At 31.5% G+C, this 106,690-nt stretch overlaps 14 protein-coding genes across 18 annotated transcripts; 11 read left to right on the plus strand and 3 right to left on the minus strand.

Moving 5' to 3' along the window:
- The first annotated feature begins 5,591 nt into the window (after positions 1 to 5,591).
- Positions 5,592 to 9,118, plus strand: LOC130968622 (serine/threonine-protein kinase PBL34-like). The gene is made up of 6 exons (XM_057893991.1): positions 5,592 to 6,359; positions 6,945 to 7,282; positions 7,430 to 7,565; positions 7,722 to 7,858; positions 7,940 to 8,063; positions 8,312 to 9,118. The coding sequence occupies exons 1-6, from the start codon at positions 6,152 to 6,154 to the stop codon at positions 8,833 to 8,835; spliced, it is 1,467 nt and encodes a 488-aa protein (XP_057749974.1). The 5' UTR covers positions 5,592 to 6,151; the 3' UTR covers positions 8,836 to 9,118.
- Positions 9,119 to 9,749: 631 nt separating this feature from the next.
- On the plus strand, positions 9,750 to 12,739 carry LOC130968623 (hypersensitive-induced response protein 1). Of its 4 annotated transcripts, none has more exons than XM_057893996.1 (6): positions 9,750 to 9,821; positions 10,716 to 10,914; positions 11,317 to 11,437; positions 11,535 to 11,626; positions 11,731 to 11,827; positions 12,048 to 12,739. In XM_057893996.1, exons 2-6 carry the CDS (start codon positions 10,726 to 10,728, stop codon positions 12,401 to 12,403), a joined length of 855 nt encoding a protein of 284 aa, XP_057749979.1. In that variant the 5' UTR covers positions 9,750 to 9,821; positions 10,716 to 10,725; the 3' UTR covers positions 12,404 to 12,739. The 4 variants fall into 4 exon arrangements, with proteins under 4 accessions (XP_057749979.1, XP_057749976.1, XP_057749977.1 ...); XM_057893993.1 differs by having other exon boundaries at positions 9,769 to 9,907; positions 12,048 to 12,738; XM_057893994.1 differs by lacking the exon at positions 9,750 to 9,821 and adding an exon at positions 9,924 to 10,056 and having other exon boundaries at positions 12,048 to 12,738.
- Positions 12,740 to 12,922: 183 nt separating this feature from the next.
- LOC130968624 (mitochondrial outer membrane protein porin of 36 kDa-like) lies at positions 12,923 to 15,469 on the minus strand. Its single transcript, XM_057893997.1, has 6 exons — positions 15,219 to 15,469; positions 15,046 to 15,113; positions 14,695 to 14,805; positions 14,109 to 14,195; positions 13,728 to 13,936; positions 12,923 to 13,557 (listed from the first exon to the last, which is right to left on the minus strand). The coding sequence occupies exons 1-6, from the start codon at positions 15,265 to 15,267 to the stop codon at positions 13,251 to 13,253; spliced, it is 831 nt and encodes a 276-aa protein (XP_057749980.1). The 5' UTR covers positions 15,268 to 15,469; the 3' UTR covers positions 12,923 to 13,250.
- Positions 15,470 to 25,788: 10,319 nt separating this feature from the next.
- Positions 25,789 to 33,770, plus strand: LOC130968382 (alpha-amylase 3, chloroplastic). Its single transcript, XM_057893611.1, has 13 exons — positions 25,789 to 26,174; positions 26,671 to 26,801; positions 26,947 to 27,001; positions 27,098 to 27,220; positions 27,353 to 27,473; positions 28,045 to 28,400; positions 28,823 to 29,508; positions 29,810 to 29,999; positions 31,229 to 31,335; positions 31,580 to 31,829; positions 32,193 to 32,315; positions 32,661 to 32,828; positions 33,236 to 33,770. Exons 1-13 carry the CDS (start codon positions 25,881 to 25,883, stop codon positions 33,392 to 33,394), a joined length of 2,763 nt encoding a protein of 920 aa, XP_057749594.1. The 5' UTR covers positions 25,789 to 25,880; the 3' UTR covers positions 33,395 to 33,770.
- Positions 33,771 to 37,049: 3,279 nt separating this feature from the next.
- LOC130965300 (pectate lyase-like) lies at positions 37,050 to 38,654 on the plus strand. The gene is made up of 2 exons (XM_057890049.1): positions 37,050 to 37,279; positions 37,529 to 38,654. The coding sequence occupies exons 1-2, from the start codon at positions 37,050 to 37,052 to the stop codon at positions 38,652 to 38,654; spliced, it is 1,356 nt and encodes a 451-aa protein (XP_057746032.1).
- A 6,284-nt stretch (positions 38,655 to 44,938) lies between these two features.
- On the plus strand, positions 44,939 to 46,483 carry LOC130967149 (pectate lyase-like). Its single transcript, XM_057891970.1, has 3 exons — positions 44,939 to 45,159; positions 45,260 to 46,160; positions 46,259 to 46,483. Exons 1-3 carry the CDS (start codon positions 44,939 to 44,941, stop codon positions 46,481 to 46,483), a joined length of 1,347 nt encoding a protein of 448 aa, XP_057747953.1.
- A 1,739-nt stretch (positions 46,484 to 48,222) lies between these two features.
- LOC130967150 (AP2-like ethylene-responsive transcription factor AIL7) lies at positions 48,223 to 49,179 on the plus strand. Its single transcript, XM_057891971.1, has 3 exons — positions 48,223 to 48,596; positions 48,890 to 48,972; positions 49,124 to 49,179. The coding sequence occupies exons 1-3, from the start codon at positions 48,343 to 48,345 to the stop codon at positions 49,177 to 49,179; spliced, it is 393 nt and encodes a 130-aa protein (XP_057747954.1). The 5' UTR covers positions 48,223 to 48,342.
- A 43-nt stretch (positions 49,180 to 49,222) lies between these two features.
- On the plus strand, positions 49,223 to 50,804 carry LOC130967151 (AP2-like ethylene-responsive transcription factor At1g16060). The gene is made up of 5 exons (XM_057891972.1): positions 49,223 to 49,324; positions 49,416 to 49,489; positions 49,585 to 49,635; positions 49,727 to 49,803; positions 49,981 to 50,804. The coding sequence occupies exons 1-5, from the start codon at positions 49,223 to 49,225 to the stop codon at positions 50,601 to 50,603; spliced, it is 927 nt and encodes a 308-aa protein (XP_057747955.1). The 3' UTR covers positions 50,604 to 50,804.
- On the minus strand, positions 49,456 to 54,549 carry LOC130970375 (uncharacterized). 2 transcript variants are annotated; one of them, XM_057896446.1, is made up of 9 exons: positions 54,249 to 54,549; positions 54,111 to 54,166; positions 53,545 to 53,707; positions 53,160 to 53,248; positions 52,765 to 52,897; positions 52,148 to 52,240; positions 51,763 to 51,865; positions 49,956 to 51,673; positions 49,456 to 49,866 (listed from the first exon to the last, which is right to left on the minus strand). In XM_057896446.1, exons 1-8 carry the CDS (start codon positions 54,453 to 54,455, stop codon positions 51,309 to 51,311), a joined length of 1,209 nt encoding a protein of 402 aa, XP_057752429.1. In that variant the 5' UTR covers positions 54,456 to 54,549; the 3' UTR covers positions 49,456 to 49,866; positions 49,956 to 51,308. The 2 variants fall into 2 exon arrangements, with proteins under 2 accessions (XP_057752429.1, XP_057752430.1); XM_057896447.1 differs by lacking the exon at positions 49,456 to 49,866 and having other exon boundaries at positions 50,216 to 50,373; positions 51,033 to 51,673.
- Positions 54,550 to 58,260: 3,711 nt separating this feature from the next.
- LOC130965258 (SPX domain-containing protein 1-like) lies at positions 58,261 to 59,691 on the plus strand. The gene is made up of 3 exons (XM_057889996.1): positions 58,261 to 58,572; positions 58,815 to 58,947; positions 59,156 to 59,691. Exons 1-3 carry the CDS (start codon positions 58,336 to 58,338, stop codon positions 59,539 to 59,541), a joined length of 756 nt encoding a protein of 251 aa, XP_057745979.1. The 5' UTR covers positions 58,261 to 58,335; the 3' UTR covers positions 59,542 to 59,691.
- Positions 59,692 to 60,325: 634 nt separating this feature from the next.
- On the plus strand, positions 60,326 to 62,815 carry LOC130965257 (single-stranded DNA-binding protein WHY1, chloroplastic-like). Its single transcript, XM_057889995.1, has 7 exons — positions 60,326 to 60,615; positions 60,731 to 60,831; positions 60,918 to 61,010; positions 61,160 to 61,254; positions 61,427 to 61,500; positions 61,769 to 61,857; positions 62,431 to 62,815. Exons 1-7 carry the CDS (start codon positions 60,399 to 60,401, stop codon positions 62,551 to 62,553), a joined length of 792 nt encoding a protein of 263 aa, XP_057745978.1. The 5' UTR covers positions 60,326 to 60,398; the 3' UTR covers positions 62,554 to 62,815.
- Positions 62,816 to 68,480: 5,665 nt separating this feature from the next.
- On the plus strand, positions 68,481 to 73,747 carry LOC130967153 (WRKY transcription factor 72A-like). The gene is made up of 4 exons (XM_057891973.1): positions 68,481 to 68,549; positions 71,529 to 71,924; positions 72,301 to 72,414; positions 73,079 to 73,747. The coding sequence occupies exons 1-4, from the start codon at positions 68,481 to 68,483 to the stop codon at positions 73,745 to 73,747; spliced, it is 1,248 nt and encodes a 415-aa protein (XP_057747956.1).
- Positions 73,748 to 92,815: 19,068 nt separating this feature from the next.
- LOC130969960 (ubiquitin-conjugating enzyme E2 2) lies at positions 92,816 to 97,343 on the plus strand. The gene is made up of 6 exons (XM_057895881.1): positions 92,816 to 93,068; positions 93,655 to 93,788; positions 93,884 to 93,909; positions 94,899 to 94,988; positions 96,476 to 96,564; positions 96,927 to 97,343. Exons 2-6 carry the CDS (start codon positions 93,664 to 93,666, stop codon positions 97,053 to 97,055), a joined length of 459 nt encoding a protein of 152 aa, XP_057751864.1. The 5' UTR covers positions 92,816 to 93,068; positions 93,655 to 93,663; the 3' UTR covers positions 97,056 to 97,343.
- Positions 97,344 to 97,864: 521 nt separating this feature from the next.
- On the minus strand, positions 97,865 to 101,603 carry LOC130969688 (probable LRR receptor-like serine/threonine-protein kinase At1g14390). Its single transcript, XM_057895533.1, has 7 exons — positions 99,865 to 101,603; positions 99,578 to 99,711; positions 99,212 to 99,455; positions 98,822 to 99,015; positions 98,683 to 98,717; positions 98,477 to 98,588; positions 97,865 to 98,324 (listed from the first exon to the last, which is right to left on the minus strand). Exons 1-7 carry the CDS (start codon positions 101,090 to 101,092, stop codon positions 98,091 to 98,093), a joined length of 2,181 nt encoding a protein of 726 aa, XP_057751516.1. The 5' UTR covers positions 101,093 to 101,603; the 3' UTR covers positions 97,865 to 98,090.
- Positions 101,604 to 106,690: the final 5,087 nt, after the last annotated feature.

The following is a 106,690-nucleotide window of genomic DNA, read 5'->3' on the forward strand; positions in this document are numbered from 1 at the left end:
TATATATATATATATATTATAAAATTTTAAAATTTGTATATTCACATATCTTGTAGCATATTGTATCGTTTTTTGTATTTGTGTTAATGTGAGTGATCGTGTTCGTACAATGTGCGAAAGACTAATATTATAAACTTTTTTGTACAAATCTTTTAGATAACTAAAATGATAATAAAAAATTTTGAGTTTTATAATTAGTTAAAAACAATCTATATAGCTATTAAAACAAATTTGGTTAATTTATATATATATATATATATATATTGAAATATTGTTTAAGTAGTATTTTTAATTCTTGAAACAAAAAATTGTATGATCATAAATTTTATAGTATAATAAAATCTAGTTCTATCAATCTATAGACTTTAGTGTCTTTATATACGTTATATTTTCACAACAATTCCTCTTAATACCATTGAATATCAATTAACTTTGTAACTTATAATTTCATCTTAAAAATTCAAAAATTTATAAAAAAATACAATAGATATATTATTTGATCTATAATGTAAAATATATAAGAATAGAATAATATTTTAATAAATAGAATTAATTAATGACAAATAAATAATATGACAATTTTTTTAGAAAATAAACTAATAATGGTATTGAATTCATTATTAATTAGGAGATAATACTAGTTAATATCATTAGATGAAGAAAAATAATAAAAATAAATTTAAAATTTTATAAAAATTACAACTTAACAAAAGAATTTATGTGACAATAAATAAGTAAAAAGATGTTATTTTTTAATTGTAAGAAAATATAAGTATTAACTTTTGAAGATAGATAGATAGATAGATTGGGAGTAGCAGTTTCATTTAGAAAAGGCAATTCTTTCTTTTCTTATTCAACAGCAAAAGATGCCAAATCATGCCCTGATTAATCCGGCGTGTGACAAAATCATCCTGTGATTTGCATGGGACTAAGCTATTTTTTTTTTTTTTCCAAATACGTACGAATCAGTAACTTTGGTTTCAAAATAGGAACAACTAATGTATCATCCAATTCATTTTGGGAAATCCAACATTGTTTACTATGTATAAAAGTTTTTCTTAACACACATAATCAATTTAGATGAAATTTAATACACCCGTTGCAGAAGCAGAATGATATGAGAAGTACAAATGGAACCGCAAGAACTATAATGTGTGTGTGTGTGTTGTGATTCTACATGTGATAACCTAACATGCACCTACCTATGTACTTGTAACCATTGTGTGTGTTTTCATAGTGTGAACAACTCAACTTGTTTGGGTACGTTTCTAACTTGTTCATAATCTTCTAGATACAACAACCATCACTAGTTAACATTTTTAGTAAGAGTGATCATTTTTAAATTGAGATTGTCTTAATCGATATTTTGAGATTTAATTCGAATTGAACGGGTGATTCATCTACTACATTCAATAAATAAATAAACACTAGTGTTAACATTTTTGCTGTGCTTGAAAGTTTAATCATAGTTATATAATTATTAATCGCTAACAAATTTAATAAGATACTTTGGTATTTAACAAATTTTTATTATTTTAAAAGGTCTCAAAAATCACTTTCATAAGACAAATTTATATTTTTATTACTTTCACTAATATTCTTGATATGCATGTTTAACAAATAAGTTATAAATAAATTTATTATAAGATAATTAAGTTAAAAATAGGACAACTCACATAAATAAAAATAAGTTGGGAAAACCTTTACGTAAATATAATATTGTAAAACTGCAGACGAAAATACAACAATCTTAATTGTATGTAATCTGCGATACCCTAACGCAGATTCCAAATACACGTAATTCGCTACATTCTGTCGCAGATTATGTTGAGAGGCTGATTTCACATAAACTGCTATACCCTATAGCGGTTTATGAATAAACTAGCACAAAGCATAATAGCGGATTATGAGGAGAGTGGCTCACTATAAAAACCGCATGAGGCTGTAGCGAATTTCATTTGAGGAGAGTGGAAAACAAATTTAGAGAGAGAAAGTAGAGAGAAGGAAGAGGATATTCTTGGAGCAGTGGAACAATGAAAGATGAACGGCGGTTGTACCGGCTCGACGGCGTTGCTCACGTAGCCGGAACCATCAATAAAGAAGTAAGTCTCTTTATTTTCTTTCAATTGGATGATAACTGTATATTTTATTTAATATTAAGGAAGTTATTTATTAATTAGAAAGATAAGCTATGGTAGTTTAAGTCTTGAAATATAAGCTATGGTTTGGTGAGATATTCTTTTCCGTTGGCATCCAGGTATAATTTAAAACACGTATTCTTTCACTAGTTATTAACGTTCTACATATGAAATTACAAACTTATGTGATATTTCTGTCATTCAGATGGGCCATATATTTACCCACTTCTGATGGGAAAGAACAGTGGATTATTCAGTATCGTCTGGCATTAGATCGACTAGGTGATCAAGATGTAAGTCATTTGTTTTTGTTTTCAATATTTTACCAGTTCTTCCCCCACTTATTTGTATACATTGGTACAATGCTGACTTGTCTCCTGACTATCAGATTGTGTGGGAGCCTTATGGTTCTTTGGACGTACTTGCAGTCATTCATCCGGAGATACTGATTGAGAAGCACAGTCGGTTATGGCGGGCGGTCACCAATCTGATATACTTTGCAGTGATTGAGTGGCATCAGGTAGACAAGGTCTTTTCACAGCTAGGGGGTGTACAACATCTGCCTGAGCCTGCCCTGAATATAGAGTATCTTCATAGTAAAGACGACAGGGGTGGAGATAAATGGTTCTCCACTTATTATAGAACATGGCATGAGCATTGGGACGAGCGAGTTCGCTCTGTGTTGAGTATCCAAAGAGTGGCTGATTTTAGTCCATCCATTGAGTACTTGGACTGGTGGTACCGTGTTGCACATAGGATTCTGTCACTGGTGATTGCATTCGCAGATCCCAAGCCAATTGAGATTTCGGAGGATGCTGTACTCAGAGGGTCGTCGTAGGCGCCCATTAGAGTACCAATGTCGGATATGCCCGATAATAGGCGTGTGGAGCAGAGACGATGCATTGGTACACATGCCACTGATCAGGAGTGGCGCTGGCTCGACGACATGATGCAGGAAGAGCAGCTTTGTGGTGATGATGGAGGCCAGGCAGATCATCGCCTTCGTCGATCTAGTGCTAGACGACGGGCTGCTCATGCTGGACGAGCACCTTCCGTCCACCATAATGACGAGGCTAGATCGTCCCCTGGTCACCCTATTGACACTCAGGTTGGTGGCACTGCAGAGGCTAATATGGGTAGTACACCTTTTACTCATGTATCTAGCTCCCAGATATTGCATGAATGTAACACGCAGATGTTTGCTGATCTTGCTACCACTACTTTTACCATGGATTTGGACGATCAGCTGGCTGGGCCACAGTTCTATGCGGATTTTGCTGAGATCATACGGGGTGACGGCGTTCATCAGTACCAGAGTCCGATCCCAGGAGGTCCGACCGAGCCTCCGGAGTACAGGCCACAGCAAGCAGATGTGCCGTTCCAGGTTCTTGAGTCCCAGCTGCCAGTCGACCTGAATGAGCCTACAGGCAGCCCGTACGACACTTGGTTTGGCATGGGTGGACGCCGCCATCTACATTTGGAGTTGGGCTACAGGATGCTCCACACAGAGATCCGCGAGCGACCAGAGTTATGCGTTCGATTCGATGTGGCACAGGCTCGCACCTACTTGGTCCACTTGGGGGTGACCATAATGATGATGGTGACTAGCAGTAGCGCTCATTGTGTTACTTCCAACCGTTATATTTGTATGAATTATGAATTATTTATTTTCTATTAGTTTTAACGACTTGTGTCAGTTATATTTATATGACTTATGTAGTTAATTTATTTTGTGTTAGTGTTAATACTTGGTGGCTATTATTTTTGTACGACTTATTGCTTATAACGATTACATTTGTATGAATTCGTGCATTTTGCATCATGGGTTGTTACTATTATACTGGTATTCATGGTTTTTTTTTTATAGTGAGCCACTCTGCTCATAATCCGCTACAGGGTGTAGCGGATTATGCTTTGTGCCAGTTTGTTCATAAGCCATGTAGTGGTTTATGTGAAATCAGCCTCTCAACGTAATCCGCAACATGGTGTAGCGGATTACGTGTATTTGGAATCCGCGTTAGGGTGTTGTGGATTACATACAATTAAGATTGTTGCATTTTCGTCTACAGTTTCACAATGTAGTATTTACGTAAAGGTTTTTCCAATTTATTTTATTTGTGTGAATTATCCATAAAAATATCGTTATAAAATAAATTAGTCTTCTTTTACAATGATACAAAGATTAATTTGAAGTAATTTTTGAAAATTTTTAGAATAATAAAAGTTTTTTAAGGATCAAACTGTTTTATTTTTTATTTTTTAAAGATCACTTTGAATATTTAATAGTAATTTTAGTATAATTTTGAAACACACATGCCATCTGTATTGGTGCTTTTATCAACGTGTTTTACATGTGAAGTAAAAGATTTTAAAATAAGTAGTGTTCTTTATTGGTATTCAAAATGAATTTATATTATTAGTATTTTACATTTTTATTTTTACTTAAACTAAAAAGCTTCAAAACCCCCGGCCTCCTCCCACCAAAACGAAAATCCCAACGAAATTTAAATTTTCATTTATCAAGTATAAAAATCACCTTAGGATATTATTTACCTTTTCAAATTAAAAAAGGTTTTCACTAATTTTCCATTCAAAAATATTATGTATATATAAAAATAAATTATTATATATTTATGTACAAATATATATTATTTTACACGTTTTTAATATGCGTTTTATATAATATATATTTTATATGAATAATTCATTTAATAATTGATTTTTTTATATAAGCACCATGATTGTTTACTATAATTCTATAAAATATTAATATATATGTGGATTCATTCATTCATTAAAAGAAAAATACTGTCGCACAGGATTAGGAAAGCAGTGTTTTTTAAGTGTAGGACCGAGTCCAACTGAACAAATTTATAGAAGTGAACCAAAATGATGATAATACCTACATATATGATATATCTCTTTCATAATTAAATATAAGGTATTATATTTATGAACTGGAAATACTAGCAAGTGAATATTTTTAATATAAAAGAATAAAAAATTAATTACGGTTAATTTAAATATAAACTAAAAATATTAATTATTTAATATCTTTTTATAGATTATGATGATAGCTAGAGTCTAATGAATGAGATTAACCTGGATTTGGTCATTTCGCCTAAGGCAAGCCACGTCATCATCCATCTTGGGTCCCACATTTCTCTCTCCTGCCCTACCTGCCCGCTCCTTTTTCCCTTCCCCTATATGCTCAACTTTTTTTTTTTTTTTAATTACTTCTAAGTTCTAATCTTCCACATTTCATTTTCAGACAGCTCCCAAAAAAAAGTCCCCTTTTCTTTTTTAATCAATTAAAGAATGACAGAGAGAATCCACATTTCTTTTAGAGCTTATTTTATTTACAACAACAATAATAATTATTAATTAATAAATAACATAGCTATTATTATTATTATCTGATTTTTAATCTTCCAAGTTTTATTTTAATATTATTGTTATTATTTTTATCTAGATTTCCATTTCAGCAATGTGTTGTGTTTGTTGGAGTTGAAGGTTGTGGTGTGCAGGGTCAGCTTGCAAAGCATAACACAGCAACATAGGCGCATGACACAACACACAAAACAAAAACCAAACTCTCCTAGTCCCCTGAGATTTCTGTTTTGTTTATGCTTATGTTTATGTTTTGTGGCTTTGGAGATAGCTTTCCGAGTTCAGCTAAGTTGCTGTGTTCTTTTTGGGCAAAAGGGTTGTTGCCATTAAACTCTATTCATTTCCCCAACTAGCTGATCAATCTAGGGTTAGGGGGAAGTTCTAATTTTTATTTGTTGGGTTCTTTGATCTGGCCCATGTGATCTGCCCCCCCTTTTTAATCTTCGTTCTAAATTTCCGGGACTTTGTTTTTCAGTAGTGAAGTTTTGATTTTTAGGTTTTGTTTGGGAATTCGTCATCTGGGTCTTGGGGGGTGGTGGCAGGTTGGGCATTGTGGTTTGGGGGCGTTTTGGGATTTTGGGTTTTGATGATTTGTGGGTTTGATTCTTTAGGGCTTGAGAGAGATGGGTTTGGGTGCTGAGAATGGTAAGGTGGTGGAGCATTTGGATGTGTGTAAATCAAAGGGTGGGAAAAAGAAGAAGAAGAAAGAGAGTGGGATAGTTGAAGAGGAACAAGAGACTGGGTGTTGGGTTAGGCTTAGGTTATTTGGGAGCTGCATTTCTTCAAGATCCAAGGTTGATAGCTCTGTTAGTGGCACCAGCACCAATTATGGTAACTTCTAATATTTTCTCTTTTAAAAGTTGTTGTTCTTAGTATGTATGTGGATATTTCATATTTATGCATTTTAACCTTTTTGTGATTTGTTTTGAATTGTGCATAGCTGAACATGGTAGAGATTTACTTGTTGAATGGTAACAAATTTGTGTTCTTCATAGTTCCTGCTTTTTTTCAAAATTTCAAATTAAAGCAAATTCCAAAGTTGATACATAGGGGTGTGTTATAATAGAGAAAGTGGTTTATTTAAGGTTTTGTGGGAACTTTCATGGGGAAATCAGGGTCCCTATTTCATCTCATACGACATAGTATGAGTTACACAGTGACTTTTTAGAACCTATGATGGTTAGGTTATATCACCCTGTATCCATGTCTGTGTAGGTATGTTTATCTATTATGCTGCCAAACGATCTTAATCGTTTGTTCAATTATCTCTGGTCTTCTGCATTTCTCATCTTTATTGAGTCATTCTTGGATGCTATCCATTGTCTTTATTGGCTAAGCCTGATATTGTATGATGCCGTCTTATTGCCTTGTCTAATTATGTTTCCCACCTTTTCTGCTGTTTTGGCTTTTCTTTAGCCGAAAGTAAATCAACTATTGACACAAGTAGAGACCAACCAACGCTTCCAGTTGTCTCTTCTACAACAACTAGTAATGCTGAAAGCAATGCATCCACTTCCAAACTTGAAGAGGAGCTTAAAGTTGCTTTGAGGCTGCGAAAGTTCACTTTCAATGATCTTAAGTTGGCAACAAGAAATTTTCGGCCCGAGAGTCTTCTTGGCGAAGGTGGGTTTGGTTGTGTGTTCAAGGGATGGATCGAAGAAAATGGAACTGCTCCTGTGAAACCTGGTACAGGGCTCACTGTTGCTGTAAAAACCCTCAACCATGATGGACTCCAGGGTCATAAAGAATGGCTGGTTTGTGAATCTTCCAATATAATTTTCTTCCTTAAATTTCAGTTGAATTGCGTGTGCGTGCCGTGTTTCCCTTTAATAATATGTTCATATATTGTACCCTATTTGTTCGTGTTCTAGTTTTAATTTCTTGTTTGGTTCATGTAACAGGCTGAAGTAAATTTTCTGGGTGATCTAGTTCATCCAAACCTCGTTAAACTTATAGGTTACTGTATCGAAGATGATCAAAGGTTGCTAGTATATGAGTTCATGCCTCGGGGAAGTCTAGAAAACCACTTGTTTAGGAGTAAGTTACTTTCTCGGAATAGTCATTTTCTCAATTTTATTTCCAATAATAGCTGCATTTGTTACTCCAATTACCCCCCCCCCCCTTTCCCCCTTTAACTTTGTATGTACATGGTTAGAATCATATCCATTTTTCATGGTATCATATCTTTTGTAGGATCCCTGCCTCTTCCGTGGTCCATTAGGATGAAAATTGCACTGGGAGCTGCAAAAGGTCTTGCTTTTCTTCACGAGGAAGCAGAACGACCAGTAATATATCGGGATTTCAAGACTTCCAATATACTATTGGATTCGGTAAGTTCCAACAGCTACAGTAGGATTACATTATCTATTTCTCCCCTTTATATCAATCATTTTAATATCGCAATGATTCAGGACTACAATGCCAAGCTCTCTGACTTTGGACTCGCAAAAGATGGTCCTGAGGGTGATAAAACCCATGTCTCCACTCGAGTGATGGGAACCTATGGTTATGCAGCACCAGAGTATGTGATGACAGGTAAGTTCAGCTTGCACTTGAAATTTCTGAATCAAAATTTTTGGAATGTAATTCCTTTGTGAGACTGTTTCTGCTCTTGGTACATTTGTGTGATACTTATCATTTTCGTTTTTTCATCTTGTGGCTGATTTAGGTTTAAGGATCCTAAATTACATTGCCATAGCTCATACCTTACATAGTATCATTTTCATTTCCAACTTTTGTATTAACCAATTCCGTATATAATAAGATTTATGTTGTCGTGGCAGGACATCTTACGTCAAGAAGTGATGTGTATAGTTTCGGAGTAGTACTACTTGAGATGTTGACTGGCAGAAGATCTATGGACAAAAACCGACCCAATGGCGAACATAACCTCGTGGAATGGGCTAGACCGCATCTAGGAGAGAAAAGAAGGTTCTACCGGTTGATAGACCCTCGCTTGGAGGGTCACTTCTCCATAAAAGGAGCTCAGAAAGCAGCTAGTTTGGCTGCACATTGCCTTAGTAGAGATCCAAAGGCAAGGCCTCTCATGAGTGAAGTCGTAGAAGCTTTAAAGCCTCTGCCAAACCTCAAGGACATGGCTAGTTCATCATATTATTTCCAGACAATTCAAGCCGACCGGTTCAGTGCAAGCCCGAATACTAGAAACGGACGAACACAAGGCGCATTACTGACGCGGAACGGGCAGCATCCGAGGAGCCTTTCGATACCACATGGTACACATGCATCTCCATATCACCATCAGTTTCCCCAACAATCACCAAAACCAAATGGAAAGGCACAGAGTTGATGAAATTTTCCATTTTCTTTGCTACCCTTCTTCGTTTCATTATTTCTAAGTATAGATGTCAGTTCAGTCAATCAAGCCATTTGTTCATGGAAAACTTGAGAGCAAAAGAAGCATCTTTTGTTTTATAATGTGTTATGAAGAAGAATGTAAGGGAAGGTGAATCTTATTGAGCAACTTTGTCCTGTCAAAATTGTCAACCGATGTGTTTCTTCAGGTTGTTTGGAAAATATTCAAGATTATTATTAGCACCTCAAATTTATATTCTTTTGCTTAAACAATTTCTTTTCCCCATTTGCCACCATAATCTCTTAATCTTTTCTCTTTTGTGCCATCAAACTCTGCGGCTCTCCTTAAATTATTCAGGCGCTTTTTGTTCATGGAAAGATGAGAAAGTAGATTTATTGAATTAATTATGTCCTGTTGTTTGTTCCTACATGATCCTGAAAGCTTATATCCTAGTTGTGGTTAAAAAACCTAAGGCTGTGTTTGAAAACAAATGTTTTTGCAACGAATTAAATTTGATTTGAAACAAAAAATTGTCTCATTAAAGCCATGTGATGAAATAAAATTGACTAGTACATAAAATAATAATAAACAATACTTGGCATTGTAAGTCATTTTCATCATGCAAATGGATCAATGAGAATGCAAGCTCTCAACTGAATAAAATTGTAATTAAGAGAGTCAAGTTTATCATTAATTTTTCAGTTATTATATGAATAAAATTGTTTGAGTCATTTATTTATTACCTTAAAAATTTCATCAATGCTATTCCCTAAAAAGTATAATAAAACTTATAATGTTATATCACTAAAAATAAGTATTTTTTACTTTGATGACATAAATTGGTTATTAAAAAAATATTAATACATAAACATTAAACTAACTTGGGAATATTAATAACTGAAAAAAAAAGAAAAAAGAAAAAGAGTGCGACAAGATTGATAAAGAACAATTAAGAATCTGGCATGCGAATTAGGGGAAAGGTAATTACTTTAGAACGAATCTGTTGTGTTGTGTTGCTGTCAGGATTCAATTCCCGCTGACGAAAAATTCACTGCCTTGTGTTGTGGTGAGACAAAAATCACTTTTTTCCTTTCTTCATTTCCCAATTTCGTTGTCTTTAACAGTTACAGAACTCTCCAATTTCACTCTATTTCCCACTTGCAATTCACAATTCATTACGTTTCGCATTTGATCCACTTGCAGTCCTTTTTCTGTGTTCGTTTCTTTCCGCTTATTCTCGACAATCGTTTATCTCTCTGCTGACGTGGCTTTGTTTGTTATTAGCTTCTGTGTACTTGATTCTGTATTTAATAGAATTTGTTAATCCCATTTTTTAATGTGCTTCCTGTGTGTACGTAGCTGAAACGACGAAAATTAAAAAATTTTCTTTCACTTTTCCCTTTGAATTCAAACGCATAAAGTGGGGAGATTTTCCAAATGTCTCACAAAAGGGGATAAAATCATTAGGTCTTGCTGAATGGTGATAGTAGACAATCTATTACCTATCACATGATGAAAATTTAATTTTTTTCGTTGTCTTTGTTTTGTTCAATTATGATTAAGATTTGTGTTACATTTGAATGGGGTGTGAAACCTAGTAGCTTGATGTACAAGAAAGACTGTGTATAAGAAACCTTTCTCTTCAGTTACTGTTTGTAGATTCCAATTATTTTGACCAGAATTCAATCATTCTGTTCTTTAATATGTTTTAATAGATATCCTTTCCCCTTTTTATTTTTGGAATTTAAGTTGTTACATATTTCATGCATTACTTATGGAGCTTATTGAATATAATCCCAAGTTCTGCATCTGTGATATATATATAAAAATATTTGAGGCATAACTGTTGGATTGGCGTCTTATTTTTGGTGCAGTTCCTAAAAGATGGGGCTAGCTCTTGGTTGTCTTCAAGTGGACCAGTCAACGGTAGCTATCAAGGAAGTTTTTGGGAAGTTCGATGATGTGCTTGAACCCGGTTGCCACTTTGTGCCTTGGTGTCTTGGCAATCAAGTAGCTGGTTACCTTTCTTTGCGTGTGCAGCAGCTTGATGTTCGTTGCGAAACCAAGACGAAGGTTTGTTCTTATTTCTATACAAGACAAAGGATTTGTCTAACTATATGATTGTGTTGAGCAACTGTCTTATGACACAAAATGATAAAATACATAGACACAAGATAGAGACAAGTTAAACAAAAAATGTGTTAGGAGTTTTGTCCTAGACAAAGACATTTCATTTGTTTCTGTATTTATCCATTTTCGCAAACAAATTTGTATATTCCAATGTCTTTTTGTCTTTCTCTTGAGACACCTACCAAACAAGGCCTATCATTATAAGTACTTCATTTCAATGTTATCTTTTAGTGTCTGTTCATTACCTATGCATGTTCATCTTTTACTACTATAGATATTGCAATTGTTTTTCTTCTCTCTTGATTTTATTTGCTTACCTGATCTTGATGTATCCAATACCATTAGGACAACGTCTTTGTCACCGTTGTTGCTTCTATCCAATATCGAGCACTTGCAGAAGGTGCCGTAGATGCATTTTACAAGCTTAGCAATACCAGAGCACAGATTCAAGCCTATGTCTTTGATGGTGTGGATTTGTGACGTATACTTCTCCAAAAAATTGGTTTCTTTGGATGTATCTGTATATTCAGGATGAGATTGATAAGTTTATGTTGTTATTGCAGTTATTAGGGCAAGTGTTCCAAAGATGGAACTAGACGCCTCTTTTGAACAGAAGAATGAAATTGCGAAAGCTGTAGAGGAAGAACTTGAAAAGGTAACTCATTTTTATGTACCTATTTTTTTACTTCTCCCTATTTTTCTATGCTGAGAACCAACGGTTTAGTTACTCATAATATTGATTTTTTTGCTTTCAAATAGGCAATGTGTGCTTATGGCTATGAGATAGTTCAGACTCTTATTGTGGATATCGAACCAGATGAGCATGTCAAGAGAGCCATGAACGAGATAAATGCTGGTATTCTTTCTGGATCTGCATCATCATACATTTTTATTAGATCAGAGTTGTATTTTTTGTTTCTCAGAGACATGCAAATAGAAGAAACATTCACATTATAGAAAATTTCCTGTCGAGAAGGAAATTCTATTAGTATCGATGTAATTCAGTGTCTAGTCTTCTTTTCAGCAAAAACTTTTCGTTTCTAAATCTACACGATACTTTATTTCGTTGAAAATAGCTGCGAGATTGAGGGTGGCTGCAAATGAGAAGGCCGAGGCGGAGAAGATTCTGCAGATTAAGAGAGCAGAAGGAGAAGCGGAGTCGAAGTATCTAGCAGGGCTTGGAATAGCCCGTCAACGCCAAGCCATTGTTGATGGCCTGAGGGACAGCGTGCTAGCCTTCTCAGAGAATGTCCCTGGGACAACATCAAAGGATGTCATGGACATGGTTCTGGTCACCCAATATTTTGATACATTGAAGGAAATCGGTGCATCCTCAAAATCCAATTCTGTTTTCGTTCCACATGGACCGGGAGCTGTTAAAGATATTTCTTCACAAATTAGAGAAGGTCTTCTTCAAGGAAATGTGGCTTAATCTTGAAATTTAGCATTCACATCAGTGGACAGTTGAGTTTAGCCTCTCAACTTTAGCTGCATATTTTCTTGTTTTTGCCATGACTCCTAAGCTGTTTGGTATGTCTTCAATATTTTTCCTTTTTCTCTTTCCATTTGGTTCCATTGGAAAACTATGTCCCCATATTTTTGAATGTTTGTTATATTACAACAGATTCATATGTTAGAAATATAAATAATCGTTAATATGGGAAGAAAAGAAAATGTGGTGTAAGAAGGGTCTACTCTATGCGGGAAAAGGAGTTTCCCTTTTAAAATGCAGATTATTATGGGCAAGATCTTGCATTGTTAATTCAATTATTTGGATTATGTATCAAGATAATCTAATGGTTTAGATTCTATTATGGTTTTAGACCATCGTTGTTACTAAATCTACAATATTAGATATCCACTTAGCCAGCAAATACAGATTCCAACAAAACTGGGGTGTTACAAGCTTTTGTCACGAGTATTATGATTGTCAATATAACCAAAAACTAGATGCATTTACTACTGTCCTCTGCGTTAAATTTTCGATATACACTGAACAAGAATCTGATTTACAGAAACTATCACCTTTCAAGTTCAAAAACAACTCAAAGGTGAATCAATCAATGCCTTCCGTGTTGATTCGTTGAATAAAATACAGGCAAATTTAAAATTTGTTTATAATTATTTTTACATCCCAAGCCCACCAAGATATGTAACGATAATCAAGAACTCCAAAATGAAGGACTAAATGTTCATTGGGAAAGTGAATCCCCACCACTAAACTTATTGCCTCCACAATGAGAGACACAATCGATGAAATCGCAGAATCAAACTAGGCTCTAAGGCTTCAAGGCCACGGCAAGACCAACCTTTGCACTCTTCTCAATTGCCCCGGTATCCACTTCACCTGAGAGAGAGACCCGGGTTCTTGGATTCCAATCATGCTGGATCACAGCATTGGCCCTGCCATAGTTGTTCACCCGAGCTTTCACCAATGTTAGGGGGTCAAGTGCATGCTGTGTGCCAATAGTCAGCATGTTTTCATTGCTAGAAAAGCTGTGAGAAAGCTCGGCACCAACAGCAGTGTTTGTCAACGGGCTTACAACATGATAGTATGATGCATTGACGGTGTCACCCTTATCATTTCTACATTCATTAACAAAGTTATAACATAAAAATTATATATAATAATAATAACAACAAAAGGGGGGCAAAAAGGTAACAATTTAGGTTGCATAAGAAAACAGATAAGCCTATCTATAAAATTGGAGGCCATAGTTACTAACTAAAAAGTGTTCGGTGTTTGGCCTACTTACACGGTTAGGGACGCAATAAGGTCAGCATGAGTGAAGTTTAGCCCTGCATTATATTTGATAAAGTTTCCAGAGGCAGTATCGAATGAAAGATCAGTCCCAACAGCAACCAAATCATTTCCAACCACACCAGAAAAGTTAACAATGGGAGTTGCTGTCAATCCAAGGCTGGTGCTTATTCCAGCATACTCGTGCCGGTACTGGAGTTCAACCTATTAAAGACCAATAGAGAGGAAATAAACTTATTGAGAATAACTTTATATGCCAGAATAGGTTAACCACAAGTTAATACAAGAAAATCTATATTGACTTTCTATGCCATCGATCATCGATCGATACTAACTATTTTGAGATATATCAAAGAAAAATTACTATTCTTTTTACCTTGCCAGATTTCTGATCTGGGAAAATGAAGCTAAAGATGGATTTGAGTCCAGGTGCAGGTTCATCCACGGTAACAGTAGTAAGTAGCTGAAAAGCATCCAAGTCAGTATAAAAGCTTGTAAAATATACATTGCAAAAGCTCTAACAAATCACTAAATTTTTGTCATATTGAGACTTGTGTATTTATTAGGCAACTTAAATATAAAAGCATACGTTAACTTCTTACCACATTACAAAAATGATTAAAGGTATAGCAAATGTTTGCTTTGTTATGGTCACACACAAGTAACTAGACCCGAAACTTCTACAAATAGACAAAATGGGAGTGAACTTGTTATATACTCCTGGATTCCATATTGATAATATGTAAGCGTATATTCATATACTGATGTATCTAGATATACCTTAATATACGAATCGTTGTACCAGAAAAATTCAAAACAACTACCAAAAATGGAATGGAGGGAGTATCACTAATGAGACATCCCATGCAAAAACGGCAGCTACAATTAAAAAGTAATCGTTACAATTGTAAAATCAACTAGTATCAAGGGCAAAATCATGCCAGCAATAAATTTCAACTCACATTTGAATTCGAGTCAACTTTAATATCGGTTGTGATGTTCTTGTTCTTCAGCTTAGTGTTGACATCTGCCAAATATATCTCACCCTTCCTGATTCCAGTTGAAGTGATTTCCTGAGTATAGAAACACCAATTGAAACCATAAAATCAGCAGAATCGACCACAAAAATTAAAAGAATAATTATAATAATAACCGAAATAGTAGAAAAATATAATGAAATTTAGAAAATGATTAAAAAATACATAAAAAGCTCCAATCAATAAAACAACACTTCCATGATTAAACTGCACCAGAAAATTCTACTTCCAAGGTAAAATTTATTGTAAAATTTACCCCCAAAAATATGAGCTTACCACTCCAGTGGAAGTGTAAGTGGTGATAGTGAACTTGTGGTCGTTCTGATAATCCTTGAACAGAAGCTCTGCAATTCAATTTTTTGGTACAAATTAAACGAACACAAATCCATCAACAGACAGGGAAAAAACTGAATGATTAAGGAAAGTGAAAAAGAAAAAAAATCAGATACCTCGAGCTTTCTTTCCGATATCGGAGTAGAGACCTGGACCATTCACCATGTTTTTCCCCGGAAAATAGAAACTAAGATTTATGAGAAAAAGAAAAAAAATGAGGGAAAATCTGTGTAGCGTGTAAAGTGTTCGAGGGTTTGAGCAATGCGAAGAACAAACCCTAATATTTGGGGAAGTGTTCGCCGAAACACAGAGGATGATCTACAGCCGTCGGATGTAATGTTAGATGAGGAGATGAATCTGTGGCCGTTGATTCGTAACACGAGGAAGTGGTGGCTCGAGAATCGGAACAAGGTGTTAAGTACTGGCGGCATATTCCGCCTACATTTTGGATTCTTTCATTTTATTTTCTTTTTCAATTTATTTATTTTGTTTATAAAAAATTGGAATGTGTGACTGTTAGTATTTGATAATGCACGTGTCCAATACAATGGCACGTGTATTTTTCCTTTTATCTTAAAGGAAAACAAATTGGGAGCATAAGGAAAATTTGTTGTTAAACGAACTTGTGTTTGTGCTAAAACCATAGTGAATGATGATCAACAAAAAGAAAAACAATACAATAGTGAATAATAGAGAGAGGGAGCTATATAAAAAACATATCACTTATAGTGTGTTATATTGAATTGAATTCTTTTTATAGTTAATTGCGAGGGCAAAATACATAGACCACCCAACTGAAGTTCAATATTACTAATATCATCTAAAGTAAGAAAAGGTTGATGGAGTATCTAAAGCTTCTTTTTTATGTAAATGGAATTAGGATATTTTGATTTATAAATGTACTAAATTGAATTAGGTAAAATAGATTTATTACGACAGTCTGAACTAAACATAATTTAAATTAGACCAAATAGATTTAGCACATGATTTCTAAATCCATGGTAATTTAAATTAGGCTGTTTCGAATTAATTTATGGTCTGGTGTCCATAATAAATTGAAATAGATAATTACAATTTAGTCAATAGTACATCTAACCTACTTAATTCGATTTACATAAGACCCTTTACCCATACTAAATCTAATTCACCTATTTTGATTTAAATGCAGCCTCACTCTATATAATTCGAATCCACTTTATTCGAATTACATTTTACCATTTTAAGTTCCCATCAAATCCAGAGAAAACGACGTTGCTTAACATAATGGAAGACGACTCGAATCGAATCTACCACTTATATGGAGTCGCACATATCGCTAGTAGCGTGTACGCTGAGATTAGTACAACAAAACTTAAAATTTCGTTTTTAGGGGCTCCATCCTGGTGGAGATCTGGGACCACATCATCAATGCTGGCCACTTCAAACGCAGCATCAACTACCTGCACAGTATCAACTCATTTCTGTGTCACGAGTGCGGTCTAGATTAGCAGCGAAGGACGGAGAGGCCACCAAACATGCATTAGGCTCAATCACAGGCAGAGATGAAGAGACATCACCAGGCCTCAAACTCGACTCGGCGGCCGTGGCTGAATGTAGAGGAATCCAGTTAGAACCTTCTGAGCTAAAGACCACATCCACAAGCTTGGCCAACAGCTCAGGGGTCCTCACGTCCGAGAATCGCCGACGACAGTGAAACAGCACTTCCAAGTCTTCATCACTGCTTATGACGAACAAATCATACTTCACATCATTCCACAAAACCGAAATCGAAATTCTGTAGAATAACTTCTCCATCCGTTTCATACCTTGCAAACCCAGTTTTCGGATTATATTATCCTTAAACTTGGTGAAACTCGTCGAAACTCTAATGAAAACACTAAGCGGATCCTTATCTGTATACTTAATTCCGAAACACATTTATTCTTAATCGACCTTCTATAGTGTACGAAAACCAAAAAGCTCTCATCACTAACTATTGTGAGGCTCACTACTATGGTGGAGAATTCACATTTCACAGTTATTTATACACATTGGCTCCCTTCTAAATCGAATTACCTTGCTTCCATTTAAATATGTTGTTGAAACAATAGTAAATCTACTTAACCTAATTCGAATTATGTGTTTTGGTCTCCAACAAGGTAAATCGAAATAACCTAATTCGATTTGCTTTGAACGAAACCACCCATTTATAGATCTGACTAGCCTGTTTTGATTTACTTGATTCAGGTGTAAATCAAAATTGTCTAATTCGATTTACATGTGGCCTAATAATTCTACCTAACCTAATTCAATTTACTAATATAAATTGCAACTCAAATTACTCTAATTCAATTTATATAAAGAAGACCTTTGGATGATTCACGTACCATTTTGCTGCTTTGAGTGACATTGGTAATATTTACCTTCCTTTAGTTTATTCAAGTATTTTGCCCTAATTGCGATGTATTGTTAATAGTACATATTATTTTTCTATATTCTAATTAGATATATGAATTTCATATAATTATATAGATGGTTTATTATCAATTAAATATTTTTATTAACGTGTTGATGCATATTTAAGTATTTTTATAAAAAAATTAGTAATTTTCGTATGTTATAAATGTAAAAAAAAAAAACACAAACAATTATATATTATGTGCTTATTTGAACGTTATTAAATCGATAAAAATAATTTAATAAAATTTGTTTTTTTTTATTTTTTATTGTGTTTGGCAAATTTTTAATAGTAAAAGTAAAAGAATTAGAAAAATAAAAAATATATTTTTTGAGAAGCTACAATTTATATCTTTTTTTAAAAGATATTTTTTATTTAATAAATGAACAAAAAAGTACTTTTATCTTATTTTACCCAAACATAATTGATAGATAAAAAGATCTTTTTATATGAGATATCCAAACATAAAATTACTTTTACTTTTGTAAAAAGATCTTTTAAAAAAAATATTATTTTAAAAAAAGAAGGCCTGCTACACATACAAACCTTTTTGGCTTACAAGCTATATAAGTTGGTCAAAGTCCAAGAAAAAAACATGCGCACCACTCCTTTAGAATTGAGCGTCCAACGCACGCGCACTTGTAATCGTTTTTCCACAACACGTTCATTATGCCGCACTCTTCCTCTTTTTCATCTTTTGAAGAAACATTCCAACTCCTCGCAAATAGTAGAAGAAATCAAGAAGAAAAGATACAAATCTCCATAAAAAATTACTAGAAAAAATAAAGAAACATTATTCAAGGTACTGTTTTACTGTTCTTCTAGGTTTTTTTTCTCTATATTGTCTCTGTCATGTGCATCATCTTTAACCAGCAAAACATTAAAAGATTTCAAAAAGAAATATACTGTCTTCCTCTTGATATTGGGTGTATTTCTTAAATCCTTTTGGTGTATTTTTGTAATCCTTTGGGTGTATTTTTGTAATCGTTTGGTTTATTTCTGCAACCGTTTGGGTGTATTTCTGTAATCGTTTGGATGTATTTCGGAAGTTCTATTGTCTTCAGAACAATTTCAAAGCTTGATTTTAGAAACAATGAAAATCGAAAAAAAACAGAAGGAGATTGAAAGCAACAAGAGAACGCACGAAGAAGATCGAACAAATTTGGCAAGAAACTCGAAAAAGGAAACAAAATCTTTTGAAAAATGGAAGTTATATATTCACGCGTTAATTAATTTGGATTGATTTAAAAGTCTGTTAAAGAGGCACGTAACATAAACAACGCGTTTAGGATGTTTCGTTCTCTTCAGACTTGTAAAGTTTATAAGCACAAAACACTTGTATGTAGAGATTAATTCTTAAAGAAAATTCTTTTTGAGAATGACGCCCAAATAAGTTCATAACTTTAACAAAAATATCTGATTTTTAAATTTGTTTTTCTTTTAGAGAAAATTCGATTTAAGAATTCAATTAAATAAAAAAAATATTTACTCAAATTGGTCTCAAAAAACTTTTAAACCAATATTAATTCTCAACAAATTTTAATAATTTTGTGAATCTCCAACAATCATTAATGTCTGTTAAATTGGTCCTTCCTTAAGTTGGAATCGTCAAATCCTAACAACGATAAATTGAGTGGTACATAAACCAATTGAGCTAAACGTTAATTGACATATGGAATTGATCGAAAATAAATTAATTTCTGTATTACAAAACATACAAATATAATCGTTTTTTTTAAATTAATTTGACTGATAATATAATTTATTAAAAACCAATATGTCTGACTATGTTTATTTTCTATTGTATTTTGTCTTATTCTATGTAATTGGTGAGTATATTTGTGTCTTATTCTTAGATATATTGTGGACTGTTCTCTACACTCCAGAAGTTTGCTATTACTTTTTTTTTTAAGTTTTTAAAATTCATGTTATGTATAATAATTGTCTATGATGTGATACTAAATATTTATTTTGATTGCCTATTGATGACATATATATATCTACTATGGTGTGTTTATATATCAATTTTAATATGGAAGTTGTGATTTATTCTTAGTTTATTTTAATGTTGTCGTACTTTATTTGATATTGTTCTTAATTTTTTTCATATGTTGAACACTCATAGTGACATTTAAGAAGTTTAATATTTTGCATATTAATATTAATATTTACAACATTCATTCTTATAACATCATATCAATGCACCATTTAATTACTCAAAAATCACATAAATCTCTTGTTAAGCAACCTATATCTTAGAGACAGCAACACAAATCACAAATCCTACAAAAAAAAAAAGTCTACATTTATACAACTTCTAGACCAGTCTCTCTCCATAACTACAGCATCATTCTTCTTTTCTAGTGTAACAAGCTAACTTTTTTATTGTCTCTTTAATTGCAGCATTATACTCACTAGTAGTAACTTGATAATAAAACATCCTATCAAACTATATCAGGAGCGGAGCTAGAAATTTTTTAGAAAGGATCAACATAAAAAATATAAATTAAAAAAAAATTAAAAAAAAATTAAACTAAATAATTGAAATTTATACATACATATTATTTATTTTGGAGGCCATTTCCCTTTTTCTCTATAACATGGCTCTGCCACTGAATTATACAAAATAATTGCAGCATGAGAGCTTTTTTCACAGAGACGAAACTATTATTAGAGTAATATTACTTAGAGATCCATGTTATAATAAAATCCTAAATTTATTCATTTTAAAATTAGAATAAACAAATAAAAATATGATGATAATGATTGAGAAAGAAAAAGAGGGAAAAATAATAAAAAAATCAAACCAAAAAATTAAAGAAGATAGTGAAAAAAAGAAGAAAAAAATGGTGGAAGGAGAAAAGACGATAATAATAAAAAAGTCTTAGGATTAGTATTTTTATTAAAATTTAGTTAGCATTTTAACCATAAAAAAGTATATAATTTTACACTATTAAATATAATTTTACATTATTAAAAATATTAATTATGACTAATTAATAGTTACAAATTATAAAATATGCTGATTTTCTAGCACTACTGCAATAATAATGATGACGATTGTGATGACGATAACGAAAGTAGTAGTAAAGGAAAAAAAAAGAATGTAAATGAAAATGTAAATATGTTTTATATCAATTTGATTTTGTTAAATTTGATTGGAAAAACAATTTGGTTATCTAGCATTTCAAAAACATATGGGTCCTACTGCATTTCGATCTCCGAATCTAGGGGTGAACGTAAATTGGATCAGATCGAATATGACTAAAATTTCGATTCGATTTGCACTAAAATCATTGGATCAAGATCGAATTTAATATTCACAATTTTTAAGATTGGATCCGATCGTGTTGGATATATCCACAAAACACAAAAATATTTTTAAAAGGTTATTTTTATTAAAAAAACATCAATAAAATTTAATTTTTATTTTTTTAAATATATTTACTCTTAAAATAATATTAAACATACTTTTTTTAAATAATAAATTAAAATAATATAACATATATGATAATTATTAGTTGAAATAAAACATAAAAAATATTTACTTATTTATTTTTTTATTTTTGTAGATACGTGAATATGCGGATTAAATATATAGATACCTACACAAAATCCACAATTCAATCTTATTAGTGTACAGCAAGGTAGTAAACTCGTAGTTTTTACTTCGACTCGATGGGCTAGCATAAAATCGTAATTCGTAAAATCGTAAGACGAAACGTAAATATAACTCGTAAATTATACAAATATATATATATATATATATATATATATATATATATAAAATTATACCATAAAATTAATTTAAGATTAATTCAATATAGTATATATATGAACATATCATAATATGTTTATCAGGATATGAATATGGCCAATTTATCATAAAGCATTGTATGCAGAAACAGAGTTAATCATCGAAAACAAAGTTTGAGTATATATGTCATGTACATCGTGTATAACATCAAATGCATTATTAAATCATCCGTTAATATATATGGACATGAATACAAGAATATAATTTCAATATATCAACCAAAAGAGAATTTAATATAACATATTTTTAGAACATTAGAGTAGTAGTAACGCAGAAGAACAATCATGAGGTATGACCTCCTGAGTAACTAAGAACACCACATATAAAACTAGAGCATAAAAGTGGAAAACAACACAACGACAGAATTAGCAAAGCGGTGATTCGGCGAGGTTTAGTGGGGACTAGAAAGATAGAAGCATTCACTGGAACAATATTGACGGTAACAAGCAGCAAGCTTTGGCGAGAGCAAAAGAAAAAGAAGAGATTGAATCATCGAGATATTGAGCGAAAACAAAAAAAAAAAACCTCCCAAGATTAAAATTTTAGGAGTCTAAAAAAGACAAAAATAGCACTTAGGGTTTCATCATTCTTCACCACTAATTGAGCTAAGAAACCATGCTTCTCCTCAGTCTGCTTCCTTAGATGCTACACGACAAGAAATCTACGATTCTAGCAAGCCGGCGTTTTTGCTCGGCGATTCTACATGAATGACTACTTTCCAGAACGAAGACTAGAATCGAGATGAGAGGAAGAGATAAAGTCGCAAAATCGTGTTGGATATATCCACAAAACACAAAAATATTTTTAAAAGGTTATTTTTATTAAAAAAACATCAATAAAATTTAATTTTTATTTTTTTTTAAATATATTTACTCTTAAAATAATATTAAACATACTTTTTTTAAATAATAAATTAAAATAAGATAACATATATGATAATTATTAGTTGAAATAAAACATAAAAAATATTTATTTTTTTATTTTTTTATTTTTGTAGATACGTGAATATGCGGATTAAATATATAGATACCTACACAAAATCCACAATTTTTAGATCAAATTCAAATAACACAAAAAATATACGAATAAGATCCAATCCAATCCATGAGCACCCACTCAAACCACTTGTTTATTCCTCCAATTTTCAAATTCTACATCCAATACAAAAAGGGAAGCAAAAAGAAAGTCTTTAAAGTATTTGTTACGGTTTCTCATAAAAATAGGCTAGTAAGAGTTTTACTATGAAGATTGATTTATTAACAAGTGCATGTCAAGTGATCGTGCCCACTTTAAATTTTGATACAATAATACAATAACAAACCCAAAAAAAAAGGTCTATTTTGATTTTTGACAAAGAGACAAACAAAGAGAAGTACAAAATGAGTTAATACACTAAGAAACAAGTGTATCTAGACGAGGTTGGTTCTCTTATCGCATTTAATACATTTTTATCACGTTTTAAAATAAAAAATATCATTTATATTTATATATTATTTTGTCAATAATATAAATTTTTAGATATTATTTTAATAATTTATCATTAATTTTGTTAAGACTCTTGCTTATTGGGTAAGAGGTTGGTGCGTTAAAATTTTCATTCTCACCAATTGACGAGGTTGAATGAGATCAAAATGTGACAGAGAAAGTAGATTTTCTCAAACTTTTTTTTAATTGATGTTATAAAATATAAATTTTTAATATATATTGTTTAAACAAGATAAAGAAAATATATTATATTAATAAAAATTATATTTTATAATATTAATTGAGAGAGAAAGGAGAGGAAACTTTTTCACAACCAACATTTTGATTACGCACAGCTTAACATGTGTTTTGGATAAATTTGTTGTGATAAGCTCGATATAGGATTTAGCTTTTAATATTATAATAACAGAAAAATGTTTTGAATTTTTATATATTTAATATGTGCAAAACATATAAAAAATATTTTTTTATAATTATTTTTTTATAATAATACAATTAAACCTTTTCACAAACATTAAATAATAAATAATAAATGTTAATGAACTATAACTTAAATATATAGTATAATCTTTTTATATTTATCTAAGAGATTCCAAGTTCGAGTATCTTTATTTTCAATTAAAAAAAGAAAACATTAAATAATAATATATGATATTGATTTTTAATATATTTGAAAATTTTATCAATTCCTTGGTGGATTTAGATGACGGTGTGTGTTTGCTATATCTAGCCGGAAAAAATAAAAAATAATTTTTTTTTTTTACAGAAAGGGCAAGTATCACATGTTACATGTCTATATCATTAATTAAATTAAAATATATTTTCCTTATTTTCGTACTATACTATATTTTAGTTACTATAAATATAAAATTCTGTTGTAAGTGCACAGATCAATGTTAAGTACGATAATATTATACAGATTTAAAGAAATTTTAAAAAATCATATCTATAAAAATTAAAATATTTATAATGACCACATTTGTTTTTCTTTTTTTTCAAAAAAAAGGAAACTAAAAACAAAAAATATCATAAAATTTTTAAAAGGATTAAAAATAAAATATTTATGCCTGTAAAGATTAAAAAGATATATTAAATTAAATATCATCGTCAATTTTCCCAAATCATAACATATATAATTATAAAATTTGTTAGGTTGATAATAATTTTTGTGAATAATATAAATAATAGACTTTAAAATTTGTCTAATAAAATAAAAATACACTGTATCATTAAATTATTTACTTAAATTTTAATATTAAAATAATTATTTACACATTTAATAAATTAAATATTCAATATATCTATTATTCATATTATTTAATATTTTCATTATCTATCGGTACTTTTCTATAATTATATAGTTGGTAACGTTAGTTACTGAAATTTTGTCATCAAGATTAATATATATCAGGTACCTCTTTGAAATTGTTAATGATGTCACATATGAACCTGTTGTCAACGGTTGGAGAGAATCCGAACCTGTAGATTGATGGTAATCTCGTTTCGTCATATTTTGAGCCAAGTTAAAAAGACAACTTTAAAGATATTCCGATAATTAAATTATTTTTCTTCATTTCAACTTAACTTTTTATCTAAACGTTATTAATTAAAGTAAGTGAAAAATAAGCTCCTACATAGTAGAGAGAACCACATAAATTATATGGATTCTTCTTGACAGACGATATTTTTTCCCGTGATCACTTTACAATAATTGAATTGATATATTAACATTTGTACGAAAAATAAAACATTAAAATCAATCTACAATTAAAAATAAAGTAAAATATGTACAAAACAACATAAACATGTGCAAAACAACAAAAATCGTGGATCATAACCTTGCATGATCTGAGTTAATCAGATATGATTAACCAAATGAATAATGCTACGTTGCTTGAATTCTCGATTTGCTCGAACAAGTTGGGCAATTTTAAATAAATATATCTCTGTTTGAGATTAAGATGTGTTTTTGATGATTTCATCCATACAACAGTTTAAAGATTATCCCAATTCATGATCGGAAAGTTGATCAATAAGCTATCCTAATTCCTAAATAACAATAACTTGTGAAATAATAAAAGAAGACACTTTTTGACTTATAATTAGAGTATTTATCGTCATACATGATAATTAATATTCACTAATTAGTTCGGAGTTCGGAGTTTTAAATGTTCGTATATAGTCACCAAAAAAAAAAAAAATGTTCGTATATATTAGACAAAGAACAAATCTTAACACTTGGTTGACATTATTTGTATAGAAATAAAATAATAAATAACAAAAATAGAGATAGATATAAATAATTAGGTACAATTTTTATTAATAATATATTATACTTAATTAAGAGCAAAATCGAAAAATAAAAAGAAATATTTGTATAGTACAATTGATATATTATTCCAATATTAATGTCAAGATCAATTTCAATCACAAAATTGTAGACCTTGCTTTAATACTAACTATTTAATAATTTCAATTTTAATAATAGTTTGGGGAAAAAACAAATGAGTTAAAATTTAATCCTAACAATTTATTTAGGTCTAATTATTGAATCTATATTATTTTATTTTTTATATAAATATAATTTTCTTAGATAATTATAATAATATTTTAATATTTTGTTAATATTAAGTGCACATAATTTCTTTTAAAGTTTTTATATTTATAATTTTATAATTATATAAAATATTTTATATAATTTATTGTGTTAATAATCAGTAATATATTATTTTTAAATTGATTTAAAAATTATAAATCAAGAATAAAATTAGAATATATAATTATACTTGAATGTGTTTAAATATATTCACAAAATGTAAAGTGAAGAAATGTTGGATAAATATAAATGTATCTTTTATGCAATAACTTAATAATGTTTTTGTGTTTTTTCAAATTTGTAGAAAAAAAATGAATTTTAGTTTTTGTAACTAAAAAAAAATCTGTTGTCCACACTTTCAAGTTGCTGCAAACTGAGAAAACTTCCTTTTGCATCTTCTCCTTCTTCTTCTTCTCATTACCATTCATCATTGAGCTTTCAGCATGAGCATGTCCACAGCCCTCACTTTGGAACCACTCTTCGGCTTCAACACACGCAGAGACATCCCCATTTCCATTATTCACCGCTCTTCCAAGCCCAAGACATTGTTGTTCCCTCCACCTTCTTCTCTCTCTTCTTCCACCATCATCAAGAGTTCCTCTTGGTCTTGGTCGGTATCCCACAGGCTCCACGCTCCAAAGTTTGAAGCTTTTGCCGCAAACACTGATACCCTCGAGCCCCTTCAATCCTCTGATGTATTATTCAGCAAGATTTTCCCCATCAACAGAACTGAATTGGTCTCTCTCCTCTCTATTTCCCTATTTTTTTAATTTATTTTATAATTCTCTTATATTGTTAGCTTTATGGAGCAAGTTATGGAATACCCAGGAAAAAATTGTTTTTTTATGTGGAAACTGAGAAGAAGTAAAGGGTATCGTTAGAATCTAGAGCTGTTCTGTGATTTTTTCCCCCCTCAAAAAAGTTGGGGGGGGGGGGGGGGTGAATGTTTGGATCAGCTTAGTCTGCTTTTATTGTTGTTGGTTATTATTTGCTTTTCGTTTTCTTTTGGTTTCGTTTGATTTTCTGACCAATCAAACAGATTGGTAATAGTGTAGTAGTATATAATAAGTTGTATGTTGCACTTTTTCAAAAAGTAGTTAACCTAACATGAAAGACAGTATTTTTTATTTTCCCGTCTTTAATTTGTTTATTAATTCTTATTGTGTTGTTATACAATAAAATTTGGTCTTTGGCATTGATGAATTGTTGTCTTACTTGAAATGGAATCTGCAGTTGGAGGGAAAGATCTTTGTCAGATTGGATCAGGGGAAAGACTTGAGAAATTGGGAGCTAACTGTGGGTTGCAATCTACCTGGGAAATGGGTTCTTCACTGGGGAGTTTCCCGCTTAGATGATGTTGGAAGGTAACATCAATGCTAAACTAAGTGTTATTCGTTTTTCTTCAACTCTTGTTTTGTTTGAAATTCTTGATGATTGTACTTTCTTTAAGTTCTGTTATTATTGATCTAATTAAGATAGACGATTGGATCTAAAAGATTGATTATGCAGTGAATGGGATCAGCCTCCTCGTGATATGATACCCCCAGGATCTGTTCCTATAAAGGTATACAAAGTTTTCTTGTTTTTCTCATGATTTCACACATGGCACTTGATCATTATTGGGATGCAGAAAGTTTGAGTGTAAAGTAAAAAATTTCAGGACTATGCAATTGAGACACATTTGAAGAAATCAACGTCATCTTCTGAAGGAGATAATTTTCATGAGGTCAAGATTGATCTTACATCCAACAGTGAAATCTCCGCAATTAATTTTGTTCTCAAGGTTTGTTTTGTAGCAAGTTGTTGTTTGGGATTTAATTTTTTCATGTTGGATTTGTGATTGATCTATGGGACTTGACTGAACTTTTCTTTTTGCCTCATGTTATTATGTTTTTGTGTGGTCCTGTTGACACAGGATGAGGAAACTGGTGCTTGGTTTCAACACAAAGGAAGAGATTTCAAGGTTCCTCTAGTCAGCTACATGAAGGAGGAGGCTAATATAATTGGACCTAAAAAGGGCTTTAGTTTTTGGCCAGGTACATCAAAATTATTAAGCTTTGTAATTTTTTTTTCAATTTTTTATTTTATTTTACTGCTGCTTCAATATATGTATATGCTATTTCATCTATTGCTCTGTGTTCCTTTAGTGAGTGTCAAGTGTCAACTGTCAAATAAATGATAGTACAATGATACTTTGTAGGTCAGGGTTCTAATAGGTCATCTCTTGTGTATTTAAGTATTTTAAATCAAACCCTTTCTCATAAGATGCTTAGATAATGATCAATAGACTGAACAGCCATTGAATTATTGGTGCAACTAAAATACAAAGAAGAAATGTATTTTCAGTTTAAATGTAAATGAGTTCTGGAGTATATCCATTTTAGTCTAGGGAAAGAATAGCAATATGGTTGATCTCTACTTTGTCAAAAGAAAGAAAACTCATTGGATTGTAATATCTCTTGAAGTTTGAAAAGATCCTTAGTTGGGCTTTATATGTATTATTGTGGGTGCTCTTTGTTTTGTGGTTTTGACCTTTTAGCTGTTTCCACACACCATTTTTTGGTAACCTTGATCTAAAAATATGTATCATTCTTTTCTTCCTCCTAGGGGCCTTGGGGCAGATATCTAACATTCTTCTCAAGTCAGAGGCAATGCATAGCAACGATCAAAATGACGGCAAGCAATCCAGTGAGCCAAAACAAGGAAATAGTCAACTAGAAGGCTTCTATGTAGAGCTGCCAATTACCAAAGAAGTTACTGTCAGCAACTCTATCAGTGTCTCCGTTAAGAAATGTGCTGAGACTGCTAACAATCTTTTATATTTAGAAACAGATATACCTGGAGAGGTTCTCCTTCATTGGGGAGTTTGCAAAGATGATATGAGAAGGTGGGAAGTTCCACCTGCTCCTCATCCAGCAGAAACAGTAGCATTTAAGAACAGAGCTTTGAGAACTAAATTACAGGTGAATGCCTTGCAGCTTGTGTATCTTTTCCTTTTTATACGTTAGCACTTGGATCTAGGTTATAAATAAGTTATACCATTAGTGGAGTTCTTGCCTTGAATTATTAGTGAAGATGTTCTGATACTAAAATACTTTTATAAGGATTTCGAATTTGATCTTCACCCCAAATCATGTTTTATTTTATATTGCACCTGAGTTAAGACTGCAGAATTGTTTGAATATCTAATTCAATGATTCACCTCTATACTGTCTTTTCTCCTCTCTTCAGCTATATGTGGCTTTGTCTTTTTCTGAACTAATCTTGTTTCAATTTTATTTACTGAATTAAGTGCTGTCTAAATAGTAAGCGCATTGCAGTAATGTTGTTATTTGCCCTTTCTTTGTGTCTTGTGTTATATTTACTGAAGTATCCACTTCTGCAGTCAAGGGACAGCGGGAAGGGGAATTCAGCAGAAATCTCTGTGGGAGAAGAATTTTCGGGATTTCTTTTTGTTGTTAAGCTAGACGACAATAATTGGTTGAATGACAAGGGAAATGACTTTTATATCCCTCTGTCAAGTTCTAGTAACTCACTTACTAGCAAAAGAAAGGATCAATCAGAAGCTGTCCAGAGGGAAGTGACAAAAGTGGAAAGTCAGAAGGAATCTACCTCTACGTTTACCGATGGAATAATCAGTGAAATAAGGCATTTAGTGACAGACATTTCCTCTGAGAAGACTCGAAAAACAAAATCCAAAGAAGCACAAGAAAATATTCTTCAAGAAATCGAAAGACTTGCTGCTGAAGCTTATAGTATTTTTAGGACCAATGTTCCAACTTTCTCAGAGGAAACCATTGTGGAACCTGAGGCGGTGGCTGCTGTAGAATCAGAGACATTGGTGTCACCTGAGGCACCAAAAATATCCTCAGGGACAGGCACTGGTTATGAAATATTATGCCAAGGGTTTAACTGGGAATCTCATAAATCTGGAAGATGGTACATGGAGCTGAAAGAGAAAGCTGCAGAACTATCATCATTTGGTTTTACTGTAGTTTGGTTACCACCACCTACGGAGTCTGTGTCCCCTGAAGGATACATGCCAAAGGATTTATATAATTTAAATTCTAGGTAATTGATTAAAATCATTCTATTTGCCTAATTATTTTCATAGCCCTGATGTGGTTGTAATGTTGTATTTAAACTTTTATGATTTCTCGATAGATGACCCCTTGTTAGGAAATTGCTTATCATCGAAAGTGTGTCTTATATTCTGCACTTCAGAAGTATAATTTTATTGATTCAGTTTATTATCTGGGAATCTGGCATTATTCTTTCAATGTGGTGGAAAAAGGTTTTATAGACATGAAGCACCATTTGCACATTTTCATGGGAAGGAAATTTTGATACAAATTGTTTTTTTATTTAATAGATATGGAAACATTGATGAACTGAAGGATGTGGTGAAAAGCTTTCACAGAGCTGGAATCAAAGTACTTGGAGATGTTGTTTTGAATCATCGATGTGCCCACTTTAAGAACCAGAATGGTATTTGGAACATATTTGGAGGTCGTCTCAACTGGGACGATCGAGCAATTGTTGCTGATGATCCACATTTTCAGGTTTGTTTCTGAGAATTTAAGGCAAAAAAATTGGTCTGTTTTAATATTATTAGTAATCATCTTAAATCAAGTTGGATAGATCTTTGCCCTTGTTTATACCCAGAAGCAGCATGACTGGTTTTGTTTATGAGGTTGAAGATCAATGCCTTTCAGTTAACCCCCTCTCTCTCTCTCTTTCCGCAACAAAAAACATACCCAAGAAGTCAAGTTTTCTATCCTTAAGACTGAAGAAAATTGATATCTGATGCCATAACATGCAACATAATTTCATGAACAATGTATTAGGTGCTACACTTTCTGTTTCCTAAGAAAGTGGTGTTCATTTGGAAACTATAGGTTGAAGAAATTTGTGTGTGTGTGTGTGTGCGTGTCTATCAAAATAAACAGACATTTCGTCCTGTGGTAGTGTGCTTAATGTTTTTCACTGCTTTGTGTTTGAAATTGTATTTTGTTTTATGGTTTCAGAGTAACTTTGTTCCAATAGCCTGAATGACAATAGTGGATAGCCATAACTATTTCAGGGTAGACAATCTTCCTAAAGTATGGTCAATACAAGTGAACTGGTTGCAGTAGAACTTAGAACTGTTTGATAGATGCAAATTTCCAGAAACTTTGTTTAAACTTTATACGTCATATTTGAGTTGTTAGCATTTTGTTGGGTGAACAGCCCAAAATGGAACACATAAGTTGTGTTAAAGTTGTTACTGACCTACTTGTTTGGTGGCCTGTTTTCAAACCAATAACATATTTCTATTTAGAAAAATATCTCAATATTGGTGCTTTCGGTTTATTGAATTTTCGTACTTTATACAAGGTCATGAAATGGATTATGATGATGTAGGCAATCCAAATATTTTGAAGTGATTACTTCTGTTGACTGTTCCCTTCACCAATTACTATGTAATTGAATTCTACCCTAAATAGGAGCAAATAACATATTTGTTTATACCTATCACAATTGAACATGCTCATATGCACAATGTGAAGATGTACATCTTCGTGTACACAAAGTTTTGTGTTGTAAACATATCTAATGTGTTGATTGACTTCATGATAAACGAGACAACTTTGATTGAAACATTTGGAAGTGCTTTATAATTGGTAAACTAGATATGATATGCGTGATTTGTTCTTTTGAAGTTCTGTCTTTCAAGTACTACAATACAAAGTGCTTTATATTTCTGGGAAAATCTAAAAATACATATTGGATATCTTTTCTTGCCAAACAGGGTAGAGGCAACAAAAGTAGTGGAGATAATTTCCATGCTGCTCCGAACATTGATCATTCACAGGAATTTGTGAGAAAGGATATTAAAGAATGGTTACTTTGGTTGAGGTTAATATTACTGATCTTAATTTTCAATAGCTTATTACTATTGCTTAGGATAATATTGTATCAGATGATGGTATATCCAACAAGTTTGTCAGTAGTGAATAGGTTATAATAATATAATATAATAAGATCAGGGGATTTGGAAGCTTAAAATTGCATCTCTAATCTATGGTTTTCATGATTAAATACATTATTATTGTCGCCATTCCTTCTGTTGCATTGAAGAAGTACAAGAATTGTCTTTCAGGAAAGAAATTGGCTATGATGGGTGGAGGCTTGACTTTGTGAGAGGATTTTGGGGAGGTTATGTAAAGGATTACCTCGAAGCAAGTGAACCTTACTTTGCTGTTGGAGAGTACTGGGATTCCCTCAGTTATACATATGGCGAGATGGATCATAATCAAGACGCGCATAGGCAGCGGATCATTGACTGGATCAATGCTACCAATGGTACTGCGGGGGCATTCGATGTTACGACCAAAGGGATCCTTCACTCTGTAAGCACTCAATTCGATGGTTTTAATAACGTTCAAATTCCTCGGGGGATATGCTTTTATAAGTGTGTTGGAAATTTTTGCAATTGATTAGTGCAAAGACAGCGTGGTAGTGTTTCTTCTTCATAATTTTTTCCATGATATTGATAATGTTTCTAGCAAAAAAATCTCAATACTCATCCTGAATAAGCTTGCTGCTCCAATGCCTGAGATTTTAACTGGTTTCATGTGGGAGAGAATAGTATCATCATTTAATTGTGTTTTTTCAGACAGCAAATATAAATCTTCAAAAAATTTCTCTACTATTGATATAAACAGACTTACCTTAACATTTGCTGATAGTTGACTCGTTTTTGGTCCATATAGGCATTGGATAAATGTGAATATTGGCGATTGTCAGATCAGAAGGGAAAACCCCCTGGAGTTCTTGGATGGTGGCCGTCTCGTGCTGTTACTTTTATAGAAAATCATGATACTGGCTCTACCCAGGTTCGGACTTCCCTATACAAAATTATCTTGCTGCTTGAATCTGAATATCTGATTGAACATAGTTCATTTTCCTCTGCTGTCCTTCGTCCGTTGATATGAACATTTCTGCAACTAAGATTGGAGTTTATTAAATCAGGCATTTTCCTTTCAATTTCTCTGGATTCTTTATATTTATTTATACATCCACATTTAGATCTGTATACTGTAGCAGTGTGCAATTATTGACATTTGTAAGTGTTCATTGCACAAACTTTTATTATGATAAAGCAAATTTTAGAGGTAACATTTATAACTGAGATTGCTAAAACTATCAAATATTGCAACACTTCATATTTTCTCTTGAAGGGTCATTGGAGATTTCCAAGCGGAAAAGAGATGCAAGGATATGCATACATCCTTACTCACCCAGGAACTCCATCGGTGTTCTTTGATCACATATTCTCTCATTACAAGAGTGAAATATCCATGCTTTTGTCTGTCCGGCAACGGAACAAGCTACACTGCCGGAGTATAGTAAGTATCATACTAGTAGAGTTTAATTTCTATATACTGTCGGCGTAAAACTCTTTTACACCAGCATACAATCAAGTGTTATTACATAAAGAAAATTGAAGGTCATTACTATTATGAGTTTAATTTCGATATGTGTTGGTGTAAAACTCTTTTTACATTGACATCTACTCAGATGTTGTCAATTTGTCATGTAGATAAATGTAATTAAAATCACATTTTATCTACGTGGTAGGTTGACGACACTGGATTGGATGTCAATGTAAAAGAGTATTATATCATTTTGTGTTTTGACATCAAAACCAAATGCATTATTTATATTTTCATGCACAAATTAAAGGGTAATCTATGTAATATAAAAATTATGGTGTTCTTGGAGTACTCACCATTCTTTTTATTTGATGTTTAAGGTAAAAATATGTAAGGCAGAAAGGGATGTTTATGCTGCAATCATAGATGATAAAGTTGCTATGAAGATTGGACCTGGTCATTTTGAGCCACCAAGTGGATCCCAGAAATGGTCCTCAGCTCTGGAAGGAAGAGATTATAAGATTTGGGAGGCATCATAATATAGTTTGTGTCCGTATCTTATTAATTAAAATTAAAACCGAATATATATTCCATTGGAAAATTCTTCCAATTGATTATGCCATCTGCCTCAATTAGGAGGCATCATTGTACCACTGTATAGATTCTTCATATACAGAACCAGCATCATAGAGAAGTTCATTTAAGTCAAATGCAGGCTTATCCAGAACAAGAAAGAAAGCCTTCAAATCAGGAGAATTTGTATCAATAATGTATTATAAAATAATATATATATTGAAATAATATAAATGTAAGGGCACAAATGCATGGCATTGATAGTATTAAATAGCTCTTGATCAGGTTCAAATGTGGCAATGTATTCAGTTAATGTGAAAAAAAATGGAATATTTACATGTATGCACCCTACTTTGAAGTTATAATTTACTCAGCATTATTACTTAATATTTCAGATGTTTAAACTTTAACCACGTGCCATGCTTTCTATTTTGGGAAGTTCTATGGTGTGGATTAGAAAAAACATCAATACATATAGATAGCGAGGTGTGTACATCAGACAATAACGCGTGGCTTTCTTCTTCTGACTTGTAAGGAGAACTACAAACACAAAAGGCTGCGATGCAGGTTGATGCAGACGTTATCGTACTTGGGGCAAGTTTAGTTTAAGAAATGAGTGATTATAATGTTTGGAAATTGGGCTGAAACTTTTTGGACTTACTTAGAGTAAATGGGCTTCTTGTTTTGTACAAAATGAAATTATATAATCTTTTTTGAATTTCTTTTTATCATTATGTTCTAATATAAAAACTGTTTAGATTTTATATTCTTAAATGGATTAAAAAAGCAAGAATGTGCAGGACATTGTTTTGAGCTTTTACAAAGAAACTAAAAAAAATGATGTATGTTAATAATAATATAAAATATATATTTATTAACTAAGTTGGGTTGGTCTAGTGGTTAGCCCACTAGTACGTTTAAGCAAGTGTCGAAGGCAAACCTTAAATAGAGTTCAGTACTGCGACGAATTAGTCCTTGGCTTGTCGGGTTGGGGGATACCGTAGAAAACAAAAAAAATAATAATATATATATATATATATATATATATATATATATATATATATATATATATATATTGCTATAGTCAAATTATTAATACATAAAACTTATTATGTTTACAAATAGTAAAAATTTATTATCTCATACTTTTAATTATATGTATAATATTTAAGAAAAAAATTAATTTTTTTATAAAAAGATAATTATATCTTTAATTATTTTATTATTTAATTTAGTTATTGTTATATAAGTAATTTTTTTTAATTTTAGTAATTTTAATTAACATGAATAAGTAAATAAGAATACAAATAAAAATAAAAAATGAAGATTATGAAAACAAATAAAAACAAAAAGACATGGAAATAAGTTAAAATAAAAATGTAAAGATTATGAAAATAAATTAACATAAAAATAAATAGTTAATGAAAAATATTAATATAAGGATTATGAAAAATGAGTGAAAAATAATTAAGGATATATTTATTTTTTTTATAAAAAGATTTAGTCCTTCTTCTTATAAATATTAATAAAAAGATTTGTTCTTTTTTAATAAGTTTGTTATTAAATATTTTTTGTTTAATAATTAAATCTTTTTAACGATTCTTTAGTCTAATTTTTTATGTTTTGTTATCTTATAAAATTTGAAGAAAATAACTGAAAATTTTAATTACATTGATCAAGTAAATAATATATCTTAGTAATTATCACGCATTTTCAATAGACATACTATTTATTTGATCAATACAATTAAAATTTTCAGTCTTTTTTTTCTTCAAATCTTATAAGATAAAAAAAATGAAAAATTAGACTAAAAAATCGTTAAAAAGATTTAATTATTAAACAAAAATATTTAATAACAAACTTATTATGAAGGACCAAATATTTTCATAATCCTTATATTAATAATTTTTATTAACTATTTATTTTTATGTTAATTTATTTTCATAATCTTTACATTTTTATTTTAAGTTATTTCAATGTCTTTTTATTTTTATTTGTTTTCATAATCTTCATTTTTTTATTTTTATTTGTATTCTTATTTACTTATTCATGTTAATTAAAAATTACTAAAATTAAAAATACCTTATATAACGATAACAAAATTAAATAATAAAATAATTAAAGATATAAGTATCTCTTTATAAAAAGATTTAATTTTTTTTTCTTAAATATTATACATATAATTAAAAATATTAGATAATAAAGTTTTACTATTTGTAAACATAATTATTATCATTGTATTGTAAACATAATAAGTTTTATGTATTAATAATTTGACTATAGCAATAATAAATATATATTTTATATATTATCATTATTATTAACATACATCATTCTTTTCTTTTTTTAGTTTCTTTGTAAAAGCTCAAAACAATGTCTTGTACATTCTTGCTTTTTTAATCCATTTAAGAATATAAAATCTAAACAGTTTTTATATTAGAACATAATGATAAAAAGAAATTCAAAAAAAATTGTATAATTTTATTTTGTACAAAACAAGAAGCCCATTTACTCAAAGTAAGTCCAAAAAGATTCAGCCCAATTTCCAAACATTATAATCACTCACATTAATAGTAATTTTTTTAAACTAAACTTGCCCCAAATACAACAACGTCTGCATCAACCTGCAGTAGCAGCCTTTTGTGTTTGCAGTTTTCCATGCAAGTCAGAAGAAGGAAGCCAGGCGTTATTGCCTGATGTACACACCTCACTATCTATATGGATATTTTTCCCAATCCACACCACAGAACTTCCCTTCTATTTTATGATGACTTTAAATAAATTTTAAGATGAAACGTAAGCCAAAACTTTTCAAAGGAAAAAAGTTAAAAAAATGGGTCCATATTACACTTAATATTTCTCCAGGTCTAATACTAAGAAGTTTAAGAAATATGAATGCATGTTATCTTGGACACAGAAAAAAAGAAAGAAAAATTTCATTAAAGCTCAAAGGTTACGATTGTCATTGGCATTTGTTTGTTTCTATTTGTTAAGATATTTGTGATACGCATGATTATTTGTCTATAACAGATAAAATTGAAGTTATGATAATTTGTTTTTCACTAATCACTACCCCTTTCAAACATGTATGTAAGTACTTGTCAGTTGTCACAATATAATGTTTCAATGTAACTGCATCCTTGGGGTTAGAAGGAATATTCTCATGAAACTAAATAACAAAACCGTGATAACTCAACTATAATCACTTGTATCAAATTTTGCATACGCGCACATCTTTCCTCATAAATTTGTTCATCAAAAATAAGAAAAGAAGCAACTATTTTTAGATCAAACATCTTGTGCAATGCCTTTGACCATGACCATGACCATGAAGATACAAGTGTTTGCCAAAATTGCACGTGTTGTAAAAGAGGTATCACGTTCTTTTAGACCTCTCCTGTGTTTTCTCGGATCTAAACCTATATTTAGATTCAACAACACCCATTTTTTTCCCCCTTGACATCAAGGTCATGATCATATAAATACCATGCCTCTCTTTCGAAACATACTTGGGATTCTCAATTTTGTTAACAATCCCCAGTCAAGGGTGATTTTTTTGGCCGGGGTTTTTGCTTCTTTTGGAGGCAAAAGGAGTAAACCTTGGCCAACATAATAAGTATCATGGCACCTAATAAAATTCAAAATTTGTTTTATTTTCTTTGTTTGGCAATTACCTTTATTCCCAGCCTCTATGCTAATGTCTTGGAGAGTGAAGCGTTTTGGCAGGACCAACTAAGAATGTTTGATTCTTACTGGAGAGAAAGAGCCGAGGTTGCTAGGCAGGAAAACGAGAAAGCCTATTTCCCTGATCCCTTTGCCATCTCCGGCAACTTCACCTCTGCCATTAGCTGGTAAATTTTTTGTATTACACTCTACCAGAGAAATGTTAGAGGGTCATTAGAATTTATTATTTTTAGCTAATGTTTAAAAGTATGCGATAAAGTATATTATTAGATTATTAAACTAAAAGAATTAGAATAAAGGAATTGAATTGATAGCCTAAGTGATAGTAAAAAATAATAAATTTTGATGGCGCGCTAGCATTTCTCTTACCCCTTATTCTATATCATGTTTGACTTTGGTTTGATGTTTGTGGACAGGGACATTCTTGGAAGGAATGGAGGAAGAAGGTTGTTGAAAGGAAAGAACAAAGGAGCTCCATGTGTGGCGAGCAACCCCATTGACAGGTGCTGGAGGTGTGACCCACACTGGGCTGATAACCGCCAAAAGCTTGCGAATTGTGTTATGGGATTCGGCAGAAACACGTACGGAGGAAAAGGAGGAAAATACTACGTGGTCACCGACCCTTCCGACGATGAGTTGCTGGCTCCCAAGCCCGGCACTCTTCGCCATGCAGTCACAAGAACTGAACCCTTGTGGATCATCTTCTCCCGCAGCATGGTCATCACCCTCCAGCAAGAGCTCATCATGGCTGGCAACAAGACCATTGATGGAAGAGGCTTTGATGTCCACATTGCACACGGTGCTGGCATCACCATCCAGTTCATCAAGAATGTCATCATCCATGGCATCAAGGTCTACAACATCGTCGTCAAGGACGGTGGCATGATCAGGGACTCCGAGACTCATTACGGCTTCAGGACTAAGAGTGATGGTGATGGTATCTCCATCTTTGGCTCTAGCAACATCTGGATCGACCATGTTTCCATGAGAAACTGCTCCGACGGATTGATTGATGCCATTATGGGCTCCACCGCCATTACCATCTCCAACGGCCACTACACTGACCACAACGAGGTGATGCTGTTTGGAGCGAGTGACAGCTACAGCGGCGACAAGATCATGCAAATCACCTTGGCATTCAACCACTACGGCAAGAGGTGTGTTCAGAGAATGCCAAGAGCCAGATATGGTTTCGTCCACATTGTGAACAATGATTATACTCATTGGGAGATGTATGCCATTGGTGGCAGCAAGAACCCTACCCTGATCAGCGAGGGTAACAGGTTCATCGCCCCCCCAAACCGGTTTGCCAAGGAGATCACCAAGAGAGAATACACAGAAGAAAAAATATGGAAGGACTGGCAATGGAGATCAATCAATGATGAGTACTTGAATGGAGCGTTCTTCATTCAATCAGGACCTGAACTGAAGAACAGGCCATTCTCAACAAAGGATATGATCACAGCCAAGCCAGGAACATATGTTGGACAGCTAACACGCTATGCGGGTGTTCTTCCATGCAGAATTGGACATCCCTGCTAGTTAGTTACTTCACTTCTTCCTTATTGATTAGCTATTGAAGATTCTTCAATAATAATTCAATTCATTCTTTTGCTTTCAACCTTCATTGGTGGATGCTGCAAACTGTGGCTTTGGTTTTGGGAATGTGATTCATAGTTCTATACTTAGTTTCTTGTACTGAATTTTGAGTTTTTCACTGTGAAATTCTTTCTTTTTGAGTAGAAAAACCATGAGTTATCTACTACTGCCCCCTGCTTGGCAACCAACTTGTAACGGAATTCATTAAAGGAAAAGTATAGGGGCACAGTATTTTTATTAAATTTTGGTCAATAATCAACAAAAAGAAAAATAAGTAATTCTATATTGTTGGACTAAATTTCACATCATTAAAAATATTATTGATCACTATTTGATAGCTACAAATTATAAAAGTTGCTGACCCTAACACTTCTCTTTATTAAAATAATTACAAATTTGTGAAAATTCAGATGCATTCAACTTTACGTGAAGTTTATAATTAAGAGTCGTTAAATGATTTGAATGATTTAACTAAATTTTTATTTAACCACTATCAATTATTAACTTCACTTAAAATTAACTGCACCTGAATTTTCACCTTATAAATTTGTCAATTTAATTATTAAGTATTTCTCTCATCTTCCAATTTTTTTTGTTAAAAACAAAATCTTCAAATAATTTTCTTAATAACAGTCAAAATCCACTCCAGATTCAAAAGAAAAAAAAACTTTATTTTTCCTCACTTTTGAATATAAAGGAAAATTTGTCATCAATCTATACTAGCCGGCATAAATTGTTGTCGTATTAATTTTCTAAGCATGAAAGAAAAAAATTATTTTCATAAGAGGATAGAAAGAGAAATAATTTATTTTTGTTAAGAGAAATTTTTAATTAAGTATTCTGCCACATTAGCATAACGAACCTTTATAATATTTCAAATAAATAAATAAATAAAACTTTTAAAATGGTTTGGAATATGGATAAATAAAGAATAATATATAGAGTAAAAATTTAATATCTTATATAATATTTGGACAAACACTCCATAACTGCATAGTGCTAGCTATAATTTAATAATCATGTATCATATTATCCATTAAGCCTACCAAACGGATCATAACCTTGGAACCTTCTTTCAGCTTATCTGTTGCTTTTAGTCACTTATTTAATAATAACATTGCCTACTTTAAAGTTTAAATTTTAAATATGCTATTATTGAATAAAATTACAATTATGTTAGAAAACTAAGATGGTTTCAATCAAAAACCAACCAAATATTTATGGGTGAATTCAAAATTTCTACATAAATAGTATTTATGTTAGGTATTAGAATATTTTTTTTATAAATTGGATGATTTTAAATTTATTTTCTGATTTATTATATTTTATGCATTTGAAAAGAGAAAGAGGATGAAGAGACAGAAGCTAATTAAATCAGTTTTCGTAATTCACGTTGTAATGATATTGAACGTATCTTCTCCTAATTTAAATATGGTAATAAAATATTTAATAACCAATATTTTAAATCATAAATAAATAAAACTAATTATTATATTTATAATTAACTAAGTTGTTTTATTCTTAGTTAATTTGGAGTTGGTTACCTATACTTTTTCATAAAATTAAAATCTTTACTATTACATAATAATAACAAATTTATTGGTTGTAGATCTAGTCTGTATGTTGAACCAAATTAGATTGACCATCGATTTTTCAGTTGGATCGAACAAACGATTTTGATAATTATGCCGGAAGAAAGAGGCACGTGTTCAAGAAAATAATTATACTTACTGTATATTAAAATTAATCATTTAAATTAGTTATTAATATAAAATATATATTAAAAAATAAATTAAATTATATATTTATATATAAATATGTAATAATTAATTTTAATATATATATATAATATTTTTATTCAAAAAAATATAAAACTAAACCAAATTAGGACCGTACTAAATCAATATAATAACATAAAAGTTATACATGCCAAAGTAATACAAAAAATATAAGAGAAGAAAAAAAAGAAACAGCAAAAAAATAAAAAAAATGAAGAAAAAGAAAGAAAGAAGAATCTATATGCCAGAAGAAAAAGGAAGATGGAATAAGAACATGCCAAGAGAAGAGAAGGAAAAAAAGAAGAAAAGAAGTAGGAATTATGGAAGATGTGTCCTATTGTTTTTTTTAAGTTGTTTTTCGGCTATTTAGTTAGAATTTTATTGAAAAAAATATTTGTTCATTTAGTATTACTATATATAAAAACCAATTTGCTGAAGTAAAGAATAAAATTATAACCCAATCTTTTTTATGAAATCATTCATTTAAAACCACAAAATTAGTTTTAAGTGTGATGCAAACAAATTAATTTATCCTTTAGTTATCTATTTTTCTATCTATAAAAGTTGACACAAAATTTTTATATAATGAGTATTAACTATTTTACTTTTTGTTAATGATACTACATCAACATTTTTAAATATATGATAATATATGAAAGATTTTTTAAAAAAATTCTTCTTGATTTCAAATAATAAAGAATTTGTAATTGGAGACAATAAATTTTGGAATGGAATAGAATGAGTTTAAAATTTTTAATGGAGGAAAAAATTTTGCCAATGACAAACAAAAAGTTTAAATCAATTACTTGATATTTTGTAAGATATAAGATTGATAGCTGGGGTACAAGCTAAGATAGAATGGTGTGAAAAATTGACAAGAAAGACATTTATACTATTAATTCATTTGTGCAGGTATTGTAGGAAGAGACCTTGACGAATGATATTCGTTCTTAGATATAAATTCACAAGTGGAATTTGAAAAGGACTAGGTTCCTCTCGAGTTGAGTTCTTTACTTAACTTGTGCTAGTAGGTCAAGTTAATACAAATGATCGATTGAGTAGATTGAATATCATTGAACAACGTGATAATGTTTGTGTTGTGTATAATAAAGAAGTTGAATTTGTGCAATATTTATTTGTTATGCGTGAGTATGCTTGGTAAGTATGGTGTTTAGAAATTACTGATGTGGGATGTGTTTGGAGCATCCCAGATACAATAAAAGAATATTTTGAGAGTCGGAGGACGTTACCTTTGAGAAAAGATTTGCGCAAAAAATGGTTAGTTGGCTTCTTCTCAGTTATATGGAATATATATCTGGATACGTAGAAATAAAGTCATCTTTCAGAATAAGGCAAGGAATGTGGTAAATTGTGTTGCTAAATCATTTTGTTACTCTAAAAAGTGGTGTGATAGCTAACTCATATTGTTGATGGCTATGCCAAAAATGACATAAGAGTTGCTTTAGTTTATTTTTCTGACATTCGTACGCTTCATTCTGTGTGTTGAGCTTGTTCTTTCTTTCAAAAAATAATACAATAAATATATACAAATAAAATATTATAATAATTATTATTATAAAAAATTTGAGTTATAAATATTCAAATTCTAAATTATTTGACTTACTTATGTATGTTGTATAAGACCTTTACTATTATATTATTTGGTTTGTATACAAATTATATTATATATAACTCTTAGTCTCATGCTACTATTACTTTATTTTTTAATATCTCATAAAAATTATTAAAAAATTCTTCAAGTAAATTAAAATTGAGCACAACATCTTTTTAATAAATACATTGTCATGATTACAAAGTTAATTTATATATTTTTGGTATTTTCATTCGAATTTATTTTTTTAAAATTTTTTTAATTATTTGTAAACAATGAAAATAATAAATTTAGCATAAAAAATTTGTTTTTTTTAAAATAAATTAAAATGAGATTAGTAAAATATTAAATTACCGATAAATTTTCATTAATTTTTGATATAAAATTTAGTATAAAATTGACATACTATTAATCTAGTTATATATGGTCTTATTTGTTCAAAATTTTATTTTTATAGTTCAAAAATATTATTATAAATTTTAATATTTTATTTGTATTTTATTTTAAATAAAGATAAAATAATATATTCAATACATTTATTATATAATGAGAATGATAATATTATACTAAACTCAAAAAATGTAAGGTTATAAAATAGAGTATTTATCTATTTTGGTTTTCAAATAATTTCGGATCAGATACTTTAGTCTCCAACTAAAATTAATTACTCAATTGGTCCCTAACAATTAACTCCGTCAATCACTTAGATAGCGTTTTGAGGTACTGGAATAGAGACTGGGAGACTGAGACATAGTATTATGTTTGTTGGTTCAGAGACTGGTACTAAAATTTCTGTCTCTGTCCCTAAAATTTCAATATTTCAGTACCTCCAAAAAGTAGGGACGCATGAGACTGAAATTTTTAGAAATGAAGACTGAAATTTTGATAACATTTTATACCTAAAACACCTTCATTTCAATTAATTGTTTCCAATTTTATCCTTTATGCAAATTAAATTAGAGTTTTATTCTTATTTTAATTTCTGTCTCTCACTTTGCACCAAACAAAATATTGAAATTTATTTTGATCTATGTCTCTTAGTCTCTGTCTCTCAGTATCAGTCTTTCAGTCTCTGTCTCTCTACCAAATGCTACCTAAGGTTCTTTGCTCCTTCAACTCTAAAGAAGGACAAAATAGTCCCTGACAACTCTAACAGGAGACAAAATAGTCCCTGACCTCCTCTATTAAAAAACGACACTATTCTCTTCCAATTTTCATTATATCTCGCATAATACTAACAGTCTAATATCGTAACTTCAAGCTACACAATGCACACTCTGTAACTTTAATGTTCACAAGAAGAAAAATTCTCAACTTGTTCTTAACTAATTCATACTTAGGAAATTAATGATTATGTCTTTCAAGTACTTGTTGCCTTCGATGAATCCCATGAATCTAAACAACAAGTTTGATTTGTTAAGATCCATCGTCGTCGTTGCCATCTCCCTCCTCCTCTGCCCTATCATATCCATGACCACATTGTCCACTATTCTGATTTCTTCCTTCAACTTCTTCTCCGAACCAATGTTCAGTAATCGCTCCAGTTTCCATATGAGCGACAACAGCGACATTTCTCGTTGTACTGATAACTTGGATGTAACGTCGAAGCAGTCTATCAACTTGGACTCTGAAAAAGAAGGAATGAATCACTTGGAGTCCATTCCAAATGAGAATTTACATATGATTTTGAAGGAGAATCTTCTCATAATGTCATAATGTCCAACAATTTATATTACTTGCCGGAGAGTAAAGAGAAAAGCATGTCCTTAGGGTAGTTGTGGAACTTGGTCATGAGAATGTGGTGGACATTGTCGAGGTTGGAGGTAATGTTATCAAGGACGTGGAAGTGGATGCTTTTGGTAGGTGAAGTACAGAGGAGATGGATGTACCAGTCACAGAGATTTAGGAAGTGTGTGGTTTATAACATGTTGAGGTAAGTGCGATATGGGTGACAGTTGCACCATGGCTTGACCTTGCAACTGAAGAAGAGGAAGGAAAAGAATAATGTGAAGATGAAGAAAGAGAGTATGAATGTTAGGATTATGCGAGATATGATGAAAATTGGAGAAGAACAGTGTCGTTTTCGAATAAAAAGGTCAGAAATCATTTTTCCCTATTAGAGTTGTCAGGGATCATTTTGTCCATCTAATAAAATTGTCAGAGACCATTTTATCTTCTGTTAAAATTGACGGAGTCAAAAACCTAAGTGACTGATAAAATTAATTATTAAGAATCAATTAAATAATTAATTTTTGTTAGAGACTAAAATATTTAATTCAAAATTCTTTCGAGAACCAAATTAAAATGGATAAATACTTTATAAAATAATAGTTTCCATTTACAGTACCAAATTAAACAAGAAGTTACGAAAGACGGACAGTTCACTCTTCCCTTCTTGTTTTCCTCTCTTTAATTTAGGTGCCTCCCAAATTGTGAAGTTTGAACCCTGTTTCATCACGTCTCAGAATCCACCACCACCACTAATAAGGAACCTTAAAACACAAAAGATAACCCATTTATGTAGGTGTTAACGTTTTTTGGCCTCTGCTAACTTTACTCTAATCCGTACCTAAATTTGGGATCCACAATAATATACACCCGTTTTTAATTGAGTGCATTGCAACTTATAAATACCAAGATTCTCATTCACAACGTAGTCGGGACCTATAATAATATAACTTGTTGTTAACGAGCCCCTCAAAGAAAGGGATATTTTTATTTCACCCCTTCTTCTTCTTGGTTGGGGTTTTTGCTTCGTCATTATAGTAATTCCTCAAGAAGCTTAAACCTTGGCCTGCATTACTAAAAAAAAAAAAGGAAGGTGTTTAGTAGCAGCCATGGCATTAAAAAATGAAATTTTGTTGTTGTATTTTGTGTGTTTGGCATTAACATGCATTGATGCTAACATCCTTGAGAACGATAAGTACTGGACGAACCATGAACAAGAGTTCGATGGTTACTGGAAGCAAAGAGCCGAGATTGCTAAAACTGATAACCTAAAAGCCTATTTCCCTGATCCCTATGCCGTCTCTGGAAACTTCACCTCTGCCATTAGTGAGTACGTAATTGTTCTCATCATCAATTTTATCTTTAAAGGTAGAATAATAATGATATTTAGGGTTTTTCTTTTTTCTTTTTTGTTGTTGGACAAATTAAAGCGACATTATCGGAAAGAATGGAAAAAGAAGGACGTTGAAAGGAAAGAATAGAGGAGCTGCATGCATGGCGACCAACCCCATTGACAGGTGCTGGAGGTGTGACCCAAACTGGGCTAATAACCGCCAAAAACTTGCAGATTGTGTTCAGGGATTCGGAAGAAACACCATTGGAGGAAAAGGAGGAAAATTCTACGTCGTCAACGACTCTTCAGATGGTGACTTGCTGTCTCCGAAACCAGGTACTATCCGGCATGCAGTGACAAGAACTGAACCCTTGTGGATCATCTTCTCCCGAAGCATGGTGATCAAGCTCCAGCAAGAGCTTATCATGGCCAGCAACAAGACCATTGATGGCAGGGGATTCGATGTCCAAATTGCAAACGGTGCTGGCATCACCGTGCAGTTCATCAAGAACGTCATTATCCATGGCATCAAGGTCTACAACACGGTGGTCAAGACAGGTGGCATGATTAGGGACTCCGAAACTCATTACGGATTTCGGACACAGAGTGATGGTGATGGTATCTCCATCTTTGGCGCAAGCAACATCTGGATCGACCATGTTTCCATGAGAAACTGCTCCGATGGATTGATTGATGCCATTATGGGCTCCACCGCCATTACCATCTCCAACGGCCATTACACTGACCACAATGAGGTGATGCTGTTTGGAGCGAGTGACAGCTACAGCGGCGACAAGATCATGCAAATCACCTTGGCATTCAACCACTACGGCAAGAGGTGTGTTCAGAGAATGCCAAGGGCCAGACATGGTTTTGTCCATGTTGTCAACAATGACTACACTCATTGGGAGATGTATGCCATTGGTGGCAGCAAGAACCCTACCATCATCAGTGAGGGTAACAGGTTCATTGCCCCTGAAAACCGCTTTGCCAAAGAGGTAATGTTTATTTAAGTGAAAACTCATATGCAGTACTGGAGATAAGTCTTTTTATTTATATTTGCAACCACAAATAATGATAAATTATGTTGATTCAGATAACCAAGAGAGAATACGCAGAAGAAAGCATATGGAAGAACTGGCAATGGAGATCAATCAATGATGAATACTTGAATGGAGCATTCTTCGTTCAATCCGGGGCTGAATTGAAGAACAGACCATTCTCAAGGGAGGACATGATCACAGCCAAGCCAGGAACATATGTTGGAAGGCTTACACGCTTTGCGGGTGTTCTTCCATGCAAAATTGGCCAACCATGCTAGCTTAATTAGTTATTCGCCATTATTAAAGATTGTAAATAATTCAATTCATTATTCTTTTGCTGTCTTGGTAGTCAACACTCATTGCTGGATGCTGCAAATGTAAATATCTATTAGTTTTGCAGTTTTTGCACACATTCTCATTGTTGTGTGCTTTTCATTAGTTTTCTTTTTCTTTTTGATAGGAAAGGATTAATTAAGAACACCGTAACGGTGGAAAGGAATGCCACCACCGTAGTTCATGAATGAAGGGTGATATGTACTAATTTTTGCTGTTACTTTGAGATTCTTATATTCTTTTAATAGAAAAACATGGTTACATATAATGAGAATTTAAAAAGTATTAGCAGCGTTAGCCCCCACTTACATTAAAAATAAGAATTTAACTCAAAAGTATTTTAAGAATATTTTTTAGAAAATAATAATATTTTTAAATAAAAATGATTGATATATTCCTTGTATTAAAAGTATAAAAAATATTTTCAATTAAAATTTTTATTTTATATATCTTAACAAATCGTCTAAACCCATAATATATAATATAAATATAATACTTTAATACATATTATGTTTCCATGATATAATTTGAACTCACTGATAAAAGAAAATGAAACTTAGGAAATTAATTAACGATATTCTGAGAAAATGGATTAATAAGAATTAATTGTTTATCATACATATTTATTAATTATATTGTAATAACAACTATAGGTACGTGTTTCCATAGGAATTACAGTTCATAAAGTTCCGAAGAGGGAATATTTCTGCTGTACAATCTGGTATGAGAAGGCCAAGCTTTGTTGGAGCTTTAGCACAAACTGATGGAGCAAATAAAAACTCTATGGACGACATTTACTAGGCCTTTTTCTTATCAACTTTCTTTACTGACAAAATAAGTACTCTTCGTAGTGCATATAACCCTAGTGCACAAGACAAATGACTTACCCATGCTTATTCTAAAATCCAAAAAATATAACGTAGATACTTTGGACTTATTATTCACAACACACCAAAATCACTTGTCTTACTTCCTAAATGAAGTTCCAATATATATATATAAAGTTACACTTTACAATAGTGGATTAATAGCCTATTAATCCATTGTTATAATATTTATATTATAAGTAGTAATAACAAAAAAATTCCAATAAAAAAATAAATAACAAAAGTTTAGGTATGTTTGACATCGATTTTTCTACTAAAGTTAAGACATTTGCAAATTCATTTACTTACAAAAATATTTATAAATCACCCAATAAATAATATTTATATTGATAACAAAATTCGAACTAATTAGTCCTTGTGAGATTTCATTTCGGTTTATATTAATTGTCCGGAACATCTTCCGCCAAATATTGAAATAAATAATCATGAGCAACGAGCAAATTACAATTTTGAGATAAATTTCCTATATTAATACAATAACTTCGCAAAGTATAAGTGCACAAATGACCAAAGTGATATACCTTGATTTTATCAAAGCGTTGTTTTTGGATGCTTCTCAACATTGAGCCAGACAATTTTTTATTATACCGCCAATAAGTAATATGAGTATGCTCTTAGCTGCGGGCTCTTAGCTCTGCCGGGTGTTTACAAACGACAGAAAATTTTCTTTGATGTTTCTTGGTATTTTGGGTGTTGACAAAATCAAAATTTGTCTTATATTAAAGTTATCATCGTCATTTTTTGTTGTATATAGAAGCAGTTAAAAACAACAAAGGGCAACATAAGCATGAAACAAATTCTGGTAATGTATATATATAAGTCACAGTTTGAACTTGATAACTCATTCCAATTTTGGTCTGTTGTTGGCAACTTGACATTTGATTGCTGAGAAGTTAGAAGTTGGGAGTCAGTGTGAAATGGAGCTTGCATCTGTGAAGAGTGAATTCAACCCAAGATGTAATAGGTTACACGTTATGGTGGATGGCAGCGAGGCTAATGCTTCAAGGGGCATCAAAAGGCGGCGAAGAGATTCGTCTTCGCCTCTGCCTCTAACGGTGTTAGGGGGCAATGAACAACAAGGTGAACAGCCGGAAGCCCAACAGACACCACAGGGTGGCCAATCGACCCCTAGCACCGTGAAGAGAAGCTCAAGGTTCAGAGGAGTTAGCAGGCATGTGAATATTTGAAATCAATAAACATTTTTTTTTCTTGGTTCAAGGACAAAATGATCTCTAAGAAATTGTTAATTATCCTATGGTATTTGAAAATTTGGCTTTTCAGCCATCTAATATTTCAATTTTTGTGGGGTAAAATAGTCATTTACTTAAGACTAAAATCAAAATTATAACGTTTTAGTTTCAAGTACCATGTGTAGCTCTGACTAAAGACCAATTTGATAGTAAACTAATCTTTATTCCTTCCTAAATTCTGATTTGAGGCTGAACATATCTTCTCATGAAGCAGACACAGATGGACTGGAAGGTATGAAGCACATCTATGGGATAAAGGGACATGGAATCCAACTCAGAAAAAGAAAGGAAAGCAAGGTAGATGTTGAAAACTTGGACTCGCTACTTTTCACTTTCATTGGGTATTTGTTTGTTTTTGTTCTTTTTTTCTGATTGTTAACACCCTTGTTCATTTCCATCGTGGTTCTGTTTCTGAACTTGGATGTGTTGCTTTGCTGATGTGGAACAGTGTATTTGGGTGAGTACTTCAACTCTTTGACTCCTTCATATGTTCTTTGGATATAACTGCTCAGAGTAGAAAAAATTAACCCTTTTGGATTCAATGCTCATGGTTAAAACAGGAGCTTATAATGATGAAGAAGCTGCTGCTAGAGCTTATGATTTGGCTGCACTTAAGTATTGGGGAACATCAACGTTCACCAATTTTCCAGTATGTCAATAGCATATACACTTCAATAATGTTTTATTCATTATGGTTATCTTATTGATATCCATGCCTAACTAACGTGATATTTTTTCAGGTATCAGATTATGAGAAAGAAATTGAGATAATGAAAACTGTAACCAAAGAAGAATACCTTGCTTCATTGAGAAGGTAAACCTCATTTCCTCAAGAAATACTGCCATTAAGAATTTTCTGATATATTCCAAGTTCTATAATCTGTGTCCTTTTCTGCGTGTGTATTGCAGAAGAAGCAGTGGATTTTCTAGAGGTGTATCAAAGTATAGAGGAGTAGCAAGGTGGGAAGCATTTTCTAACTCATGCAATCAAACTTTACCTTTCGTTGCCTACAAACATATATTTGATGCTAAGGATAAAAATTGATTACAGGCACCATCACAATGGAAGATGGGAAGCAAGGATTGGAAGAGTGTTCGGCAACAAGTACCTTTACCTTGGAACTTACAGTGAGTTCTCGCAATATTAATTCCTTGTTACCTTTTATGCCATTTCTCTCCATTCCCTTTTATCTGTCAATGTGCCCAAAGACATGAATGACAGAGAAGAGAAAGAAACAAATAATGACTAGTCTTGTCAAGATAAAGGGCTGATATCTTACACGTGCTCAATGTCTTGTCCAAAAGGTACACAAGAAGAGGCAGCTCGCGCATATGATATTGCTGCAATTGAATACAGAGGCATAAATGCTGTGACAAACTTTGACTTGAGCACTTACATCAGATGGCTAAGACCAGGAGGAGTACACTCTAGCACCTCTCAAGATCAAAAGCCGAGCACAGACCCTCAGATATTTACAACCTCTAACCCCATCCTAGCCACAGGAGCCACCGAGCTATCAAACTTCAACTTCCATCCAGTCCCTGCAAGCGAATTGGACATCACCAAGAAGAAAGAGTTCTCCAAGTTTGCGGCACCTTTAAGTCCATGCTATAAGTCACCTTCATCTTCCCCAACAGCATTAGGACTTCTCCTAAAATCCTCAGTGTTTAGAGAACTGATGCAGAGAAACCTGAATTCTGCAGATGAAGAAGCTGAAGAAGTTGAATTGAAATATCCAGAAGAGGGCAGTGATGGGATTGGAGGGATTCTTAATAACAATGACACTAACAGTATATCTTACTTTGGTTCTTCTTCCAATATCAACAGATTACCTAACTTAGTGTCTCCAGAAAGCAGCAAAATGCCAATGTATCACAGAACTGTTATGCCATCGCTGTGGAATGGTGCTTTCAACATTTCTGACTGATTATTTTTGTTATCTTTTTTATTAGCAGCTAAGAAACAGTTAAGAAAAAAATATACTTTCTCAACATAACTGTAGATGTCAAATAAATTGCTAAGATGTGCACAGTGTCATTGTGACCTAGTCTTAGTCTGCTCATAAGTCAACATTGTCAAACAAAAGATACTTTAATGTTTATGAGTTGCATTTCTGATTTCTCATTTAACACAGCAAGTTTCAATTCATGGTAAATTAAAGATAAATCAATGTTCTGCTTTTGTCTGAATATCGATGCAAAACTATGTAAATTTAAGCAGCATTTATTACTGTCCCAAAACTGAAAAGACAGAGATTGGGGACAAAAAACATGTTTAGAGCGGAGATGGTAATTTAAGGACATGGGTTAAGATAATTTATCATGTTGAGGAACAAGTTTTAAGTCAATTTCTATACCTTCCGAAGGAACGGATGCTAAAGTCTCTACTTTCTACTATCTCACTGTGTAAGTTCTTTCTATCCCCAATATAGGAACCAACTGCTACATTGCATTTCGGGTAGTGCTCTATTGTCAGAATTTTGATTCATTTTTTCTCTCTAGCATACAATAGTACTGCAAGGATAAACCCCTTTTGGGAACACACAAGGATGAGCAAAACACACAGCTTTTTCAGTTCTGATTTCTGTCGTGAATAAAATATCACTAGAGAAGCTTGTGTCTTTTTCTCAAGACTACTGATCTTGAGGATTTTCAGTAACAACTCTGCTAGGACATGTCCTAATATTGTGTCCCTCTTTGTGGCACAACCTACACTTGTATGCTTTATTCAAGAGAGTGTCCCTTCTTTTGCTGGGAACAACTTGAGGGCATGTCCTCTGGTTATGGCCATATTGGCGACATATTTTACACCTATTGTGTTTTATAACTCTACCATTGTCGTGGCTTATCTTTAACTTGTTGCATGTTCTTCTGTTGTGGCCCTTTTCCCCACATAATTTGCATGTGAATCGCCGGTCAACCGAAGAATCCTTGAGTTCCGGACAGTAGTGTCTCCTATGCCCTTCGCGTCCACAGTTTTGACAGTAGAATTTCACTCCTGCATTATAGGTAGACAAAATAGATTAATAATTATGACGTCCAAAGAACACCAATCAGCAATATTGAGTGCAAGGATACAAGACAGACCCTTCATGGCCATGCTCCTTTTCTGACGGTTTATCGGATCACTAAAGAAAGCTTTCATAGTCTTGGAAGTATGCTTTCTTGCAGCAATAGTTCCCTTGGCTCTCTGCATCCATTATTAAAGAAAATATTATTTATAACGAATCTTCGGTGTGCCAAAACTCTTGTGCATCAAGTACTTGGACAATTTTCTCCTAGCATGAAATGAAGTCTTGTGCCAATACTCAAGTGTTAAGTAACACATGCACTTGATGCTTAGTTTTATTTCTACCTGGACACACATTTTGGAATATAATATGAAGCAGGCAATCATTCATTTTTAATATTGAGAGAAGGTATATTTTAAGAAACCAAATTTTAATGAAACACAAATGCTTGTATTGCTAACCTTAATAGCAGCCACTCTTTGCGCCTGAAGCTTGGGATCCTGGTGGATAATCTTCATTCGGTTGCTAAATAGACCAGTTTTCGCATTAAGACTCTGCAATCATTCAACTAAACATGGACATTTAAATTGGCAATCTCAACATCTATAAATCCTCCTTTTTAGATTCCCATATGAAGACAGACATAATGTAGATAGAGAGTGCAGGAAATTTAAATTGTTGGAAACTCATAACTGCGTTAAGAAAAGTCTCTTAGAAAAAAATAAATTAATTAATTAAACAAAATGATGCTAAACCCTACATGATAAGAAGAATTCTTATTACTTATGAACTTAGCTTTTAATATTTCTAAACAGTTGTGTTCTTCTCTTAGTCTCTGCATCTGTATATGGGTTCTGAGTGTGCAAGTCCATTTTTGCCATATAATCCCTCTAGTCCACAATATGTCGCTCTCAAATTTGTTTCGAAGCGACAGTTATTGTACACTGAAAGGAGTATATATCAATCTATCAAGGGAACTAGATAATGGGCTCAATTCTTTCTTTTGTGTAAAAAACATGCATGTTAAGAAATTATATCAAACATAAGTGTGTTACATAAGGGTAAGCAGCTAACTCACTTTCAATGAACGACTAATCTTTAATCCCACTTCAGGAGATGGTGACTGGTAAACACGCTTGGATTTTTTCTTCACATCTAACTTTATGTCTAACTTGTCTACTTCATCATCTTCCTTCACTTTAAGTGGTGAACTGGAAAGAAAAAATTAAACAAATAATCCATAAAGAAACATCCTATAGGACTTGGAAAATAAAATCATTTTTCAGGATTCAAAGGTTTGTATAAACAACAATCCAGATCTGTGTATAAATCAAGTATGCTTTTCAAGTGTTTGTGCCTTAGACTTCAAAAGTTTGAAAGTGTTAAGAAATGTGTATCATAACTCATGTATGCAGTCATGAAAAGAACTCTTAATAACATTGGAAAAAATGAAGTTTGCTTCTCAGAAGTTACATTGAACGGGCTCTCTCCCACGGTTTCTCATCAATTGATTCTTCCCATATAACACATTCTCCAGAGCACTGGTGGCAAGTCACTATACCCTGTTTACATGAAGACCAAAGGAAGAACGTGAGAAAACTAGCAGATATGGTTGCACTAATATGATGTTTAATATCCTAGTGTTTCGCAACTACTACAACTATTAATGAAATACCAACTAAGAATCAGTGAAAAGCCTTGTATATAACCACATAAGATACAAAAGAAGGAATGGCTGATTCAACTACTAAATTTTGCGTATCAAAATTATCCAAGTCATTGAATCCTGGTAAGACTAAATTGAAATTTGCCTTTATTCTGAGAACAATATAACAGTACAACAACCACAAATGTATACCTTTCCGTTACATTTTGGACAATCTGATCTTGATCTTTCTATTCCACATTCTGTACACGGAGTATAACCCCTTCCCCGGCAACTCGGACAAGGAAGCTCTTTGATATACTGTCCATTTGGACCAAACCAAGACCTTGGCTCTTGTGTCTGAGAGTTAGTTTTGCTGCAATGAAATTTTTAAATTAATCTCAAGTCACTTATATGGTGTATCTTAACAACATTCAGTTGTCCATATGAATTTTGGTCTAATTGAAACAATGTGAGCATTATTATAAGAAGACAGTCAACACAGTTTCAGTTTGCACTTAATTGCAGCACCACACCACATCAACTAAAAGGACATGATGATTTTGTCTAATAAACTGAAGTGAAAGCATCAACTTCCAAGCTGAAACTCCAGGCCAGAAGGGGCCAGACGCATAAAGCAAGAAACTTTCTCTGTGGTGCTGAATGAAGTGAACATGAATCATGTTTGATTTTCATAAACCAAAATGAAGTACACCACAAGCCAAAAATTCAGATTCATAATGATTGATAGCATGGGAATTAGTAACATAAAGCAATACCTTGGGTTGAGTTCAACGTCGAGGCCAAAGAGTTCCTCTGGAGGAGTGTAACCCAACTAAGCATCATCACAATAAACATAAATATAAAAAAGAAAAGAAAAGAATATAATAATAGTAAATGAATGTGTTGTGGCTTGCCTTGGTTGTTGGTTTAGGGTTAGAAAATGAGTCATCATTGAGTGAGGATGAAGAACAAAGGATAGTGGAATTGATGTTGGTGTTGGAATGAATTGGAAGGAAAAGATGCATAAGGGTTCGGGTTCTTGTTCTTAGTGATGGTGCCTTGCATTTGCATGAATATGTGACAGCACCAGATGCCGCAGTGCGTAGTAATAGTAGTAACATCTCAACGAACTTGCTTTTGATCGTAAACTGAAAAACAGTTTGATTTTCCGTTCATGACGATGGAGCGTGTGGCTACCAACAAGACAACGATGCGCTTACATTTACGATAACCCCTTCCCTCTCTCTCTCTCTCTCTCTCTCTCTCTCTCTCACACACACACACACACATCGAACACTCAACTTTTGGGCCTATTGTATTTTTTGCCCACTGCTTTGTTGGGCTTTATCTGTTTGGTCTTTCGCTTTACGGGCTTTATTCTTGTTTTGACTTTCTGTTTTTGTAATTTTATTTAGAAACGGTAAAAGAAATATTGTTGGTTGTTGTTTTCTTTTTTTCGGGCCTCAGGCCCCGTCTACTCACCAAAAATAATATTTTTAATTTTTTCAGTTTTTCTTTTACAACACTTTAAAAAATTAATAATATTATAATAAAAAATGCGAACAAAAACCACTTTTTTATTTTTAATATCGGATTAACAATGGTATTTTTTTAAATTGTGATCAACTGTAGTATTTTTTTAAAATGTAGGATAATTTAATATACGGAGTATAAATCGGACTGTCCAATTTTTAAAAGGTACAAAAATCGGACCGTCCGATTTTTAAGTACACAAATCGGACCGTCCGATTTCTATACTCTGACCGTCCGATTTGTGTTGAAAAAATAAAAAATATTTGGAGTACACAAATCGGACGGTCTGATTTGTGTTTAAAAAAATTAAAAAAATTGAGATATAGAAATCGGACCCTCCGATTTATGTACTTCTACAGATTTAAAAAACACCAAAAATTACAACATTAAAGTATATCACCACTTCTACTTTCATAACAAAAAAAATAGCCAACAAAAACCAATCCAATCCTTTTTTTTCTTTTTTGATATTAGTTATTTTTTATATTTTAAATTTTTAATACATTGATTTCACAAAATATACATGCACGAGATTTCAACTATATTCAACCTGCAATATAATTAATGGTAATATAATTTAAATTTGATATTTATTTATTAGAGTATATAATAATTAATAAGAATAACATTGTTAGTTTGTTACTTTGTTAGAGTTATACTCAATTAAGAGGTTGCAAATTCGAGTCTTCTATCTTTGATAATAAAAAAAAAAAATCATACTGTATTTTCCTAGTTTTTCATCTCGCTATTTTTCTGTTTTATATTTTTCTCTAATTAGTACTGCTCCTATTTTCTTTTTTTCTTTCTCTCTTTTTTCTTATTTTTATAATTTTTTTATTTTACGCTCTCATTATTTTTATTGTTTCACCTTCTAAAAAGATAGTAACATTTTATTTTATTTTTTGATTTATCTTTTTTAATAAAAAACACAAAAATTTTAAAAAGAAAAACACATAAGATAAATAAAAATATAAAAATTATGCATGAAGAAAAAAAAAAAGAAAAATAAGAAGAATAAAAAAAATTGCAGCATTCTATTTTATGTGTCGTAGTTAAAAAGTTTAAGAAGTTTCGAGATCAAAATTAAAAAAAAATTTATGTCGCGTAAAAAAATTTCTATGCTATTCTTTGTTTTATATTTTTTTCAAATAATTCCTCCTTTTTCTTTTTTATGTTTTATAGTTCTTTTTGTTTAAAATTAATTAAGTAAACTTAATTAAAACCTATAAAAGCCTTCATTTTCTCTCTCACATTAACCTACCCACCTCCAACAATCACATACAGACCTCTCTCTCACCAATGTTGCTGGAAGCGCCGGCGACTTCCATGCTCTCCGGGATGCCCTCAACAAGCGCATCCAAGACAACTGCTTCAACACGAAGTCCACCTTCGACTTTGTCACCGACAAAACCTTCTCCTCTTCCCTCCTCAACCACCTCCTCAATTAGCTGCAAAAGGATGCTGGAAGAAGAGCAGTGTGGCGGCGCCGTTCTTGGAAGGCTGGATTTCTGGCTCTACTATGTTACCTATATTTGCGGAGGAACTATTGGGTTTGTGTACAGCAATAACTTGGAACAGATTGCGGAGCCAGTGGACACGAGTTGTGAGTTGTGACATTTCTACACTTGTGATGGTGTATGCCTCCTTTTCCTTGTTCGGTCGCTTGCTTTCGGCTCTGCTCGACTATATTGGTAGCAAATTGTACTTTGCAAGGACTAGTTGGCTATGCATTGCACTAATACCCTCCCCGGTTGCATTCACATTCATGGCGCTATCACAAACTCCCCTCGCACTCCCCGTAGACACGGCGTTGATAGGCTTCAGTTCCGGATTCAAGTCTCGTGCTTCTCATTAGAATAGTCATGAGAGGGATTATAAAAAAAAACATTCATTTAATATGAAAAAAAAATTCCTAATACTTAACAAAAGAAACATTAAATTATATTTTAACAAAAATAATTAAATATCTATAAAATTTAAAAAAAATATGTAATTTTTAAAGAAACAAAAACATTCACATTTGCAATACAAAAAAATTTGAAAAATATATAAAAAACATCCATTTAATATGAAAAAGAAACATTCTAATACTTAGCAGAAGAAACATTCATATATATTAACTCGTAGAAATTTTGGATTCACCCAAAAATATTTGGCTGATTTTTTGCTAATACCTTTTTAATTTCCTAGCATTGCTCTTTATTTTTTGATTTATTATTTTTTATAATAAATACAGAAATTTTGCACAAAAGAAAGAAACAAAAGAAAAAAAAGAAGGTGCAACATTAAGTCTAAAATCCTGAAAATTTTCGATGTTAAAATCAATTTTTTTGTGTCAATGTTAAAAAAATTTTGTATTACAATTAAAAATTTTGGTATTATTTTTATGGAAAAAAAAGGACGGTATGATTTTATGTACATATCTGTGAACAATTTTTATTAAATTTAGACAAATTTAACTAAAATTAGTTGATAAAAATACTTAAATTTAAATGTATAGCAAAATTCTTAATTATATATTCAAAATCTGATGTGCGCAAGGGATATCTTCACTTATTGAAGAAGATTCCATTATCGTAACAATCATACAATTCCTGTAAAAAAAATCATACAATCGACAAAGGTGATTTTTAAATAGAGTTTCATATATGAGATTGAGTTATGAGTTGTGAATGACCTACTAAAAATAACCCACTACGTACGGCTACGGCCATTAATCATTATAGTTGATGGATATTTAGTACTAAACATTGGATGTATCGTATATTCGTTTATATAATATACGTTAAGGTTACGATTTATATGCAATTATTTTTATATAAAATTAATAATTGATAATGGTTAGTTATTAAATTATTATCTAATAATTTTTAAATATTAATTTCACATGAATTATTCTAAATTTTTTATTATATATTAATTTATAGTCATTACAAGATTTTTTAATGGGATATTCTTAACAACCATTTCCTCTACGCATCGGACACTCCTAGGTTGGATACTTCCCCAACCTCTATCCAAAGAGACAGATAAAATTTGTTGGAATATACAAGTCCATGATCGAGTATCCCAATGGAGAAATAACCAAAACCATAAAAAAAGAGTCAACAATTAAAATTTATTTTAACTATAAAAAAAATCTTGTAATTTATAACTAATTTTTAGATGAATAATGATCTAATTTGTGATATAAAAAAAAAATTCAATATGATTTTAACTTTATCCTTTTCTTCTGGAGGCAGTGAGAACCTAGCTTACATACAGGGGTGTATTCAAAGTTGAATATTCTATCGATACGTACAAGAAGAATATTCGGAGGGTATACACGACGCAGAAACCCAGAAAACCAAGACATATAGTTGTGTATATATTTATTAGTTACAAGGTGAAGCAAATATGTATCTTTACTAGTTGAGGAAATTAAATTAGAGTGAACTCTTATCATATAAACAACAATAACTAACAAGGATGCACTTCATGAAGAAACTGAGAAAGCTGGTGGAGCAAACCCAGCCTGAGTGGCGTGACAAGTTCTTGTGTTATAAGGAATTGAAGAAGCTCTTGAAGATTATTTGTCCCAGAGACCAATTGCTGTTTTTGGATCCCAGATATGTCAACCACTTCCTTCAACTCTTGCTGGCAGAGATTGACAAGTTCAACGCTTTCTTTGTTGAAAAGGAGGAAGAGTACATCATCAAATGGAAGGTATTAATGCATTATTACTCATTCTATTACTGTATAGAAAAGTTTAGGGGCATCAACTTATTAAATTCTGGCCAACATGTATTAGTAAAACAAAAATGAGTAATCTCACACCATTAGATGAAATCTCACACTATTATAAATATCATTGATAGTTATTTGATGACTACAAATCACAAAAACTGCTGTCCCCTAGCACTCTTCTGGAAAAGTTACTCATTCTATTAATGGTGTTTGTATTATAGGAATTGCAAGACAGAGTTGATAGGGCCATTGATTTGGATTCAGATGCAGAACTAATGGCATTAGGGAGGGACATAGTGGATCTACATGGAGAGATGGTTTTGTTAGAGAACTATAGCTTGCTCAATTACACAGGTATATATGCATGATCCCATATGCATTAATTAATACAACTTAGTTTAACTACTTATTTTGTTATAAATAATAATCTAAAATTATTTTATTTAACTTAACATTTATAAATTTCATACATATATTATCTAAATTTACATATTTATATGTTGAATGGATATTAAATACAATATAGAGCGATTACAGATAAGAGATTTGTTTGTATGTGCAGGATTAGTGAAGATAATAAAAAAATATGATAAGCGAACAGGAGCACTACACAGATTGCCTTTCATTCAACAAGTGTTGAACCAACCATTCTTTAAGATTGATGTGGTGAATAAGCTGGTAAAGGAGTGCGAGATAATACTGAGCATTCTTTTTCCCTTATATGAAGGGCCATCTTCTTCAACAAATGAGAACTATGATCATGAAAATAATAATAATAGGAACAATGAAACAAGTGGAGAGATCCCAAAGATGCAGGAGGTTTCTGATGAAGTTCCTGATAAGATTGAGAACATGGAGAATGAGTTCATCAAATTAACTTTGATGGCACTTCAAACCCTCAGAGAGATTAGGAGCAGTGGAAGCTCTTCTTCAACTCCAAGCATTTAGAGGATGAATAAACTCAAAACAAATAACTGCACTGCATCATAAAATGGCAGCAAAGTGATCCATCAGAGTCCGTTGACTCTCACTATGTTTGCGAGTTTTTATTTTGGAAATAATAATAATAATAATCGAAGGATTTAAAAGAAAATAGATTCTCTCAATTTTTTTTAAATAATTGATAGAATAAAATGTGATTTTTCTTCATTAATATATTAAAAGATTAAAAATTATATTTTACTCTTTTAATTTTTTTTAATAATTGAAAGAATCTATTTTTAATTTAAAGTATAAACCTTACTCGATGTTGTATTTTAAATCCTTATTATTATTTGTCTAAAAATTAAAACTCGACATGGCCTAAACCTTGTTGCACATTTTTTACGTGCCTTCATCCCTATATTTATGTGCGTTGTAATATTTGTGTTAATGCTCTTTTGAGTCTTTTCCACATAATATAGCATCTACTTTATTATAACAACTAAAAGATATATACAATAATAATATAAATATTAGATAGTAAAAATCTAAGTATAATCAACTTTATATGAAATTAATAATTAATAAGTATTAAATAAAAATTTAGTAAAATAAATTAAATTATTTAACGAGTCCTAATTATCAACTTATTAGATATTATATTTAGGACAATAAAAAGGTTCATTGAGCTGGCTAGGTAAGTTAACGTGGATAATGTAATGTTTCTGTAATTGAATATAGGTTGAAAATAATATTAAAATAAAAGAATAAATTTATTAAAGAAGATATTGTGTTGAAATTATTTGATTAGAGAATGAAGATGATAAAGAGATTGATATAGCCGCGAAAGAAGAAGAGAGGGAGCTAAGGTGAAGAAGTGAAGGATGTTGCAGTTGAAGCTACACTCAATCCCTTCATCACTTTCTTCTTCTTCTTCCAATTCTCTCTGCCTTCAGAACCATTCCTTTCTCTCTCCAAAGTTCCTTCCTTTTTCTTCTGTTACTCCAAAGCCCTTCTCCATCACATGCCGCCACTCCGACCTCTTCGACCAGAAAACCTTCTCCTCCTCCGCACCTTCTTCTTCTTCTTCTTCTTCTTCAGGTACCTCTTTCTATCCCTTTCTTCAGTTAAACAGTTTTTGTTTCCTGAGACAGAAAACAAAGCCTAAACCCTAAACCCTAATTCTGGTTTGATGTTTGTATCTGTGTGTGTTCAGGTGGAGCTTTGCCACCTAGGGTTTATGTTGGTCACTCCATTTACAAAGGGAAGGCCGCACTTTCCATCACTCCTAGGCCTCCGGAATTTGCACCGCTCGATGTATGTTGCTTCATTTTGGTTTTGGTGGTCGTTATATCATTGGATCTGTTCTAATCTTTGTGGACCATAATGGTGAAATTTTGCAGTCAGGGGCATTCAAAATATCTAGGGAAGGTTATGTTCTGCTTCAGTTTGCACCCGCAATTGCTTCGCGCCAGTATGATTGGACTAGAAAGCAGGTGAATTTGAGGATAATGACATGCTGAATCTGTTTCACGATATCTGTCACTTCAGAATTTGATCTTCAGAAACTAAAATAGATTATTCTGTTGACTTTGTGAGTTACTCTTGTAGTTTACAATGTCTGGTCCTGTTTGCTTGATTGCAGGTGTTCTCTTTATCAGTGGGTGAAATGGGAACTGTGATCAGCCTTGGCGCAAGGGAGTCTTGTGAATTCTTCCATGATCCTATGAAGGGCAAAAGGTACTTCTATGCTGTACTTTTCTGAATTCTAATTATTATAAAATGTGAATTTTTAATTGGATTAACATATTATAATGTCACTAATTACTGTTTGATTTGTCTTGTGATAAAAATTGCATGCTGTATTTATAGGTTTGGCAATAAAAAAGGACTGAAATTTTATATTGTGCAGTGATGAAGGTAAAGTCAGAAAAGTTTTGAAGGTGGATCCTCTTCCAGATGGCTCTGGTCACATGTTTAACCTCAGTAATCCTCTTTCCTTTTGTGAACCTTTGTTGTATAATTTAATTTTCTTGCCATTTTGATTCAGTCCATTACATATGTTGCGATTTGCAAAGAGCTGATAATATCACAGATCAATGGAATATTTTGACGGTGATCAGTCTTTAGTGTAGTTATCTAAAGAGTATCATATATTACCAATTTTATGTTGATGCACACAACATAAAATTATAATGAAGTGATATGCAGTTATGTTTGCTCCGATTCTGACTTTGTTATGTTATTTTTGAAGGTGTTCAAAACAGGATTGTGAATGTCGATGAAAACATCTACATCCCTGTTTCAAGAGCAGAGTTAACGGTTTTGAGCTCAATTTTCAATGTATCTCTCTCTCTCTCAAGCCAAAATTTGCATTGCTAAATTCTATTATAATCCAGTTGGAAACCTATGGCAGCTGAAATGACTGATTACCATATAAGAATTTTAGCACTCAATATCTGACTTATATATGAAACTGCTTTGCATCGATAGTAATAGTAGCTCTACCTTTTTACGGCATGTTCTTGGGTGTACATATGGAGCCCATCCATGAAAATTTCAGCCCCATCTTTTGGTTTTTTACTCCCAAACCAAACACGTCCTTGGTCTGGAATATTTCTATGTTCCTTTTGTCTGGCCAAACAAGGAGTACGTGTTATGCTTTAAGAAGGCACCAAATCTTAAAAAGATTTTTGCTGCTTGTCACTGAGAATCCAAATATTTGAATAGCTTAAGAGTTCATTGGCGAGTTGGCCTCAATATGTTATTCATTATGATAATATACTTTCTTAAGCCTTAAAAACAAGGACTTGTCTACAACACAACATGGTTCCTGCTTGCTTGAATGTAATTTGTCTTCTTTACATCCAACCTTGCTATTATTTCACTCACTCTTGTTTTTGGTTATCACTACAGTTTATTATGCCATACCTTCTCGGTTGGCACACCTTTGCGAACTCGATAAAGCCAGAGGATTCGAGAGGAGCGAATAATGCAAACCCTACATATGGAGGAGACTATGAATGGAATAGATTGTGATCATCAGCTTTCTGCCATTGCATAGCACCACCTATTTGAGCCTTCTCTCAACTTTGAAATGGGTTAAATTCACTTTCGCTTTGCCCTGTTAGCTGATAATGGTTTTAGGAATTTTGAGATGGTAGTGTTGGGATCACTTGTTTTCCTTTGTAATATACTTGTATGTCTTATGACTAGTGTGTACAATGAAGAGATTGCTCAAACGTGTTTATGAATTGCTCTAATCACTTGAATCAAATACTAGTGCAATTGGGCTTGAAAAGGAATTTCCAAAAAAGATAGCGAATTTGAAAGATTTATTTTTATTTTTATTCTTATTCATTTTTTAATGATTTATTTTATTTTATTTTTTCTCGCATTACACAATTCTTTAAAAACTTAGTTGTTTTATTACTCCAAAAAACCTATTTAAGAAATTCATAGAAGTTTATAACTTAGAAGCATCAATTGGAAAGATTTAAGAGAATAATAATATATGAATATATAACTATGGTTTTTTTTTATTATTTCAAAAACATATGGGAAAGAAGAATGAGGATATAACAAAGTCAAAAGGAGAGGGTGGGGGCAGGAGAATTTTTTATTTTTAATATTGGAGTGGTAGTGGTGTTTTTTTTTAATGTGGATTGCTGGGGTGTTATACTCAAATGTGGAATCGTTTAATAAGAAAAGTAGAAATCGGACCGTCCGATTTATTAGAGGTACAGAAATCGGACCGTCCGATTTGTGGTAAAAAAAAATTAAAAAATTTGAGGTACACAAATCGGACCGTCTGATTTGTGGTAAAAAAAAAATTAAATAATTTGAGGTACAGAAATCGAACCCTCCGATTTGTGTACTTCCACAGTTTTGAAAAACACCAAAAATTACAATGTTAAGATATATCACCACTTCTACTTCCATAACAAAAAAAAATTAGCCGGGGGAGGATATAGGTTATTACTTTTTGCAATTTTAAAGGTTCAAACTCTAATTAAAGAAAAACAGATCTCTCAAGGCTCAAGCAAGTTTAAAAAAAGAAAGACTTGAAAAGTGTTTGGAAAAAATAGCAAAAAAAAGTTCTAAGTTGGATTGAAAGATTTCAGTCAAGCAAGAGATGATAGAGGGAAAGGAGCAAAATAGCAACACATTAATCCTTAAAAGTTAAAACACTAATAACCTCAAAATCATGCATTTGACAAAAAGATAACCCTTTCTTTTAGGCACTTTCTTAGGCCTCTGCCAAATTTGCACCAATCTCAACCTAAATAATTTGACATCCACAACATTCGTTTATGGTGCTTTCTACTGCCCATTACCTTATAAATATCAAATCTTTCATTCTAACATGGGGAGCTTTGTTTTTAACTTCTTGTTAATTAACAAGGAGTCCCTAGGCAAGGCGTCTTTTTACAATATTTTTTTTTCTTCTTCTCAATAAAATAAAATAAAAGCTCTAGCCATGGCATCAAAAATTCAAGTTTTGTTGCCAATTCTTTTGTTGGCACTAACCTGCATTCCCACTATGTATGCTAACATCCTAGAAACCGATGAGTATATCAAGGATCTAACCAGAGACTTTGATCCTTATTGGTGGCAAAGAGCTGAGGCTGCTAAAATAGAAAACCAAAAAGCTTATTTTCCTGATCCCTATGCCGTCTCCAGCGACTTCACCTCTGCCATTACCGAGTAAGCCTTCATTTTCAATTGATCATTCATGATTTTAAGTTAGATGAATAATCGTATGAAAATATTTTCATGTGATGATAATCATCGAAAAACGGTTACATAATTTGACATGTTCGATCACACTGTTTAACATAATACATATTAACATCTTAGTTATCAATTTATCATAACTAATTTGGGATGCTTTCGTGATTAGCTTTTTAATATCGAATATTTGAATCCCGCCTTACAACCACAAACTCTTAAATGAAGTTTCGACTTGCCATAGATTAACTCTTGTCCGTGGACATAAAAAATATCTTAACTATCATTTTAAGATGAAAATGTCTTCATTTGAGTGGTTACCTTAAATTAAGATCTGAAACTGTAGGACTATGTTACATTTATTTTCCTATATTTTTTATTGTCAAAAGTGTTTAATTTATTTATTTTTTCATTGATAAATTTACAGTGAAATTGCTAGAGTAACTTCTGGACAGATTGGAGCAAGTAAGATTGGAGCAGCTTTTGGACCGATTGGAGCAAGGAGGTTTTTGAGGGATTCCACACCCACCAGCCACTGATTCTTTTGACAAGCAGTTTCTGCTTCTGCCTTGAGTCAATCACATCCCTACTCTCATAACTAGAACTCAAATGTTTTTGATATAAGAAGAAAAAAAAAACTAATAACAAAGTCTCAAATTTTGGTCAGCACTAGTGTCATATATCACTTCAATTCATTGTGCATTGGTGTAGAATGATATTTAGTCCCAAATTTTTCTTCTTTATGTTTAATCGGATGGAAATAACTTTTGAATTAGTATGATCTCTATTTTTATTTCTATCATGATATCAGAGTTTTTTGTTCCCTGTAAAATCTCATACAATTTATATAATTAATGAAATACTTCATTTAAACAGTTAAGTGTGTGAAATTTATAATTTGAAAAAGTTATTTAATGATATAAATGTGACAATATTTGTACCTAATATTATATTACATTTCCGCGTTAAAGTTGTGCTCGTTTCTTTAAAAATTAAGAATCTTAAATAATATATAATGCTTCAAATTAGAGATTAAAGATTTTAGTGGTTTTATGATTATGAAGAATTAGCAGTCTGATGAGTCGGTTAATTATATTCCTTCTGACTTGTCAACAGCACCATGATTTTTAATTAATAAAACTACACGAATAATGGTAATTAATAATTGATTATGCTTTCTCCAACTTTGCTGATCACACATCGTTCTCGCTTACTCTAATTATGAACTACAAATTTTAAAATGATTAAATAAGTATTAACATAACAGTGTGAGTCTGTGAGATGCCGGCCCCTAAAGTTAATTAATAAAGAAGTTATTGAAAGCTTAGCTTGGATTATAATTTAACTACTGTAGCTAAAAGCATGCAATAGCAAATTATAGCTGCAGCCTGCAGAGAAATGACTCTTCAGAGATAGTAATGATATAATGACCTTCATAATGGAACTTAATTAATTATGCTTGTAACTAACTAAGACCTAGGTATAGTTGAAATTAAGTAATTGATGTTTGTAATGATGCCACGTGGAGATGGATATATATCTTAGCTTCTACATACTCTCAACTATAATCATCGTTTTTTTCCAAAATCAAGAGTCAATAAATGACCAAATAATTACACATATAGATACTATGATAGAGATGGCAATACCATTCGAACTCGCGGGTATCCATCCTGCGACTCTTACCCACTTGGGATGGGTTTTTAGCAGAGCGGGTACTTGAGAGGGGTGGGGCGGGATCGGGTTTAGATAATATTCGTCTCACTATATATATAATATATATAATTTTAATATATAATATGTATAATATATGTAAAATAATTAGTAAATGATTAATAATATTGTATTATATTTAAATTTTTATTTTAATTTATGTTATGTATGTGATGATAGTTATAAAAATTTTAAAATTTAATTTTATTTATTGGATTTTAATAATTATAGGAGCGGGACGGATACCTCCAAAGACGAGTTAGGATTCAACGTTTTACTATTCGCAGGTAAAAACAGGGCGGGTTCTATGCAGATTGTTGTACGGCACGGCGGAATCGAGTAGAGAAAAAATCCGCCCCTACCCACCCCGTTGCCACCCCTAATGATAGATGATAGGTGGCAACGACATTATTTATATAAAATTATTGTATATATTCAATTTTATCGAGTAAAATAAATTTCATTGTTAAAATGTAAGAACTGTTTTTAGATTTGTATGAATTTTATTATTTTTTTGAATTTATTTATTGTTAATGTTATGTTGAATTTTTTTTTTGAGAATCAATAAAGATCAATCTCTAAATGACTAAATCTTTAGGTGATAGAATTTTAATACTATATTATGAATTTATGAATTTTAAAAAAAAATTAAGTAAATATGAAAACACACGTGAATTATTATATTTATATATAACACACTCTTTTATCATTTTTTTTCTCTTTAAATGTGCAAATTTTTATGTTGGTTAATTTTTGTTATTCTCCTAATAAGACGGATCATGTCCATAACAACTTAAATTATACGATGAAATATTGAAAACTAAAATTTGATAATCAATTCAAAGACAACCAAATGTGAAGATAGATTAAAGGGTGCTTTTTTAGTCTTTAGTGTTTACCTACGTCCTTTGTCAAAGATATGTATGATGTATAGGGGAATATGTATACTTCTACTTTGAAAAAAAAATATATAAAATAAATCTGCAACACATCACCTAATAATAATTAAGCCCTAATAACCTCTTATGTGCCCAGTCTTAATTAAACACATACTTAATTGAGAAATCAAACATTCGCAACGAAGATATTGGATTTAATATGAATTTAATGAATGAATAATATTGAACATACATCTTATGAAATTCAAGATTATTCAAGACTCGGCAACTCATGTTACCGCGAGTGGTTGACTTAGTCTAGGAATCAAGATTCAATATAAAGATTTAGTATTAAATCGTGATCGGAACATGCCAACAATCATGCATGTAACTTAAATCGACTTTACAAAAAATTTAAAATAATTCAGATACGGGCATCTTAATTAATTGCATCGTGTAGCTTATTGTTAGATTAGTGTTATTTTATCCGGCCCATATATATGTATGTAACTTGTAAGACACAACAGAGGGGGAGAAAACGTATTTATTTAGGAAAAGAGATAGGAAGTTAAATTTTTAGTTAAGTCAAAGAGCTAGGTATGTCCTGAATATAATTTTTTGAATTATTATTATTATTATTATTATTATTATTATTTTGAAATGAAAGATATGGAAAAGTGTATATATATAAAAAGCATATAGACAACACTTTTATTATTATTATATATACATATATCGACTATACTACGGATATACTAAAATTAGCCACCACTCAAAGTCAGCCATCAGTCGAAAATACATGCTAGAATATAAATACGCATCGAAAATAAATTAAATTATATATATATATATATATATATATATTTATATACAAATATATTAATAACTAATTTTAGTGACTAATTTTTGTGTATAAATGGTAATTTTTGGTATATATATATAAAAGCTAGTAAAAGAAATTAATAAACAAGGTTTAAATATATATAAATCAAAATTGCGGAGACTCACATTATACAAGCACCATAGTCAAGGATTGATATGAATACCCTATGACATAAAAAAAAAAAAAGATTGTGAATACATCAGGTGAACTTGGACTGGAATCAGCATTTACGTGACATTTTACTAAAAGGAATATTCTTCAATTCAATTCTAATTGAATATGGGTATTTTATAAAAATGCTTTATTTTCTTCGGGTAATACGAATTTATCGTTATATAGGTGGACGGTGACCATTGACTTTAATGGGTCCAACTTGGAGAGACTCACATATACTTAGTAGGAATTTATTCCCTCATTCAACAACCAGTATCCAACTATGAAAATTAAATAATTAGATAACTATTCTCCATTGCATCTGATAACTATTAATGTTGAAACCCTAAGTTATAATAATATTCCTATTTTGGTTTATTATATACATGAAATCACCTAGAACATTAAACTGAAATTTCCTGTTTCTTGTTGATATTAATTTAATTATTAATGTGACAGTCACTATCTGAATTTCAGCTTATGATATTATATTGAAGTCATGTCCTAAGGTTTCGGTATATAAAGGAAACGAGGCTCCTGGAAATGATAAAGAGAAAATTTCACGCTAAAAAGTTTTCTATTTGACACCAAAAAAAAAAAAGGAAGTTATGGAGGATCGTCATTTTAACATATTGGAGTCTAATGGGGATAATAATGAAGAAATCGGTGGCAATAAGGTTAGTTATTTAGCTCATGATGCTTTGATTATATAGCCACCCTTTTTCATAAATGATCCTAACCCTTGGATATAGCTATATTATATTTTATGAGTTATTGATTTTCTATAATTAACACTTAACAGTTTCATATAGGGTTTTTGCACAAAAAAAAAAAGAAGTGTAACTTTATTTAAACACAATAAATGTATTGTATATTGTATGATGATGCATGAATGTCACTCTCAAAAATCAAAAGAGGAAATGATATAGCTGGAAAAATATGCTTTAATTAATTTCCTCATCTATATTGCTTTTCCTATTGATGAGTATGAATATTCTTTTAATTAACAGTAATATTAAAAAGACAAAAGAAATAATTCAAATTTATTTTATTTAGTATTTATTAATTATATAATAATTAATAAATACTAAATAAAATAAATTTAAATTTTTGGCTGATTTTTTATTTATCAAATATTATTGATTAGAATGCTTCCCCTCACAAAGTTCCAGCTTTTTATGTTTATAGTATAGCTGGCAATTTTGGAGGAAGAGAATTTGTTTTTCGATTCTTTCTATTGTTTTAAAAAATAACTTTCTAATAACATGTATGTTCAAATTAAACTAGTGAGATTCACTCATTATTTTTGGATCTTATTTTCGTTGTAAATATTTTATTTCCCTAAAGTAATTAAGAGTGGCTGTAATTAATTATACAGGGTTTAAGGTTTTTTATTTTTTTCCCCATAGCGCTTTTGTTATTTGCTCTAATTCTCTTCTACTATGCAAAAGACAAATTGTATGCTCTAAAGTCTAAATTACCCTTAAACACGCTAAGCTCTACACGTTTCTTTATTTTTCTTTATCATTCATTTTCTTTAAGGACAATTAAGAAATAATGCTTATATCGGTAAAGGTTATTTACAATTAAAAAAACTAAAGTTTTTGTAAAAAATATAAAAAACTAATTTTTAGCCGATGAACATTAACCAATTTTAAGCTTTAGATTTATAATTTAATATTTAAAGTAAAAAGTTTATAAGTTAGGATCTAAAATTTAAGATAAAAATATAATTTTAAAGTTGGCTAGCTAATATATTTTTTTTCAATATATATATATATATATATATATATATATATATATATATATATATATATATATAGGTACATTATAAAGGATTAAAACAAATTTAAAATTTTTTATTAATAATCTTAAAGCAAATTAAAGTTCTACTTATATATACTCACAACAAAAACAATTTTTACTAATTTTATTCAAAATATATTATTATTCATGATTTTCCTCACAAAATTTTCATGATATGTACATGGCAGCCATGTATAGGATTGATTACTTTCTGCTATTATAACTTAGAATTATCTTTTTCTTAAAAGCTTATGAAAAGCTTCACTGATAATATATTGTTATGTATCTAATAATATGTTTTTATATGAAGTTTTTTTAAAATAAAAAATTCTATATTTACTATTTTAATTTATACAGATATTATATTGTTTATTTTTATATGTAGTATTTTTCAATTTCGAAGTCAATACAATTTTGTTGGCTTTGGCTGCAAAATTGAAAAGAAAAAAAAAAACAGAATAGCTAATCTAACAGAAAAGGTGAACAAAATTGTATTTGCTGCAAAATTAAAAAATATTATGTATAAAAGTAAATAATCTGATATTTGTGTAAAATAGTAAATATTTTTTATTTATTAAAAAAAACCCTTTATATGCAATTGATATATCGAAAGAATTTTTTTTTAATAGTTCGAAGCGTAAATTTAGTATAGACGTATTTTTATCTAGAAGGAATCTTTATTAATAATTTTTTTCTTATATTTGTGTCAATTCATATCAATTTTTTTCCCACTAAAAAGTGTTAACATTCACTCGACAGTGCGACACCCATCCATCAAATGAACAAAAACCGTGCTGTGTCGGGCATTATATTAATATTTCTGGCGACAGAAAACTAAATTGCATGGTTGATTTCTTATTCTTTGTCCAACCTTCCAGCTTAGAGCTAGCTCGTATTCATTGTATAGTGTATATCTCCAACAAAATTTCGGTGCTCATCAAAATAACTTCTCAAAGATTGCTTTTATATATATATTCTTAAAGATGATTCTGATATATTAGAATTTAATGTGAATTTTTTAAAAATATAATTATAAAAATAAAATATTTTGATCTTTAAAATTAAATAATTTTATGTTTATTAAAATTTTCTATTTTTAATTAAGGGAGTTAAATATTTGCAAGATAAAAAATAAAAGCCTATTTATCCTTTTATCTAGGTTATCTCACAAAAGCCTATTTATATTTAAATGTCTCTTAATTTTATTATTAACAAAAATACTTTTAAATAATTTAAAAATTTGTCAAAAATATCTAACCATAATCAGAGATATGTTACCTTAACGAAAATGCATAACATAGCTCACTTGCTAATGTTAGTTTCATTTATCACATAAAAAATTTCCGTTTGCTGCATTACTCTTTTTTAATAATATAGAATGTCTCAGTTTATAAATGTATATTTTAATCACATTTTTAAATAATTTGAGAATATTTTTATAAACAGCAAAATTTAAAAACATTTTTGGTAGATTACCTTTTTAGCTAATATTAATAAGTGTGAGATTAATTAAGATAATAAATACCTTACATTTTTGGTTAAGGATTCTTGAATTTGAGCTTTAAATATAACAAAAAGTATATATATATATATATTAAAGATATTATTAGACCAAAATTGCATACCAAATCTTCCAATCCACATTATATACCTTAAATTATATACATGGAAAATTTCAAGGATAGTTATCAAACTGTTGATGATCAATGTTAGTATAGCAATAAGCATGGCACGAACTCAAGTTCTTAGTTACTGTTAAGAGAGAAGTATGTTAAAAATGTTATGATTACTAAATTAAAGCAAACCAGCAATAATCACTTGGAATCAACATTCATGAATATATGCATCAGGATCCAAAGATTGAATCCACTACTGAGGGGGGAATGGGAAAATTGGAAGTATTATTGAGAAATAGTGCAAATGACGAAGATTCATCATCATCATCATCATCATCATTAGTGCAAAAGGAGTACTTGTTTGACATTATCCTTCAACAACAAAAGCAAGAAGCTACCACCAAAGAAGGAATCAATAATAATAATGAAGATAGTGATGAAGAACTTGTGTCACTCTCTCTAGGAGTCTCATCATCAGAAAAACTACTCACCGAGATGTGGCCACCGAGTAAAGTTCTCAAGACAACAAAAAATAATGGCGAAGGAAATGAAGCATCTCATCATCATTACCATAATACTCGCCTCAAGAAGGCTAGGGTTTCTATAAGAGCCAGATGTGATACCCAAACGGTACATGCAAATATAATTTTCATTTATTATATTCTTCTCATTTAGATAGCTAAAATCTTCATTTAATTTTTAATATTTTTTTATATTATAATTTTGAGTTTAAGTCAATTAATCCTAAATTTTTTTATTAAATTATATAATTTTCTGATTTAAATTAATTAAAATTTCAATTATTTTTGCTACCTTCATTTTAATTTATTACTTCTATTATCATCTATGTATGGATCACTCTTATGTACATTGAAAGTGGTATGTTTCTTTTAGAATATATTTTTTTAATATTAAATTTTTTAGTAGTCTTAGTAGAAGGTATACTATTAGTCTTGACGTATACATAGTGCTATCAAAACTGAAATTGTAATAATATTTTTCACAGATGAATGATGGATGCCAATGGAGAAAATATGGACAGAAGATAGCAAAAGGAAATCCATGTCCTCGTTCATACTACCGATGCACTGTCTCTTCATCTTGTCCCGTAAGAAAACAGGTATATATATATGAGTTACTCATATATCATATATGCTAATATTAATTAATTCTACAATTAACAAATACCAATTTTACAAACGAAAAATATTTAGTAATAAATAAATTAATTAAAAAAATAATCTTATTTAATTAAAGATATTTTCGTAATATTATTCCGAAATAGCTATTTAATTAAAGATATTTTTATTTGAAAATTACAAAAAAACATAAAAATATGTTATATCAAATAATTTAGTTAAATATATATTAAATCTTTGTGTAAATATATAATTATTTTATTATGGAAGAAATAATAATAAATTCATTTAAATAATCTAAATTTATTTTATTTAATATTATTTATTAATTTTAATAATAATTAATAAATATTAAATAAGATAAATTTAAACTGATTTTTATTGTTTCCAAACATTATTGTAAATTAATAAACCATAACAATGCTAACAATTAATCAAAGCTTAATTATTGTATGATTGGTTGTGAAGTATATTTTTATGGATAATCAATAATTTTTTTGAACACCGTAAATAATCATTAATTAAATTAAAACATGCTACATTTTTAATTATTCACCTAAATCTTAAAATTAGAATAACCATCTGCATATCTAATAAAATAAACATCCGATATATCCATTAATATTTTTCATTGTATGAGGGCAGGTTCAAAGATGTGCTCAAGACATGTCAATCCTGATTACAACCTATGAAGGAACTCACAACCATCCACTTCCTTCTTCAGCCACTCCAATGGCGTCTGCAACTTCAGCCGCCGCTTCCGTTCTTCAATCTTCGCCCTTGTCCTCCTCCTCCTCGGAAACAACCACCATTGTCAACCCTAATAATAATAATACTACCCTAATAAGACCACAACAATTCTACTTGTTCAACTCTTCCATGATCTCAACCTCCAATAATAACTTCCACCCCACAATAACTCTTGACCTCATTACTAAACCTCCAACTTCATCATCATCTTCCATACCAAAGTATTCACCAACAAATCTTGATTTTTCTTCAACTACTACCACTTTCTCTCCATTGCAGTATAGCACTCAACACTCATCATCGTCTCGTTATTATTGGAACCTTAATAAGAATGGAAAGCAACCATTGATTCAATATCATCAAGGCCATTATCCCTACCAACAAAATTGCATGCCCATTATTTTTCAACAACCTTTACATGCAGATTGTTATGCTTCCTCTGCTCTTAATAATAACCAACAAGGAAACATCACAAAATCATTGTTAACCTCACAACCGTCTAAAGGTTCATATGCTTCGCCGCCCTCTAAGAAAAGTTACCAGTTCTTGGAGAAAAGGAAGTGAAATCATTTTCATTACATGTTCCCTATTATTAATGATGAGAGCATATCAAAGCTAGTGTGTAAAAATTAAAGTTTGGTCTTTTCGGTTTCTATGAGAGCAATAAACAGTGCTGTATTTTTAAAGGAGTGTTTTTGTAATCGATTTGTAATTAAGTCTTCACAAATTTTTTATTTCTTAAAATAAAAAATATCTATAAAATTAATACAAAAAATTATTATAACCAATAAACCAACACACAAATTTGTGTAAAAATATAAATTTTTGAAAAAAAATACAATTTCTTTTACCTGTTGCAGATCTGAACTCTATCTAAGAATGGACAAGACAAGATTCGAATTTTCGACACTTGTTTAAACGGATGAGTGAGTTAACTATTCGACCAATCTAAATTGATTTAATTTTTAATTATTAAATTCACATCAAATTAACTACATTTGAATTTTCACCGAACAAAAATATAAAATATATTAGTAGATAAAAGAAAATAAGAGAAGAAAAAAAACACAGCACCATAAATTTTCACTTTATTTCAATTTTTTTGTTAAGATAAAAGAGTTGTATCTATGGTTCTGTTGAATTCATGTTTAAAATTGCTTCTATATCCCCCACTCCTTTCTCCTCACCTCAGCAAGGTAGCGTGTAATTTTTTATTGGAAACGATAGAGATAATATAATGATATAAACATATTTAATATTTCGCAGTTGCTACACCTTTTTTAAAGAAAAAATTGGAGTGCAAGTCGTTTTCAAGACATCGTGTTGTACCTATTCTAGAAGTACAAATTAAATTACAGAAGTCTCTTAAAAAATGCTGGAGATTGTGAAAATAATTTAAAATTTTTGCTTTTAATTATTTCTTTAAATAAACTAGACTTTTATCCAAATATATGTCTTTTTTTGGGTATCACCAAAAATTCAAACACCACTTGATATACCAAAATGATAATAATAATAATATTTTTTATGTACGTAAGTATTTTACTAGCAAGTTAGAGTTAAAGATAAACATTTGTTAAAGAACAAATATTTTTAAAACATTTATAATTCAATATATTTATTATAAATTGTATTCAAGATCAGTATTGAGTTAATTATTAATATATCAAAATTGTAATTTATTACAAAAAAGACTCACTTAAAAAGGGTGATCTCTACTATTTACCCGACCTCTTTAAAGAGGTCAAACAAGCGACAAAGACAAACGTTATTTATTCAAATAAGTAACTGTCTTTTCGAATTTTTTCTACTATCTCTATTTCTCTTAAAAGATAGATCCCAATAAATTCTCAAAGATAAAGAGAACGGTTATCCATCAATTAAATGTGGAACTACTCCAAAAAAGAAATGGTCATCAAACTCTACTATAAATACACTATCACTCGCTCAAGTATACATGTTCTATTATACTAAAACCCTGCTTAAAACCCTTACTAATTTAAGTATCGGAATTTCTTGCAGATACCATCTCTCGCCTTCCTCACGAGAAATTCGGATAGCAACACCTCGATACAAGAACAAATCGGATGCTGCTTCATAAAGAGTCTAAACCTCACATTCAAACCCAAATCAACATTGCAAGTAATCCCATAACAAGTATAATAATATAAAATTGTAACTTACAAGTTTCAAATTTTTAAAAATATAATGTTTAAAAGAATGATTATGTATATGTAAGGCATTTTTTACTTAATTTCTAAAAAAAATTGTTATTTTTATTATTTTAATTTTTATTCACATATTTTTAAAATTATTGTATATTATTAAAATTAAATTCTTTTAATAAACAGCATAATATATGTGGTATGTTCTTCAAGTTGTTTCTTAATTTATTTTATTTGATTATTTTAAGTGTATTAATTAATAAATTATTTATTGATTTGATTGAGATAAATATTAAATTATTTAATATTTTGTTTTATCACGTTAAATATAACTAATTAATTATATTAATTATTTAATTTAACTAAACTAAATAAATTAATTTTTTTAATTGTCCTATGTATTTTAATGATTTTTAAAAATATTATAACTATTATTTATTTAATTTAATTAAAATAAATATTAAATTATTTAATATTTTGTTGACCATATTAACTATAATTAATTAATTATATTAATTATTTAATTTGAATAAAATAAATAAATAAATTTTATTTTAATTTATGTTAATTTTTTTATTTTATATATTTTTATTAATAATGTTAAAAGTATTATAATTTTTATATTGATATATTTATAAGATATTTTTTATTTATTTAAGTTACTTTATTAAGCTAAATATTTATAATTAATTTATCATATTAATTATTTAATTTAATTAATTTAAATATATGTTATTTAATTTAATTTATTGTCTTTGACTCTTTGAGTCATTGTTTATCAAAAGCTTATCTTTATTTCTTTCCTAGATTTTAAATTTCAGATTTTTATTTATTATTTATATTTTTATTTTAATATCAAATTTATTTTTTTTGTATTTATTGTCAAATAGTTATGTGTCTACAATCAATTATATGGTCGATAATATTTCTTTAATTTATTAAAAAGATACAATTTCATAATTTTTATTTTTTTAATTTTATCTATCTGTATATTTCATAATTTATTAATCGTAAAAAATTATATATGCTAGAAGAGAATTTTACTTTTTTTTTCATCAATTATTTTTTCATTCGATAATACTTGTTTTCTCTTATAATATATTATTTCTACCTTTTTAATTTTTTATTTTTTTATATAAATTATAAGATATTACTATTCGTTATTGTATTCTATCTATTTTATTTTTTATTTTGTTCTTATTTATTAATTTTTTTATAATTTTTTATTATAAATTTTACTATTTTTATCTTATACAAGTTAATTTATTATAATTCTTTACATGTTGGTCTTCTTAATATTTAAATTATATTCCTTATATGCTTAATTTTACTTCTTATTCGGGAGATTGAGCAATTAAATAATATCAATGAAGGTTGTTGTGTATCTATTCTTCGTCTTTTTGGCTTACCCTCTCTTGTAAGAATCACGAGTAATTATACACTGTGGTTCTTATGCATAAAAAAATAAGTATAAACTGTATCTTATTTTTTTAGTAAATTTTTTATTATTTATCTTAAAATAAAAAAACATTATAAATTATTTTAGATCAATAATGATAGAGGTTATGAGAACCAGTTGAGTCAGTTAGCGATTAGTTAATAGCATTTAGCTGAATTCTGTTAGTTGCCATCTGTCCTTGCACCTCACTACACTATGTATACATTGCACTATGTAATGAACAGTTCAGTTAGTTCAGATTCAACTAATTCAGTTCAACAAACCCTTCTCTAGAAACTTCTCCTCTCTTCTCTCAACACTTGAATTCTTCTTCTCAGTTTCTTTCGTTTCTTCTTGAATTCGTTCCTTCTTCAATTCTTCTCTGTCTAAATCTGATACCTTTCATGGTATCAGAGCTTAACAATCGCTCTGCTTCCATGGCTGCGAAACCCTAGAACAGTCACAGCTCAATCTCTCAGGCACCGATGCCCCCAAGCTTCACGTCTTTCCCAATTTCGATAAAACTGGATGAGGACAACTTTCTGCAATGGAAGGACCAGGCAAAATCAACCATTGAAGGCCACGACTTGCTACACCACATCACTGGAGAAAGGATTCCAACGCGATTCTTACCTTCAGGAGAAACAAATCCTGGATATCCAGTGTGGAAAAGACAAGATTCGCTGCTAAAGTCGTGGCTACTGGCTTCAATGACCAAGCCATTCACAACTCGAATGGTTGGGTGCGTGTACGCATATGAGATATAGAAAAGACTCGATGATCATTTCTCTTCTCAGATTAGAGCAAAACTAATGCAATTAAAACATAAGTTGAGTAGCATCAAGATAGAAAATTTTGTGAATGAATATGTGTTGGCCCTGAAAAGCACAATACATGCACTAGCCTCTGTTGGTGAACCAATGTGTGAAAGTGACCATGTAAATGCAATACTAAATGGTTTGACAGAAGAATATGCAAATGTAATCACATCTGTAGTTGCAAGACCAGTAAGCATATCGGTAGGTGAACTAAAAGCGTTACTCCTGATTCATGAGAGCATGCTAGAAAGATTCAAAAAACCTGAGTCCTTTATCCAGGCAAATTTGGCCCAGCACACACAAGGATACAACATAAGAGGAGGCTTTAGAGGAGGCTCTAGAGGAGGAGACTACAGGAACAGAGGAGAAAGGTTAATAAGAAGTGGCAGATTTGGAGCTGGCCAATTTCAGAATAGAAATGTTGAAAGTGGACAAGGCAACAATTCAAGATTTGAAGAAAGATTCCAAAATGATAACTCAAGGTTCGTGAATAACAGTGCAAGATCAAGTGAAAGGCCAATTTGCCAAGTGTGTGACAAAATTGGACATACAGCCAAAACCTGCAGGTATAGGTATGAAAAAGATGACAATCCAAGGTCCCAATATGCTGCTCAGAACTCCAGCAACAATTCGACTCCTCAAGCACTACTAGCCACTCCCTCAACAGCCCGTGATCCAAACTGGTATTCGGACTCAGGTGCAACACACCACATGACTTCAGACGAGCAGAACTTGATAGAAGGAGTGATGTATGAAGGATCTGATCAAGTAATAGTAGGAAACGGCTCAAGTTTGCACATCAACCTAATTGAAAAGTCTAGCTTTAAAATTGATTTGAGCAGTAGAGAGTTTCTGTTACAAAAACTTTTGCATGTGCCTAATATTACCAAAAACTTACTTAGTGTGTATCAGTTTTGCTGTGATAATGAAGTATTTTTTGAATTTCATGCTGATGGCTGTTATGTCAAAACTCAAGAAACTAAGAATATTGTCATTCATGGCAAAGTTGACAAAAGGATGTACAAGTTTGTCAACCTCATCCCTTCACCCCCGAAAGCTGCCCATGTCTCTATAATGTCTAGTACAGATAACTTCCAGTTATGGCACAATAGACTAGGTCATCCCTCAAATAATGTCATTTCAATAGTTTTACAATCCTGTAATCTTCCTTTCAATATCAATAAGGCAGTGTGTCCAGCTTGCTGTATTGGCAAGTCTCACCAGCTTTCTTTTCCAATTTCTCATACTGTATATACTGAACCACTTCAGCTTGTGTACTCTGACATATGGGGTCCTGCCCCTATGCGTGATTCTAATAGAAATTTCTATTTTGTCAACTTTATTGATGCTTACTCTAAGTTCACTTGGCTCTATTTGCTCAAAACCAGGTCCCAACTTAAATCAGTCTTTAAAGCTTTCTAAAATATAGTTGAATTACAATTAAATAGAAAAATTAAAATGATGCAAACAGATAATGCTGCTGAATATGTAAGCTTGTCTAAAGAATTGCAGGGTCAAGGCTTAATTCACAGGTTCTCTTGTCCACATATACATCAGCAGAACGGTAATGCAGAAAGAAAACATCGACATATTGTAGATAAAGGCTTGTCTATGTTGGCTGGAGCTGGAATGCCAACTCGTTTCTGGGGAGAAGCATTCACCTCTGCTGCTAACCTTATTAATCAATTTCCAACACCTACTTTAGAAAACAAGTCCCCAGTTGAAAAGCTATTTGGGAAGAAGCCTGATTACACCAGCCTTCGAGTCTTTGGCTGCCTATGCTTTCCTCACTTAAGGCCTTACAACAAGAATAAGTTGGAATTTAGATCCTCCCCCTGTGTCTTTACTGGTTACAGCCCACTTTACAAAGGGTACAGGTGCTTAACCCCTGGTGGTAAAACCATAATCACAAGGAATGTTGTGTTTGATGAAAGAAAATTTCCGTTTAAAGATGGCAAATTTCTACATGAAGACTCCAATCCTCCCCCACCAGCCCTGCAGCAATTCCCTACAATCCCAATTGTTTCTACTCATAAGTCTTCACCAATTTCCTCATTCACACAAAGACAACCCAACACTTCCTCCTTTTTCCCCCTTACTTCTGCTACAACATCCACTTCAGGCGCCCAATTTCCAACCATACCAGCTATTAATAATAACAGTCAGTCCATTCCACCCACTCAACCTCCCTTCTCGTCCACCCAGTCAGTAGCACCCTCAAACATCCCAATACCAATTCCAATTTCTGATATAAAAATCGTTCTCCCAGCAGCACTTGTATCTCCTACCAATACCTCCTCAACTAACACACACTCAATGATTACAAGAGCAAGTCTGGCTGCCTTAGACCAAGGGCTTTTCATACCTCAGTAGAGCCTAGATCAGTCAAAGATGCAATGGCTCATCCACAATGGAAAGAAGCAATGGACCTTGAATACAATGCTCTCATGAAGAATCAAACCTGGAAGCTTGTTCCACTTCCCAAAGGTATAGTGGAAATTGAGAGAAAATGGGTGTATTGGGTGAAGTACAACGCTGATAGGTCACTACAGAAATATAAAGCAAGATTAGTGGCTCAGGAATTTTCTCAAAGGACGGGCTTCGATTTCACTGAAACATACAGTCCAGTTGTAAAGCCTACTTCTATTCGGATAGTCCTGACTGCAGCATTAACATATGGCTGGAGCATTAGGCAATTGGATGTTAATAATGCCTTCCTCCATGGAGATTTAGGTGAAGAGGTATACATGAAGCAACCTCAAGGATATTTTGTAGGTAATGGTAATCTGGTCTGTAAACTGACAAAGGCTTTATATGGGCTAAAGCAGGCTCCCCGTGCCTGGTACTATAAACTGTCTATAGCACTGAGACATTTTGGTTTCACAGCAACCAAGTCAGATGTGTCTGTATTTACCAGGTTCTCCAAAGAAGGCAATATCTTTGTCTTAGTATATGTAGATGACATCATCATTACAGGCAGCTCTAGCTTTGCCATAACTTAGTTAATCGAACAGTTGAATGCCAAATTTGCCTTGAAAGACATGGGAAAACTTCACTAGTTCTTGGAAATTCAGGTTACAAAAACTAAAAAGGGAGCCTGATTCTGTCACAAGAAAAGTATGTTGGAGATCTTCTTGCTAAAGCTGGCATGACCGGGTGCAAATCCTGCACTACACCACTACCCTCTTCAGTCAGGCTATCTGCATTTGGTGGGCCTGCCTTCACTGATCCACGACTCTACAGATCTATTGTTGGCAGCCTACAATACCTTACCATCACATTGCCTGAGCTATCATACTGTGTCAGCAAGGTGTCTCAATTTCTGCAGCACCCTTTGGAAGAGCACTGGAAATTGGTGAAACGTGTGCTTCGGTATGTCAGTGGAACATCCACTTATGGACTACAGCTGCATAGAGTTAAGGACATGACGGTCACAGCCTATAGTGGCTCAAATTGGGGAGGAGATCCAGATAATCGCAAGTCTACTGGAGCTTTCTATGTGTTCTTGGGGAAGAACCTGATCTCTTGGAGCTCCAAGAAGCAGTCAGTGGTTGCAAGGTCTAGCACAGAGGCAGAGTATCGAGCAATGGCTGATTTGATAGCTGAGCTTCTCTGGATTAAGCACTTGCTACATGAGTTAAAAATTTCACTAACTAAGTCTCCAATGATGTACTGTGACAATCTTAGCGCAGTTCTCCTGGCAGCTAACCCAATTTTGCACTCAAAATCTAAGCATTTTAAGACAGGTTTGCACTTTGTCAGGGACCATGTCAATAACAAAACGATACAGGTGAGCCATATTCCAGGATCGTATAAGTGGCTGATGCCTTCACTAAGGCTCTGTCAAGCAGGAGTTTTCTGGAGTTTAGAAACATGCTGAATATTGCTAATGCAAAGTTATTTCTTAGCAAGAGTAATGGCAAATTCACCAAGACAGGCACTGAAAAGAAAGTAGAATATTTGGAGAGCAAAGAGCATGAAGGTGTGTGTAAAGAGCCAACTAGCAAAGAAAGGAAGAAGATTAGAAAGCAAGGGTCATGATAGAGGTTATGAATACCAGTTGAGTCAGTTAGCGATTAGTTAATAACACTTAGCAAAATTCTGTTAGTTGCCATCTGTCCTTACACCTCACTACACTATGTATATATTGCATTATGTAATTAACAGTTCAGTTAATTTAGATTCAACTAATTCAGTTCAACAAATCCTTCTCTAGAAACTTCTCCTATCTTCTCTCAACTCTCGAACTCTTCTTCTCAGTTTCTTTCGTTTCTTTTTGAATTTGTTCCTTCTTCAATTCATCTCTGTCTAAATCTGATACCTTTCAAATAAGTCAGCCATTGTTGTGGACAATTTTAAAATTTTTAAAAAATATATAATTATTCGATAATTACTTTATTTAGTATAATATATTAATTTTTTAGTTGAATATTATCTTAAATTTGTGTTAAACTCGAACATTTTAACAAAAGACATTTAAAATTATACAATCCTTCTTAATTAAATAATAGATAAATTTATATACTTATACAATAGATAATGTCATGGACTAAGATAAAGAAATAGATTAAATAATTAGGTAAAAAAAGTTAATATTTTGGAAGAATTTGGAGATGATGCAATTGAATATTGGATAAATTTTTATTGTATTTGTTTCTATTATTTTATATTTCATTATTTTTTATTTGAGATTTTTTAATATTGTTTCTTTGCATCTTGATATTTTAAAAAATATTTTTTGGTCTAATATATTTATTTTTTCGGTCTAATAATATTTTTTTTTTACAAAAATGATGCTATATTAAACATAAGTTATTCCCAAATTAAATAGTTATATTATATCAATATTATCGTATTTAATTTATTTTATTTGCACATTAATATAATTAATTAAAAATAAATGATAAATAAAATTAAAAAAAATGTTCATAATTATTTTAAAATAGATATGAAGTAAGTTATATGTTATATATTACTTGATATGAATTATTAATAATTCAAATGACACTGTATTTTTACTTCTTTATAATAGAAGAATAAGATACATTTAAAGTTTAAAATACTATCAAATATAATTGAGAATTCTATATTCAAGATCTAATTTGATTATCATCAAGCAATATTATTAGTAAAAATCAAACTCGTAATTTGAAAAAAAAAATTCTTTAGTTAATAAATAATGTTACGAAACACTTAATAAATGTTTGAGTGATGATGATATTTTAATTTTTTTTAACACAACCATATTTGCCTTTTGTGAGAAAAAATAATTGCTACTGAATGGACAAATCAACTTTGATTTTTGAATAATCAATATCATTTATGTTTTTATTGCAATAAAAGATTTTGTTTAGAAAGGACATGTATCAATAATTATTATTTTATGTATGGTCAATTCAAAATTTTAGACACAAATTCTTTTTATCATTTTACAAGAGTTAAGACAAAATATTGTATATTCAATTGTATATTTATTTTATTTTTAGCAATTTTGGTAGATGTTTAAACTTTAAATTAACAAAACATATGAAGCTACTTCTAGGTACAAATACCATTATTTCATCTTAAGAATAGACAAAATATATTAGTAAATTTTAACAAGTAACAACATTGATCGTATTACTTTGATTCCAAAATAGAATATGAAACTAGAATATAAAATAGTTTTAGTTAGGTAGATTTTAACAAAAATTATTTTTTTTTCATAATATTTTTTTTTTTACTATGATAATAAAAAATGTAATTCAAGATCAAATTTTATTTCATGTTAAATTATACTTTCTCAAATTGATTTTAATATAAGGGTAGGAGAGTTTAAAAGTTTTGCTCACTAATTAAGAAAAAATGTCTATAAATTTAACCACTAATATTATTTAAAAAAAACTTTAAAAAATATAGAATTCTAATATAAATATTTTAATTTAATTACAAACTATATATTATTAATGAGTAATTGTTATACTTTAAAAATTAATAAAATTATTATTCACTAATTTTATTATTTTTAATATTAAAATAGTTAAATTTAATTAATTTTATAAAATTTTTATAACAAAATTATTATATGTATTTTTTATTTAAAAATTTTAAAATTAAATATTTTTGTCGTGATAAGATTATCTGAGGTGGATGCCCATTTTTCATAAGACTCAAATTATCAAGAGTGATTGTATTTAATAAAGTTTGAAAAGAGTGTCCTTCATATGTGTATAAATAGTAGTAAAATTTGAAGCATATAACACACAACAATAACAAAGTACTCTTCTCTTTCTTTACATGATAGGATAATGTATAAACACTCTTCTCACTCTTTTATATATACGTTATTACATATATTAGTAATATCTATATATATGAATCATTTTTATTATATTGAGATATTGATTGTGGTGAACATCAATACAAGATTTATTTATTTACATCGCTTTATTTTATATTTATTTTATTTATTTATTTATTTATTTTACAACACGTTATTAGTATGAGACTCTGATCAAATTTTAGAAATACTCAGATGATAAATTTTCATTATATCGAAACTCTCTCATTTTGAATTTAATGTTCTTGATATATTTGGAAATAACTATTTATCATGGATATTAGATACTAAAATTCGATCCATCTTAATTTAATAGATCTTGGAGATACCATTAAAGTTGAAAATAATGCATCCTAAAAGGATAAAGCTAAAGACATGATCTTCCTTCGTCGTCATCTTGACGAAAGATTGAAAAATGAATATATCACACTAAAAGATCCTGCAGATCTGTGAAAAAACCTTGAAAAATGGTATAATCATCAAAAGGCAGTGATACTTCCTCAAGCTCGATATGAGTGGACGCACTTACGTCTACAGAATTTCAAATTAATAAATGAATACAATTCAACAATGTTTCAAATTACCTCATGAATGAAATTATGTGGGGAGAAGATAACTGATAATAACATGTTAGAGAAAAATTTCTCGACCTTCCATGTCTCGAATGTGCTCCTGCAGTAGCAGTATTGAGAAAAAAAATTTAAAAAATATTTTGAACTAATTTATAGCCTTCTTGTTGATGAACATAATAATGAATTGCTTTTAAGAAATCATGAAGCGCGCCCAGCTGGCGCCGCCCCTTTTTCTGAAGCAAATGCGGCAAATCATAAATCCAGAAGAGATAAATGGCAAGGTTTTGGTTATAAGAAAAATTATGGAAGGAAAAAAAATTATGTTCATAAGAAAGGATTCACCAGAAATGGGATAAAGAAAGAAATAATGGACAAAATAAATCAACAAAGGATAAATATTTCCATTGTGGTGAAAATGGTCATTGGTCACGTACCTGTCGTATCCCGAGGCACCTAGTTGATCTTCATCAAGCATCCTTGAAAAAGGATGATAAAAGAAAGGAGACAAATTTTGTTTCAAATGATAGTTGTTGAAAATTATACTACTCATTATGAAGTATCTGATTTCTTTGAGAATTCAAAAAGAAATATTAGCCATTTGATCATGTAAATAAACAATGTAAGAAATTTCTTGTTAAGTTTAATAAAATATTTATGTTTATAAATTTTTAAATTGCTGAATGTGCCAAGTTCTAAAATAATAATAATAAAAATAATAATAATAATAAAATTTTTAGTATATGATACTATGTACAGTACTTCTTAAAACAATCAAGAAAATAATTTTACTGCGCAAATACTTTTACTCATTATATTATTATTTTTCTTTTGAAGAAAATTGCAATGACATATAGTAAAGATATTTGCCTTTCATATAGTGCAAATTCGTATACCATTCTCAAAAATAATATATATTTTACTCATCTTGTATCAAAGGAAGAATATGTTAATACTATTATTAGCTCAGGTAATATGATAGAAGGCTCCGAAAAATGTATAATTTTTTTTCCACAGGAACAAAATTTATAATAAATAATGCACTATTGTCTATTAAGTCTCTAAAGAACTTGTTGAGTGTTAAAGATATTCGCCGAGATAGATATCGTATTGAAACAATGAATGAGGAAAATCATGAGTACTTATGTATCACAACTCATTATTCAAATAAAAAGGCTATATTAGAAAAGTTATCCTCACTTTCGTCTCGATTATATTATACTAAAATTAGTGCAATTAAATCACATGCCATTGTAAACCCGAAGTTTACCAACCCAAATGAATTTATAATTTGGCATGATCGATTGGGTCATTTGAAAACAACCATGATGCGGAGAATTATTGAAAATTTCCATAGACATTCACTAATAAACCATAATATTCTTAAATCTAGTGAATTTTATTATGTTGCGTGTTCTCAAGGAAAACTAATTTTAAAGCCATTACCAGTAAAAATTGGATTTGAGGTCCCTAAATCCTAAAAAGAATTTAAGGCGATATATGTGGACCTATTCAACTACCATGTGGATCTTTTAGATATTTTATAGTACTAATAGATGCATCTTCGAGATGGTCACGTGTGCGCTTATTGTCTTCTCGCAACCTAGCGTTTGCGAGATTACTTACTCAAATTATTTGATTAAAAGTACAGTTTCCAGAAAATCTAATCAAAACAATTCGTCTTGATAATGCTGGTAAATTTACTTCCCAAGCCTTTGATGCTTATTGTATGGCTAACGGAATACGCGTTGAACATCCAGTAGCTCATGTTCATACACAAAATGAGTTAGCATAATCACTTATTAAATGCCTCCAATTAATTATTAAACCTTTACTTATAAGAACAAATCTCCTAATCTCAGCTTGGGGGCATGCTATTTTACATAGCGCAACACTTATTCGATTGAGGCCAACAAGTTATCATCAATTCTCTCCTCCGCAATTCGCTTTTGACCAGCAGCCAAATATTTTCCATTTGACGATATTTGAGTGTGGGATATATGTTCCCATTACACCACCTTCTCGCACCAAAATGGGACTCCAAAGAAAATTTAGGATATATATTGGATATGATTTTCCCTTTTTAGTGAGGTATCTTGAAATACAAACTGAAGATGTATTTAAATCCCGATTTGCAGATTGTCATTTTGATGAATCAAAATTTTCAACATTAGGGAGAGAGAATAAGCTTCCTAAAAATGAACTTAATTGGAATGTATCATTTTTAATTCATTTAGATCCTCGATCAAGGCAATGTGAACTAGAAGTTCAAAAGATTATACATTTGCAAAGAATAGTAAATGAATTGTCTGATGCATTTTCTGATACGAAAAGGATAACTAAATCATATATATCAGCTGAAAATGCTCCAATTCAAATTGATGTCTCAGTTGGACAAATGGTCATCGAAACAAATTCACCTCAGAAGTGTGGTAGGCCTGTCGGTTTCAAAGATAAAAATTCTCAAAAAAAGAAAAGAGGTAAATACTACTTATGTTAAAAAAGATAAAGACATAGTAAAGACACCTGTAGTTGTCCAAAATTCTAATATAGTTTTGACGTCAGAACATGTTCAGGTGCCTGAAAGTTATGAAAATGACGAGATCTCGATAAATTATGTCTTTACAAGAGAAAAATGTGACCGAAATAAAACAATTGTCTATGAAATATTTGTATATAATGTGGCATTAAATATTATGCATGAAAATAAGGATCTTGAGTCAAGAATAGTTGAAGAATGTAGACAAAGAAATGATCGGCTAAAATGAAAAGAAGTTATGAAGACTGAATTAGACTCACTTGCAAAACGTGAAGTCTTTGGACTTGTAGTCCGTACACCAAAAGATATAAAACCTGTTGGATATAGATGAGTATTTATGAGAAAACAAAATGAGAAAAATGAAGTTGTATGCTATAAAGCTCAACTTGTCGTACAAGGTTTTTCACAAAGACCCAGTATAGATTATAAAGAAACATATTCTCCTGTAGTGGATGCAATAATATTGCGTTATTTGGTCAGTTTATTCGCATATCATAAACTACATATGCATTTAATGGATGTGGTGACAACCTACTTATATGGATAATTAGATCGTGATATCTATATGAAAGTCCCTGAAGGACTAAAGATATCGAAACCATCCAATGAATATTTGCAGGGGTTATACTTAGTCAAATTGTAAAGATCTTTATATGGTCTAAAACAATCTTGACGAATGTGGTATAATCGTCTTATTGAGTATCTGGCCAAAAACGGATTCAAGAATGACGATATATGCTCACGTGTTTTCATAAAAAATCTGCATCTAGATTCATTATAATTGCTGTGTATGTTGATGATTTAAATATCATTGGAACCCTAAAGAAATTCTAACAACTATAAAAGCTCTAAAAGAAGAGTTTGAGATGAAAGATCTTAGAAAGACTAAATTTTGTCTCGGCCTGCAGATCGAGCATACAAAAATGAGATCTTCATTCATCAAACAACATACACAGAAAAGATATTGAAGAGATTTTATATGGACAAGTCACATCCATTAAATACCCCAATGATCATAAGGTTTTTGGATGCGAAAAAATATCAATTCCGTCCTAAACAAGAAATGAAGATATTCTTGGTCTTGAAGTACCATAGCCCATTGGAGCGTTAATATATCTTGCTAATAATACACGACCTGATATATCATTTGCGGTGAATTTACTAGCAAGGTATAGTTCCTCTCCAACTAGAAGAAATTCCAATGGAATCAAACAAATTTTTTGATATCTTCATAGAACGGTTGATACGGATTTGTTTTATCCATATGAATCCAAGTCACAATTAGTTGGCTATGCAGATGTTAGATATTTGTCTGATCCACACAAAGGAAGATCTCAAACAGGATACTTGTTCACATATGATGGTACAACTATATCATGGAGGTCTACAAAACAGACGATTCCAGTAACATCCTCTAATTATGCTGAAATACTAGCAATACATGAAGCTAGTCGCGAGTGTTTTTGGCTCAAAAGTTTGATCCAATATATTCTAGTATCATGTAGACTGATTGATTATAATATAGATCCAACTGTTCTATTTGAAGATAATACAACATGCATTGCTCAACTTAAAGGTGGATACATCAAAGGTGATAGAACAAAGCATATTTTTTCCAAAATTCTTCTTCACTCGTGACCTTCAAAATCAAAGAACAATTAATATCCAACAGATCCACTCAAGTGATACTTTGGCAAATTTATTTACAAAGTCACTTCTAAAATCCTCCTTTGAAAGATGGTACATCAGATTGTGATGTGTCGATTTCGAGATATTAAATAATAATAACAAAAGGGGGAGGCTGTACTCTGTTTTTCTTGATTAGGTTTTTTTTTCATTGGGTTTTTCTTGGCAAGATTTTTAATGAGGCAGTCTCAATCACAGAGAATATTGTACTCTTTTTTTTTCACTAATTTTTTTCTATTAAATTTTTTTAGTAAGGTTTTAATGAGATATAATCTTAAATGGTTATTAAAGGAGAATGTTGTGATAAGATTTTTTGAGGTGGATGCCTATTTTTCATAAGACTTAGGTTATCAAGAATGATTGTATTTAATAAAGTTTAAAAAGAGTGTCCTTCGTACGTATATAAATAGTAATAGAATCTAAAGAATATATAACACACAACAATAAAAAAGCATTCTTCTCTTTCTTTACATGTTACAATAATATATAAACACTTTTCTCTTCCTTTTATATATATGTTACTATATATATTAGTAATGTATATATATGACTATTGTATTGAGATATTGATTGTGATGAATATTAATACTACATTTTTATATTTATATTTTTTTGTTTTATATTTATTTATTTTTTTATTTATTTTACAATAATTTTATATATTTTTATATGTTATTTCATAAAAGACAAGGATCCATATCCATATACTAATAAAATTAAAAAGAAACAAATCAAATGATCTATTTTATTATTTACCTTTTTCACCAAATTTTAAAAAGTTAAAAAAAGAAATCCATCCGGTTGTGAAATGAATTGATGTGCAATTAGTAATTACTAATTAATTGGCGTCTTCCATGAATGACGTCATACAAAGATGACCCCATAATAAAATGAGAAAATAATAATAGCAAAAAAATAAGATTAATAAAATCAGATTTGTTCAGTTACTCTTTTTTCTATAAAAGCATGAGTATCCATATCACGTTTGTGCATAGTTTAATTTGGTAAATTTTTTTTACGAAATATTTATATTTTTTAAAAGTATAAATAATTTATTTTATATTTAATAAATAAAAAAATTTATGTATTTATGTTTATAATTTTTAAACATTAAAAATAGTGTTTAATTTGGTAAAATTTTTATTTTTTAAAAATAATTTATAAAAACTAATTTTTAAAAGTAAAATTTTTAAAAATGGTAGTATATATTTATATTTAGTAAATTAAATTAAAAATCATTTATAATAGACACAAACAACAACAAATATATTTAATAAAATAATTTTTAAAATTTTAAAATATTATAACAGGTACTAAATGTTTTTAAAATAGCTTTTAAATTTAAAATTTTTAAAAAATATTATAATAACTTTTAAAATTTAGATATTAATTAATTTATAAAATTATATTAGATTTTTTTTAATTTTGATAAGTACAAGCCAATTTTAAAAAATTGTCTCTTAGGTGCTTTTAAAATCACTTCTAATTTTTAAAAGCTACAAGTACAAACATATGCACATGAGCTTTTTAATTTATCAAATGCAAAATCAAAAGTATCTTTTCAAAAAATTTTACCAAATCAATCTCTAAAAATTTTTTTTTAAAGTTATCTTGTGGTTATCAAAATTAAAAAATATAATATAACCTCATATGTTAATTAATATCTAAATTTAATTATTACATTAATATCTATTATAATATTTTTAAATTTTAAAAATTATTTTATCAAATGTATTTATTGTTGCTTATGCTTATTAAAAGCTATTTTTAAATAAATTTATTAAATATAAATATTACAATTTTTAAAAAAAATATTTTAAAAGTTAGTATAAATATTTTTAAAAAATAAAAATTTTGGCAACTAAGCATCTATATAAACTAACTAATGATTAAACTTTGATCATGAATTTCATAAATTTTATAATTAATAATTTTAATTAATAAAATATGTTTTCTAATGTTTTGTTAGTACACATACTAAGTAGTTAACATTAAAAAATATTAAAAATAAAATATTTATTTCATTGTCTTTAGAGAGAATTAATCAAAACAAAATTTAATTTTTTATAAAATTTAATTTTAATGATATTGTAAAATAGTTACTTTAATAAAATTAGCTATTTTCATAATAAGTATATCTTTATTTAAAAGAGGTAAATACTAAATCGGTACCCGAAAGATTTTGACGCTGACAAAATGGTACCTCACTTTTGTTATTGACAAAATAGTCCCTAAAAGATTTTAAAATTTGACAAGCGTGTCCCCGAACTCGCGAGAGCACATTTCTAATGAAAAAGATGCTGAGGTGGCCACCGAAAAATTCAAGGTGGAATTTTTAATTAATTACCCAGTTCAACTTAGAAAATCCAAAATTCCCAACCCTAATCTCCCGTCTGAACCTTAATCCCCCCTCTCCAGTGCACCCTCTCACTCACAAGTTGCCCTAAACTCGGAAATCTTCCTGAACCTTAATCTAGCAAAAGATCTCCATTTCCCATCACACTCTCTCACTCTTTCAATCATTAATTATTCCAAATTTTCAGATTAATTTATAATTTTAAAAACAGAGGAGGCAGATTTAGACAAGGTTAGAAGTAAGAAGCAAGAAGCATATTCATATATAATAATCAAAATAAAATAAAATAAAGCTTAATATAGACACCAATGAAGTAAGAAGCAGATTTAGACAAGGCCAGAAAAAGAACACCAAAAACAGAGGAGGCACGACACAACGGAGCCAAGATGAAACACAGATAGAGGAGGCAGGGCAGCAACTGGGGACAAGCAGCAAGCAGACACAAGCGGAAAGGTTGAAGGACGCTGCTGCTATGTGTGTCTATTTTTTTGTTCAACCAGAAGGTGGGAAGCGAGTTACCGCGAAGCACAATAGTAAAGGTTGAAGGCGACCATGCCGTGTCGGAAGAGACAGATGACGCTGGCAGACGCAGAAGACTCGACGATGAAATAGCGACCGTGTAGTGTCGGTGATGTTGTCTCTGTAAGATTGAGAAGGTTGAGTTCCGTTTTGGGGGAGAGTGAGTTGAGAATGTGAAACAGTGAGTTGAGAAGGAGAGATTAGGATTCAAAGGGACAAGGGAAGGGGATTAGGGTTCAGAAAGGGAGATTTTGGATTGGGAAAGTGGGAAGTGCATTGGGGAGAGGGAATTAGGATTAGGGAGGGGGAGGGAGGGATTAAGGTTGTGGAGGGGGGAGATTCAGGAAGGGGAAGGGGAAGGGGAGAGTGCGTTGAGGGAGAATGGGAAGTGCATTGGAGGAGAAGGATTAGGGTTGGGGATGATTTTTGCCATGTCATCAAAACGTAATGGCCATGTCAGCATTGTGCTTGTCGGAGATTTGTTCTGGCGAGCTCGGGGACACGCTTGTCAAATTTTAAAATCTTTTAGGAACTATTTTGTCAATAACAAAAGTCAGGTACCATTTTGTCAGCGTCAGAATCTTTCGGGTACTAATTTGGTGTTTGCCTCTTATTTAAAAAAGGGAACATAGTAGTTTAAGGCTGATTTTTTTTAATATAGAAAAAATATTGGTGTTTTTGTTGAAAATGAGATTATTTGGCGTGTAATTACACGTAGGTGGATTTTGCAGGTAGGAAGTCAACACGTGGGGGCCGTGTTGGACATGTGGCAACATCTTGACCAACACGTGGAGAGTATGTTGGACACGTGGCAACATCTTAACCAACATGTGGGGGTGTGTTGAAACACGTAGGGGACGTGTTGAATAACTTCCACAATACTGTAATACATTTCAAATGTCAATATTCAACCAAAACACCATATTTATTTTCATATTAAAAATAATTCTGGTAGTTTAAACTTAATTTTATAAACAAAAATATTTTGAAAAAATTAAAAATTAATTTATTATTTTTAATCATTAATTAATCAATAATATTTAAAATATAAACTAAAAATATTGTTAAATTATTAAATTAAAAAATTGTGATTAGTGACTAAAAATATTAGTAAAAAATAATAACTTTTTGAATTTTTCTCGATATTTTATCCATGCACAACATATCAATATTCTTTGGGTGTAATTTTGCAGTAGTAACAAAATAATCTCCCAATAATCTCTACTAAATAATAACTATGATGATGAGATTAGAAGGGAATATCTTTTTCTGTGTCTCTCTGCGAGTTAAGCGAGTTGCCATGGAAGCATTTCTCTCACTCTGATACCCAAAGCTAAATTCTCTCTTCACATTCTTTTACTTTTTTTTTCTTTTCTTTTCTTTTTGGTTCTCGATAAATACCATCCATCCCAGAGCTTCATTCTTCTCTTCTCTCTCTGCTCCTCCTCCTGGGATTGCACCTGCTCTCACTCACAAGTTAGAATTCTCTCTCTTCTCCATATTTCACTTAAAAACCCGTTTTTCCTTTTGTGTGAACGGTTCGTCATTAAATTAGTTCATACCCAGATCGATTTCGCTTGTTTTTTATTCGAAAAACCCTATTTTGGTTGGTGGGTTGCTCGATGTTTGTTTGGCTTGTGTTTTTGGAGAAAAGGGTGAACTCGATCTAGGGTATCTGCTAGAGTGGGTCTTTTAATTGTTATTGGTTTTCTCAAAATACTTGATTCTGATGTTTTATTGAAATGATTTTGTTGTTTTGATTTTTTGCTCACTGATTCATACCTAGATGGATTTTTTGCTAGCTGGATTCAGTTTTAGGGAATTGGGATTTTCTCAGTTGCGAATGTTTTAATGGAAATTTATGCGGAATTTGCTCTTTAAGGATTTTGTTGATAATTGTTTAGCTATGTGAACATCAAATTGTGTCTCTATCTTGGTGTGTGTGTTTTTCTGCATTTTCTGAAGTTTGAACTTTCCATGTATTCTTATTACTGTGGTTTGTGTACATGGGCATGTCAGTTGCTGATTACTACGGTTTGGATTGTGCTTGATTGAATTATAGGTGGTGAGGATGTCGACTCCTGCAAGGAAGAGACTGATGAGAGATTTTAAAAGATTGCAACAAGATCCTCCTGCTGGCATCAGTGGAGCTCCCCAAGACAATAATATTATGCTTTGGAATGCTGTCATCTTTGGGTGTGTAGGAGTTTTCAAATCCGAACATTCTTTATATTTATTTAAATATGTTATCATAACAATCTAATTATACTTTTTCTCGGTGCTTTTTTCAGACCGGACGATACCCCTTGGGATGGAGGTATAAAAGTATTCTACGTTATATAAGCTGAAGGACTTAATATCTCATTTCAGCATTTTCACATATGATGATGATTATTTGTGAATTTCTTGCATGTGGTTTTACTTGTAGAAGTAGCATATGTCTATTAGGTATTGACTATTGAGGCTTTTACTTGGTGAGGTGTGAGGACTGAGGACTGAGGACTGAGGAGGGTAAGCATATGGAGCCTTAGCCTCACAAGCTTCGAACCATGACCTCTAAGTCATGAGGCAGCAACCATATCGTTGTGTCGTTGTGTCAAGTCGCATCTTTGTTGTGTTTCTTTCCTAGAATCTGAAACAATTCTAGTTGTCTATTGGAAGTGTATAATATTGTGTTGTTCTATAATATAACTTGTGCTTGTAGGTCTCACCTAAATCTTGGTATTCAATATGCATTTTGCAAATTAAACTTCTGATTTATTGCTCCAATTGTACTATTGTAGACATAATAGGACAAAATATTAAGGTAGCGTTTGTTTTGAGGTATTGAGACAGAGACTGAGAAACTGAAATTTAGTATCATGTTTGCTAGTTTAAAGACTGATACTAAAATTTCTGTCTCTGTCTCCAAAATTTCAGTATTTCAGTACCTCCAAAAAGTAGGGACACAGAGGACTAAAATTTTTAGAGATGGAGACTGAAACTTTAATAACATTTTATAGCTAAAATACTCTCATTTCAATTAATTAATTCCAATTTTACCCTTTGTGCAAATTAAATTAGAGTTTCATTCTTGTTTCAATTTCTGTCTTCTATTTTGCACCAAGCAGAATACTGAAATTTATTTCAATCTCTGTCTCTTAGTCTCTGTCTCTCAGTCTCAGTCTTTTCGTCTCTGTCTCTCCACCAAACGCTACCTAAAGGTTTAAGTTGACCCATGTCATGTTTACACTTCTTTTTTCCCCCTTGTGATTAATGTATTCAAAGCATGTAATTATATTGTGTGATGCTGCTTTATAATTTCAGGTACGTTTAAGTTGACACTTCAATTTACGGAGGATTATCCAAATAAGCCTCCTACAGTGCGTTTTGTCTCTCGAATGTTTCATCCGAATAGTAAGTCCAAACTTGAAATTTCAGCATTGCTATCTCTGTTGGAGTTAGAATGAAAGTCATTTGAATTATTTTATTTGTGTGGCCATGAATGAGTATTTATTTAGCCTTTAGAATATTGTAGAAACGGCTTTTGGGATTTCATTGGTAGTGCCTTTGTCTTCTTCCAAGCTTTCTTTAACTATAGTTTATCCAATATATAAAACACACCCTATTTTGTATTATGTCTAGTTTTGGCACTTTGGTTCTATTGAATGTAGAAACTTTGCAGACTTTTTATCTACATAATTTAGTTAGCTTTTGGTAATGGCAATATGGCATCTTTTAATTTGGTTCATATATATGTGTTTTTAATGATTGATTTGTTTATTAAAGAAAGTTGAGACTTGAAATTTTAATTCCAAAATATGTGTAATAAGGGATGTAGTGGCCCTTTTGATATCTTTGTTTCCTACACAAGTTTTAGTTTTAGGGGACTGATATGAATATGATTAAAGTAGAAATCATTGTAGAGAATTATTGTGCAAATATGTTGACAGTATTATAATTATTAGATATAAAAACCGTTAATTAACCTTTGCTCAACTATATAAGGTTTTAGTATAGTTGGTTCTTGACTTGGTACTAGAGTTTGGTTTTGCATTTGTAGAATTTAATCTAAGGGGTATTAATTCTGTTAGAATTGATTTTGAACTGAAGTAATTAATGTTGGTAATTCATATAAAAGTAACAACAACAATAACAACAACAACAACAACAACAACAAAGCCTTATTTCACCAGGTGGGGATGGCTACATGGATCAAAACGATGCTATTGAGCCGTATCATGGATAATTCATATAAAAGTAAATAAGATAAAAAAGTTGGCACCCTTAATTAGTCACACCATTTAATGAATTCTCGTACAAAATTATTTAAACTCATGATCGGATGAATTATACATAGTTAACAACTTGTCACGTCAAGGTTGCATGCCAAATTCATGACAAAATATAAACAATTACAAGAATTGATCAATCAAAGATGATTTCATGGGAGTATTTGGTTGGGGTGCAATTGACACACGTTCAATGACCGATTTTTTGTCGAGCAAGTTTTGTTGTATAGGATTTTCCATTTGGCATCTATTTGGTGTAAAACACACGATCTTTTCAAAGGATGTTCTCTCTCAAACATGTTGAGTACTTGGAAAGCTATGCTTTATAGACAGCTTTACTCTTCATTCTTGTCTTGGCTCTTCTATGGAGGACCTCTTATCTTCTATTCCTTGTAATCCCCCCCCCCCCCCTCTCCTTTTTCTTCCTCCTCCTCCTCTAAGTCTTAGCAGTATTCTTCTTTTGTAAAAAAATGAAAAAGACTATTTCATTTTTCTGCAGAAGATATTATGTTCATTTAACCATAAATTGGCAGAGTAGATAACATTGATAGGATATTTGCATCAGAATAACTTTGATCCAATTCTAACCTGCTTTCTACTTGTCAATTTCAGTTTATGCAGATGGAAGTATATGCTTGGACATTTTGCAAAACCAGTGGAGCCCGATTTATGATGTAGCTGCAATACTTACCTCAATCCAGGTAATTGTCATTTGCTTAATATGTTGGGGTTGCTGAAAGAAAGTTTATACTGCAGAGTTTGATTCCAGTTAACCCCTTTTTAAAATTTCCCTTTCTTTTTCTTGGTACATAGAAGTTTCACTGGAGGTTGGGTTATCTCATTCGAAGGTTGTGTTAGTGACGGCTCTTTGTGATTTAATCACATATTATAAACCAATGAAAGTCCTTCAAAAGGAATCAAGCCTAATCCCTTTTTTAAAAATTTCCCATTTTTAGTTTTCAGTTTATACTGCTTGATGACATTCTTGTTAAGATAGAGAGATATAGAATTAAAATTTATTAGATGTATGTTAACTTTCTTTAAATTGGCTTTCTTGTTGCAGTCACTGCTGTGTGACCCAAATCCAAATTCCCCGGCAAACTCTGAGGCTGCTCGGATGTTCAGTGAAAACAAGCGCGAATACAACAGAAGAGTACGTGAGATTGTTGAGCAAAGTTGGACTGCTGATTAATTATAATCTTCAATAGGCTGCCACTAAGTCTGTTAAAAGGTTGTCAACTGATCTGAAGGATCTGACTGAGTAACCTTGAGACTTGAAAAAAAGAACAGTTGTGTGTTGTCTCTAGTCCTTCACAATGTGTTTACTCAAACTTCATATGAATTAAGGTTGTAGTTAAAAGGTTGTCAAGGGGATCTGAATGATTCAGTAACCTTGTGACTTTAAAAGAATACTTATATTTCTGTGATGATGTGTTTGCTCAAACTTTATATGAATTAATATTCCACCATATTTTCTCCATGTTCTTCCTATCTGTGTTTTTGTTTACTTTATCATTTCAATGCTATAACTTTAGATCTAGTTAGCTGATAGATTCTCCAGTCCAAAAGAAAAAAAAGCTGATAGATTTTGGTTATTTGGAGTTAATTCTTATGGAGGAAGTAATACATGCAGGTTGATGCTAGCTTCATTAGTTAAACAATGAAATATTTGTTGAGAATATTGAATTTCCATGATAAGAATCTGAATTTGATTGAAAAGATGCAGTGAATAAAAATATAAAATTATCAAAAGATTTAAACAAGACAAAATATATTATATGACAGAAAATGTATGTCTTGTATGATTCATATTTTTCTTTTGAATCAATGAACATCATCAAGTTTCTTTTTAAAAGAAAAAAAGTTGGACTTGTTAATTAGCTGAGAGACAAGAACAAGAGTTGATTAAGCAGAGAAAAAAAATAATAGAATAGGGAAAAATCAAATTGGTGACAAACACTGAAGTGTAATATTGCTATTAATTATCAATCTCATCATGGCTTATTAAAACGATTTTATGCCTTATTCAAGGGTAATCCAAAGAAATTGGTAGATACAAACTTGAAGAGGAACTTCTATGACTAGACAATAAGTTTGTAGGAACAATTCAGGACAAGTAGTGCATTTTGGCCCTATATAGAAGAAAATAAATATTTACATGTTCATTTATTCATTAAGATCAATGAACTTATGGAATTCCAGCAGACACTTCTATTGACAGGGATGTTCAGAACTTTGTGCTGAGATTTCCACTGCTGGTCCAGGACTCTTGAACTTGCATCGAGTACTGCAAGTTCCACAGAACATCCTCGATTGAAGGGCGCTTACTAGCAGCCTTGGAGAGACAATTGATGGTGATCTGAACTGCAGTCCTCATTGATTCATATGCATAAGTTCCCCTCAGGCAAGGATCAACTGCACTCCTTAGTACTGACTGTGCTTCTGATGACCCTTTCTCCAGCTGAAATTGATAAAATACTGAATTAAAGATGAGAAAAATTTACCTTGGTTACAACCTTTTTATGGTAAACTTAGCTATGTAGAGTTAACACTTCTATGATTCTTAAGTTTTTTATTGGAGGATATCTAAGAACAAGTGCAATGGATACTAGCCTCATCCTTCAGCTCCTCTATTTCACTGGAAGATTTAATTTGTTTGCCAGTGATAATTTCAAGAAGAATAACACCCAACTGATAGATATCTTCCTTTTCTGCATTATTTGTGCTGCATGTGGGATTAACAACATATTAATTATACTTAATACACAGTAATGGAAGACTAAAACTGAAGAAAGAGATGATAATGAGCAGAGACATACCTGCCAATCTGATTGGGGGCATTTTGGTCAGTGTTCTGGAAATTGGCCAAGACAGGTATGTTTCAATGTTAGAGATATGGATGTAATTATATAAACATTACTGAGAAAATAGTCCAAATTACATGTACTTTCTACTAACCTTGGATGGCAATGGAATGCTGTATCTACTAACTTTTGCATTGAGGCTATCATCCAATAGAATGTTCTCAATCTTCAAATTGTTGCCGAAAATGCCAGGAGCAACTCCTGTGTGCAAGAACTGCACCCCTCTTGCAATGCCTATGCTGATTGCCATTCTTTGTGGCCATTTCAGCATATCTCTCTTTCTCCAATCTGTTGAGTAAGACACGTTATACTTTTTTGGACTTTCAAATCCTTGCTTTTATAGTGAGCCTTATTTTTATGGTGGTGTTTGATAAGTGTTTCAAGACAGAAAACACAGACAATAGAGACAGAGACAAGATAGAAGTTGCGTTTCTGTTATATTTTTGTCATGAGGCGATTACCAGTGTCTATGTGATCGTTTTACCTGTAAGTTGATCCCTAAGTGACACATTTGATATGTGTTCAAAGACAATGAAGACTGTGCTTGTTGGTTGAGGATTTTCCTGATGAGTAATGACACAGTGTCCTAGAACACTCATCAAATGCCTGTGCCTCAAATTAGGCAAAACCTCTAAGTTCTGGTTAATGGTGTGGGGCAAACCCTTCTGCTTTATTTTTACACAGTTAACCAGGGCCACTGCACCATCTCTGAGCCAACCTCTATATAGCTGTGTGAATACAATAGTAAATGAACACACATTAGAACCTGTTTTCTGTGGGTTCCATCTCATCATGGAGAACAAAACAAGCTATGAACCCTGTAAATAACTTGAAAGAAAAATTCTCTTACCTGGCCCTGTGTTCCTTCTCCTATTAGATTTGTTGAGTCAAAGTTGTTTGTTGCATCTTCAATTTCTTCTGATGTGAAATTACAGTATGGTGGCATTCCAACCGCAGATAGCCTCATCGTCTGAGGAACACGTCCTATTCCAACATGTGAAACCAGATTAATGAATGCATCACTTTAATGAGAGTCTAAAAGAATCTGAAAGTGAAAATCTAAAATGTATATCCATTTATCATATGATCATCATCCAATAACAACAATAATAACAACTATATCATAATGTTTCTTACTTGTATCAGTGTTTGGTCTGGGAGATGCTCCGGCATAAAATTTATCAGCAACGGATCTGTCCCGGTGACGATATGATCTTTCTTGGTTGGATTTCCTCACAATGAACACAGTGAGTAGAACCAGAATTGCTGCAATTCCCACAGCACCTCCAATTATACCAAGTAATAGACTTAGTTTCACTCTGGATTCATTCTCCTTCTTTGTTTTCTCCGGTGGCTTAACGGCTAAGGCAACCTCTTTCTTGCAAAATGAATATGGATGCTGCTGGTCATTCAACCTTCTTGTTGAAAAACAATTCCCAGAGTATAGCAGCTTGCCCTTTGAAATCATTGAACCAATGCATGATGGCAACTTTCCAACTAGAAGATTGTGTGAGATATCCACAAATGTCAGTGCAGAACCACATGCTGTTTTTGCCGAAAGGTTACCACTTAATTGGTTTGCAGCCAAGTTTAGGTACTGGAGAGAACGCAAAGAGAAAAGAAAAGATGGAATCTTTCCAAAGATTTCATTGGAAGAGATGTCAAGTGTCTGAAGCTTATCAAATTTTATGAGTTGAAGAGGAATTTGAGATCTGAGAGAATTGTTCCTCAAGATAAGACTCACAAGGTTCTGGCCTAATAGTGAAGGAAAATAAGGACCAAGCTTGTTGCCACTCAAGTTAAGCTCTTGAAGAAAAGTTAGCTTTCTGAAATCTGGGACAGTTCCATTGAAGAGATTATCAGCCAAAACAAGACTCTTGAGGCTCTTCAATGTTGATATTGATGGTGGAATTTCACCATAAATGAAGTTTGAACTAATGTTGAGAACCTCCAGTGACCAGAACCTGTTGATCTTGGAAGGTAATGGACCCCACAGACCTAATGAAACCAATGATAAGGCCTTCAAATTTGAAAACTTTGTCATCACAGTGAAGAGAGAATCAATGGAGAACCTTGATGAAAGGATTTGATGAGAACTAGTGTTGTTTCCAATGATGGTGAGTTCTGTGACATGGCCATTTGTGCAGACTATGGTGAGGGAAGGTGATGGAGGGAGGTAGCAGAAGTTGGTCCAGTTATTCCAACCTTGAAGGGCTTGTGGATATTCTAGAAGCTTCTGAACTTGGAAGAGGATTCTGTTCTCACTGCTTACAAGCTGTGCAGAAGTACTTGTTGTTATAGTAAGCAGAACAAGAAGGATTGTTGCAGGAAACAAGTTACAGAACAAAACCAATGATCTCTTCATATTCTTAGACTTAAAGAAAAGAAAAATATTTGTAGTAAACAGAATGGTTTTGTCACAGCATGAAAGCTATTAAGCATTGAGCATAAGTAAACAGAATTGCTTTCTTATCTTTTTCTTTCCAGTTGTACAGAATCAAACACTTTAGTTAGTACATAGGAAAGCTATCAAGCAGAAAAGTTATTTGTCATGTTATAATGATTGCATGAAAAGATTTTCTGATGGAAAATTATGAGGATAAAGAATTTCAGTAATGTTGTGGAGCAGGTAGGACAATGGAAGGAAGAGGACCCCCAATTTTTTTTTTCTTTAAAAAAAAAAAAACTGAAACCTGAGATCTGGAAAAGAATGAGATTTCAAAACTTTGAGAAACCTTAAAAGAGTGTGTACTAAATAGCTTAGTAAAGGAGACTTTATTAACTAGACACGTCACATGAAAGATGCAAATGAAATAAAAGGTGCTGTGTAATAAAGAGAAATATCTTTTGTATATTTATTTATTTTATCAAACAGTGTAAAGCTATCATCAATTTTTTATTCCGTTCCCTAGTAGGAAAAAATGTAGAATTCATAAAGAGAAAATATAATATAGGGATTTGGGAAGTGGGAACCATGATATTAAATTGCAACTTGGCTCTCCAAGGCTCCAAGCTGCCAATGATGCCAAAGTCAACACACGGCTCTGAATTCAAAGTTTCAAGATGCAGGAACTTAACTCAGGACACTTAGTAGTGTTGACCATCTTTTGATGGACTTGCATGTATGTTATCACATCACCAAGTTCTTCAGAAATGTGTTATAATAAGTATGAATGTCCATTTCTCTAATCAAGTTAACATTGGGTTATGTAATATTAACTATAAGCGGTGTTTTGTTTTTTTTATAATAGACTTTATATTAATGAAGTTTGAAAAGAGAAATTTTGGACAAGTATAAATAGAGTATGGATTTGTGATAGTACGTACACACAATTACAAGCAATAAAAACAATAGTCTCTCTCTTATATTATTCTCTCTTTTATATTATTCTCTTTCTTATATATTTTAATATTATTAAATATATTAATTATATCTACTATATTGATATAGTAATTCTAGTGAATATTACTACTTGAGTTACCTAATTATATTTTTATATTTTATATTTGTTACTTCTTCCTTATTTATTTAGTTATTCTACAACATGTTATCAGCACGAGACTCTGATCAAATTTTTAGGAAAACTCAGGTAACAAATTTTCATTATGTTGAAGCTCTCTCATCTTGAATTCAATGCTCTTGATATATCTGGAAACAATTATTTATCATGGATATTAGATGCTGAAATCCATCTTGATTCAATGGATCTTGGAGATACCATTAAGGCTGAAAATAATGCATCCCACAAGGATAAAGCCAAAGCCATGATTTTTCTTCGTCGTCATCTTGACGAAGGATTGAAAATGAATATCTCACATTAAAAGATCTTGTAGATCTTTGGAAAGACCTTGAAGAAAGGTATAATCATCAGAAAACGGTGATACTTCCTCAAACCCGATATGAATGGACGCACTTGCGTTTACAAGATTTTAAATCCATAAATGAATATAATTCTGCAATGTTTCGAATCACCTCACGAATGAAATTATGTGGAAAAAAGATAACTGACCATGATATGTTGGAGAAAATTTTTCAACCTTCCATGCTTCGAATGTGCTCCTGCAGCAGCAGTATCGAGAAAAAGGGTTTAAAAAATATTTTGAGTTAATTTCTTGCCTTCTTGTTGCTGAACGCAACATTGAATTACTTTTAAAAAATTATGAAGTGCATCCAGCTGGCGTCGCTCCATTTCCTGAAGTAAATGTGGTAAATTACCCCATAAGAGGTAAATGGTAAGGTTTTAATAACAAGAAAAATTATGGAAGGAAAATGAATTATATTGAAAAGAGAGGATCTCACCAGAAGTAGGATAAAGAAAGAAATATCGGGCAGAATAAATCAACAGAGGATAAGTGTTTCCGTTGTGGTGGAAAGGGCCATTGGTCACGTACCTGTCGTACCCCAAGGCACCTAGTTGATCTTTACCCGGTATCTTTGAAAAAAGACGACAAGAGAAAAGAGTCGAATTTCGTTTCAAATGATGCTGAAAATTTCACCACTCATTATGATGTATCTGATTTCTTTAAGGATCCTAAAGGAAATATTGATCATTTGATCAATGATGGAATAGTTTAATGTGTGAGATTGTTAAGTATTCATATAAATAAATAATGTATTGTTAAGTTTTATTTTCTATGTATTTAAGTTTCAAATATGATGTATATAAATAATGAAATATTAATGTTTATGAATTTGTTTGAAATCATTAAATATGTCATGTTTTAAAATAAAATTTTAGTATATAACATTATTTTTATGTACAGTATTTCTTAGAAAATAATTTCGATCAAGTATTCAATTTAACTGTGCATACTACTCATTTTATTATTTGTCTTTGAAGAGAATGGCAAGGATATGTAATGAAGATGTATGCCTTGCGGATAGTGCAAGTTCACACACTATTCTCAAAAGTGATATATATTTTACCCATCTTGTGCCAAAAGAAGAATATGTTAATACTATTATTGGCTCAGGTAATGTGATTGAAGGCTCTGGAAGAGCTATAATTTTGTTTCCCGGAGGAACAAAATCCATAATAAATAATGCACTGTTGTTTGCCAAGTCTCGAAGAAACTTGTTGAGCTTTAAAGATATTCGCCGAAATGGATATCATATTGAGACTATGAATGAGAGAAATCATGAGTATTTATGTATCACAACTCATGATTTAAATAAAAAGATTATATTAAAAAAGTTACCCTCACTTTCATCTGGATTGTATTATACCAAGATTAGTGCAATTGAATCACATGCCATTGTAAACCAGAAGTTTACTAGCCCAAATGAATTCATAACTTGACATGATAGATTGGGTCATCCGGGATCAACCATGATGAGGAGAATTATTGAAAACTCCCATAGACATTCACTGAAGAACTAGAAGATTCTTAAATCTAGTGAATTTTGTTGTGTTGTATGTTCTCAGGGAAAGTTAATTTTAAGGCTATCACCAGTAAAGATTGGATTTGAGTCCCCTGAATTCCTAGAAAGGATTCAGGGTGATATATGTAGACATATTCATCCACCATGTGGATCTTTTAGATATTTTATGGTCTTAATAGACGCATCTTCGAGATGGTCACATGTGTGCTTATTATCTTCTCGCAACCTGGCGTTTGCGAGATTACTGGCGCAAATTATTCGTTTAAAAGCATAATTTCTAGAAAATCCAATCAAATCAATTCGTCTTGATAATGCTGGTGAATTTACTTCCCAAGCATTTAACGCTTATTGTATGACTAATGGAATAAGTGTTGAACATCCAGTAGCTTATATTCACACACAAAATGGGTTAGCAGAATCACTTATTAAACGCCTCCAATTAATTGCTAGACCCTTACTTATGAAAATAAATCTCCCAACCTCGGTTTGGAGGCATGCTATTTTACATGCCGCAACACTTATTCGTTTGAGGCCAACGAGTTATCATCAGTTCTCTTCTATGCAATTAGCATTTGGCCAGCAGCCAAATGTTTCCCATTTAAGAATATTCAGGTGTGCGATATATGTTCCCATTGCACCACCTAATCGCACCAAAATAGGACCCCAAAGAAAATTGGGGATATATATTGGATATAATTCTCCCTCTATAGTGAGGTATCTTGAGATACAAACTGGAGATGTATTTAAAGCCCGATTTGCGAATTGTCATTTTGATGAATCAAAATTTCCAACATTAGGGGGAGAGAATAAGTTTCCTGAAAAGGAACTTAATTGGAATGCATCATCCTTGATGCATTTAGATCATCGATCAGGGCAATGTGAACTAGAAGTTCAAAAGATTATACATTTGCAAAGAATAGCAAATGAATTACCTGATGCATTTTCCGATACAAAGAGGATAACCAAATCTTATATACCAGCGGAAAATACCCCAATTTGAATTGATGTCCCAGTTGGACAAATTGCCACCAAAGCAAATACACGCCAGAAGCGTGACAAGCCTGTCAGTTCCAAAGACAAAAATCCTCGAAAGCAAAAAGAGGTAAATACTATTCCTGTTGGAAAAGACATAGTAGAGATACCTGTAGTTGTCCAAAATTCTGATATAATTTTAATGCCAGAAGACGTTCAGGTACTTGAAAATTGTGAAAATGACGAGATCTCGATAAATTATGTCTTTACAGGAGAGAAATGAGACCAAAATAAGACAATTGTCAATGAAATATTTGCATATAATGTTGCATTAAATATCATGCATGAAAGTAAGGATTTTGAGCCAAGATCAGTCGAAAAATGTCAACAAATGAATGATTGGCCAAAATGGAAAGAAGCCATGAAGGTTGAATTAGACTCACTTGCAAAACGTGAAGTCTTTGGACCTGTAGTCCGTATACCAGAAGATGTAAAACCTGTTGGATACATGTGGGTATTTGTGAGAAAACAAAATGAGAAAAATGAAGTTGTGCGCTACAAAGCCCGACTTGTGGCACAAGATTTTTCACAAAGGTCCGGTATAGATTATGAAGAAATGTATTCCCCTGTAGTGGATGCAATAACATTGTGTTATTTGGTCAGTTTATCTGCATATGCATTTAATGAATGTGGTAACAACCAATTTATACGGCTCATTAGATTGGGATATCTATATGAAAGTCCATGAAGGACTATAGATATCTAAACCATCCAATGAATATTCGCGAGGGTTATACTCAGTCAAATTGCAAAGATCTTTATATGGTTTAAATCAATCTGAACGAATGTGGTATAATCGTCTTACTGAGTATTTGGCCAAAAATGGATTCAAGAATGATGATATCTGCCCGTGCGTTTTCATAAAGAAATATGCATCTGGATTCATTATAATTGCTGTGTACGTTGATGATTTAAATATCATTGGAACTCCTGGAGAGATTCCAACAACTATAAAAACTCTAAAAGAATAGTTTGAAATGAAAGATCTTGGAAAGACTAAATTTTGTCTCGGCCTGTAGATCGAGCATATAAAAAATGGGATCTTTATTCATCAAATAACATACACAGAAAAGATATTGAAAAGAGTTTATATGGATAAGTCACATCTCTTAAGTACCCCAATGATCGTAAGATCTTTGGATGTGGAGAAGGATCAATTCCGTCCTAAAGAAAAAAAATGAAGATATCCTTGGTCCAGAAGTACCATATCTTAGTACCATTAGAGCGCTAATGTATCTTGCTAATAATACACGACCCAATATATCATTTGATGTGAACTTACTAGCAAGGTATAGTTTCTCTCCAATCAGAAGACATTAGAGCGGAATCAAGTAAATCTTTCGATATCTTTATGGAACGGTTGATATGAGATTGTTTTATCCCTATGGATCCAAGTCACAATTAGTTGGTTACGTAGATGCTGGCTACTTGTCTGATCCACATAAAGGGAGATCTCAAACAGGATACCTGTTCACATATGGTAGTACAGCTATATCATGGAGGTCCATGAAACAGACGATAGCAGCAACCTCCTCTAATCATGCTGAA

This window comes from Arachis stenosperma, chromosome 3, assembly GCF_014773155.1.
Source record: "Arachis stenosperma cultivar V10309 chromosome 3, arast.V10309.gnm1.PFL2, whole genome shotgun sequence".
NCBI classification, from domain to species: Eukaryota; Viridiplantae; Streptophyta; class Magnoliopsida; order Fabales; family Fabaceae; genus Arachis; species Arachis stenosperma.

Coding starts and splice junctions, on each gene's coding strand:
- LOC130968622 (XM_057893991.1), top strand. CDS start 6,152: ATGGGTTTGGGTGCTGAGAATGGTAAGGTGGTGGAGCATTTGGATGTG. Junction 6,360..6,944: donor TGGCACCAGCACCAATTATG/GTAACTTCTAAT, acceptor GCTTTTCTTTAG/CCGAAAGTAAATCAACTATT. Junction 7,566..7,721: donor AGAAAACCACTTGTTTAGGA/GTAAGTTACTTT, acceptor TATCTTTTGTAG/GATCCCTGCCTCTTCCGTGG.
- LOC130968623 (XM_057893996.1), top strand. CDS start 10,726: ATGGGGCTAGCTCTTGGTTGTCTTCAAGTGGACCAGTCAACGGTAGCT. Junction 11,627..11,730: donor TAGAGGAAGAACTTGAAAAG/GTAACTCATTTT, acceptor GCTTTCAAATAG/GCAATGTGTGCTTATGGCTA. Junction 11,828..12,047: donor CATGAACGAGATAAATGCTG/GTATTCTTTCTG, acceptor CGTTGAAAATAG/CTGCGAGATTGAGGGTGGCT.
- LOC130968624 (XM_057893997.1), bottom strand. CDS start 15,267: ATGGTGAATGGTCCAGGTCTCTACTCCGATATCGGAAAGAAAGCTCGA. Junction 14,196..14,694: donor AAGTTGACTCGAATTCAAAT/GTGAGTTGAAAT, acceptor GATGCTTTTCAG/CTACTTACTACTGTTACCGT. Junction 13,558..13,727: donor CTTATTGCGTCCCTAACCGT/GTAAGTAGGCCA, acceptor TAATGAATGTAG/AAATGATAAGGGTGACACCG.
- LOC130968382 (XM_057893611.1), top strand. CDS start 25,881: ATGAGCATGTCCACAGCCCTCACTTTGGAACCACTCTTCGGCTTCAAC. Junction 26,175..26,670: donor CCATCAACAGAACTGAATTG/GTCTCTCTCCTC, acceptor TGGAATCTGCAG/TTGGAGGGAAAGATCTTTGT. Junction 27,474..28,044: donor GGGCTTTAGTTTTTGGCCAG/GTACATCAAAAT, acceptor TCTTCCTCCTAG/GGGCCTTGGGGCAGATATCT.
- LOC130965300 (XM_057890049.1), top strand. CDS start 37,050: ATGGCACCTAATAAAATTCAAAATTTGTTTTATTTTCTTTGTTTGGCA. Junction 37,280..37,528: donor TTCACCTCTGCCATTAGCTG/GTAAATTTTTTG, acceptor GTTTGTGGACAG/GGACATTCTTGGAAGGAATG.
- LOC130967149 (XM_057891970.1), top strand. CDS start 44,939: ATGGCATTAAAAAATGAAATTTTGTTGTTGTATTTTGTGTGTTTGGCA. Junction 45,160..45,259: donor TTCACCTCTGCCATTAGTGA/GTACGTAATTGT, acceptor GACAAATTAAAG/CGACATTATCGGAAAGAATG. Junction 46,161..46,258: donor AAAACCGCTTTGCCAAAGAG/GTAATGTTTATT, acceptor ATGTTGATTCAG/ATAACCAAGAGAGAATACGC.
- LOC130967150 (XM_057891971.1), top strand. CDS start 48,343: ATGGAGCTTGCATCTGTGAAGAGTGAATTCAACCCAAGATGTAATAGG. Junction 48,597..48,889: donor AGGTTCAGAGGAGTTAGCAG/GCATGTGAATAT, acceptor CTCATGAAGCAG/ACACAGATGGACTGGAAGGT. Junction 48,973..49,123: donor GAAAAAGAAAGGAAAGCAAG/GTAGATGTTGAA, acceptor GATGTGGAACAG/TGTATTTGGGTGAGTACTTC.
- LOC130967151 (XM_057891972.1), top strand. CDS start 49,223: ATGGTTAAAACAGGAGCTTATAATGATGAAGAAGCTGCTGCTAGAGCT. Junction 49,325..49,415: donor CAACGTTCACCAATTTTCCA/GTATGTCAATAG, acceptor ATATTTTTTCAG/GTATCAGATTATGAGAAAGA. Junction 49,804..49,980: donor CCTTTACCTTGGAACTTACA/GTGAGTTCTCGC, acceptor CTTGTCCAAAAG/GTACACAAGAAGAGGCAGCT.
- LOC130970375 (XM_057896446.1), bottom strand. CDS start 54,455: ATGTTACTACTATTACTACGCACTGCGGCATCTGGTGCTGTCACATAT. Junction 53,249..53,544: donor GTCCAAAATGTAACGGAAAG/GTATACATTTGT, acceptor TCATGTAAACAG/GGTATAGTGACTTGCCACCA. Junction 51,674..51,762: donor AAGGAGCATGGCCATGAAGG/GTCTGTCTTGTA, acceptor CCTATAATGCAG/GAGTGAAATTCTACTGTCAA.
- LOC130965258 (XM_057889996.1), top strand. CDS start 58,336: ATGCACTTCATGAAGAAACTGAGAAAGCTGGTGGAGCAAACCCAGCCT. Junction 58,573..58,814: donor AGTACATCATCAAATGGAAG/GTATTAATGCAT, acceptor TTTGTATTATAG/GAATTGCAAGACAGAGTTGA. Junction 58,948..59,155: donor TAGCTTGCTCAATTACACAG/GTATATATGCAT, acceptor TTGTATGTGCAG/GATTAGTGAAGATAATAAAA.
- LOC130965257 (XM_057889995.1), top strand. CDS start 60,399: ATGTTGCAGTTGAAGCTACACTCAATCCCTTCATCACTTTCTTCTTCT. Junction 61,011..61,159: donor ATGATTGGACTAGAAAGCAG/GTGAATTTGAGG, acceptor GCTTGATTGCAG/GTGTTCTCTTTATCAGTGGG. Junction 61,501..61,768: donor TGGTCACATGTTTAACCTCA/GTAATCCTCTTT, acceptor TTATTTTTGAAG/GTGTTCAAAACAGGATTGTG.
- LOC130967153 (XM_057891973.1), top strand. CDS start 68,481: ATGGAGGATCGTCATTTTAACATATTGGAGTCTAATGGGGATAATAAT. Junction 68,550..71,528: donor AAGAAATCGGTGGCAATAAG/GTTAGTTATTTA, acceptor TATATGCATCAG/GATCCAAAGATTGAATCCAC. Junction 71,925..72,300: donor CCAGATGTGATACCCAAACG/GTACATGCAAAT, acceptor TATTTTTCACAG/ATGAATGATGGATGCCAATG.
- LOC130969960 (XM_057895881.1), top strand. CDS start 93,664: ATGTCGACTCCTGCAAGGAAGAGACTGATGAGAGATTTTAAAAGATTG. Junction 93,910..94,898: donor CGATACCCCTTGGGATGGAG/GTATAAAAGTAT, acceptor TTATAATTTCAG/GTACGTTTAAGTTGACACTT. Junction 94,989..96,475: donor TCGAATGTTTCATCCGAATA/GTAAGTCCAAAC, acceptor TGTCAATTTCAG/TTTATGCAGATGGAAGTATA.
- LOC130969688 (XM_057895533.1), bottom strand. CDS start 101,092: ATGAAGAGATCATTGGTTTTGTTCTGTAACTTGTTTCCTGCAACAATC. Junction 99,016..99,211: donor ACTTAGGGATCAACTTACAG/GTAAAACGATCA, acceptor CTTACTCAACAG/ATTGGAGAAAGAGAGATATG. Junction 98,589..98,682: donor GCCCCCAATCAGATTGGCAG/GTATGTCTCTGC, acceptor TCCCACATGCAG/CACAAATAATGCAGAAAAGG.